Genomic DNA, 143,029 nt, shown 5'->3' with positions numbered 1-143,029 from the left:
GTGTTAATCACCCCTGTGGGCACCAATAATTTCCCCATATGTGGAATTTGATAAGTTAGAGCACCCACTTCATTTCAAGAAGATTCCAGCTGACTATCCAGTTATCGCTATGGACAGCTTCAAGCACTTCCATGCTGCTCCTTGTATTCTGAGCTTTATCGAGTGCTTTGCACTTTTTGTCTTTTATCTCTTAATTGAGACCCGACTGCAAGAAATGCCTATCTCTTAAAGTGTGCTGCATTAAGTATTAACTTGAACTGCTTTGGCTACTTGAGGTGCAGAAAAACCTTAAGAAGCTGGGAAAAAGGCGAAAAATCTCCCCAAATCTCTATTTAAAAAAAAAAAACAACCCAACACAAACACAACAAACCCACACCTGTGTAAATGCTACAGTGCAATAAAAAATAGTAAAGAAAAAATGAAAGACCCCCACCTTTTCCTTCCTCCCTTGCCTCTCCCCATAAGCAGAAATAGAATAAAATAAAATTTAACGTTTGTATTACAAACACAAGTAAACTTCATCTACATGTTTCCTTAACCACAAATATATTAAGGTGCAAAGGAAAGTATTAAGAAACGAATGATGTGTGAATAGGAAATAAATTAGCAATTAAGGGCGATGAATATGTTTTCTGTTACTGTAATGATGCTGTGAACAGCAGCCGCTGAATCCTCCTCACGGACAAACTGGGGCGCACAGACACCTTGGAAGGGAAGATCTCTGGTTTTGAGGCATCCTCCCCCAGAACAGTGAGGACAAAGATCGAGGGGTCTCCCGGGGGGGACACAGGTGGGACATGCGGGTCCCGTCACACACTCAGTGTTCCACACGGGCATTCATGTGCGTTGGGCAAACCCATATCCCTGCACCCTGGACACAAACCATCTGAAGTTATACATTTAAATTCAGCATATTTTAGAAAAAAATGCCACCAGTCTCCTTCTGACTCAATTTTATCCACTGTAAAACGGGGTGAAGTTATTCTAACGCCAACTTTAAATCTTCGGACTAACACCGGTACCAAACTGCACTGCCCAGGCAAGACACTGCGTTCCACCACCTTGTTCTTTATGAGTGACCACTTTCTTTTTTAAAACGAATGAAAACAAAACATTAACTACTTTTTCTCGTTCAAACCCCATTTCTAAGGAGCACTAAGCAACATTTCTCGTGCCAATTAATGTGCAGCACATAGGAGCAGTAGAAAAGCAGCACTTGTCCTTCCCGGGAGTCCATTAACTCAGAAGGAGCTCAGCATTTGCGACTATGGGTGTTGCCTGCAGGACAGCAGTGTGGCAACGTGCGATGTCCTTTTGCATTGCTATACATACCAATTTTGCTTCTCTGAATATTGAAAACTAAAATAATAATAATCTACATTTTAAAGGCTATTTTATCTTCCTATTGGAAGAGTACAGGCAAATTCAGACCTTGTTCTAACCCAAGTTTATTACCGCTTCTGCAGCAGCAGGCGTGTTCCTTTACTAATACATGAGAATACCAGTTTGCTGCCCCCAAAAAAGGCACAAGCAAGGCAGACAAGATCAGGTCTATGTAAATGACAGATTAGGAAAAGGAAATAGTGATAAGCCAAAAGAAATCTTTGGTTTCAAAGGTAAAGGCAGCAGTAGCCAAGGTCACATCATGGTGAGTGAGCAGTATTCTCACCTTCCCAGAACCATACTGAAATAAGAAAACCAAAGTAAAAGCCATAAAAATGAAGAGAAACTCATTATACACAGCAGCTCTTCCAAAGGGTGAGGGGATGGTACCCGCGGCACTGGAGAGGCAGAAGGTCGCTCACAGAGCGCACGGCTCCGGTGGGAAATAAAGACACTTAGGGGATATTTGTGCTGCTTAGGGGCAAAAGCCGAACAAAAGAACCAAAGGGGACAGGGTAGAAAAGGGATGAGAGAAGAATTTTTTTTACATGACTGATGCTGGATAAGTGAAATAAAATACTTCATGCCACAGAAATAAAAGCCAACAGAAGTGTTATTAAAGAAGATTGGGTTCAGCTGCAAGAAGGCTGACACTCAGAAGGTTTGCTATGGTGGGACACATTTAACAGCACTCCCAGAAAGCGTCAGAAGGGTCCCAGCCTGGCACAGACCCCTCCTGTACAAGTATTTCTTGCTAATATTCTCTGAGCATATTCCTAATTAAATCAGACGGCAAAAACAAAGAAAAACTAAAATTTAAAAAAAAAAAAAAATTGAAAATCCTGTAATCTCTTACTGTTTTCTTACAAGTTCAAAACATTTTGGCTTTGTGTTGGTATTTGGAAGACAGGATTTGATACATGAGGCAGGTTGGTTGCCACAAACTCAGCAGAATCCCTTCAGCAAATCTCCGCGTTGCAGTGGGGGCCAAAGGGCCGTGCTTTAAGAGCCAAGCTGATCGCCGGGCTATGGAAAACGCCAACCCTGGTCACAGCCAAATCCCCCCCAGCACACGGCTGCAAAGAACAGAAGTGAGCATATGTTAAATTTCAGGAAGACGATCTTAACATCGCGCATCTGCCTAAGCTCGGCTTTGCTAGGCAGGGCCCTGCAGGCTGGGATCAGCTCACGACATCTGCCGAGAAACATCTCTGCATTTTGCACAGAAGCACACGCGGCACCGTGTTCCCCCAAACCCGCCAAGCATTTGAGTGCGGAGACGCCTGTGTTATTGTCAGCTTCAAGAGTTAAATATTCCAGGAGGAATTTGTTACTGCACAGCGATACATAATGCCTGAAAACCCCCTGCACCAATATTGCTCTCAAATTGGCAGCAAGTGAACAAGGGACATGAAGGATGCTTCAGCACAGTAACCTATCCTTCCTTCTCTCCTGGGAGCCACTTGGCCAGCTTTCATCCTCATAATTATAATAAATTTGACATTTCATAGATAATATTGATTTCTGTATTTTAGCATTTCACCATAGGTGACAGTCTAGCGTCAAGAATGAAATTTCTATTGATCTCCAGCGCATTAATCTCTCATGTGTATGTGATCATTTTTATAAGACCTTTTACTGCACATAAATCAATATTTCATATTTCCAGCTATGCCAGAGGAGATGTCATATTTGTAAACTGTGAGTTGACACCTGCAATTCCTTCCTGTTCAGCTTCAACTGTTCAGTAACAGTCGATTCAGGGTTGGGAAAGGATCAAGCTCCAGAAACAAGCTGGATGAAAAAGAGGAATGTACAATACAGTAATTAGCTTAATGAACAAAGCAGCAGAGTAAGTGAAATAAAGCTATGTTTCTTCTGCTTACACTTGCCTCATGAATACAAACATCTTCGGGGAGGTTTGTGAGCCGACTGATAACGCATTTTAATATGTTTAGACGACATTATGGCATAAATGTATTAAGAAAATAGAAGCAGTTAGAAAATTAAGCAAACGCTTAAATTAACTGCCTTGCATGATACACTCCTATAGCCGTTTCAGATTATACCTCTAACACACAGTATTAGGGACTATTAGAACTTTGACGTGGTAGAAGAACTATTTAGTTACCATTCAAACAACTACGAGCAACTCTGTAATTTAGCAAACAATAATTAGAGTAATAAAATTCTCCTTTTTAAATTGAAATATTAACTTCCCACAGAAAATGAATGGAACCAGGAGGAAAAAAAAATAAAGAGGGTAAATGACAATGAGAACTGTAGCTTCTCTTTCTAGAGGTTTAAAGTAAACAGCTTATAAATCACACAAATAAAACAACTTTAAATAATATAGAATCCACATTTAAATAAACAAAACTCTTTAGCTGCTCTGGGATTTGTTAATTTAGTTAATGAGCAATTACAGAGTGACTTCCAGTGATCGCACTCAGGCAGCAAAGCCCTTTAAAACATTCTGCACTTTTAATTCCTCACTATTTTAAGAGTGACCTCGTACAGTTTGGACAGTTTAATAGTTTGGGACAGAAGTGGATAATCTGCGATTTAACAAATGGAGTTACTTAAAATTACATCTATAATACACGTTCAGACATACACCCTGATAAAAGCACCGCGTAAGTTAAGTACTGGATACGTATGTGTAATCACAACTGTAAGCTTTTACACCTAATCTGAAATAACCATTCACTCAATCACTGTGAAATTACGCGATATTACCAGTCAAAAGCTGTGCAATTAGGGTTCAGGCTGGTGCTCTGCTCTGCGGCGCTGCCGCCCGCTCCCGGCCCCGCGCTGGCTAATGGCCCCGCGCTGGCCATGGCCACCGCTCCAGCGCCCTGTTCAGAGAGCCCCCAGTCCCCCTGCCCAGCTAAAGGCTGGCTTTGAAATCCCCATTTTACAACAATTTCCTATAAGCACTATTGACACACTATTATTTCAAATTATATGTCTTTTCGCTGCAAGGAAATGCTACCCTTGCTTCTTTTTAAAGGCCAATCCTTTTTGTTCGTCTCTAAAACGTGTCTGTGCCCATAAAGTATGTCACCATATGACTGCTTTATCACGATGATGGACAAGTTATCAAAGTATGACTGACCACCGTATGAGTGGCTCCATCTCCAAAGTTGTGTCAGGTGTTGACTGAAGGGGCAGGATTAACAAAGCATCTCGGCAGAGCAGGCAGGTGTCACGGGAAGCAGTCAGGGGGTGATGGGTGTCTTTACAAACAGTTTAGTCTTCCCCCATGTCAGAGGAGCAAGTCAGGAGAGAGCCTTCTCTGCTGTCAAATCTATGTTGTCTGGCAGAGAATTAATATGGTGTGTTTGAAGCCCTGCGCGAGGCAGAACAGCAACGGAGCTGGGCAGGCACCGTGTCCGTGCTGCCCACGGCCATCCCCGCGTGCCTGGGACCAGGATTTTCTTTAGCAACCACACTCAGATAGTGAACACAGCTCACCAGGAACCGTTTCACAGGTGGTGTTCGCAATCTCGAGCCAGCCTCGTGGTCCAGCAGCTGATGGCTCCTGTTGATCTGGAGATCCTGAAGCAGCCGCGGTGCATCCACCGGCTTCCCACGCAACCGCACGTCCCGAATCAGCAGGGAATCTGCAGATGTGGACAATCCATTGGCATGACCTGGGTCATCACAGCAACCATCACCAGAAGCACCACTCACAGAGAGGGGTGGCTGGAGATCTGTAGAAGCATCTCCATGAAGATGCACAAGAGATCACTTTCTTCAAGCATGGACAGAAAGCTTACGCAAGAATTGAAGAAAGGAGGCAAGAATTTCTAAGCATAGTTGAGTAGTTTGAACCAGAAGATTGCAAACTATTATAACCCCACACTTCAGGGAATCAGAAGCCCCTCTATATCCCAATGAATGGATCCTGGGGTCAACAATTGTTTGCACAGCTGGTCTTGGCAACAGGGTTTTGATTGTGACCATGGGACCCTCTTTGAGGACTGAGGGCTGCTGGGAAGAGATGGGATCCACCTGAGCAAGAGGGAAAAAACATCTTTGCCAACTGGCTGGACAACCCGGTAAGGAGAAATTTAATCAGGGAATGACAAGGGGTGGTGACAACATCTAGTGAGGAAGTGGTGGGCCAGGTTGGGACACAAAGTGTGCGTGGTGACATGGACCAGAGAGATCCCATAGCCACCAGCAAAGGGCTGAAAGGTCCCACCTCAGATTTGTGCAGATGAATGAGGACTCTCTAAGAGGACAGTGCGACAGGGAAGTTTCCTGTGCTGTACCTGGGAAACCACCAGCACTGGCTGACCCTGGTGAGCTACCAGAGTACGCACTCCATGCTCTGCACAAATGGGTTTGAGCAACTTCCCTTCATGTCTCAGCATCAACTGTCTGACAACACAGATCCTTTCAGGAACATTTAATTTGCTGAAAAACAAAATAATCTGATGTTGCTTACTCCATAGTCAGTGGATTTAGACACAGCTTCAACATTGTCTCCTATGCTCAAGGCCAACAAACTTATGGAATATATGGACATACTTGACCATCATCGAACCATAACTATACTGAATTTAATAAAACAGTCATGTGCATTTCTAATGCCAAAAAAAGTCCAGAAAGCTACAAATCTGGAAAGCTTCTATACCCACTCATATCATAGAACATTAATTTCATGTATTGCAACATCAGGTTCAAACTTAAGGAAGCTTAAGCACTACCATCTAGATATAAAATAGATCCAATACAAAGAAACATCTTACAATTCTCCACACTGCTGCTCCAGTTCAGAAATACAATGAAATAAAGAAAACTCTAGAGGAAGGAAAGCAAATCCTTGAATGCCATTTATTGGGTCTGCTCTTTAATACTCTAAGAATAATTCAAAATATATTCAAACTTTCACTACTAGGATAATAATATTTACTTATTCTGTTATTCTTATTAGTGCTGACACAGACCAAGTAAAACATTCTGAGAAAAACAGTATTTTTTAACCAAAAAATACAGATTTCCTGAACTGAACTTGGGTCATCTGGGATGCAACAAAGTGAGATGACAATGTCTGCTCTTGGAGAACAGCAAGACAGTTTCACATGAGCTCCTCACAGGACACACACACCAAATGGAATTATCCATGTGGGGTCAACACAGGCTATTATTAACACATTAGGGGAGAAAAAACAAACAAACAAACACGTTTTGCATTATTAAATTAGAGATACTACAATTCACATTGTGGTTGGACTTTGCCTCATAATTTATGAATAGTAAATACTCAAGTATTCCCATGGTTGAATTAACCTTATTCATCAGCACAAGAGAAAAGCCACAGTTCCAGCCTCTCATCATCGATACAACCAAAGCGGCCAGATTTTGGACAAGGAACAGACTTCAAAGCAAAGCTCCAGACTCACCACAAGCTCAAGGGTGTGCTATGATATTCCAAGGCTCCCACACCAGGCATTGGCTCCATCAAAATGGTCCAGCCAGAAGAATTCTGAGAGAGCTAGGGTTCTGTTCCCGGCCCAGAACATCGAGGTGTGCACAGAAGCAGCAGGGAATGGATCAGGGCTTCACATCCCTTGCACAAGTGAACTAAGAAAATTCTATAAAAGAACATTTATTTTGTGCTTTCCGCAGTTTGCAGTTTTTGTACAACACTCATATTCACAAACCAAATCACACAATTCCAGAGATTATCCGCCAATGAAACTTGGAATAATTAAGGAAAACAAGAAGAAAACATGTTCTATTTACAAACTATTTAGAAGTGGGGATTTGTTCAGCAAGTTCTCATTCAATGTATTTGTTCAACTCTAATGTCAACAGCAGTCTTAGAAATTAAACTGCAGATGAACATCTGAAAAAGATAAAACAATCACAAAATACAATAAGAGGAAAGTTCATTCACCTGACGAAGGAACAGGAAAATTCCCTTTCAGACTGAACAATTTCCAGTGTATTTACTGGAACAATTTATCACAATAACTCCTGAAAGCTGACACTCCAGTCAGAGCAGAATTAGAGGGGCAAGGGTCCAGTCCACAGTTTTATTTGGATATGATCTTCCATTAATGTGAAAACTGGGACATTTTGCATAGTTTCAACATGCAACCAGTTTTGAGAAGAGTTTTAAGAAGGGAAATGTGGAGACCACCAGGCACCACATCTGATGATAAAATACCCATGAAGTGAATCCAATGGATTAAAATCAACCCAGATCCAGACTCTGCGACTCTTGTGGACTGTCAGATTCACCCTCCATGCAGAAAGCATTCCAGACCCTCTTAATCACAATTATCAGAGAACCATTTTGGTGGGAAGAGACCCTCAAGATGAATGAGTCCAACCACAACCCAGCTCTGGCACTAACCCTTGCCCCTGAGAACCTCGTCTACAAGATTAAGACTTTTTTCCTGTCCTCTTGTTTAGTTTTATATAAACACAACCTTGTTGGTCTTAAAGTGACTCTGTACACATTCACACCAAGATAAAATAACCCAAACACAAGACACCCAAAGTGACAGAATGCATCAAGTGACACAAGCTCTCCTGCAGAATCCCCTTGCAGTCACAGAGAGAGATATTTGCTCTACTGTATTTCAGAAGTTAGTTTGCAGGTTATCAAACGTCTTTCATGTCATAGCAAAGCTAAAATCCATTGAAGAGTTCAGTTTCCATTTCAAGATAGTGATAGCTTTGGTAGAATAAAAAAATATTTTGCTTCAAAGTTACAAAAAGAATTATTTCGCTGTTCATTTTCACTATTAACTGAACTACATTCAAAGACTTCGAGAGACAGGTCTGATGCTAATTGTCTTGTTATTGTAGAGCCAGCGCTCACAACTGGACCTTGGCTGAAGTGGGAAGGACGGTTTGCGGGACAGCAGAATTCGCCCTGCGGTGATTTAACAGGCTATTTTTCTAATCAAACAGATCAGCAGAGACCATCCACAGAGTATATTGGCTTAGTACACGCCTGAGCTGAAACCAAAACAGAGGAACCTTTGCCACGTGGCAGAAACGAGATTCTCTGCTCACAGACCCGTCCATGCGCATCCTGAGTGCGCTCGTCCTGCATCCCACCGCACGCCCGAGGGGAAACCGAGCGGGTACCGGAGCCGGGAGCTCCGCATCCATCAACAGCACCTCCTCTGAACCCCTGAGCTTCCAGCTGGTGCTCCTGCAACCCAGAGAAATTCACCTTGCACCTGCTCTCAGACCTCAGCAAATCTGGATTTTAGAGCCAGACCAATCTAAAGAGGGAGGAGGAGGAGCAACTAAAATATAACCTTTTTTTTTTCCAGAAAATAGAAATAAGTCCTTTCCTTTTAGATCAAACTGCAGTGTTTTCACTAATATAAAATGTATCATATTATATTCATATACTTTAGTTTCTTTGTTAACTTTTTCTAAATTCAGTTTGGCCAGTGTCAAATGAGGAAAAGGTGGTTTTGAAATGAAAAGCCAAAAGTTCCATTTGGAAATCTCCGAAAGAAAACGTCAAATTTTAGAACTTTCTCTTGTCTTCTTTTTTCGAGATGTCTATTCTTCCAGTCAAACCAACGGTACAGACCCTGTCTTACCGCAGAAATTATTTCAGATATGTCACAGCTGTATTTTCAGCCATGTAACTATTTGGGCAGAAAGAAAAAATCTCAGGTCACATTTACTCTCACAGTACCATTGTTTAAATGACAATAAATTAATAAGTAACAACTGTTTTAATTTACATAACTGTGAACAACTCAAGACCACTAAAATAAATGAGGAAGCATGGTTAGATGAAGTCCAGCTATGCTGAAGTGACTGTGCACATCAGAGATCTTTAAAGAACTGATTCTGTGCGCTAGCAATAACATTTCACAGAAATCTAGTGATGACAACACAGCACCCTACGCCAGATGCAGAAACCGACATGGGAAGGAAAAGGAGCCTGAGTCTTGCACGCATTCCTCTGTTGTGTTCGTTTTCTAGGGAGACAAAGTGTTCATCGCACAAGATAAAAGGCAAAACAGGATTAATTTCAAAAGTCTTATTTTTTCTACTATTTTTGAACAAACCAAACATTCAACGAAGTAGTTGATTTTCCAAAATAAGATTATGTCCCTCTTTTGGAGGGTGGCGAATCAAAGGAATATTCGACAAGGTGAGGAGCTCTGCTGACCCGGTAGGATATTGGCAGTTAAAGTCCTGTTAACTGGTGCTCATGCTCGCTGCGAGGGTCCAGCCGCATGGCGTGATGCTCACCCGGTGCTTCCTGCTCGTCCCACCACGGGACGGGTCACCTGTACACGCTGCTCCGAGGAGCTCGGGCTGGCATCAGTCCCGGGTCAGCCTCACGAAACGCCCCTTTGAGAGTTACAGAGCTACTAATGTTGCCCTGGAGGGAGGGAGTGTAGGGATACACTAGGATGTTGAGACAAACTTTGGCAGAGAAGCATCCGTTTTCTGTACCAGCCTGCAGGAGTCATGCCCAGCCTGCAAACAAAGGATTTGTATAGCACACAAGGCATTCTAACTCAAAATGGGGCTATCACACATTTACTGATCTGTTCAGGTAGACACAGTGAAAGTCTTGTGGTACTTGGTGTATCAGTTCATCCTTTTGGGATATTAAATCTATTTTAAACACTCTCAGAGATGAAACCTCCTACCTGGTCTTGCTTTGAGGTCCCTTCCAACCTGAGATACCCTACGACCTTATGAACCCTCTTTGCTCATAGAGAAAAGCAACCTGATGTTGTTGGAGAAATATTCCACGAAAGGGCTTGAACGGGAAGGGAAAGGCACAGGCTGCTGAGAACAGGCCCCTAGAGCCACCGAGGGTGCCACTGCAACCTGTCCCAGGGAGGAAAACTTTGCAGGATTAGACCTTAAAAATCAGTTCTGACATGACCTAATGGCTTTTGTTGTTTTGAAAAGAGTGTGAAAGAATGACAGCAATATTGAATTTTAAAAATCATGCCCTGTCCACCTGCAGAGCTTTTCTCGCATACTTTAATAAGGACTTTCACCATGTCATTATACATTTTAATTACACTGTTAAATGTCACAATCACACATGCTAATGACATCATTATACCTATTTACACCAATTATGTCATTTGATGCAATTACAGTAATTCTGCCAATACACACAAATCAATAAAAAGGTTTTGTTTGCATTTTTAAATGAGCAATCACAAAAGAATAACCCCACTTTCTAAGAAAAGCAGGGCAAGTGCTTAAATACTGAAACTAAAAAGTGACATTTGAGGCCTGATTCTTTCTCCCACCACCGTGAGCGGGCAATAACTTCCACACCCAGAGGATGACACATCCCCACATTCAGAATCAGAGGTTCCCGGGGAACGTCCTGGACAAGGTGGCAATGTGCTGGGAGGACTTCTCCATCCTCCCGGAGGGTCCAGGGGACCCACAGCTCCCACCCACGACGGATGCTCTGCATCCACTCGCCCGTGTCACATAGAACAGGACCATGTGCTGGCACAGCAGTGTTAGTGACACACGTCCACCGGCAAAACAACCCCCGTTAACAGGGTCTGCAGCCTGGGAAAGTTTGACCCGCATGAGGACCTCTGAGTTTCGATGAAATAACTCCGTAAGCGTGTTTTCGCTCAGATAGCCAGGTGAACTGCCGTAGTCTTTCTGTTTAAATCAGAGGAACTAAAAACCGCGGGTGCTTTTTCACTCCTTTAATGTTTCAGAGCACTCTGAAATTGGTTAACATCCATCTCACCATGGCACAACGGGACATGGCCCTGAGGTACCTCCTATGCTGATTGAGCCTTTTTCAGAGAGCAATTCTGAGGATGCCCACAGCCCTCAAATATTTTATTCTTAGCTGTGTTGCCTAAATACACCCCAGTAAATAAAAACTACCAAGTTTCTCTATTTCAGAGATCATCCTTATTCAATATTTACTAACCCTTTTGTCTTGGTATCCCCGCAGGCTTCACCAGTAATGATTTTACCATTTCTTCCAGCTCACCAAGAGAAGTATTACATTTCAGGATTCCACAGCACCCACATTTGATTTTTAAACCCATGGGGTTTTTTTCTCCGAACTCCAACAACAACTCGTATTTCACACGTGTTTCATGGCTTTTCCAGATCACAGCACTGCTGACCCGATGGCTAACATCAGATCTTACACAGAACTGAGCATCGTGGAATGCATTGTTTTGATTGCTTCCAAAATTCACTTTCTGGACCCAAGCTCACCCAGAAACCAGTGACACCAGTCCCATCCCCCACCTTCACCGCAGGGGTGGAAAACAGTGACAGAGACTGAACAGAGGGGGACACAGCATCAGAAGTATTAAAACCACCCATGACTCACAGGCTGCTGGAGATAACGGGTGCAGATGATACAGTTCCTATGGAATCATTGGATCACCACCATGCTTGCATGCAACCCCGATGATACCCTGTCATATCAACAATTCTAACAGCTGAAATTACACACTTTGCCTTCAGTGGCACTACTCAGAATGTCTAAAAACAATCCCAAGTAAACAACAGAAGCCTGACACCATGAACACATTGCAATATTCAACCTCTCTTACTTCATCTCCCATGCTGTGCCTTCGTTGGGCCATCGCAGAAAGACTCGTTGTCTCTTTTGAATCTGCTTAAAAATAACCACGCTCAAGCAAACCAGGCTCACAAATTTCACACCCAATGTCCCATTCCCAAGTGTTTGATTTACCTGGAGCCCTGGAAGAGCTTGGACACTCACACCTGGGCAGCAGGTGCAGGACTTTGTCTGCAGTTCAGCCATGGACGCGTGTTCAGATGCCTTATCTTCCCTGTTGGCTCCATCACCAAGGAAAAGTACATCCAGAACGTACCAGGCATGCACGAGCTGTTGTTTTCATGACTGCCGAGTCTAATCGGTTTGCTCTGAGATATTGAAAGAAATTCTGTGATGGCTTTTTCACAGTAAATGATCAACTTTGCAGCTCATTAATTTTGCGATAACGTTCTTCCAAAAAGATCATCTCATCAGGGAAGGGGGTGGCAAGGAAGGAGGAAGATAAAGAAAAGTAAATCACTTCTAACTGGAAGTAACTTGGAACTTAGATTTAGCCCTAAAATGAACAAATCAAGAATACCATACCTGGATGATACCATAATTCCTTTCTCAGTGTGAGTTTGACTTGGTTGCCACATAAACTATATATTATATGCAAAGTGCACATAGAATAATTCTATGTATCAAGTTGCTTTGGTTTACTTACACAGGAAAATGAAGTTCTCCCAATTTGAAGCCATATATGCCAGCCAGGACTATGACTCATGACACGAAAATACCCAGAAATTTGGTGGAAGCCGTTTTTCAGCTGGTAATTACACATCACAGACACAGAACAGATACTTTCAGAGTCCTGCTACCTTCTACAGGTGAATGATCTCTCTTTGATTAGTAGCAGGTGACTGTACAAACCATGAGCTTGCAGCAAACAGATGCAATAACGTTTACTAGGTTTTAAAACCTCCATTCAGTACAAAGACCTGTATAATAAAAAAGGACTGGAAAGTCAGTAAAATTTGGATGCACCTGAGGAGGGATTGAAATGTGAAGCTACTGTTGAGTTGTCATCACTAACAGGGTTCAAAAATCATGGGTGGTGTTAGTCATGCACCACTTTATCTGCCCAAGCACAGAAGCTACTTCATCAATTAAGATACTGACAGCTCTAGGGAAATAAATGGAAGCCTCCAGTGAAAATGAGCAAAACAAGACCAAACAGAAGAAAATTACCTGCCCCTGTACATCAGATAAACTTCTGATGGGGTGGAATAAAGGCACATGTAAGGGTTGTTCGTAAAAAGAAGGGCAGTCGGTCAGAGCTCTTCAGGGGCGGGTGCCTCTGCTGGTGTTGTACGAACAGCTTGACCACCGAGACCAGCGGCACAACAACGACACGCGGATCATCAGCTCTGCCCCCACCAGTCGCTTCAGCACTGTTGGTTGGCTCCATATTCCCATTTTCAAGGCACAAGAGTGCGATACCAGCCAAGTAAGGCACAAAAAACCTCACACATACAAAGTTCCTAGAGCTATGCAGCTATAATGAGATAAATAACTAGCTACTTAATTGTGAAGACACTCTTATAGCCCGTTCAGCAAGGCTACACGCCACTGTGCAGAAGACCTCGTTCTAAAGCTCATCCTAATCTTGAATACCCTAAGTGAGGTGCTACCAAGAGTTTTTCCTCGCAGCTTTGTGTTTCTGCAAAGCTGCTAAGGGTGCAAGTGCTCCATCATCCCGGTCACCGATGAAGATGCTGAAGAGCAGTGGCCCCAGCACCAGCCCTGGTGTACTCTATGAGTCGCTGGCCTCCAGCTGCACTTTGTGGCGTTGCTCAAGATCAAGGTGAGAAACAAACAAGTTTTCAATTTTGACGAGACAGAAAATTCAGTACTCCCAAATAAACTGTTGCGAGGCTTGGACCCTCAGAGCGCACGACCCCATGCATGACCTCTTAGGTCACACGTCCAAAGCAAACGAGCTCTACCCCACCAGCTCAAGCCACCTCGCACAGACTTTGGTGGCTTTTCATGCTGTTTGCACAGCTGTTGGTACAGCTAACGCGGTATCTCCGTGCGTAAAAACCACACACAACTGCTCCAAAGCTGAAGAGAAAGGCCATATTCACCCAAGTCAGCACAAGCACTGCTGCTCACCTGCCGTACGCAAAAGCTGTTGATGCCATTGGCAGTGGCACTGGCGGGTCTTTGGTGACTCTTCAGCTCAGTGAGGATACTTTAACCATAGATGAGCTTCACAAATAACATTGCAAAATACAAATGGCGTAGCGTGCCCATCCTAACGCTCACCTGGCTGCTGGGGGGGGGCTGGAACTCGGCTCAACCCAGAGCAACAGCGATCAAATTCTTTCTACATCTGCTTCTAGACTCCGAAATACACCTTAACCTACATGTACATGAAGACTGTGAATCACAGTTCTTTCTCACAAGAAGAGGGTTCTCTTTTCCTGAAATGCTGCTGGCAGCCTACAGAAGTACTTTCATTAAGCTTTTTGTCCAAGGCTGCTCTTTCCTTTCTCCCTACTACTGAAAAAAAATATATGTATTAAGAGATTTCATTTTTTCTTAGTATTTAACATGATCAGTTTCTGTGTCTGGATGGTTTGAAATATGTTCTCCATTGGACAGATAAGTCTTGGGCAAATGACTGACCTTTTGAAATAATATTTATAATTTTAGAAATGTAAAACTTAACATTCTTTAGTAATCCAATATTAAAATACATTTAAGTTGATCTATTAAATGCTATGATTCAAACTTTTAAAAAAATGTGCAATAGAAAAACATTAACAACATGTGTGGTTTAGAAAAATTCATTTATATAGCAGTTTGCAATGTCATGATGTATTTTAAATAAAAGAGCTACAGACAAAGGTATTGATTTTAGAGACTTAACTAAATAAACAGTATGTAAATTCTGTCTTTTTCTATAAAATTAGATCAGGACACACATATTACACTGTCTTTTTTCTAAGGGAATGACAGCTATTGAATTTGGCAGACATTGGAATTTGGTTAAAGAGTTAAAGACCTTTGATCTTTGGTTTACAATTAAATGATAGCACTGTAAAAGGACAGTAGCAGAGTGGGCCAGACAGTATTTATGAGGCGCAGCTGCAGGCGGGAGGTGTCGCTGCTTGGGGCTCCCCGTAACGCAACGCCAGGTCTTGTTGTGCGTAACCAACGTAATGTCACCTCGCGGATGCTGTGAAGGTGGGAGTGACCCCGGCCACGCACCGGCCAACACTTTGGGTGTGTTTCTTGGCTTTCTGAGAGTCCCCTGGTGCCGCCTCCTCCAGCCCAGCCCAGGCACCACCAGCACCCCGGCACCTCTGGAAAGGCCTTGCCTGGGGATCACCTTGGGGATGGGTTTGTAAACCGGACAGTAAACTTTGGGGGGAATTAATCTCCAAGCCAAAGCGCCCGGTGGGTTATCCCGCAGCCCCTGCGCGTTGCAGCCGCCGACACCCGGGCAGACCCCCCTCCTCCTCCTCTTCCTCCTCCTCCTCCTCCTCCAGCTGCGCTCTGCCTCCCAGCTCACCCTTGGAGGAACAGCAACACTGACCATCGGTATAGAAAAAGAGGAAGATTTATCGATAACCTTTCTAACAAAGGGAACATCACTCCCCACGTTCCATATTAATTTATGCTCCTCTATAATTATCACTCAGAGTAACCACTGGAGCTCTAATAAATGCATAATGAAAGTGAAAACATAGCCCGCCGCAGAGCTTAATCTGTGATTACGTATTTATAATAACAAAATATGCAATTCAAGCCTAATTCAGGTCTTTCTCCCCCAGCCCACTCTCTTTTTCCCCCCTTCTTTGTTATGTCATTCTGCAGACAGGTCCCAGGCTGTTCCCTGTCACCCACCGGCGCAAACGGCTCAACAGCGAGTGCGGTTGGACAGCCCTTAATTAGCGCTACTTGGGATAGCCGGGATGAGAGCCTGTGTCAGCGGCTCGCTCGGAGCCGCATTCGGTGGGTGCTGAGCAGCCCCCGGCGCCGCTGGACCCGCGCTCAGCACCATCCGCACCCAGCACAACCAGCCGACAATTTGAAATGCACAGCACCGGGTCCCTTCCGCTCCCACCAACAGTAACACAACGCACGCTGCACGGCCCGTGATGATAGAAATGTAGAAAATAATGTTTTTTACATTAAATGGTCTCAAATTATCCTATTAGGCTTTACAAAGTATTTATTTCTTTAAGCTAGAACCATGTGGGTTAGCTGCTCTACCAAAATAATACCAGACATGTAAGAATGAACAGATAAACGTCAAAATCACTTTTCAGGTCGTTAAAAACTCGGAATGGAAATCAAAATACTATTATTCCGCTATTTGAATACAAAATCCTTATTTCTTATTCAAAAAGAAAGAGAAACCGTGTTAAAGCATTGAATTGCTGATATGTATTAAGAACATACTGTAGTATTCCACAGTAAATAACCAATTATTTGAAAAAGCAGCAAAACTGTATCCCCATTACATTGACTTGTGACTGGAAGTTTGCCAGGAGATGTTTCCAAGGAATTATGTGAAGGCATCCTGAATTTCACATTGTAATTTTTATTGTTTTAACAATTTCACTTTCAGTTTAAATTACGTGGAAATGTCAGCTTGTTGCCTGGATCAAGTTGTATCATGCACTGTCATCCAAAATACTCTATCATTCACATATTCCTACCCAAACAAATTGTGCTTTCATTTTATTATGATCAACATCACACCCAAACTGGAGCTGATGGCATTTCCTGTTGCAAATTTATCATTGTTTATGAAAGATTCATAAAGTGAGTTGGGCATCTGCTAATGTCTTCATAATCTGGGTAAATTTGAACAGTTCAGATAATTTTCAGCTGAGAATTTCTCCCAAATTGTATGTTTTGGAGGGTTTTCATGGTGTGTTCAGGCACTAGCCATCATCTGCATTATTTCTGCTCCCAAATTGGAGGAAACCAATTTAGAAAAACAGCAAAACCCCGCAGCTAACGATGCCTGGAGCAGCGCAGAACACACGCACCCTTCTGCTTATACGAAATCACGTTAAACGCTGTGGTGCAGGAGCATTTACAAACACGTGCAGATCTCCACATTCAAACAATTAAAGCCATGACGGGAGAGAGCAAACCCCAAACGAGCAGGGGCTCGGTGCGTACGTGTGTGATCCTCTCCCCAGCGCCACGCCAGCTCGCGCAACGCTCAGCACTAAACAGGATGATTGATGGTCTGCTATGTACAAGTAGCAAAAACTGGAGATTCAGCTCGTTCTCTCGCTCCATTTTTCTTTCACTGCTACACCATTAGAGCTGGATACCATCAATTTAAGCAGGTACAGGATCGTACCCTAAAAATAACTCGCCTGATCTCTCCATTTCTTGCTAGAGGAGGAGGCAGAGTGGGGGGCTTGGGGGGCTCTAATGTGCTTGTTACCTTTTTCTGTGGCACCGTCAATTGGTGAAACACTCTGTTGTTCGCCAACCGCCGAGGTTACGGGGCACCACATACATTTAGGTGGCACCACATATATTTAGGTGGCACCACATACATTTAGGTGGCACCACATACATTTAGGAGGCACAAGCGTCCGCCCGTCACATAGGAATGGCCGTTGTCCCCAGCAAGGCACGTTTCCAGCAGCCGCTCCTCTCGACGCGGCACAGAGCCATGGTGGCTTTCAAGGCTGGTGGCAGCACCGGTTGCTTTATAAGGATGAATGAAGATGAAAAGGAAGACAAATAGAAGTGAATGAGGCACTGCTTTACGTGATTCATGATAGCTTGCAGTAAGCCTGTTAGCCTCCGCCTGGCTCCCTTCTCCGAGAATAATGGATAGTTACAGTGTGTATAGTGACATTGTCAAGCCATCAGGAATTGCTGATTATAGTGCTAAATATTGATCTCTGCTTCACATGTGTCAAAATTCTTTCTTCCCTTAATTAGAACTTCCCTAAGCACCATACAAGAACAAACCGAATATATCAGCTCTCCGTGAAAGGGAGTGTGATACCAGAATATAATTGTGACCTCTTGTCTTCTTCTTCTCTCTGGAGTTTTGAGATGACTTCAGCTGTCTATCCTGCCCTTCCCAGCACATGTGATAATCATACTCATTTTTCCCAATCTAACCATAGGAAGATTTTTCCAAGGCTGTGCTTTTCATCATTTCAACCCACCGGGGCTGCAGTCGGATGGCAGGGAAACTTAAAGTGCCAGAAGGTGCCTTTTTCTATTTGTTTGCTTCATGGTACAGTGCACCAGGCAATGACCTGTGGCAGGAGTGTCACGCAAAACGGAGACAGGTTCACCCAATCAAAGGGAGCTTGAAAATTAACACAGATCCCTTCATTTCTTCATGCGGGATCGGGAAGGGCAATTTAATGGATGTCATAGTCTTCTGATTATCACCCTGCAATCACCAGCTATAAAAAATTAACTTTTGTTATAATGATTACTCCGCATTATTTATATTAAAAGCGCATTTCCTCATCAACGGACTCATGACAATTAGTACTAATTTTGTATTACTGTTCAATCATCTTTCCTACTCTTTACAGTATTTATAATATAAAATAATGAAAGCCTGTGATGTATGGTTTCAATTTACTCCACAAACTGAGCACTTAAGTCATTTATCTTAGTTTATTTGTAATATACTGGGGCTTGGGGTTTTTGTATTTTTTTTTGAAACGTGACACAACGGTACATTTACCTTTAGTTTGATGTGCTTGATAAAAATCAATACTTCATTAAAAGATTCCCCAAAAATTGTTCAGACCAATTCGAGCACAGGAGAGGGAGTGCGGGAGGATGGTGCTTATATTTAAACAACTAACATTGCGTAATCACGTATACATTGTGCTGTCTGCGGTCAGCCCATAAAATATCAGGGATGAAGACGTGCAATTTGTGGGAATCATGGGGAAGGCAAAGGGAGCAGAGCGGCCCCTTCACCAGCCAAAGAAATCAGAGAGAAGGAGTTATTCCCAGTGTGGAACTCCCGGGGAAGTGCCGCAATAAGCAGTCCACTGTAAGCCCTCACCCTCACCTCCAGCCCAGGGCGCAACAGCCAAAAAATCACCAATAAACAGAGTTTCCAGCTCCCTCTATTTTGACCCTGTTACTGAAGCCACCCTTGGCTACGAAGGCATTACCCTGTGTTTAACTCAGGATGATCTTCCTCAGCAGAGTGGCAAGAAGCGGCTTACACCACCGCGGAGCTGGAGGTCCTGGATGATGAACCACCAGGGCAGACACCCAGGAGGAGAGGGACGTTTGGGGCACACAGGGAACACTGACGGAGCATCTCACCTCCACGGGCAACGCTGGACTTTCTGAAAGAGCGGAGACGCTTTGGGGTTTGCCATCACTGTTTGGTTACTGGGTTTCACTCTGATTTTGGGGTCTTTAAAGCAAAAGAAAAGGCACTTACCAAGCTACCAACCCCTCGTACCTACCGCCTGCGCACCTACAGGCACCACAACAGTCGTTCTGATACAACAGGTCATGCAGGAAATCAGTGTCAGGCAACATCAAATCAGTGTCAGGTAAAATCAAATAATCAGAGCCAGATAACATCAAATACTCAGTGCCAGGTAACCTCAAACCTCCAGTGCCCCAGCTCCTCCAACGCTGGGACCAGCAGCTGCAGGACCAACCAGACCAGCCCCAGCAGCGCTGGGCACAGCAATATCTGCCACCACATCCAGCAGAGACACCGGCCCCGCGACGGGATCCACCCCACCCGCTCACACACCTGCTCCCAGAAATACCACCGATGCTCCTGGGCGGCTGCCGTGTCCTTAGGAAAGGAATCTGGAACGTATCCATCACTAACCAGCTGCAAAGTGTCGAAGAACACTATATTTCAATTCGAATTCACGCTTATGAATTTTTCTTTTTCCACGTTGCCTTTTTTCAACAAGGAGTGATGAGAATTTGGATCTGTTCTGTACGCATCCTTGTCTCAGCAAACAACACCACCGAACCCAGCCAGGTCTCTGCCCTTCCCAGGTAAACCAGCCCGTCTGACCCTCTTTCATACAAAGTGTATTTTACACTTTGATGGTCTCAAAATAGGAATAAAAAAAACTTTATAAGGGCATGCTTATCATATAATTTACACTCATTTTGAGGACCCATTGTGCTTCTAAATGGACACAGACACATTTTGCCAGGTGGTCAGGAGTTAGTGTTTTGCTCACACAAAGACCATGGCCCTGGTTCTGTGCGCTGAGCTCCCCCGAGCATGGACCGCGTATCGCTGCTGATGAGGCAGAACAACGCACCCTGCTTAAGCTTTTAAAAATATTGCACCCGCAGATCACCAGAAACCTGGAAGAAAACATATCATTCCTTTATCCATAGCGCATACTTAGAGTAATTCAGGGGAGGCAAATAAGATCTGATCAATAAAGGAGCTTCGTGTCTTCCACACTTACATCCTTCTCATGAATCTTAAGCAAGAGAAATAATAATAAGTGACAGAGAAGGCTTATAGTACTTTAAATAAGCATGTGAGCCTCCTAAAGCTACGAGCAACATTCTCTGGATATCAAAAATAATAACTGGTTTTGCAGCAGTGCAGCATGGAAACACAAGGGTATAAGATATACTGTACTTTAAGCTCTGTTTGATGAATCTGAGCACAGTTCCTGGGGGATAGATTACTTTAAACCATGCTCTTTTACTTTCTAATCCTGACTTGATTTGATTTGTACTTTAATACAGCTGCCTGGCAATTCAACAGCAAATAGAGACTATTTATGTAATCATATTGTAAGTAGTGGGACAAGAAGAAACTCTCTAGAACCTTTTTGGAAAATAGTTTGTTGTACTTTTTATTTATTGAACAGCAGGGCTTCAGGCTTTTCAGTGCTCATTATAATTGGTTTTCTGCTTGAACTTTCAAAAACTGTCATGTCAATACTCAAACAGAATTTTTTTGCTTACTATATGGCTGTGGGCTCTATTTTCTCATGTGCTACTTGACAAAGTTCTTGTAATATCTTAGGGGCAAGTTCTAGAGTTTTAGCTGCTATTTAAGAAACTGGAAGGCAGAGTTATTTTATCTTCCCCATTGTTCTCGTTCGCTTTCCCATGATTCCCGGCTGTGGTTTATTGGGGTTTAACCACGCGCAGAGGAAGTCTGCAGCCAGATTCGCGCTAAATCCGAGCTCTGCGAGTCACGGCAGCCCCGCCGTGCGGCTTTTGCCACTGAACTTGAGTGTGGGACCCACCACTCAACACGGGACTTCATACCACAGACCCTCCCAGTGCAAACAGGGACGAAATTCACACAAAAATCTATAGGGCCCACAGCACGGTCCCAAAACACTTCCCATAAGCACAAATATTCATATTCCTGAAGAACTTCGCCCTGCCTGTTTGTTTGTAAACAGTCTGTAAAATTACGATAATGATCTTCTATGATCTTACAACAACTAGAGAATCAAAACCAAAAAGGTTCGTGGCTTATACTTCGTAAAGCTCTGGTTTGGAGCGGTGGAGCACGGCAGAGGATGATCAGCTCCATGGTGCACACTCAACAGCTGCTTCAACACCATGAGAACGGTGGCATGAAAAAGAAGATTTTGTCCCTTTTAGTACTTGGAAAAGGAAGGAAGAACCTTTCTATTTGCAGTTGGATGCTGGATTTTATCTACAAAACCAAAACAAATCAAAAACAAGCAAAGCAAAAAAATAAACCCCACGAACAGAAAAGAAAAGCACGCACCGACTTGTATACAAAAGAAAAATGAAAAAGAAATAGAGCCTAAAGCTCCTCTTATTTTCATGCCGATATTGCCAACTAAACAGTAAGCAAAGGAGATGAGTTCTCCTTGCTTAAAGCTAGATAATGGCAAAGCTTCATTCTAGAATAAGTATACTTAGCATTTAAAGGTGGCTGTAAAAATGGCTTTAGCTCACTTACAGACCTGTACAGCAACACAGGCTGCACTACAGAACGAGAGGTTAAAGGAGACGAGCCCAGTGTGGCTACAGAACAGTGAATGGGAAGGTATAGACAAGCAGGACTCTGTATTGAATTGAAAATCTGCTTGAACGGCGCTGTGACTAAATAAATAAATATCGTTATTAAAATACAGCAAGCAGAATTTTGCTATTAACTTGGACCGACACACCAAAGGAAAAAACAGACTTTTGGTCTTTATAAATTCATATTAGATTGCAAATGAATGACAGAACTATATACTTAGAACATCGTACATTTCTTTCATGTATTTAACATTGCTAATAGAAGAAAGCAGGCTGTGAAATATTTGAAGTATATATAGCTAATTCCATGGAAATTCAGTGAATGGGAGAATAAAGCCTCATGTAATAGAAAATGCTGTTTGAAACAATAATACCATATGCAGCACATATTCAAATCTATTATTTCTGTCAAATATTTAGTCAGCATGGATGTGTAAACATATGCAACTGTGTGGTTTGATGTTAACCAAAATCTGACACATACTGTTGGACTCTGGAAATACAAGAGGGAAATTCTATAGCATGATTTAAGTGACCAAAATTCATATAAAATCAATATTTAAACTTCAAACAAACATGCCTGGAAATGCTGTTAATAATAGGGAGAATAGCAGCCTCAAAGCTTCTTTTAAAAAGAATTACTGACCATTTGCTATTAAAAAGATATTCAAAGTAGAGTTCTCACTACTGAATTTATATTTGCTTTTTCATTTTCATATTAACTCATATTTTCTCTATGCTTGACTTATGAAATACTGACACTACAACCTCTTTTTTTGGGGGGGGAGGAACCTATTTAGTTGATTTTAAAAAAATAACTGAAAATACCGTTTGTAGTTTTTTGCAGCATTTCCAGAGACAATAGGGAGTCAATAGTTTGGCAGAATGGAGGGGGATCCTGGTTCATCCATTCCGTGTGACAAGTGCTGGCTGAAAAGGGAAAACATACGTGATATTGCAGTTTTGGTTCCTAAAACTATATCAAGGCTACTCTTTTAGTCAACTTGGAAATTTATATACTATACACTAACCCTCCTTTAATATCCTCTCTCTCCTTCCTCTGGGCATTTATTGCTGTTCTTTCTAGTTCAGTAACCAGTGAGCAGAAGGTTCATTAAAACTAATTGAATTGGAAACTTGTCTGCCCTGGGAAATGTTAACTCTTTGTTGTTATCTCTCGGATATTCCCTTTGTTATTTCCCTTTGAGTTGCGTTATTAGGTTTCACGTAGCGAACGCCACCTTGCAAACCTTTCCTTTGGTGCCCGGCTGGGCAGCGCTTTGTGCGGCTCCTGTCCCCGGGTTTGGCGTGGGGAGTGATGACTGGGGGGCACGGGTGCTGAGCACCCATGGGGTACCCACCACGGCTCTGCCCACTCGCCAAACCCACCGTGCAAGCCCGGCTTTGGGAATCCTGGCTGCTTCACCGGGATGATCGCGGCAGAACAAACCCCGAGTGGACGCGACATTAAACACGGGGGCTGCGGTGGGGTGAGGAGCCAGCATGGTGCGGCGAACCTTATTTTAACTTCTTCTCATCATCTGTGAGCGGCGCTTATCGCACAGATAGGAAACAGTTCCAGGACAGTGTTCCGCCTGGCTCTTTGTAGCTTGAAAATATCGATGAAATAAAACACTTGATAATAGTCACAGTGGTAGATTTTTGACAGCTTTAAAAATCAATTGGAAATAACAGGCAACCCACTGTTGCTAATAAAAGTAAATATTTATGACTGATTTGACTGAGCTTCAATACCAGTCAATCACTTTCTAAAGGATCTTTGCAATTCATTAACCTCTTTTTACTGGTCTTGTCCCTGTTGGTATTAGCCATTAAAAGAGAATAAGGGAGGGGGGCTTGATTTTTCTATTCTCATCATTCATAGCTTATTTGTTCATTCCCTCCATCCTCATACGTTGCTGTTAAATTGATTGTCTGTTTAGTCATATGAATGATAAAGTAGCTCTGCCAGGAAGAATGAAAGCATCCATTAATTTCTGAGAAGGGTGGGTTTCTTTGATTCAGCCTCAGTCTAAACCAAAACTACTCCCATAGTTTCCTACAACATCCGTAACTAAATTTAGACCATAACTTACCCCCGATAATAAGTGCCATAATTCTCCTCGCAAACTTTTTGATGTCAAAACTTCAGAGAAAATTGAATTATTAATATCCATTAAAGACTGTTGTTATTAGTCTGGTATTCTTAATCTGTAATATGGTGTAGTAGTAAAAAAGACAGCTATCTTAATTTTATAATTTAAATGTGATTTCGAAAACACAATGTTTGCGTGCTATGATGAAAGAACATACACAGCTGTTCCTTTAAATATTAGAGATGATGATGTGAGGACTGACTTACCAACCAATATGAATTCTGTGTTTGGTTGGTGTTTTGAAAACTGGCGAACTACAGCATTATTCTGAACACAGCGCTAAAACAGAGAAATGGCACAGTACCTTGTCACTTTAACATGCTCCAAAGAGACACCAGACACTATGCACACAGGCAGAATATTCTCCTTACACTGACACCTTCAGTGTTGTAGCAAAGGGACTTCTAATTGCACAGCCCTTGCTTTGCTATTGAGGAACCAAGCGTAGGGACACGGAATCTGTAGGAGGTAAATTAGAGTCAACATTGGAACAACTTGGTGTTATGCATCCCCTCCTCTCTGAAGAACACTTCCTTCTTCCTCACCCTTGTCCCACCATAGGGCAGAAGGACGAAGCAATCCTGTCCCTCACCACCGTAATTCTTGACAGACAACATTTTTAGCAGTTGAAGACGCATATTATGCAATTGCTTTCACCCAACCCAACAGCTGCCTCTGCTTGCTTTTCTTTTTAGAGCCCCGCAGAGCACTTTTAAAGCAGAATACTGTAAAAGAGAAGAATTGTCCAACCCATGAGGCCACTGAAGGTGAGGTTTGCATTACTGTCCTAGCCCAGCACTCACCCTCTCACAGCTACCACACTTTGCAAGGTGTCTGGTAAATACCTGTATTACCCAACACCTTAATTCCTGTATTCTGGCTTGTTCTGGGTGTGATGGGACCAGCACACCCTGCTGCCCCCGATCCAAATGGCCCAGCTTCATGAACAATGGGGACCACCTGCCATCCTCCCCTGGGAGCATCACAGTGACGAGCTCCGTTTCCATCCACTCCCGAGGCACAGTGGGATTAACAATGCGTCTTGTGCTCTTAACAGCTCTGAGAAAAATCTCTGTTGTCAAGAGTTTGGGTTGCTGCATAATACACCCTGAAAAAGAGGAGATGCCAGCAGAGCTCAGGGCACCGGGAGGGCAGGGAAGTGCGATGGCCATGAGACACAGCAACTCCATCCTTGGAGAGTTCTCCTGCCCTGCAAAGTAGCGTTAGGTGAAAGGGTTCATTGTGTTTTCCTGTTTACTGGCCACGCTCTGGTTTACCCATTGCAACAGCATGGGAGCAACCACAAGCACCATCCTTCAGAATGACGAGAGGAAAACTTAATTCATGTTACAAATAACCTCACAGCTTAAACTGCCCTGGGAGCACCACGGGTAAGTCAGTCATAGAATCACAGAATTATTTTGGTTGGAAGATAACCTAAAGGTCATCAAGTCCAACCATGAACCCAGCCCTGGCACTAACCTGTGCTCCCAAGAACCTCATGTCGGCATCTCTTCAACCCCTTGGGCAACCTGTTCCAATGCCTGACAGCCCTTTCCAGGAAGGAATTGTTCCTGAGATCCAATCTAAACCTTCACTGGTGCAACTTGAAGCCATTTCCAGCTTGAGACTTCCAGCTCTACTTCATGCCTTAGTTACAGGTCCCCTCCCTAACCTCTTCGGGGACAAGAAGGGGACTTTCTGAGGGACCAGCTGACAGTGGGGCGAAGCCATCCCCAACATACCGCGCTCGCCACTCCGCTTGACACAACATGAGGCATGAGGAAGGACGCCGGGCTCTGCACCGCTCTGGGCTCATCTGATCCCCAGCCCCACACACCAGCACAGACTCTCACAATGAGGTCCTTGCAGCATCACCTGTCCCATTGTCACCGTCAGACCGGGGTTCTGCGATGGCTGCGGCACAGGGCTGTGCAGAGGGTCGCCCGCTGTCCATCTGGTGCAGAAGGTGGCGGTGGCATTACTTAATGCTGCCAGCTGAAGACAATATATCTTTATACCACTGTGGTAGAGGCCATGTTAATTCCTCATTCACCACCAGGACCAATTCAAGGTGATGACTGGAGTAACAGATGAATTATTTGTGGTGAACGCTTTTTTGACAAACACACCACCCTTTTCTGCTTATGGATTACACCTGTATAAACTTCTGTTGATACTCATTTATTTCACTCATTTATAAGTTACACTGATTTATCCAAAAACTCATTTACAATGACAAGAAGAACTGGCCATGGACTATTCTCGAGCTTGTTGGCTTAAGAATTTATTTTTCTGTCTGATTAGTCGTTTAAGTCACATGACATTGTTTCTAATCACTGGTAATTGCCCCACCAATTCAAACACACTTGCATGCCCAGCTGAGTGAGCTCAGTCCAGATGTCAATGCCTTCAAACTTTCAGGAGGAATTTTCCATTAAAGACCCTTCAGTCTGGAATTTTTTCCCTGACATACAGCCCAGGTTGAGTTTCAGAAAGTGAGGCACGGCTTCATTTCTACAGGCTTTCGTATAACGCAGGGTTGAGAATGCACTTTCATCTGCTAGTCAAGGTACTAATTTGCTGCAAATTTCATTATTCAATGTCACTCCCTTCTTTGCTCCAATATTCAACCTAAATTTTCCTGAGAAGGACAAGGTTTATGAACAGCAGAACAACCGCTACTGAATCTTGAAAGACAAGTTCTTAAACTTTCCTTCTAGGATTCATCATCACCACTTGTCCAACGCAATGCTGCGTTACTGCGCTAAACGGTGAATACACTGGTTCAAGTTCAGACACACCTGCTGGCCACACATCTGGATTCCAGCGGTTTGTACATCGCAGCTGTGACTTGGGCTGGTGAGAAAGCAGCTGGGAACCCACCGAGCTCAGCTTCTCTGTGGGCTTCACAGGGAACAACAAGGTCTGTGTAAGGTTAGGCAACGTGGATTCTAGTTAGATGGTAATGCAGACAATAAGATAAAGACCATAAAATCTATTCTGTCATCCTCCTTCTCCGAGGAGGAATAAAATCCTCTTTCCTTGTTTGCAGAGGGTAGGAAAGCTCTATGAAACCTACAGCCAGAGGCGCACACCAAAGAGGACGGAAGGACATCACCGTGCATTTCTCTTTCCACAACACCTCTCCTGCTGACTTTGTCCAGGCAATTACTCAGATCCAGCACAACGGTTCCTGTGCTGCTTTCCCCAGGCGACGATGGCAGCAGGGACTGGATGCTCTGGGACGCTATGGCAGGGTGACACCGTGTCCCCACTGCTGCCCGGGCTCCAGCCCACACTGCTCCTAAATCCCACTGATCAAACCATTTTCCTGCAAAAGCTGCTTTTGCAGCTTTTCTCTATGACTGCAACTGCTATCGAGCATTTGAAAAATAATGCTTATAACTTCAGTCTGGTTTCATAATTCGTGGTCCATACATTTAACCTCCTTCAGGACACCTATACAGAGAAATGCATGGGAACCAGGCATGCTGACACTCCTGCCCTCAGCAGAAGTTCTGCTGACTGCAAGGGGCTCTTTACTTGATTTCTTGTAGATAAATACAGAACATATTTACAGCTGCCAATGACAGATGTTCAGTGCAAATATTATTCCAGCAGATTTTTTAATCAGATGGTGTAATGCACGATAGTGTCATTTTTTTTTTAAAAAAAGTATGAATACAGTGAAAAAAATTACGATTTCAAATGGCAAGATTATTTTTGCAGAATTCATAATGGACTAATTTTTCTCATCAGCGAAATGATGCTACAAGACACACAAAACTTATTTCTTAGTTGTAAGACACCAAATAATTAAAAATTACATACATGTTCACCTTTGTGTTCAGGTGCAGAGGAGTTCTACACACTGTGACCTGTATTTGTTCAGCACCATGGAAACCATTTCACTCCATTATCCAAACATTATTTACATAAAACCGAGGGGGAAAAGGTAAGAGAAAATAAAAGTGACACAGGCAGAAATAATAACAGCGATCGGATTCATGGTGGAGAAGTGGGCAAGGAACCAAGAGGGCTTTAATGAAATTTCCATTCACTGAGGGAAGCAGTTTATGAGGAGCTGATTGCATCAAAATGGGATAAAAAGGGAAAGTCAAGGCTACGCGAAGTAAGATTTTCTCCCTCCTGCAATAGCACTTGTACAACTACTTTATCAGAGTGATAAATCTTACTTAAACAGAGCAGGGGAAACTTGGCAGCAGAAACACAATGGCACAACAGGTACAGGAGCAGGAACCTGGCGATCGCACCGGTTTGTAACAAGCAGTCAAACGATGGTCTGAAGCCGAGATACGTGCCTCTCTTTAACAGGGACAGACACTTGCTGCTGGAGGCTGTGAACGACCACTCGACAACCGTGTGCTGGTTAAAACCTGCACAGAGCGCTGCTGTGAGCCTGTCCCCGCGCGTCCCCTGGCCACCGCCGGCTGAGGCTGCCGCGGCAAAGCCTTTCACTAAGATATCTTTCCTTCATAACCGGCTGAAGTTTGCCAGGCGTTGCTCCCTCTCCGAAGGGAAAAAATACCCGGCACAGTCAGAAAACTTAGAGACGTGGACGTATTCGGCTGAATTTAGCGCAGACACTTCCCTGTTTGTCCAGCCAAGAATTCTGCAAACAGAAGAAGGGAAAATTAAGCAAAGCGAGAACCGCCTCAGCCAGTTTTTCTGCCTTGGGCAGAGTAAGATACACTGACATCACATTTCAGCCAAGATGAGCTGAGGGTGATCAACAGTTCACAAGATGAACCCTTTCTAGTTTGTCGAAGGGCACAATTCTCAGCTGACATCTTGAAGAGTTGTTCCAAGTGTCCTTATCGAGATGGGTAGTCAGGAAGAAGAAGAATTGAAGGTTTCCTCTACCAACAGCACCTGCAGAATGTGACAGTGCTGCCACCAGCACCATGGAATTCATGGAAGAAAGCTCCAGTGCCCTGGTTACAGTTGTGGGATCAGCTCACCCCTAATTTCGACGGAACATGCAGTCAGTCCTCTTCCTCTGCCATGTCTTACCCTTCATGCTCCAAAACCTTGGAGGTTTTGAATCACTGTGATCTTTGATGTGCTACTAACCACATGTCCTATTCCCATCTTACTCATGGCTACATAATAAGCCAGTAAAATGCTTTTACATGTACCGTGTATATAGCAGTATGTGGTTTCCAACGATTTGGAAGGAAAGGGACCACAGATACTTATCTTAAGTTAGATATTAAACAATTCTAATCTTTTAATTTTAAGACAACACCTCTCCACACCATGCCTACTCTTTCCTGAGCAGTGCAACCCAAGTACTTGATAGCAAGGAAAAAACTGACCTGCGTTGGAATTGCCCCACTGGAAGATGTTAAAAATAATTACAGCCAAAAAAAAAAAAATACCATTAGCTTTCTGCAGAACAGCAACAAAAGTTGTATCTTTCATGTACTATAGCAAGAAATATAATTAGCCATTAATACACTGTAGCCATACATTAGACTCTGATCAAACATTCTGAAATACTGGTCCCACCTCAGCTCACTCCAAACAGAAAGACCTGGCGATATCAGATCATCCCCATTTCACCTGACTGCGTGGTAAACAGATCCTTACCCGCTTTGGGTTTTTTTATTGCCTTTCAGTGTGAGAATAAAAGAGCATCGCAGGCTGTACAAGGTATGATTTGCTACAGATGCAAACATCAAAGATCTCCTTATTTTCACTGTTCATAAGCCCTTACTGTTCTATTGACGTCACGGGGTTCACTCCCGATTGGCAGAGGTGTGCGAGAACAAAGGACCGTTCACAAAAAAAGGGAAACGGGCATCAGGGAGGGGAGCAGCAGAAGCACTGAAACCAAGACATCTGCCAAAAAAGTGCCACCATGGTGAGAAGCGATGTCCGCTGGTTTATAGGTCACTGGACACTAAAGAAGGCATCAGATGGCTGCAAAACCTGAAGTTATAAACACCAGCAGCTACGTAAGCACTGGAAAGGAGACCAAATCCCAAACGGGTACCACAGCAAGCATAATGGTTCTTTTGAAAAGCCATAAAAATCTGATATTTTATCATGAAGAATTGCTTCTCATTCCAGAAAGATGCACAGAGCTAGAAGGACAAACTTGCACATTGTTGAAACACTCTTAAACCCGGTTTGTCCCCTTCACTCAGGACTACTCAAGCTCTAATGCCATTCCTCTGGCTACGTCTCACGAGGTGCAATTTCACAGCTGATCTCTGATCTAGTTCATGATTTCCTTTGTGACCGATGCAGTATCATCTCCTTCCTTTTGAGTAATTCTAACTTTGATCTCTTTTCTCTGCAGCTTTTCTTTTCATGTGTCAGTTTATACAAGAAACGCGTATCCCAACAGGAAAACGCATACCAGTCTTCTCTGTTATAGAGCTGAATGCATCCCATAATTGCAGACCTCCTAAATCGTGTTAACTAGCCCGAGCTAAAAAATGTGGTCTTTCCAAAACCTCTGTATAGAATACTGTATGTATTAAGCAATAACCATCAATTAACACATAGCATGACAGTTGGTTTTTCCTTGACTTGTGGGGTTTTATTTTTATTCTAAAGGAAATCTTTGTGATTTTTAAAAGATGACCCATCTCACTCTTAAGTTAAGGAGCAGCAAGACCGGTAGTTTTGGTAAGGCAGACTCTGCTCGCTTTCTTGTTTGCCTTCTAGGAAGAAAAAAGGCAGACTAAACGTATGCAAAGATCTCTAAGAAGTAGATTACATAGGAAAGATACCACAATACACACTTCCACTCCACTCAGGAAGCTGTTGAGCAGAGACCAAGCGCAGCCTGTGCACTGGGAAGGGCTTCTTGTTCCACAGGGGCTCAGTGAACACTTCCACATCTCCTCTGAAAGTCCCGATCAATACAAAAAATGAACCACACTTTGTAAACACTGTGATCACATCAATTGCTATTGTATTTGTAATTACATTCATTTATCAAATGTGCTACTAGGATGATCATAATAATCTCAACATATCCATAAAAACTATCTAACATTATCTCAAGGTGTGCGCACATCCCCAAGCCATGAATCATCCATCCTATGTTATGAATTTAGCGCCAGAAGTTACAGACAGGTATTTGTGAGGAAGAAACTTGCCTCTGAAATATTTAGAAAACCTGTCTTCATGAAACGTCATCTTCCCATGCTCAACTAGGCTCTGTTAAACAAAAACCCCAGGCAAAGCCTTTAATACTCACCCACTTGTGATACTGGTGGGTAAACAAGGCAAAGAGGAAAAAACTAAATGGAAAACATTTTAAAAACATTCAAAACTCTTAGTTTCACCTTCATGAGAAGGTATTGTGTTCCTTACACACCGGCGACAGAGGGTGCAACTGACTGAGCAAAAAGCAGAGAACAGTAGCACAAAGAATTCCACTATTCATTAAATGCACCCCACAAATACTGCATTGATATTTGCTTATTGTGAGAGAGTGGGAGGTGGCAGACATCAGATTCTTGACTATGACAGTGGACAAGAGCAATGGAGAGAAACCCTTTCTCCATTTCCCACCATAACCTGATGCAATCCAGGTTCCTCACTAAACTCTCAGACAGCTGCCGAATGCACGTATTGAAAAAGAGGTTCATACAAAATACACACAGGGTGTGCACTAGTTAAGAGGATGGAAAAAAGGAGAAGAGAAAACACAGTCCTTTAAGAAGCTACATTCTATTTTCAACCCAAGGCTTGTTTTCCATTTCTGTGCTGTCCCCACATGCATCCAAACGACACTCCCTGCTGCTCGCACTGAGACAAATCCCTGAGTAGATCCAATGGAAGAATCACCCAGCCAGTCAGTAAAGGGTGTATATTAGAGAAATTCAAGATTAATTAGCATTTTTCAATAATTTTGACAATTCTGCTGCTTGTCAGTTGCTTCCAGAGCACTAATATCACAAAGAACAGCCACACGCAAAGGCTGGTCTGACCTCCGAGCCTAGTACGATGAAAGGTATCTGTGGTCCCAAAGAGTAGGAGACTTCAAATTTTGGTCTGGGCAGAGAATGGAATGGAATGGAATGGAATGGAATGGAATGGAATGGAATGGAATGGAATGGAATGGAATGGAATGGAATGGAATGGAATACAAGACCTGTCCAGTTCTGGATTCCCAATGCTGTCTGCTCACTAGAAATGGGACACACAGCTCCGCGTCAGTAAACCCACCGCGAGCAGCCATGGTCAGGAAGCCTCTCAGGAACCACTATGTTTTAAAAGTATGTTTGAAAGCCTAGCATAACTTTTCCACTGATTTTACAGGACATTTCTAAATAACAACGATACCAACAGCAAGTGAAAGTATGAGAACCCAGCCATGTAAATCTTATCTTTACTTATTTTTCTGAATTCTTATACGCAAGGCTTGCCCAGTTCCTTTAGCATATACCTCTGGGAAAATACTACATGAAACATGGAGTTTCACTCTGGAACATGAACATTTCCTAAACATTCAGAGAGAACTAGAAGATCTTGAAAAGCTCTGATCCCAACTTCTGCCTTTGGGATTGGAAGGGACCTCAAAAGACCATGGACTGTAAGCTGATCATGATGATCCCAAGCTCACTGAGGACAACGGAGACTTTTTCCCCCTCTACGAGTGGATTTTGGGCGATGTCCCACGGGAGCACAAAGTGTTGGGTCAAGATCTAAACCACAAGCTCATTACAGACAGTTTTGTCTGTGGTTACAGAACAGTGTCGTAGTCTTAACTTGCATATTTGTTTTTGAAAGAAAGGGATGTTGGTAAATCAGATTAATAAATAATTCCTAGAATTACAAAGTAACCCCAAAATATCACATTTCCAATGTTTTTTAAAACATGAGTCTCCTACTCAAATTTTACCAAGAAGCAACAAAGGTATAGAAGACATTAATAAATGACATTTTAGGTACTAATTGATAAAAATCCACTAAAAGAGGATTGGCAGTATAATCTCAGCTATTGTGTTGGATTTGTTAGTTAAATCTGTGTTTATAATCCATCGCCCTCCAGATAAATAGGCAGTTTAGCCTGGGTGGTACATCAGAACCCTCATGAAAGAGCCACGGTAACCCCTGAACGACTATGTCATCCTGTGCTTACAAAACAGGTTCATATATTGAATCCATTAACAAAATTCAGGTATTTAAGCACTGTCTTTCGGACATCCTAGAATATTAATTATGCCCGATATACAAAACATATTTAATTACAGCAAAATGTGAATCTGGATGAATTAACTACACACATAAAAAATTGCACACATCTTTTTCTGTGTTATGAACAATTTAGCATAAGCTCTGAAGCATGAGTTTCGTAACGTGGGAAGTGTTCGTGGTGAGAAATCGGCTGCAAAGGGAATTCAGAAGAAAAGGAGAGGACAGAGCATAGAGACCCCTTGGGCAACTGCTCGCCAGCCCTGGGACACCAGCCAGAAGCCACCTCCACCTCTTGCTGAGTCAAGATCTAAACCATAAGCTCATTACAGGCCATTTTAATTGTGGTCACAGAACAGCGCCATAATCTCACCAGTGCGTGACCAAGACCATCGGCTTCTCCCAGGTGGAGCCACAGCAGCATCTGCAGGTGCGTGAAACCATTCCCAACAACATTTCCACGGAATACGTAGCCTTCCCACCCCTAACGCACGTGGAAATCCTCTTGTGTTCAACGTGCTTTTCTTGTGAGCAAACTAGCATGAAAGTTCTTGGAAAAGGATTAAAAATACCAAACACCTTCAAAAGAACAGGAGACTGAGAAGCGTTTATAAACATCTGCTTGATTCAGCTACCTCTAATCATTTCTGGCCATCATGCTCAGAGTTACAGAAGTAAATGCTTATCCAGCCTTCTGACCAATGTCCCAAGCTTTACATCATTCTGCCACCACTGACGGTTTACATTGAAAACCTTTTGAGTGTTCGGTTTAAACAACGCGTATTTCACAAATGGAAAAATAAATTTCAGGGACAGTTCTTTCATTTCTGATTTTGAGAGGGAATTAATTCATTTCCATGCAATTTACTGTGTCAGGAAACTTTTGGACAACACCTGCAAAACAGAGGCCCCGTTTCTGCGTGGTTGGTAAGGCTTGGATTTCCCCACCTTCCCTGCCAAAATCCCAATGTCTTGGGATTGCCTCTGCCTGGTGCGCAGGGAGCCCAACTACGGCAGCGTTCACTGAGAGCATCGTGGGACTATAAACTAAAACACTTGCATTAAACAAGCAATTAATCAGAATGATTCTGAGCCCCAAACCCTTGAAATAACGGCTTCAAAAGAACCGGGGAAGTACTGTTAGTAAATACATGTTTCAGCAGCTGAGTCACGACCGTGCTCTGCCCTGCGTGGCCTGGGCGGACAAGTTACGCACAGTGAATAACCCAAGTTTTCGGGTTCACGTGGTATATATAGGTTAGGCTTGAGCAGTGGAGGGTGTTGCCTGCATACGGGAATAACAAGCATCAGGAAACACCAGAGTCCACCCAGACACAGAAAGGCTGTTTGCTCAGTTTTTTGGGCCAACCAGCTCTAGGAAACTAAAGGTAATTTTTACTTAATTTCTCACCCTTCTTCTGAGTTCATTAGTTTTTTTGTGTTTGTTGTTTTTGTGGGGTTTATTTAACATTACAATTTAAAAATAAGCATAATTTAAATAGCCCAAAGTATAATATATAAAGGAATTATGTGTTCAGGTTAAATGTATTTTTAAAATGTTGTAATAAAAACCTCGCCTCTGCGCGTGGTTCTCTCTGTTGAGTGTGGACAAAGTGCAATGGTTCTGCAGCTCTGCTGCCGTATTCCTGAAACCAGCCAGATCAAAACAAACAACCTCATAGGTCTCGCTTGGCTGCACCACAGTTGTTCATGAAAATGGCCGGTATATTACTGGTACATAAAACCCAGGCAGCTGGGCATCGCTTGTGATCCCCCATCAGAGTACAGAGCCAAGGGAGACACAGCGTATATATTGTAATAGAGCATGACTGCCACATCCAAGAGTATTTCACCGGCCAGAGAAACCCCAAAACCTCAGCTGCCTACAAACCAAACTGCAGCGAGGGGCGCGAGACCCTGGGCACGCTGGGGTTCAGCGGCTCATCATAGAAATCACCTGCAAAAACCGTAATCAGTATGCAAAATCCTTTTCTTAATTTTCATTCAAAAAAGGAAAAGAAGGAAGGGGAGGAAAAAGAAGGAAGGGGAGGAAAAAGAAGGAAGGGGAGGAAAAAGAAGGAAGGGGAGGAAAAAGAAGGAAGGGGAGGAAAAAGAAGGAAGGGGAGGAAAAAGAAGGAAAAGGGAGAAAGAATAAATGGTTCTCATTAGAATTGCCCACAAGAAAAGGGCAGTGGATGGCAGTTCTGACCCAATGTGGCTACAGTTCCAACGCTACAGACGCCCAAACAAGAAAATGCACAACTGAAAGTAAGGCAGAGAGCTCATGGTAAGAAAAAGTGGTGTTCAAGGGTCAGTTATCCTAAACTTGCTTGAGAGAAAAAACACTCCAGTTTTAACTTCATATTCTAGATACTTCTTCATATTCATTTTCCAAAATGTGAAGTCCCCAACCAGCCTGACTACTTTTCCTCTATAAGCAAAAGAATTGCAGAATTCTCCAAGAGCCTAAAACTCCACCATACAGAATCTGATTTAATGCAGCGGCCAAGGTGAAATCCCCATTAAATCTTCATCATAAAATATCAGATCTGCATCACTTTTTCTCCCTTTTCAGCACTTACACCATTATTTAATCTTAAAACGTTAAAGCCCTTGGCAGGTCCTGCTGTCCTGTGTATTCACCCAAAGCAGCCTGGCTGCATCACTTCATTGCATTCTAACACCATTTCTTGTCATTCCCGCGTTCCATGCCTTTCAAATTAATAAATCAGGCCCAAGTTCGTGTGAACCCATGAAATTCAGAGCATTTCTGTGAACGGACGCAGGGAGCCGGGCTCCAGGGACTGTAACGGTCTTGTAAGAGTAAGCGCCTTGTTTGCCACTTCAGGAACACTCGATTGATAACATCACAAGAATTTTAAAGTAAAGCTTGAAATAGATGCAGACTGCGAGAAAAAGAGAAGATCATCATTAAAAGATCTGTGGCATACATACACCCTAAATCTAACATAAATTCCCCAACCCTTGAGCCACTTCTCGTTCAGATATGGCCAGGCCTCATGAACACCACTTTTAAAGTCTTAGTTCTTTAATATCATTTTCACAGTGAAACCTTTTATGGAAGAACCATGGGAGATGAGTCAAAATTCAAAACTGCACATTTTCCTTTCCCTGCTGCCCTGCTCCCAAATCTCAGCGAGACAGGTAAGAGTATCTTACCATATCAGAACTCCCATTAAAGTATTTAATCTTAGAAAAAGAAATGTTCAGAAAGTGAGAAGCTATAAAATCCAAAATATTTCTGTAAAGCGTAGGATTTTTAAAAATGTCAAAGAGAAATGCAATAAATATATGCTAAGATAAAATTGTAAGTGGCAAATTATTAAAACGCGAGGCTAATATTAGAAAATACTCCTTATAAGTAAGTAGAGAAAATGCAATCCCCCTGCCAATGAAAAGCAATAAATAGTGTAGAGAGGCATCTCATACGCTTTCAATGCAATAGACATACCAAAGAACTGGCCAATTGTTTGAATTTGCGTGGGAGAATTACAAATGAGACATGAAATATTCTTTTGAAATGCAAGCAATTTTTATTTTGGAATTCCCATGATCAGCAGTGATCCCAAAGGCATCGATAAATCCCACAGACGGGTGCTGGGGCCAGCACAGAGAACACGGGGTCACTCTTCTGCAGATATATGATCAGGTACACTTTCTACCCTAAGTATTGACAGGACAATTGTTTCTTTCAGGTATTCAAGTTGACCCCAGCATCTGGGGGTAAAAACATCCCATGACAGATGCTAGGTACTCATTCCACCCTATTGCTGGTTCCTGCTTTGTCACCCATACCTTTGCACTCCTAATTTATTATGGTCGGTTTTCACGGCTGGAGTGACCTCAGGTGCCTTTGTTAATGTAAGGAGAGAAAAACAAACACAGGATTGCTTAAAACTAAATATTTAAGCAAATGGGCTCTTCATTTACTGAAATTAGCGTGCCTCATGTCCTTCTAATTGTTCTTCCAGTACCTCCCTATTTCAGTGGCACATTCTTTTTGTTAATTGATTACAATCAAATTTCTTCAATTTATCCCCCATTCCTCAAAGTCTGCTAGTCTAAAGACTAATCCTTCTGAGCTACTGCCTCTCATATAAACCCTCAGGTGGATTTCAAATACGAAATGATTACTAGACCCTAGATATTCACCAGTTTCCATCATATTTATCATACTTGCTTCATTTCCTAGGAGAAAGGGTCTGATTCATTAAAAATTATATGCCCCATTTAAGCAGGTTTTCTGCATACTTTACTCAGGAAAAAATGCTCAATGCATTTTTTGCACATAAAAGTATGTCTTTTTTGTGATTTATCAACCTTTTATACCCTGCCTATAAGCGGATGCCTCTCAGTCATGTACCCCAGCGGTGCATAACTCCTCGAACCGGCCATAACAAGAGCTTCCAACCTCCAGCTCAGGAACCGAAGCTATTTCAGACAGAACAAATGCCACATGTTTTTACTGTTTATGATGGTTTGTGTGGTTTTATTCGAGCAGCATGATTCACCACTTGAATTCCCTGAAATGGTTAAGTTCACACTGAGTTTCAGTTCAGTTTTGAAAGATGAGTCTCCAAGCACTTGTGGCTCAAACACAACGCAAGCAATACCAGGGTGGGTTTTCATGGAAGCACAGATTTTCACATTACTGTAATTGTCTATCTTTATTACTTGGGAGATGTGAGCGATCATGTACCATTAGCCACGCCACAGTTAAGCACAGGAGGTTTCAGTAGCACCTAGGATGCACCTGGCTCTTGGGCACAGAGCACCAACAGGGCTCTCCATCCACCCGCAGCCTTCGGCGTGGGGGTCACAGAGCCCGGCTCCTTCCCACAACCTCTTTGTGTTATGGCAAATTGCACAGCTGGGGAAAAACGTCTTTCCAACGCTTACATCATGGAAATATTTCTTCTTTTTGTTCTCTTTCTGGTTGTGGGGGAGGTTATGGGGTGGGGAGGGAGTGCTACAAAGAGCTTGAGCAAGCACCAAGGGGCGGGTGTCTCCCAAGAAGGCAACCACCGAAGAGGGGAGGAGAGGGCTCCTCTCGCTCAGCACACCGTCATTTCGGAAATCCTGAAGCTACCATTGAAACTAATGCTGCCATATCTTTGATATCAGAGATTATCTGAGGCAGAATGTCGGTTTTATAATGAACCCTCCCATAAATGACTACCAGAAAGCTTGAAAGAGTCATTATTAACATCTGTAGAGTACAAGTGAGTTCCGAATCTTCAATATACATGAAAGTATGTTTGCTATGAAACAAGACTTTGCAGCAGTCAGCATTAGCCAAAACACCCTGGTATTTATCAAGTCTTGCTGATATTCACCCTACAGGAAAATAAAGGTGGTGTCTGATATACAAGAGCACTGGCAGAATCACCAAGGACTTGCTTTTCAGCAGTGACCAAGCACCAAACACTTTCATAACAGAAACTGGTACTAAATTCGAAGAACCACCACAGATCTCACATGCAAGACTTACCACATCCCTTTAGACCTAGTGTGTTCAGGCATACGGATACTTGGAACTACAGAGAGGGATTCACCTCTGGTTAAACCAAAAAAGTCCAAAACATCCCCAAGCACGCACTGTCACATGTTTAGCACATAAAAGAAAATGTCTCTAGTGAAATATGAGGATAAAAATGACAGACAAAGGGTCATTTTCAACACGCTGTTCACACAAACCCCAACAGATATTCCACAGCAAGAAGCTCCCACTGACCATGTTTTGAGTTTCCTGCCCGAAATACAGGAGACTTGCAGCCACAGAATTCACAGAGAAAAGGGTTTGCTGTACCCTCTGTGGCTGTCACCAGTTTATTCACATTAGCCTTCTACTATACGAATGATGCATTAAGCTGCTGCAAAGTCCCTTTGCCTGCCGTAGCAGAGTCTGGAAAGGCAACTGCCCAGGTAAAGGAGAGAGATTGTCTTTTTTTCTGTAATCTAATTTTATCCTGAAACATGGATAGTTCATATTTCACAGAACAAACATATTTAATACATGCAAACATATAATTCTGATATTATATTAAACAATGAAAGGATTATCAAACTAAGCAAAGCCCTGCATCCCTCAGCCTTGCCAATGTTCAAAATGCTGCATGTTGTGCAATTGTTGCAATGCTCTAGAGCCCAACCTAAGAAACAGTTGGAGATATTGTTAATACACTAGAACACCACTGTTTTACACTAGAACAACTCTATCTTACAACACACCTTTGCCAGGAGGAGAGGAAAAAAGATGCAATATATTCTCTTACAACGCAAAGGACATTTATTGTGTAATACACTTTTATAATACCTTGGTCTGGTGTCCATACAACCAGGGATTGAATCATACAGTGTCACAGATGCTCTTGCAGAAGACGGTCACTTGCTACTCGTTACCAATACGTTGCAGTAGTAATAACGAAGAACCCGTGGTCTCAGTTCCCGTGAATATTGTTGAGTTGTACATGCAGAATTAGACAATGCCCAGCAGACGGGAAATGTGCATATCAACGGGGAAATCATCTCTGCGTAGCTGTATTAAAACTTGTCAGAAAAACGTGGCTGGGATGTGCCTGAGCTGAAATCCTGGTTGTCTGTGCGCGAACAGGCTATCGAGCTGTTCTGTAACTTCCAGCTATGGAGGTCCACTTTGAACTCGGCAATTACACAACAGGAACAGCAGGCAGTCAGCATGGACAACAGATTTAGCCACTGACAAAATGCGATTATTCACAATACTTCAGCCAGTTGGAGCTTTGGTTATTCCAAAGTGCTCTATTTGCAGTATTACGGGTGTGTTTTTCAATAGCATCTATTCCTCAGGCTAGTAAAACCAAAACATGGCCATGACAAACTATGCAGAACTTTCCCATTGTATCTAACAATACTGTAAAAAAGGCCAATTTAAATTCTATATGGAGTAAACAAAGAAAAATCACTACGAGCAAAGTTCAACTTACCTGTTCTTAGTCTCCTATTAAATCAGAACTAGAGCAAAGGTATGAAAGACTATTTTTTCTCTCCGTTTCAAAAACCGCAGTTTCATCTCAATATGACTGTTGATACCGGTAATTATCAATTACTCATTGATAATTATTTCAAAGACAACTGACTCAGCTCACATCCCGACTCGTGTGGTGGGACATCCCACCTACTCACGCCTAGAGCCTGTAGAGCAGTTAAGCCAATGGCAGCACAGAAAAACATGCTAAGCACCAACATCTCCAACACACGAGTATCCCCATGAGCTCTCCTTTCTGCATGCAAATAGCATATGGTTTGTGTTTTTTTAATAAAACAGGATCTAGTCGATTTTTTTTTAAACTACAAATGAAATTATTTTGCAGAATTTGCCCACTCTTGACTTAAAATGTTCTTTTTTGTGCATGTTTTCTGCATTTTACTATCCAGACCACTGATGTACCCATAAAAATAACTTACAATTTTGTCATCATTCCACTCGATCTGTTTTGCCGAGGAACTAAATGCTGGATCAAGGATGCTGGAACACATCTTTGTGCAGACACCATTTCAGTCAGCACCTGACTTACTCATTTTTGCTCTTTGTTTGTATTATTCTGCGTGCACAACTTTGCATTTTTGTGCTTTGTATTATATTCTCAAAACATCCGACTACGTTTAAAAGGAAGAAAGACGACACTTTAATATTGACTGTAAGTTTCTCTCCCTTATGCAGAACACACCATTCACCCCAACCGGATCGTGGAAGCGAGATTAAATTGTCCAGAGCGTTTATTGAAAGAAGTGCCTGTGACATGGACTAAGACTCTGGAAGGCGCGGGTGGGAGGAACAAGAAGAGCTTTAATGATTAGAAGACCTAATGGAGTTCGGAGGGGACGCATTCTAAATCTATCAAACTTTGACATTTGAGGTAGCTTTATATTTTGTTTTAAGCCTAGCACAGACCCCAGTGAATTATATAATGGAATATGTCTCCCCAATGTAATCAAAGTTGACCTAACAGATTTGCCTTTCTGGCGATACAATCTACTGAAAATCTTTACTGTAAGGAAATCAGAACCGGATTCCAGTGACACGGAGAAAAATCACTTTTAAAATATATAAAAGGCCTAGAGAACGCGATTCCTGACAGTTACAAACACCATTGGGACACGGGCAGCTCTCCTCTTCGTGACTTGCAAGGAACCCTTGTCTGCAAGGCCTTGCCGTGGTTGGAGCCACCAGAGCCCAGACGAGGCTGGGGACAGGGGGACATTGCCTGCAGGGGGTTCCACACTCACCTGCAGCCATGGACCCAACGCCGAGGTCACTGGAGTTGAGGAAACATCGCACTACAGCACTTGGGTGATTCTCATGACTAAACCTTCAGGTTCTACCTCCTGGTCTCCAAAACCACCCGCAGGAGAAGGCAGCTCCACACCAGGAGCACCTGTGGCAGGGAGGGAAGCCACCCGTTCTTTTTGTGTGCCCACATCACTCCTGGGCTTCAGGTAAAGCCTGGTGACAGCAGAGCCAACGGCAAGGACAGCCTTGGAAAAACAGCCTTGGAAAACCCCGCAGTGCTTACCTGAACGTTACAGGGGATGCTCAACAAGTACATCCATTTTATTTTTAATTGTACTTATTAAGCTTGGGAAAAGGACTCCTTTCTCATCTAGAGGAACGTGAGGAATGGGCTTCAAGGTTGTACTACAAATGTATTTCAAGAGGCACTTTTCCAGGATTATGCAAAAATACATAGCTCTGCATTTGTATAATAAACTGATTTTATTAGACCCCTCTATATATAAACACGTAAGTGATTCTTCCCCCAAAATTTTTTGATCATAACCTAAGTCAACTTTACCTGTTGCTAACTACTCTCAATTTAGAATTGCTGTTAGCTAGAGAATGTAATGGTGATATCTACAAAATCAAGACAAAAGAGTAAAATTCCAGAAGTGGATGCAGAAGTTCAAATTTCTATTGCCAAGCAACTGAGCAGACAAACCTAAACCAAACCACTGCCGGGCTCATGGACATGCACAACAAAGCCCGTCAGGTTCCATTTATTAAAACATACTATTCAATTAATTTTGCCATCTTTGCTGAATAATTTACTTGATGAATCAACTCTTCTGGTAACTCACCACTTCTACATCCCATTGACTTCTGCGTGGGCAAAACTGACTCTTCGTTTGCACTAAGTCTGTTTTTCAGAGCCAGTACTATAGACTAGGCTAGGTCAGCAGGTAAACCCAGGGAGGCGATGAAGAGCATCTGGCCTTGAGGAATCAGGCAGTGCCCAAGGCAGCGCCTTCCTCTGCAGGACGGGGTTTAAGCCAAGCTCAGCAAGTCAACAGGGCCACAGAAAAACCCTGTTAGCTCTGCGCTGCGGGTAACCCATGTTCATTCAAGCCAGCAATACGGATGATGACGCACTTGGATATTTTTTTCCCTAGTTTGATTAGCTACCAAGATCCTCCTTAGATATTAAACATGATATGGGAACTTTTAAGGGCAATTCCTTACTTAGGTAGTTAAACAACTACTGAAAATTATTAGAACATTTTTAAAAACTGGGCTTTCCTGTAAGCACCATAGATTTCCTTAAAATGTTTGCTGTGAAACATTTATCTCAGAGAAAAGCTAAACATAAGGATACAGAGAAGAGCTATTTCCGCATCTATTTGAAGAAATCTCATCCATAAAGAAACAAATTGCCATGGTAATTATCACCATCTTACTTGTAATTGTAAGAATAACCATACATGGTTTATACATATGGACCGTTCTCATTCCGTTTGCTTTAACTCTCCCTAGAAAGTAATGATCTTTTATGGAGCAGGAGCATTAAACGTGTTCTGGGGACGGGGAAGGGCCGGTTCAGGCCCTGGCTCGGGTCCTGAGACGTTCCTGGTTGCGCTTCAGAGCAGTTTTGCTAAAACCCCCAGGCTTCTGGGAGCACTAATTCAATATTCACCAGCAAACCTGAGAATCACCTGCGTGTAGCACAATTAGTTTACATGAGACTTTGTCTCAAAACTGATTACTAGAAGACGAGAAGGGATCTGTGTTATCAACATCATGAATTATTTAAGTATCAAGGGAGTGAGCAGATTTACTGTGTTTTGGGGTGGTTTTTTGATTTGTTTGGTTTTTTAAACTGTGGAAAAGCACCATGTAAAACTAAAAATCAAATTTGCATTACAAAGCTACACGTAGATTAACATCTAGTTCTTCCAGTCACTGCAGATTATCTGATCTGAAAGGCAAGGAGTGAGACCACTCATATTCCTAGTCCAATTAGTCAGGGGAAATAAACCCTCGACTTCTGCACAATAACCAGTTACCTCTCAGGAGTAACAACTGTCTGCCCAGTCCACAAAGACCCACAAGCCAAACTATAACTTCAGTGTCATTAAATAGCGCTTGTGTGTTTATTCCCGAAATGCTTGTTAAACATTTGTAGGCAGGGGCAGTTTGATTTCCAGGAAGGTCTTTCACACAACCAAGCGACCTGGAGAAGCCACAACACCACAAATACCTTTTAAGAGCTTGTATCAAGACATCAAAGTCTTGACAAGAAGATGCAGGACCATGGGCAAGACAATCTTTTTGGTTTTTTTAATATATGGCTGTGTATTTTAAAGACTACTCTTCCATATTACATACATCTTTCTTCGGGGATGCTATTTCTAAATATGTGAAATTCCAATCAGCGCATTTCTATTTCCAAAGAGGATTGGCCAGCAGAGAGACGACCACAGGAGCGAGGAGTTACAAATAAATCCATCCGCTGTGGATGGAGAAAGTAAAAGGGAAATCCAGGCCACAGCGGGGACCGTGTCCCCACCTTGCGATCGGGGCTCCTTCCCAAGTCTGTCACCCACTGGGGGACCGGGCTGTGGGCTGGGAGCAGCAGCCCAGCAGAGCTGAGCTGCGAGGGCTCGGGTACCACCGGAGCTGAGCTGCGAGGGCTCGGGTACCACCACACTGACGGTAACTCCCCCGGAAACTTTCACATCTGAATCTCTGCAAGAGAGAACTGGCATTTACAGCTTAATCTTAGTGTTTGTATGTTTAAACTGCATTCATCATTTGTGTACTTAACCTGTATTTATTGATCTAGGGGATTAATATATTAATTAAAATTATTCAATGAATTATTAATCCCTTTGAAAAGGGAAAAATCAGACTCCAAAACTTCTATTTCTATTTATTCACTACCGGTGCAGGTTCCTGCTGAAGCTAAAGACTGCCTGCACAACGGTTAAACACATATCTCCAAATATAACCTCCTACCTCCAAAAATAACCAAGTACAGTAAAATAATCTCGTAGAGAACATTAGCCATAACTTTCCCATTACTAGTTGCACCCCAGCTTTGCTCTCATTGACTGTGGGAAATCTTTTGTCCCCAATTTCAGGCTGGCCCATGGCTTTGAGCCTTATACAAGCACCTACCTTGCCTAAGGAAAACATTTGCAGGTGAGCTAAAGGCAAGGTCAGACTCAATACCGGCAGGAATATTACAGCCAGCACATCATTTCCATGCTCTAACTTCTGCTGCAGTGTTTTAAATAGATCTGGCATGGATCTTAAATTAAAACAAACAAACAAACACTAAAATAACAAATAGCTGCACTTCGTAATTTATGTTTTCCTACTGAGATAAAGGAGGTGGCCAGGCCATAAATTTGCCAGCCCTAGTAGTGCCAGAGAACTTCAACTCACTGCTTCAGTAGTTCTACCACGGAAAATACTGTCCGAGATCCTTTATAAAAACCCTATGTCGTTGCCGTGTCTGCGCAGCGTGTTTCCTGCCTTCTCAGCCCCAAAATCAGTGGTCAGAGGTATTTTTGTAACGTGTGTTTAGTTATTTTTGACTCATAGATGTTTATAGCAGCTGCCCTTTAGAAAAAAGTATTAGAAATCTCTCATTAGGGACATTTTTCTCCTTCTGCATGGAACTGCAATTGTTACTGTAAAAGTATTCACAAGTAGTGAAAAAAAGACACAGATTTCACTTATGGCACCAAAAGAAAAAGATGTTCTTGCCTTCCCCAGGAGTATTAATTCTAGTTAGGAGTGTTAATTCTAGTTCTCGGTCCTCCAGGATCTGTTGTTTTTCTCCAAAGACAGCGACAGGACTGAGCTGTTCATGGGAACCTGTGCACAACAATTCTGCAGCGGGCGCCTGAGATCTCACAAGCTTTATCATCCCTGTCCTTTGTACCTTTGTATCCCATAATCATTTTGAAAGCTTCAACACATGTCTGCTAACGGTGTCACTTTCTATAATGAGATAGGCAAATCTGGTTGTTACAAAAGGGTCTTAATTGCATTACATTCTCTGAGTTGAAAATGTTTGCCTAGTTACTGTCCAGGTAAGGTAATCAGTAAAAATTTTAAAAAAAAAAGAGAAAAATCCATTCTTTCTGACCCCAAACCAGAGCAGCCTTCCATCACACACAGGCACACTGTGCTATACTATTAATATACCACACCACAGGCTCCTCAGCCACGCTGCAACAGTGGTAAACACAAACGGCTTCGGGAGATGCATCATTTTTCCCCTTATTAATGCTTCAGGAACCCTGGCTTCCAATGTTTTGGGGTCCTCAAGGCATGTTTCAAATGTTGTTTTTAAAGCTTATTGTAGACCCCGAGGAGGGAAACTTAGATCAAATACAGTGTGACAGGTAAAGGGCACCGTGAAGACTCGGTGCGCGTACCTGCTACGGGGGCAATGCGCTCGCGGTGCAGAAAACCCTTTCGGTGCCGCACACAGAGTTGTCTCCCCTGCACGTTTCTCCAACTCCTCACTACCGACCCGAAAAATCACCGTTTGCTTGGGTGAAGTATAAACACCACCTTGGTCTTTTCACGTGTTCTTCCTCATCATCACCTTGGTGCTGCACGGATCAGCTGCGGAAACTGCAAACCAGGGATGAGGGAGAGAACAGCACCACAGACACCCTGTCCATACCTGAAATAATGCACTTAAAACTGATTGTATAAAAACCAACGCACTTCACAGCAACTGCAGGAAAGCCTAGAATCATCTGGGCATCTTAAAAAGTCCTTCTGCTTGTCCATCAACCCAGCCGAGATGAAAAGCTGATGATTGCATGAGCATTTCAGAATATCTCAGTGGCAGAGCTCCTTGTACAGCTCCTGAATCCAGGCACCTCTCTAACACATCCAGGTGCAGGTACCCAAAGTCTCTACTCGCTTGTGAAAAAAGCAGTCTCTGTCAACTTGTTTTAGAAGTTGCATTTTGATAGGTATAATATTTTTTATCCATATAATATTTTTGTACTTTTGTAGTCAAGAAGCAATACTCTGTTATTCTCTCAAGACAATACCTGTTAGTCTCGGAAGGGTTCCTGCAGTAATAGTCACAGTAAGAAAAATGCTGTAAAATAGGATGTTTTATGGGCTTCTTTTTTTAGATGCATGAGATTATAGAGTACATAAACCTATTTCTGTAATATTTCCTACTTCTCAATTCCATCTAAAACTCTCAAAACTTTCTGCTCAATCTCTGCGATGCTCATGTTTGTGTTCCAATTTTTCCCCACGTATTTGATGACAGCTGCTTTCTAACAGCAGAAGGGCCAGAGTCTCGTACCGAGGCATTACCCGAGAAATGTATTATAGGACAAGTGGACCAAAACGGTACTGAAAATAACCGGGAGGCCAATTTTTTTGTCCTATATTAACTTTACATAATTAAGCTCAGTTTGGTTGAAGATGCCCAAAATCTAACAAGAATACGACAGCCACAGCTATTCCATCCGCGTCCATGGGCTGGGCACGCGACCTCAGGCTCCAGAGGCACACGTTTCAGCCGCGGTCACCGCAGTGGGGACACTGCCACCGTCCCACACGGTGTCACAGCCATCGAGGTCCCTCCGCGCCCTGCAGCTCCATCATCAGGGAGGTCTCTCGCTAGGAAGATCTGAGAACAACTGATGGCGGATTTACCGTAAATGCCACAGATTCAGTACCAGAGGCCTTCAGAAGACTGGGCATAATCTAACACACAGGCAGAGGAGCAATGCGGGTGGCTGTCCTTCAACATAAAATGGGTTTTGATCAAGAGCCCACTGATGATGAACTTCCCAGTTTTCAAACCTGATCAACTGCACCTTATCTTTGCCCTAGGAAAACATCTACCAAGCTTTGAGTGATGGCTTTCCCAGCCAACAAAGCCTGTGCATCTTTTAATTACAGCCTAAAGCCAACGAGCCCTTCCCATTCCAGCTTTTATTTCTCCAAATGCCTCCCAAGCTGTGGGGTGGGTCCCTCGTGCTCCTTTAATCCAAACCAGGGAGACATCATTTAAAACAGCACCGGTCCTATTTCCGAGCTGTCCTGCGGGAGCAGATCAGCCTCGTGCGCTGTGTGTCACACAGTTCATAGAAGTGACAGAAGGAAAGACACTTAATTTACCCCGCTCAAACAAGGAGCGCTTCTTCAGCCCTCCTCAAACAGCGAGGAGCAGCCCAGCCTGGCCGGCCCTCGCACGGAGCTGACAGACGAGACACATTGGGGCCGGACGTTCATCACACATGTGGTATTATCCAAACATCTCACCGCGTACCAAGAGAAACAGGGAAAAACGCTGCGAGCTGCAGGAGGAGCTGCAGGCAGACCAGCTGCATCCTGCACGTGAATTATGGCGGGTCTTCTAACAGGCACACCAACATTTAAAAAGTAAAGATAAGCTAGGAAACAGAACTAGGGAACACACAGTCACACAGCAACAGCCAAGGAGACAACAAATGCAGTGTTCCCGCTGGGTAAACGAGGTTTCAGCTCAAGCCCGAGCCTCAGCGGTTCTTACAGCGGCTTCTGGCTCAGCAGAAACAGGACAAGCGGCAGGAGATCGTCCCGAGATGTCCGAGGGCAGCAGCGCCCTGCAAAGGCACCCGGAGCTAAAACATCCTGATTTCCCATGTCCCAGACACTGGGAACACAACGAAACCAAACAAGGAGTTCTCCCGGTAGCTCGTTAGTGTGAGCATTGGATCTTAAGGAGGCTAGAGCAAACCGCGGTACATTCGATTCCCAGAACCCGGAGTCCAGACGCTGCTCTGTGTCTGCCCCAGCACCCCGCGGAACTTTGGGGTCTTTAAGGTAGGTGTCCCGTAAGGTTTTGAGTTCCCTTGTGCCCAAATCCAGAGGCATTCAGAGCCCCGCTGGAAAACAAAGCAAAACCAGCTGGGCTCCATAAACATCAACTGCTGATGCTCATGTTGATGAGGATTTTTCCCTTCCTCAGCTTCCTTTTCCCTACAAAGCTGATATTTTGCACTGTTTTAACCCAGGAAAAATTCACGGTGTTTTTAGAGATATTTGATAGATTTTCTTTCCCCCTCCGCTCTGCTGCACGGTAGGAATACATAATCTTTCCTTCCGAGAGCATACACATCTACAGGCAATACAGAGAAATGCCAAATGGTAAACTTAAATACAGATATACTCTCCCAAAACCCAAAATTAAGCTATTGTTATTACACCGTTCAAGGAATCGAATGACTACTAACCATAATTTAGCTAAGATCAAGTGTAAAATCTGTTTAATAATATCTGATACATCCTCTATCTAGGAGATTATATCCTGCATTTGCAGGGCATTGACTCAATAATCTAATAGGTCTTTTCCATCTCTGACTTCTATTAGCCTATGAATTATAACAAAAGGACCATTAGGCAAACCATAATTGTGGAAACAGCCTTTGACACATGAGACTAACTACTGCCATGGTACAGAGAAAACCCTAAAATTAAAACATGGACAGACAATTGGAAGTAAAGCTTTCCCTTTATCCAAGTGTTAACTCACTTGATTAAAAAAAGAAAACCCCTCAGTAAGTCACAGAGAAGGGACTTTTCCTCCTCTTCTTGTTAGGCAAAACCGCCTTGTTTTGACAGCACGGCAAGTGCCGGTTTGTCACTGGAGGAGGGACTGGAACCGGAGGGGTACATGGAATATTTTCCTTCCCTGCTGCATCTCCCCAACCAAACTCGCCCGATAGGACCAGCGCTGGCAAACTGCTGCGGTTCTGCCGAGGAACTCACAGGCTTGGCTGTCAATGAGCTTCACCTGCGGGGGAAGAAAAATAAACCAAAAAACCCAAAAAAGACACAAAGCACAGAGCCAAGGTTCCCTGACTGTGACAGAGCTGGAAACGCAGCCGCCCTCCGACAGCTCCATCTGTCACACCTTCCCGCAAGGAGGTCATCGGCTTTGCAAACACCTCGGAGAAAGCGACCAGTTAACAAATGAAGTCACACATTCTAATGCATTTACAGGGAACGTAAACGTCACAAGAGCGCAGCAGTGGAGCCGCCTGCGAAGAGCATCGGAAAGAAATTCCCATCTCAGTTCCCCTGTGCAAGGGTTCATTTATATGTTCACATTCACCCCGCTCGCTGCGTCAGCAGTGGCCAGAACTGCTCCCCTTCACACCCAAAGCATGAGGGCCGGGCTGCGGGCACAGAGGTGACATTGTCCCCAAGCATCTGCCCTCATGTCACCACATGCGGTCCTGGCGCTGCCCTCCTGCCTGGCGACTGCGGGAGCTTCATGTCCCGTTCAAACTGACCCAGGACCCACGCTGGGTGTTAGAATAGGTGGGTTAATTCCCAAGCCGTTCCCCGAGCACAGAGGTGACCACGCGTCTGTGCTTCCATACCGAGGCCTCGACGCTCTGGGTGCATGGTGCTGGGCTCCTGGTGCACAGCGCTGCAGCTGTGCAGGGGCTCAGTGTCACGGAGCAGGGGACGAACACATCACGGAGCCGCGTCTCCTCGGTCCCACGCTCTCCCAGGCCATCCCTGCAGGGGTGCCACCCCGCCACTCAGACACAGGCATCCAGCATTAGCAAAGCACCGCCGACCCTGGAGCTGAACCATTATTAATGTCCCTCTGACAAAAATCACAGCTTCCAGTTTTCTAAAAAATTTCTCAACCAATACATACACTTCACATGAACAACTGTTGCTTTTTTCCCCGTTAATTTCTGACACAACTGTTTATGCAAATCCCATTCGTTAAAGACACTTCTGCAGTTCTCATCTGTTTACGCCACTATTTATGAACAGCGCAAGGAAAAAGCCCTGGCTGGTATCTTACCTTAACAGATCCTACGGCTTCCGAGAGCCCGCGCTGGAGGAGCCATGAGCTGGAGCCCAGCCCGGGCGCCCATGTGCCGGAGCAGCCCTGGCCAGCTGTGCCGCGGCACCGCGCAGCAGCCGCACGCCACATCTGCTCGCCCGCGCCGCCCCGGAGCTGCCAGCCCTGCCCGGCTGTGCCAGAGCATGTGGCAGAGAGCGTTTGTCATTACTGCTGGAACTCGGGGACATCCAGGAGGGATTAGGGGGATGCACAAGATCATTTCTGTTGGTGACTCGGGCAGGATTTGGAAACGGATCTTCTCAAATGGCAGCGAGTACAATTATACATTTCTGCAACAACATGCTTAGAGCTATATTAACACTTTCCTTTAAAAATCAGTTTTCCAAGGGGTTTATGAGTTAGCAGTAAATATTCTCCACGAGCTGATGGCAGCCACACCTGAATTGTTTTTCCAATTAAAATTGGATCCTGAGAAATATCCACACAAAGAGCCTGTGACTGAAGAGAATCCATGAAAAAGCACATGGACAAAATCCACTGGGGCCAAACTGGGAAGTTTTACCCGTCTGTGGCTGTGACACTCGATCACCCGCTGCCTCGGCAAACAGCCACGAGTGGCACGGGAAACAATCCTGCACTGCCAGGAACCACAGTATGGGCTTAATAGAAACGTTAATATTGACTCCATCGCGCACACAACAACCGCATTAAACAGGCTACTCGACAGTGCGTTCTGCTGGACTCCAACGTCCAGAAAGCCTGGGCTGCTCCATCCCGCCTTTCCAACTTTAATTCTGCCCACACGTCCCATGACGAGCTCATTAAACTCTGCTGCATTTCCTCCCACATCCAACTTCACATCTTTTCTTCAAAGCTGCTTCCTTCTCCTAATGTCTGTGGCCCGCAGTATTTCTACAGTAGACAGCAAAGTAAGGGTTAATCTGGAAAATAAAACCATCCTGAGCCTGGCCTAAACTCCTAGGCCGGGCTTGTCTCAGGGAGTAAGAGTGGGTTGCATTCACTTATCAGTTTCTGTAGGGCCCTGTGTATATCTGTAACCTCTAACTATCCTGATTATTTGGGAGAAAATAAATACTAATTTCACCTAAAAATACAACACCTCGCTGTCTGTTTTGCACATCGTCAGTGCAGATGCTCGAGCATCCCGAGCTCCCCCCTCACCCAAACCCATCACCCTTCGGTGTCTGCTCCTGCTCGTCGTCTGGCCCCTTTAATTCATCTTTCCAGTGAGATTTTGAGAGGCACGGCATTAAAATTTCAAACATGTTGCTGTCTTCTGCACTCCCATGCACTGACTCGAAACTCAGCCTGAAACAGTGGATTTGACAGCACAGCCTCTTCTGCGCTGGAAGAACTCACCACTCCTATTTTATTTTCACGTTTGAATGAAGAACACCGCAGTGTTAATCTCAATTAAATATTTGCTTAGCCTGTAAAGGAATTGCGGATGTGCGAATAAAAACAACACAGGATTTCTTCCTGAAATTGCACTCGGGTGCAGAAACAGCTGTAAAGGTTCTCAGGGCTTGTACGCCCTCTGATCACTACAGAAAACAAACCCGGCCGAGGTGGCCGTGGCAAAGGTATTGCCAGGGTTACAAAATAGTGGTTTCTCTCTAGCCCCTTGTTTACAGGACCTCCAAGTTTCCTCTTTCCTTTACCAAAGGCAGAGATAGAAGATGGTGGTAGTCAATGCCAGCTAACACTCGCGCTCTGGTTTCACTAATATCACTAGCTTTTTCCAAACAACTTCATGCCATTATTTCATATTTGTTTTGTAAACCTCCTAAAATACAACTATTAAAAAAAATGTAGGAACTATGTATTTCTCAGTCATGGTCGGTCATATTGCTCACTTACAAACTATCATAGAGGAACGTGAACACATGAAATTCGGTTTTGTTAGGAAATGAAATGAAGTAAAAAATTTTACACTTCTCTATAAACTCCACCTTCAGGAATTAGCACAAAGATTCATTTTTATAGAGGTTTTTGAGGAGAAAACACACCAGTATATGACTTGAAATTAATTCGAAATAGATACAGCTGTGTTTTATTGTCCTTGCTTATGCTCTCAGTTACACAGTAGATTATACTTGCTATAAATGTCATAAATACAGGATTTGGGGTTTCTATCTGTGGCCTCCACCATTGGCAGTGTATACAGATCCAATGGCACGATGCTCTGCTAACAGGTCCTTAGTTTCAGCACTTTATTAATGCCAATTTACTCACGTGCCTATGGTTTGTAAAATCAGATTCCTGTCGTAAAGCAAAATTCAGAGCCAGATACTGGGAGTCACGTCGCCACACAAGAACTAGATCGGTGTTATTTGAACACATCATCCACAGAAATACTCAGTGGTACAGTAAAACAGGGGAAAAACCAAAAAGCAGCATACTACAGCATCCAGTCCCTCAGCTTCTCAAAAGGCTTCATTGCAGCTGCAGGGAAATTTGTCTTGAAAATATGACAGTCCCGAACCCTCACTAAATAACCTGAGTCACAAAGCCACACAACAAGCCCCGTTTGCAGGAGCAGCGAGCTCTGTCTCGGTGGCCTCGGCAGATTTCTGCTTTCACACTTACACCTTGGCGATTGCTTCTAACAGGAGAGGAAAACCCTCAAAACGGAGGATCCTGAACTGCTTAATGCCTCTAAAACAAAATTGCCCAACAACTTAACCACGGTATGGCTGCTTCCATACAGGACTTTTAGAAATGGAAAGATACACATTTAAAAAAATAAATTAATTAATTAAAATTTAAAATTTAAAAAAAAGGAGTTTGTGAGGATAGTGGCTCAGCTGTGCTTTCCAAAGCCATCCCCTGATGCCAGGGAAGAGCATTTTGCTGGTTGGGAGCTCAGAGGCAGCGCCTGCACCGCGAGATGCCCGGGGATGCTGCACCCGGGGGATGCTGCACCCGGGGGATGCTGCACCCGGGGGATGCTGCACCCGGGGGATGCTGCACCCGGGGGATGCTGCATGGCTGCCCCATCCCACTGCTGCCCCATCGCACCAGTGCCCCGTCCCACCGCAGGGCACAGGAGCAGCCACCCCGGGGACACAGAGCAACCTCTCCGTGTGTGCCGGGAGAGCTGCTCCCTGCCCCCAGCCGCAGGAACAGAGCTGTCGCCGCAGCTGACAGGGAGCGAGCGGAAAGAAAAAAAACAGGAGAAATATCTGGGACAAAAAAATGTCAACCTGTACAAACCTGGGGACAGTCTTAAAGGGAATAACATTTAGAAGTAAACCTATGGAATTAGCCACGTCAGTGTTAAAGGAAAAAGCGCGATCCCTGTGTGCTGGAGGTACTGAATCACCCGCAGGACCTCCTGCCAGAGCTGGATGGCTCGTGCCCTGTGTGGAGCATCGCACCCTGCCCTGTGCAGATGGGATGTGCGCCTTGCCCCTTTCCTTTCAAAATTACTGTTTCCAGGAGCGCACGTAGGCAGCCGAACAGGCCCAGGCACAGCTGCTGCTCCCCCACACCCTGAGGGGGACCCAGGTGGACACAGCATCCCCCCGGGGCTCCCACCCCTCATCCACCCAACCTCCTGTCTGGTCTCTGCCCTCCGAGCCCAGACTAAGAGCCGAGCGGGAAGCGAGGCACTGCTGCTGAGCTGCGGCAGACCCAGCCTATTCCAGCGCTGGTCCTGCTCCCCACGCCGAGCTGAGCCCAGCCCTGGCTCACGATCATGTTCCCTGCCCGGAGCCAGAACGTTTCCAGGGAAGCTGCTTGCACCGCTCGCTCCTCCCGCAGCAGAGCCCCTCGTCAGTGCCCTTTCAAGTTTTGCTCCAGAGCTTGTCGCTTCGCTTTATTTCTCTGTGAAGACGCTGGAGGGTTTCTTGTTCCAAGGTCCATACCTGAACTACTGACGAGGGTTGTGCCACCAATACAGGCGCATCGGTGACAGCGCACCCGTGATCCAACACACTCAACTACCACATCACCCACCGAGCAGCTGTTCCCACAGCCAAACACAGGCACGCACCTGGGGTTTAATGGGTACGGGTCCGCGCCATTTTTAGAGGTTTAGTTGGAGAATGGGAACACAGGAGGAAAAGACTTCTTGCCATTTATTTTACAGCCGGATTACAGCTAGGTTTTACTGTCTGCGATTCTGACGCTGTTGTAGTACACTGTGTTATTTGCATGGAACAGTAAAATGATAGAATAATTAAAACTTTGGATTTATGTCTCCTTGTAGAAAACCAAGTTAGTCAAGAAAAGTTAGCTAAGCAATGTTATTCAGTATTTATTAATGTGTGCGAGCCCCTAGGCCTTTAATAAGATAGGCAACCAGCATTACAATTATTTCTGCCCGTGCTGTAGAGGTTTGTCCGATTAAAGCCATTGCTTAACCCCCAAACCTGAAGTGCCCAAAGCCCTGTGCCAACCCTGAGCCGTAAGCCCAAGGGACCGGCATCCAGTCCCACCAGGCAGGGACGGGAAACACTGAACGGTTCATTTCTCCTAAATAGAAACATTTACCTGCATAACACTGTCCTACGTACTGAAAGCTGCTCAATCGTAAAAGAGGGAGCCGAGCAGAAAAACGTCCAGCGATCAAAACACGCAACTGCCATTATAGAATTTCTCTCATCTTAATGAAGGTCCCAAATTTACTAATGAGATTTGGTTTCATACAGAATACTGTGTGTCGATATGGATAAAAATGGGAAGTGTTCAGCTAAATGTATTGTTTATATTTACCCCAAATCGGTCCTTCAGTAGCCTGGCTCGTTCTGCACCTCGCAGAAAGCATCGCGTTGGAAACACACGCAAACACAAAGCACCTTGCTGAAGGAAACAGGGCTGCCTTGCCAGTGCTGCAATGAACCTGAGACACCTGTGCTGCACCCACAGCAAGTTCCAGCTACGCAGAAACCCCTCGCCTTCAAATTGTACAAATCTGTATGCCAGACGTGCTGCTTTTGAAAGCGAACACAAACCACCTGTTTTGTGAAAATGAACTCTTCTGCTCATGGTTGTCCCACATCAAAATGCAACAATTCTATTATTTACCCAGACACATGCTTGGAAATGAAATAGATATTTTTTTTAAAATAATAGAATTTTAAAAAACCCTACCCACAAAAAGCCGCGCACACCACACACACCCCACTGAACACGAAGCTGGGGCTCCTTCGCAGACCCGTCCTTCTGCCTCCAAACACCCAGACCGCAGCAGCCCGGTGAATTCTACCATTGCTACTAAAATCGGGGAGCAATGAGAGGAGGAAATCGGAAAAACAGAGAAAGAGCACACCGTATAGAAAATGTCAAATATGTCAAAACATTCATGAATAGCAACGTCTCCCTCTGCACCGCAACCAGCTGTAAAGGTTACTTAGGGCTAACGTTTCAGCAAGTGCAGATTATGCAGCACTGGGTTTACTTATACATAAAAAATCAGCTACAGGTGCATCCAAAGTGCTTTTATGTATGCAACCAGTACAGGGATTTCTGCCGCTAAAGAAAGTCAGAAGGGTAAAATCACATAAAACATGAATTTTCTAGCTTTGACTTCCCTAGACATAAATTCCTCCTGGCTGCTCTCTGTGTATGTGACATATGCAATGAGGATAATTAGGTAAAGAACTAAGAAAGCAAGTGTTGCTGATTGCATTCCAAAACTAATAAAGCTCCTACACAGGTCTCGTGCCTGCAGTAATTCATCTTCCCAGCGCTGCGATCGGGAGAGGTGGTTTCAGAATACGCCAAACGCTTCCCTGTCCCTAAGTCTCGCATTGTGAATCCCGTCAGAACTACCACAGACAAGCACAGTTTGCTGCAAGTCGAAGCATAACACATGCAAGGCATACGTTACATTATCCAGGCCCTCAGATAAAAAAAGCTTAAATTAAATGTCAGAAGTTTAATACGACGGACTGTATATGCAAACACCTGACCTGACTTCACCTGCAGTTTGTTTGTCAAGCTGGGAAGCCCTAGCGTGGTATGGAAAATTATGCCTTGGTGCATAAGCTTAGTGCACAAGCTTCTCAGCCTTTCACATCGGGAGGAGAAAGGTGTCTGGCCCCAGAGAGGAACAACGGGACTGTCCCCAGTGCAACTGTGCGGGCTTCACTAGAAACAGAAATGGGACTTTCAGACAAATAAAGCAAAGAGACTCCATTCTTATGCATCGATGCACTGAAGGAGTAAAGGAGTAACTGTAGAGAACAGTGCAAGTGTATGAGAAAAGAAACCCAAAAAAGTTCGGTTCAAATCAGCCCAGCGGCCTGATAATGAACTACAAAAAAGGAAAACCTGCGGAACAAACCATAATGAGTTCTGCCTGCCTTCTCACACCAGCCAAGCAGAAACAGCAGTAACAAATTTCATAATCCACATGGAGCTAGAATAACTCAGACAGTTACTAATCTGAAATATTTTATGCCTACAGAAGTAAAATATTTTAATAAATCCTCTCATTGATATTACCTTTTAAAAACCATTCCTTCAGATCCATATTCTGCATTGAGCTTCTACTCCAAACATTTTTCTAAACGCCGGTGCTTCTTTCTTTCTTTCGTTCCTTGCTGGGGGTGTTCAGAGCAGGAACCAGCGGTGTCCCCCCGGGCACACAGACCCGTCCCTCCCCGCCTCAGGGTGAACGGGTGAACATCCCCCGACGGGCGAGCCCCGGGAACGCTCCCGTGAACCCCAACCAAGCCCCGGCTGCTCCCGTCCCAGCGGGCAGTGTCGCCCCAGCCCCGCGCACTTGCGGGACAGCCGCTGCCACCCGAGCCCAGCCGGGGATGCGGGCCGAAGAGCCTGGGGACCTGCGGGGAGATGGGGGCGCTGGGAGGGAGGGAAAAGCCGCGGCAGGTGTACGAGCGGCGGGCTCGGGGGACAATCTCTGCGCTCCTCCAGGTGCAGGGGATTAAGCACTTAGGAAACTTACTACAAAAGACACTGAGGAAAGTGTTCGGCGAAAGCAGCTTGTTGCTCGGGAGAAAATGAGAGCAGGTGGAGATTTCATGTAAGGGTTAAAGTCGCAACGACTTGAGCCCCGTTCCTGTGGCTACACCAAGCTCTGGACCTCGCTCAGCTTCAGTCAGGCGCTGCCTAACTCCCTGCTCCCGGACCCGCTAATTGCCCCGGCACGCGCCTGCCGCAGGACCCATTCTTTTATTTCTTCTTACAACTCTTCTAATGAATTCCTCGTCTAAACAAGCCACAAAGTCCCTACCCTACAAGCCCAGAGTGTCCGTGTCACCCGCCACCGCATAACCGAGCCCCCGCCGGGGCTTTCCTGCAGCGAGCCGGGGCTGTCTGCGCGGTGGCGACGGGCTGTGACCGGCCCACCTCAGCCCGCCGCCGCCGGGCAAGCACCCCCGCGGCTCTCCGGGCCGGGCACCGCGGGACGCGCGGCAGAGAGCACCTTAAACCCGATTTCAGGGCTGGCATCCTGCCCCAACCCCCGGGCACTTCTGGTTTGGTTTGGTTTGTTTTTTCCCTGACGCAAAAGGCTGAAGTTTTCTAAACTCCCGGACGTGCCACCCGAGCTTCGTTTCCTCCTCCAGTTCCACGCGGGGTGCGAAGCCGGGACGCCCGCGGAGCGCGTCCCCGCGGGTCCGGCCGCCGGGGCTGGAAGCCGGGAGGGTGCGGGGGCCGCAGCGGCTTCTCCGCGCATCGCGCACCGCCCGGCAAGTTGCCAAGCGCGGTTCTGAGCGCAGCCGGTTCCGGCAAAGCCGAGCTCAGAGAAAACCGCCAGCCCCGCTGCAAAGTTTTCCAGGAACCCGGAGTGTTCGGAGGGCAGCGAACAGCCCAGGTGCAGGCACCCTCGGCACAGAGCACCCCCGGTATCAGGCACCCCCGGTACCAGTCCCCGCAACGCTGCCCGTGAGGAGCCACCACCCGCCCGGCCCATCCTGCCCCCCCAAACCCGCCGCCGGAGCCGCGGGACGAGGTTTCGCCGTTAGATCCCGCTAATCCAACGCAAACGCTTGCGCGGGGGGAGAGCGATGCCGCGACAGAGCGGGCTGGGGGGCTGCCGGGGGAAAGACCCGGGAAAGGACCAACCTGGGGGCTCAGGTTCTCCTCCTCTTCCTCCCGCAGAGCCGGCGGGTCCTGCGCTCGCCCTCCCGCAAGGAAAGTGCCCCGTCCTTCCTCCTGCGCCCCCGCGCCGCACGGAGAGGCCATTGTCCTCCGTGTGCAAGGGCTGCTGCGCTGCTGCGGCTCGCTTGGACAGAGAGAAGACGAAATGCTATTCGTTTACATGTTTTATTGTTGTAAACATTAAAATTGTCTTTCTCAAAGAAAGAGTTATCGGGAGAAAAAAAAAAAAATCCGCGTTTCTAACTGTCGTACACCATAGAAAAAAAGGCAGTGACTTGTATACAAAGAAAAATACTACAGAATATGGCAATATTAAAAATATTACTCGAACATAAAATAATATATTAACCGACAATTTTAGACATAAAAAACCGGAACAAAACAAACCAAAAATTCAAAGTGCTCAGTAATTTCCAGGGAGTTATGTATATTATAAGCACTCTGGAAACAGTCAAAAGCTGCTGCATGCAAGTTTTGTTTAGCTTTAGACAACAAAATAATCAAGATATAAACTTCTTTTTTAATCAACATCAACAGTACATACAACACTTACAAACAAGGAATGTCGGACGGTGTTTACAAACACTATGTGTCCCTTTGGGGAGGATTTCAGGTTCTGTAATACTTGTGCCCACCTATTTTACAATTGAGAAAATGTTCGAAGCTTAGATAACTACCAGTCTTTATAAAAGCTAACAGACTACATAGTGTCTGAAATACTATTTATAGAATATAGACATTACTGCAATAGCAAGTGCCTATAACATTGTCGCCCTAGAATCATCATGCTGTCCTGGTACGGAGAGATGGATTTTCCTTTCTCTTTATTCTCCTTTATTTTTTTATTTCTTTTTTCTTTTTTTTTTTTTTTGAAAACATGTTTAGCTTTTATTTTTAATATTTTTTTATAATTGTTTTCCGTATTTCTTCATAAATAGGCACAGAATAATTTTTAAAAAGCCAAACTGCATCTGATAAATTTACAAGCCTTTGCCTTCTTCAATGACATGCCACCCACGCAACATTTAGGTTTTGTATATATTACAGCTTTCTTTTACAGCAGAAAACTTTAGTCTTTAGGAGAGCGAGACTTGTGGGTCACCTTAACGCTTTGCTTGCCACCATAAGAGTCTTAGCTGCGCACCCGGCGTTGCCAGATCTTTTTAATCAGAAGTCCTTAATAATAAATTCATTTATAAGCTGATAATAAAAAGTTTATACCATGGTATCTGTGTAGTCCATGATGTGCATCCATGATGCCCCAGAGCCAAAATGCCCCTTGCCGTTCTGCCCGCAGGAGTTACCAACACAGTTTGGGTGGGAACTGGCACCCAGGGGTGCTGCTCTGGGCCCAGCCGAGTCCCCCTTCCGAGAGGTGAAGTTTCTCTTCAGTCCAGTGGGAGTGCACGGGGAAGAGTCTTAAAAAGGTAAAGTGTCCAGGAAAAGTTTGTCGATTATTGCTGGCGGTGGCACCAAATCTTCCAGTTTCAGGTAGAAAATGCGTTGCAGCCCCTGCGTGCAAAGCGTGCGCAGTTCCGGGAGCTTCCCCAAGAGTTTGGACAAATAGTTGGGGCGATTGAGCCCCCCATTATTGAAAGTCACATGGTCTTTGAGACAATTTACAATCTTGTTTTGAAGTTCTTCCACCCTCTTGGGTTCTTTCAGCCCGTGCCTCTCTGCAAAAGAGAACGATGCGGGACGTTACGGGTGGGAGCGGGAGGGAAAAGGAGTCCCCGGTGGGGCCGAGGAGGGGACACTGACCTGTCACCATGGCCAGGGCAGCGATGCAAGAGAAGGCCGAGATGTCGATGTTCATGTTTTGCAAGTTGGAGGAAAATTCAACAATGGAATCGATCCACTCCCCAAAGCCGCGGACGCACTGCAGCCGGTGCAGGACCACCCCGTTGCAGAAGATAAGCTTGCCCTCCACTGGATTTGACCTGGAAGGAATATGACAACCCAAAAATGAACAGATAAAGGAATGAGTAGAAAGAGAAAATTAGACAGGAAAAGAAACAGAAGAAGACAAAATATATTTAAAAGGAAAAAAAAAGTAAGTAGAAAAAGTAGAAAGAAAGTAGAGAAAGAACAGAAAGAGAAAAAGAGTAAAGATAGAGAGAGAAAGAAACGAAAAAATAAAATAGAGTGAAAGGAAAAAGAAAAAAGAAAGGAAGGGTAAGATTTAAAAAAATAAAAAGAAAGAAAAGATGGGGGTAGAAAAGCTAAACAACTAATTACTTGAGGAGCAATAATTGAAGGATTTAAGAGGCACCTAATTACCGAGGAGTTAATAAAACGCAGATCAGTGGACCTTGAAAGGATCTGATTTCATAACCGCGCCGAAGCCGCCCCTCGGGTCCCGCCGCTCACCTGTACGCCAGCCGCAGCACGAACAGCTCCAGGAAGGCGGATTCGAAGAGCAGGTCCTGGTCCGTTTTCGGCAGATCAGTGAAGCCGGGGATTTTTTCTGCCCATCCTCGGATGATCTCCATGGAGCCGGTCAGGAGATCATAGAACTGCTGGATGTGCTGAGTGTCGTCTCCGCTCATCTGGTAGTCGGGGTTAGCCTGGAACTGGAAATTCATTTTAAAAAGCACTTAATGAGGTTCTCTAAAGTATATAACCCGTGAAATTGCTAACCCCGTTTCTAGTCGGGGAGCCAGGTTTTTATAACAATTAAACCTCTCTCTGACCAGTAAGGAAATTGGATGTTCCGGGGCAATTAATTCAATTAGAAACGGCGCTACGAGGTCGCCGCTCTCCATCTGCGGGGGCGGTTTGTGCGCGGCCCGATCCCGGGGCAGCCAGCGCGGCGGGGCACGGCACGGCACGGCACGGCACGGCACGGCAGCCCCGGCCCCGGCCCGGCCGCTGCGGCCCCGGGGGGCGGGCGGGGCGGCGGGCAGCGCTCGGCTCCCCCCGTGGCCGCGGAGCCGGCGGCTCGGTCCGGCGGGGCCGGCTGCCCCCCCTCCCCGGGCGGGCGGGCGCAGCGAGTCCCTACGCGCGCTCGGTCCAGCTTACCCTGGAATAGTCCAGGCTGGTCATAGCCGGGTTGGAGTCGACATGGGCTCTCACCAGCGCACTGATCAGACTCACCGGGGGAGAGGGGGGAGAGGGCTCCTGGGGGCTCTTCGGTTTGGATGGCAAGCGACCCCTCCGGCCTTTGAGGCTGTCTGTGCGCACCACTGCAAGAGAGACGGGGCTCAGCCGCTCCGCCGAGCCCGACCCAGGCTAGGCGCGGCTCGGCTAGGCGCGGCTCGGCTAGGCGCAGCCGGGGTCGGGGCGGGCTGCGCCGGCCCCGCGGACTCACCCTCCTTGACCATGCCGACGGCCAGGCACTTCTGGAAGCGGCAGTACTGGCAGCGGTTGCGGCGGCGCTTGTCCACCGGGCAGTTCTTGTTGGCCAGACACACGTACTTCGCGTTTTTCTGCACCGTGCGCTGCGGGACGGGACGGGCGGGCGGGAGCTGTCAGTGCCGGGACCCGCGGTGCGGGCCCCGCTCCCCCGGCCCCGCTGCCCCGGCCCCCGCCAGCTCCCCGGCTCTTTTCCTTATTTTCTTTTCCCTTTTCTTTATTACCCTTTTTTTTTTTTTCTTTTTTGCTTCCCCTCTTCCCCCCCCCCCCCTTTCTTTTATCTCTATTTTTTTTTTCCCCTTTTCTTTTTTTCAGGGCATTTAACAGGAGAAAATTGCTAGCGTTAACACTCGGGCTAACCTCGCAGCTCCTAGCTGCGTTTTATATGCCAAGAGGAGGGAAGGAGACGCTCGGTAAATACAAATCCGTGGGCATTCATATTATTTACATTCCTTGGAGACCTTCTCTATTTAAAATGATAAGATTATTCAATCAGGATGGTGAAATAAAGAGATCACTTAATTTTACCACAGGGAATTCTGTTCCACTTGGTTAGCTCAGACACGGTTCTCTGTCCTAACCAATTTCCATCTGAAGGGGAAAGCAAGCGGCTCCTCGCCCCGGCGGGTCCCCCCCGCCGCCCTGCCCGCCGCCCGCTCACCTTGAAGAAGCCCTTGCAGCCCTCGCAGGTGCGGACGCCGTAGTGCTGGCAAGCGGCGTTGTCCCCGCAGACGGCGCAGAGCCCCTCGTTGGACGGGGACCCCCGCGACGGGGGCGAGGGCACCTGGCTGTCCAGCAGCTGCGGAGCGTGGCCCAGCTGCAGCCCGGGGAAGGCCATGGACGGCTGCTTGCGGATGGGGTTGGGGACGGCGAAGGCCTGCCCGTCCACGGCGTGGTGCGGCCCGGCCGGCTCGGGGTTCATGGGGACGTGGAGGGGCCCGTCGAAGCGCATCTGGCAGCTGGAGACGGGGGTGCCGGGGGGCGACTGCTTGAAGGAGAAGAGGGAGAGGCGGGAGACGGGCGTTTTGCGCTGCTCGATCATGTGCGTGGTGGCCACGTAGTTGGGGTGGAAGTTGTGCAGGGAGCCGGGGTCGTCCCACATGGGGCCGTGCTGCACCTGGAAGCCGGGCGTGGAGGGGGTCGGGGGCGACGAGGGTTTGTAGTACACGGAGCCTGAGTGGGACATCATCTCCTCGGACTGGGGGGGGAGGTGGCTGTGCTGCTGGTAGCCGTGCATCTGAATGTCTTCCACCTTAATGGAGGACTGCTGTCCGGACAGGGGCATTTGGTACAAGCAAGGTGGCTTCACGTCGTAGCTTGTGTTGTAGTTGTCCATAAAGGTACTGAAGCTGGGGAGAGAAGTGGTGGCAGTGATTTCAGTGTTGGTGAGGTCCATGCTAAACTTGACAAACTCCGGAGTTAAGAAATCGGAGCTGTATTCTCCCGAAGAGTGGTAACTGTAGCTCTGGGAGGCCGGGCTGGCTCCTTGAGGCGAGGACCCATACTGAGCCTGAACACAGGGCATGGCTGGAAACGAAACACGGTCATATAGACTCGGCCCGCACAACCGCGCTCCCTCCGCCCGCCCCGCTCCGCGCTGCTCCGCCGGACACCGCGCTGCCCCGACCGGCGCGGGGGGGACGCGTGGGGAGCCCGGCGGCGGAGCCCTCCCTGCCCCGGCCCCGCTGGGGCTGCCGCGGAGCCGCAGGAACGAAGCGCACAAACCTTCAGCCGAGGGAGAGGCGTTTTCGGGGGAGCTGAAGGCGGACAGTGTCGGAGGTCAGCGGAGAGCAAACTTTCCGCGGTTTTAGCACCCGGAGGCGGACTCCAGCCTGCCCAGCGCGCTGGCTGAAACACAGACACACGGAGCTGCCCTGAGGCTCTGCCGGGACGGGCGGCAGCGGCGGAGCGACGGCAGCACCGACCCCCGCGGCCCGTCCCTCCGCCGAGGTGCGGGAGCGGTCCCGGGGCAGGGCCGGGTCACCCGGCGTCCGCGGGACTCTTCGGTACCGCGACACCCCCGAGCTCCTGGCTTTGGTTTGGTTTCTTTTTTTTAAATCACGAAGAAAACTTTCCACGGGCGGGTTGTCGCACAACCAGCCGTGTTTGCCCCGCGGTTTGTGGCCGAGAGGAGCCGGTTCGTTTCTCCGTCTCCACCGCTGAAAGGCGAGAGACGCGTCTCCAAGGGGAGCCGGGTGAGGCGCGGGTTTGCCGCCTCCCGTGGGTCTCGACCCCCGCGGGACCGCGAGCCGCCGCCCGAGTGGGTGGCAGCCAGCCCGGGCAGGACTCGCAGCCCGGCAGCACCACGCGTGACACACACCCACGGGCGGACAGCCGGACTCCCGCTGCTGGAGAAGCGCCGAGCGCCACAGCCGCGCCGCGGGTGGGACAGGACCGTGGAGCTGCCGCTGTCACTCCCCCACCCCCCAAAACCCAGTGTCCCCCGCCTCGCGCGTGGATGCCGGGTGCGCTGCGCGCCACCTCCGCGCGTGGGGACTCACCGGAGAGCCGAGTCCTGTGCGGGCATCCAAGTGCCGTGCGGCGGCGGGGCGGGACGCGGCACGTCGGGACACGTCGGGACACGCCGGGGCTGTGCGGGAGCGCGGCGGCAGCGTGTCGCCCGGCGCTGCGAGGCGGCCGGAGTGTCCCCGTCCCCGCAATGTGCCTTTGTTTATGTGGCTCCCTCCGCCACAGCCAACGTGCGCCTCGAGCCCGCGCGCGTCACCGCGCGTCACCGCCCGCAGCCCAATCAGCGCCCAGAGTGGGCCGGGCTGGCCCCGCCCCCCTCGGGGGAGCGCTCCCTTTTGGTTAATTTCCGACGGTGACGTCACGCCGACGGGACACGCCCTAAGGGTGGGGGCGTGGCCTCATTTGCATAGAGGGCGGTGGCGTCACCCGGCGAAAGGGAAAAAGTGAGAGTGGGGCGTGGCGGCGCGCGTGTTCCCCCCTCTCCGCCGCTTGCGTCATCATTGACGCAACCACCCGGCGCGCCAAAAATAGCGGGAGCTCCCGGGGCGGTGGGGACCTCCCGGGGCCCTCGGGGGCGCGGACCCGCGCCCCCGAGGGCTCCGGGAGGTCCCCACCGCCCCCCCCTCCCCGGTTTCCATTCCCCACGGAACATTTCAGCCGATTTTATTTTCTTCTTTTATTTATTCCCTCTGATTTGCATCACTGGGGCAGTGTGGGCTGGGGAAAGTGTAGGGGCGAGGATGCAAAGCAGAACTGTACATATATATATATATATATACACACATATATATATGTACACACTGCACTTGTTATAAAACTATTATTAATCTTAATTTTGTGGGTGCATCCAGCACCAGTTGCGATGGATTTGGAGGGGTCGCTGGTCCAATGAGGCCATATATATATATATATATATACACACACATAAATATATATATATATATATACACACACACACATATATATATATATATATCTGCACACTGCACTTGTTAAAAAACAATTAGGAATCTTAATTTTGCAGGTGCATCCAGCACCAGTTGCGATGGATTTGGAGGGGTCGCTGGTCCGATGAGGCCATATATATATATGTATATACACATATATATATGTACACACTGCACTTGTTATAAAAGTATTATTAATCTTAATTTTGTGGGTGCATCCAGCATCAGCCGCGATGGCTTTGGAGGGGTCGCTGGTCCGATGAGGCCTCTCCGTGCTCCCCAAAGCAGCTCTGGACACCGACCCCAGATTTTGCAGTTCAGCCTGGACAAAAATAAAGGGAGAACAGGGCAGAAATCAAAGAACCGTGAGTCCTTCCCCACTCCAAGCCGAGGTGGCAGGTGCTCCGCACACGGGGACGGTGCTGCTGCTCACGGCTGATCTTTCACAATAGTTCCCCAGGCTGGAACAGCTACTGCGCATCAGACTGTGCAGAGCAACTCAATAAAAGCCAAGGCACCCAACACGGTGTAACCCAAACCTAAAAAACCCAACACTTCCAGTGCAAAACCCTTGCCTTACATAAAACCCCTACGAAGCACTTATATATGAATCGTTTATGCAAAACTGTGATCACTCCTTCCCAATGCGTTTCTCTTGCTGTAAGTCAGTCATCATTCTCACTTTGAAAATCCTTCTCCCTTCAAGCTGACGCTGTAAAAACCCAAACAGCCAAGGCAAACCACCTCCCACCGTCTGGCTCGCTCGCACCCAGAAAGATCAGTGCCACTTTGCGCTTCTGTTCTCCTGCTCCTACAGAGTCACTGAGATTTATCCAACGGGAGAAGAGGTGCTAAAGGTCAGTAGAGAAATCATACAACGCCTAAGACGCCTCTGATCTGCAAGGACTATTTAAACCAGCGTTTGGGTGTCTCGTGTCCTCGTGGTGCTCAGCCCAAGGCCGCCCCACGTGTCCCCTGGGCTCCCGGGGCTGTCACTGTCACACAGCCCTCAGCATCACTCGTACCACAATGTCCACACAGGCTATAGCTTCAACATCACAGAAGAAACTTACTGCAAAGGCCCTTATAGGGATAAGTAATACATCTAATTACCATATCCTTAGAATAGATGTAATATAAATTTCATTACTCACTTAAAAGTTCTAAAGTTAACAGCATAAACTTGAAGTTGAGTAATTAAGTAATCCTTATATAGACACTTATTAAAGTATTTATACATATTATCTTAAATCTACATCTATCATTTTGCCAATTAAAATTAGGACTTTAATTGCAATTAAGTAATTTAATTGCCAATTGAACAGCAAAATTGCTAAGTGACTAATTTTAATGCCTATTTTAATTACCAATCATGACTGGGGAGGGAGCTAATCAAGCAGTATCAGAGTAACGATGTGAAAAAAAACGGAGAACAAACATTCAAGACTACATGCTTTTAAAAAAGATCTCTAAATTAAATAAATGCAAACACAATTTTATACATGCGGGGAAATGCTGTATTTTGGTATCCAAATACACGAGCACAAGAACACATTTAATTAAAAAGCAGCGTCGCTGTTCCCCCGGAGCACTGACGCCCAGGTGTCCCTTGTCCCTTGTTTCCGCAGTGGTGTCCCCGCAGGGTGACCCCGCAGCCGGGCAGGGTGGGAGCCGTGGCAGCCACTGGCTGGGGCAGAAATGCCTAAAACCAAAAAGCTGGGCAATGTCACAAAACAGAAGGCCCCAAAACACCAGCCGCAAGGGAACAGGGCGGGCATCTATGGGCCAGAGGAGCGAGGGACCCCGGCAAACGTTCAGTGGTCACTGCAGCCCCCTCCCCGCGTGACAGCATCACCTCCTGTGCAACGGGGTGACAGGGAAACTCACGGCCCTTGTCACCCACAGGGCCCATTGCTGCGTGCTCCCCAAGGAGAAGCGCAGGTGCACACACATGTGCACACACACACGTGCATGCACACACATGTGCACACACACACGTGCACACCCACACATGCACACACACACATGTGCACACACACACATGTGCACACACGCACACGCACGCATGTGCACACTGAGGTGTGTCATCACTGTTCCCGCTCCCTCCCATCGGTGGTTAAAGGAAGCAGGGGTGAATTACAAGCACTTTGGACCCTGGACAGCCCGCACAGGAGGACACCAAGCACACTCCAAAAGGTAAAATTCCATCTTCCTGCAAGGCTCCAGCCACCACTGACGAGGTTTTCCAGCTCATTAGAACAGCTTCCACGGGAGGATGCGCTGCAGCTGACCCCAGAGGCTGTATTTGGGAGACCATCTGTGTGCAGGCCTGTGTCGGGGACTGCTATTTTCAATAAAAGTGCAAAAATCCATACCTGTGAGTGCAGCAAACTCCCAAGGAAAGTCACAGCGCTTGTTTAAGATGAAGAGGAGCAGGAACTGATCTGTGGGCGCTGCAGTTGTACATCCAGCAGCAGAAGGACCGTATCTGGATCCCAGTCCCCTGGTTGAGTTTTGGCTGTTGCAGCCACAAGAGCCGAAGCCACCGCTGCTGCACCGGGGTACTGGCAGTGCTGCTGCACCGGGGTACCGGGCAGTGCCACGACCAGCACCAGGGCAGCAGCCAGCACGGCCAGACACAGCCACGCTGCAGCTGCCACCTGTGGGGACGGCCACGCATCAGGAACTCCATGAAACACACACCTCTGATGTTTTGTTAACATACCAAGTCTGCACTGCGGTATGTGTGTGGCAGGCGGGCATCACGGAGCTGAAGGATCTCCCTGACTGTTTGTACACGGGCGAGCCCGGCTTTGGTACCTCGCTCAGACGGGTGTCCCACGGCAGCATCACAGGTTTGCTCCTTCTCCAGGCCAACGAGGCTTGGCTGGTGCCCTGTATGACAGGGACCCTGTTTGTGCGGCTCGTATGAAGAGGATGCTGCACCGCCAATGCAGCCTCTGCAGCAGGCATTCCCTCTGTGAACACGCATCGGTACTCGAGCCCTTCACACATACCTTGTCCAGCCTGGGCAAGTGTTTCAGGGTGAGGTTTGGGACAGGGAAGCTTTGTTTCCTCTTCTACAGAGCAGAAGTTGAAGACGTACAAACAGATACTTGATGTGTTCAAGTGGCTGCTACTACTTGTCCCAGGAATCCCCGCCACAGGCCAAGACCCCATTCCCTGCCCGGGGACAAGGCTGGGAAGAGGCAGCACCAGGTCCCTTCCCGCTGTGTCAACACACGCGCTGCAGGATGTTTATACTGACAGATCCTGGTGTTATCACCCAGAGACCCAAAATGAGTAGTATTAACATCACTTCAGTGAATACCTCCCAGCAGGAAAGAGGACCAAAGCATCTTTCTGTCCACTTGCACTGTAGCACTTCTTTGCGCGAGGTGCCAGGTCCCCAAGCACAGGCCCCAGCAGAGGAAGAGGCAAGCTGCACATCAGGCACGAGCCCTGTGCCTGCGCCCGACCGCGCCAGCACCACCTGAGCCCTGCACCACCAGAAATCAGCTACAGATCAGCACCTTCACCGCAGCGCCCACAGCGCCCGCACTGACCCCCCTGCGGGATGCACCGGAAGCACCAGCCCGGGCGGTAAAGGAGAGTGTACACGTGCGTGTTCCTGCGGGAACCGTCAGGGCTCCACACAGCAGCTGCGACAGCAGCAGAGCCCCGATGTGAAGTTAACAGTGGATTCAGAGCCATCAGAGTGCAGAGGGGCTCATGGCCAGGCTTAGATGCGAATGGAGCAGCTCATGAACACTCCATCACTCACTTATATTTTCCTAACATTTCTAAAGAAGCATCATTCTCCCTCCTTTCCTGCTCTTAGTCCACCCCTTAAACTCAGTCACACCGCCAGTGTCAGATGATATAAGGTATTTATGACAGTAATGTTTATTTCACCTTATTCTTATTAACGTGTTTATTCTGCAGAAGACTATAAAGCTGTATTTTCCCTCTATTATTCCCGGCAAGCAAGCACAACAGGTCGCACACCAACGCCTGCCTGCTTTGACAGCTGTCAAGGCCCCAGAATGCAAATAGACGTTTATAGCGATTGAAGTCTGGCTCGCTTCGGCCACGTCCCTCACACAACAGCCACGAGATCCGTTCACCACCCGATTGTCACACAGGTCAAGGCACACGACCCGCACCGCTCCATTCATCTCCCTGCGCCGAGCCACCGCGTTTTTCCCAGGATATATTTGATTGATATCCCGCGAGGTGAAAGGCTAAACAGACCATATGGCACGTGTTGCGTCCCATATGCTCTCTGCCCATCCGTGCTTAAGCTGCCATTACCAACATCTGCCCTCCCCGGCGATCCAGCTGTGCGGAGCTGCTGCCGGGACCGCGCTCCGCCGACAACCCCGCCCGGGCCCCGGGCACCCCCCGCCGCCCCGGGCCGCTCCGCCCGCCGCCCGCCCGCCGCTACCTGCCTGCGCCGCTGCGGAGCGGAGCGCAGCGCGGCCCGGGGCCGAGAGCCCGGAGCCGAGAGCCCGGAGCCGAGAGGCCTGCGCCGGGGCAGGGAGCCCGGAACCGGGGCAGGGAGCCCGGAGCCGGGGCAGGGAGCCCGCAGCCGGGGGCCGCCGCGCCCCCTCGCAGCTGCTGCCGCCGCCGCCAAGCGCGTCAGCGCCGGTCGCGCCGCGGCCCCGTGACGGCAGCGCCGGCGGAGCGGCCCCGGGCGGCGGGAGGACGGGGGCGCTGACGGCGGCGCGGGGGCGGCCCCGGGGCTCCTCCGCCTCCCCCCCGGCTCCCTCCGGGTCCCCGCGGGTCCCCGCGGCCGCGGGGCCGCGCTCCCCGCCCGGCTTCGGGGCTTGGCATGGGCTTGGTTTGGGGGTTTGTTTGGTTTTGGTTTGCTTTGGTTTTGGGGGGTTGCTTGGTTTTAGGGGGTTTGTTTTGCTTTGGTTTGCTTTATTTTGTTTTTTTTGTTTGTTTTTTTTTTGTTTGTTTTGGTTTGTTTTGAGGATGTTGTTTTGGTTTGGGGGATTGTTCGGTTTTGGTTTGTTTTGGTTTGGAGGGCTTGTTCGGTTTAGTTTCGTTTTGTTGGGGTTTGTTTGTTCCATGCACACCCCGACGTTTCACTGCAACTGACCTCCCTAGGGCTGTTCGGCACTGGAAAGGGTGCTGTCTTCTCAGCTCCCGCACACCTCAGCTCCTGCCCACCTGGCCGCTCCCACCCCAGGGCCCAACAGGTGCCGGCCTGCCCGGGTGCAGCTCCCGAGCTCCACGACGAGGGGCTGTGTCGTGGTTTGATGTCAGTCGAGCATCCTCTGGATGGAAGCTATTCCAGAAACTGGACTAATTTTAGTACCTTGTAAAGTTTTCTTACATAAAACACACATCTATATACTCACACACACCCCCACACATACACACTAGAACACATACGTAGATTGGGTTTTTAACTTGGCAGTGTTTTCCTAAAAGCTTTGAAACTGCCAGAAGTAGTAACTACGCTGCAGATACTATTATAGCTTCTCATTTGCTATTCATTTCTGAATTTCCGTTACCCGGCAAGAATGCCAGCAGGTTGGAATAACGGCAAGAGAACCCCAAGACTGCCCCGGGAATGGAGAGGCCCCTTGGTGGATGCTGGGACGGCACTGGAAGGCGATTGGGAAGAGGCAGCAGCCACCACCTCATCGGTGGGTCAGGGAAGGGATGGCAGCAAAGCGGAGCTGCACCTTTCCAGCTCTTCCAGGCATTTTGCTTCCTCTAGAATATATGGAAAATGAGGATGGCGAAGGTGCCATGCGTGTCCTGGCGGCCAGCGTTGGGCTGCGGTGACGGTGGAGGTGGCCGGGTGCCGGCGTTGCTTGGGAATCGTCTCAGGGATTGGCTCCAGGCTGCTCTGCCAGCTCTGGAAACCCCCCAAAAATGATACTTGAGTGATGTATTTATGCCACAAGCACTCTAAAATAGCATAATTGCATATTGTTTTCCCTGCATTTTGGGAATTAGCTGACAAAACACACAGAAATCTGGTTTAATTAACTACTTCCTTTAAGTGAAGTTCCTTTTGCTGTTCTAAGTGAAATCCCTTCTTGTTTTGGGAGGGATTTTCTCAACATATCCGGGATCCTTCCCCCTCATACTGTGCTCAGAACTTCATTCCCTGGGAGACGCTGCCACGTTTGCCTGCGGGAAAACACAACTGGGAGCTGGCGAGAGGGTCCGGTTTCCAGCGCGGCCCCTCCAGCCGCCGCCTGTGCCGGGGGTGTCGCTGGCCCCATGTCCGGATGGACACCCCCATCCAGGGGCCCTTGTGCACGGGGGTCGGTGACGAGCTCCCAAAGTTCCTCTGGGTCTGGGCACCGCTCGGAGCTGGAGCCAGGAAAGGCGATTGACACACAATGAGTGCTTTGCCTCCAAGATGGTTTTGATTCCTGGAGTCTCAGAACAACAGCGTGAGGTTGCTTGGGACGCGGTATCAGGAGCCATGTCTGTGGGTGCCAAACCCGCCTGCACAAGAGAGGGGGTTTCTGGGGACACGTCGGCATTGTTGTCTCCCATCCCGCGCCTCACAGCTGCGAAACAATGCCGGAGGAATGTCTGGTGTGACCCAGCTACCAGGACTCTATTTCTGTAATCCCCGAGCAGACGCAGTTTGCTGAAGTTCTCCCAAACACTTCACTGTGGGATGGACGCACGAGTGAAGCATTTGTCCCTGTGGATTCATCGCTGCAGGGCACGGCTGTGAGCCCTGGCTCACCAGAACGGCTGTGTATGGAGATGGGGTGGGTTAGACCTGGCTCACCAGAACGGCTGTGTATAGAGATGGGGTGGGTTAGACCTGGCTCACCAGAATGGCTGTGTATAGAGATGGGGTGGGTTAGACCTGGCTCACCAGAACGGCTGCGTATGGAGATGGGGTGGGTTAGACCTGGCTCACCAGAACGGCTGCGTATGGAGATGGGGTGGGTTAGACCTGGCTCACCAGAACGGCTGCGTATGGAGATGGGGTGGGTTAGACCTGGCTCACCAGAACAGCTGCGTATGGAGATGGGGTGGGTTAGACCTGGCTCACCAGAACGGCTGCGTATGGAGATGGGGTGGGTTAGACCTGGCTCACCAGAACGGCTGCGTATGGAGATGGGGTGGGTTAGACCTGGCTCACCAGAACGGCTGCGTATGGAGACGGGGTGGGTTAGACCTGGCTCACCAGAACAGCTGCATATGGAGATGGGGTGGGTTAGACCTGGCTCACCAGAACGGCTGCGTATAGAGATGGGGTGGGTTAGACCTGGCTCACCAGAACGGCTGCGTATGGAGACGGGGTGGGTTAGACCTGGCTCACCAGAACAGCTGCGTATGGAGATGGGGTGGGTTAGACCTGGCTCACCAGAACGGCTGCGTATGGAGATGGGGTGGGTTAGACCTGGCTCACCAGAACGGCTACGTATGGAGATGGGGTGGGTTAGACCTGGCTCACCAGAACGGCTGCGTATGGAGACGGGGTGGGTTAGACCTGGCTCACCAGAACGGCTGCGTATGGAGATGGGGTGGGTTAGACCTGGCTCACCAGAACGGCTGCGTATGGAGATGGGGTGGGTTTGAGGCGGTGGGTGTGTGGTCTGCGTTTGCAGGGCAGGGGACACGGCACCAATGGCCCCACCAGCACTGCCACAGTGCAGTGGCCTTGTCAGCGCAGCCATGCTGCTTGGGGACCGCCGTGCACTGCTTTGGGGCTCCGTCCCTCACTCAAGTTTTAATAAACTATTTTTCCATTGAGGCTGTGAGCTTCAAGGCCTCCTGAAACAGGGATATTTTGAGTGTTTTACACACTATCTTTGAAAGCCGTGATGCTGATGAGTAGCGAGTGGGAGCTGTGTGCGTGTGGCTCTCGCGGAGCTGTGCGGCAGTGCCAGCCGCCCCCAGCACAGCGGTCTGCGCTGAGATTGCGGCACAAGAACCCCCGTCATAGGTGGTCAGGGTGTCCCTGGGCTCTGCCACGTCCTCCTCAGCCGGGACGTGTCCCCAGCAAAGGCACTTTCCCCAGGGATGTCCAGTTTTCACCTCCCGTTCCCCCAGCCAGCGCGGGTGACGTCCTGGTTTCATTTCGAGAGGTGACCAAGGTGCGTGTTGCAATCCTTGCTCTGAGCTACGTCTGGGTTATAAAACACAGTCCCTTTTGGGCAAGAGGGCTGTTACAGCTGGTGTTCATTGCCGGAGGTCCTGATGATGGTGCCAATCGGCGCTGTCGGCAGCCTTTGTCCAGCCGCTCGGGTGACAATGACCTTCCCCCAGAGCTGGCTCTGCGATGGGTGTCCCAGCCAGCAACTGCCAGGACACAGCTTCAGAAACCAAATCTCACGGGAATTCTGGTGATCTCCTGGGTAAAAGGCTCGTGGCGTACTGCAGGCTTCAGGAAATAGTGGTGAAATTGAGAAAACACAGCTCGCGATAGCCACGAATTTCCAAAACTCTTCACGTATGTGACAGTCTCCGTCGTTGGAGGTAAATGGCAGGGAGAATAAACCCATTAATGCAGCACGTTAATTGAATACAGGACTTGTGTAGAGAATGGAGTTTGTAGTTATGAAAATAGTTATTAAAATATCATTTTGCTTTTTAAAATGCCTGACTTTAGTACAGAGTATGAAGGAGTTATGCTTAAAGAAGTTCATTACTTCCAGTGCTTCAAAAAGGGAAGTCTAAGCTGAAAATAATTTACCGGGAAAAACAGTTGAAATGAAATGGGATCTGATTCTTCAATGTGAAAAAAAAATAGATTGAAACTGAGGTAAAAAACTGAATCCCAGTAATTTTCCTAGTAAATAAAAATATTTTATTTTTTGGATGATAGAGTTTTTTAATAACAAGAGGTATCATAAAGAGAGGCATCAAAACTGGATCACATATTTATCAGATTGTTCAATACGAAAGCCAACAAAATTAGGCCATATTGATGTGATAAGCAAGAAGAAACATATTAGTTTCCAGATCACGAGATTCCAGTAGGAGATACCATCGGAAACCCAAGTCAATGCAATGAGTCTGGATGAACAACGGAGCAAGGACAGGACACGTTTTGCGCCGAGGTCCTCGGGCTGGGAGGCTGGGCTGTGTTTCTGTGGAGCCAGTGGCGGCTTCTGCGTGAAGGGCAAGAATCGGTTTGGCTGAATTCCCAGTTCCATGGGGATTTCACATTGGTTTATTAATGTTTTTTTTTAAGAAATAAAAAGTTTAGTGTATTTTTTTAAGAAATGGAAAGTTTTAGTCTTCCTCATTCACCTAAAATGATGGCAACGAAATGGCTCTGTAAGAATGTATTGCCTCTGCTGTATGAAGATCCTATTTAACACACACCTACGGGCCTTGTTCAGCCTCATAGCAAGGTCCTTCCACCCTGCAAGCTCCCAACAAACCCATCCTGTTGTAAAACTGTCGTAAACTGCAACAGTGAAAAATCACTGTTAAGTACAAAAGAGCACTTGTTAATATGAGGGCACATCTGCAGGATCTCCAGGTCCATTTGGTTGGACACGTTTGTGCTGGTTTTGGTGGGGACAGAGTTAATTTTCTTGGCAGTAGCTGCTATGGGGCTGTGTTTGGGATTTGTGCTATAAACCACGCTGATGATAGGGGGTGTTTTCATCGCTGCTGAGCAGCCCTTGCACAGCATCGTGGCCTTTCCTGCTCCTCACCCTTCCCTGCCAGTGAGCAGGTTTGGGGACACAAGGAGCTGGGAGGGGACAGGGCCGGGACAGCTGACCCCACCGTCCGAAGGGACATCCCACACCACGTGGCGTCGTGCTCCGTGATAAAACCTGGGGGCAGAAGGAGGAAGGGGGGACGTTCGGAGCGATGGTGTTTGTCTGTTTGCTTTTCCAAGTCACCGTTACGTGATGGAGCCCGGTTTCCTGGGGTGGTGACACCCGCCTGCCATGGGAACCAGGGAATTAGTTCCTCGTTTTGCTTTTCTTGCATGTGCAGCGTTTGCTTTGCCCCCTGAACTGTCTGTGTCTCAACACACGAGTTTTCTTGCTGTTACTCTTCCGATTCTCTCCCCGTCCCACTGCAGGGAGTGAGCGAGTGGCTGCGTGGGGCTGAGCTGCCGGCCGGGGTTAAACCACGACAACAGTTTTATCCTAAGCTTAAAGGGCTGCACACCTCATCCTGTAATATCTAAGCATTGTTTCTTTCCAAAAGATTTGCATCTTCCTTTTGTCTGAAAAATACATTTATGTTTTGGATTCCAGATGTAACCTGAAGAACATGAAGAACAGAGAAGCAAGAGATTCCCCTGGAGGAAATGGAGCACTGGAAACTGAAATGCTCTGTACTAATTTGAAGTAAGAGTTATGCTTGAATTAAGACGATGAGTATGAGCTTTGCCTTCTTGTTGTGTAATTTCAGTCAATCAGAAAAGGCCTTACTTAATATTTGTAATGATGTTGTGGTTCAGACTGGGTTAATGAGCATGTCCTATGATTCTTATCACTAGAAGGTGAAGTGTTTCAACTGGGATATATATATATCTCTATCCAAAGCTTTTCCAGGAACAGCAAAGAACATTTGTTCCAAGAGAGAGCTCATAATATCTCTACCTTAAAAATACGATACTTAGCAAGCAAACCGAAAAGAAAAGTATTTCTTGTGCATGGTGTTTCTGCAAGCTGGGGACAGAGTGGGAACTGCAGCCTGGAATAAGGCTCAGAGAATAAGTCAGTGCTTTAGGAATAATAATAATAATAATAATAATAATAATAATAATAATAATAGCGTATGTTTGCAGAGACAGGTAAAATGTTGTGTAGAATATTTTGATCAGGCATTCCCTGAACAAACAGGGAGTGTTCTGTGGATGCTCTGTCCTCACGAGGCTCCATGGGTGCTTGCAAACCAGCTCCTGCACAGGCCCGTCCGTGAATCCAAGGGCAGGAGCATTGCACAGGCTGGACGGCTTCATAATGCGTGGAAATCTGTGTAACTGTGCCAGACTCTGTCTTCCCGAGCTTTACAAAAAACCTCCTATTCGCCCCAAATCCTGAGATGTTAATTTTCGTCTCTGATTAAGCTGAAGACCAGTGGAGGCTCCTTTTATTAAGTCATGCAGACTCCCACCTGCTTCCCGGGGGCTGAATGTGGCTGAGAAAACCATTGTAATGTTGGGTGATTAATTTGCCGGTCAAATAATTTCTGCAGGGCTATAATTTACTTATCTGTCTGCAACTCTAATGAATCTCCCAGTTCAGTACTTCAGTCCTGTTTTCTGCCTTTTTCTCTCCTTTTTAACTCCAACTTTCATAATTCTTTACTGTGGGCTGATTTGCAACCTCTATTTTGGGGATGTTCTTATGATGTTCTCACTGGGAACAACAAACAGCAGCTGAACACTCAGACTCTGCAGTGTTCCTTGCATGACTGGGAACTATCGAAAGACTTGCTTTATTCCTCCGTTTCACCACAACAAACAAGGCAGTGAATTCAGTAAAATCACAGATGTAAAAATACGGAGAAAAGGAGCTGTATTGGGAGGACTTTAGATGGTAATTTTATTCCAACCCAGTCTAACATGTGCAGAACTTCCCAATGGTTATGCTGGGCACTATATTCCCTCATTAGTGGCAGTAAGTAAAAGCTATTTGTTTGCCAAATAATGCTGGTGATTTTTTAGTCGTCTAACTTTGAAAATCAAAACTTTGTCCTCTTTTTTTCTTCCTAATACATTAATTATTTAAAATTGTTTGTAAGTGGCATAAACAAGTAGCCAGTGTGGTGTTCATAATCTCTGAAGTTGGTCACTTTTCCCCATCTCCAGTGGGAATGTTTGTCGAAGGAGGACAGCAACACTAAATAAATTATAACCAATGTCAGATATCCGTGAATATTCCGCACTGACTCATTCGGGTGCCTCAAACCGATGGACAACACGGGATTGCACAAGGACACGGGTGTGCGCTGGGCCGGAGCGGAGACATGAGCACGCTCCCTACGTTTGTTTTGCGCTGCTGTGCCTCTGTATTTCATTGAACGAGGGCGTTCATTCCAAGAAGGAATTTGGAGTGCAAACGTTTAATCCTGGGAACCAGTGCAGTGATAGGGAACTGGCTCAGAAAGCGAGGCCTGTCCGTCTGGTCAGAATTCATTGTGCTCGGTCCTGTGCAGGCTGTGATGGGGAAACTTTGAAATGGAACTGTCTTTGGGCTGGACTACAGAAATCCATCAGCGTGGAGAAAACGGCTGTGGAAAATACAGGGTAAATTTAAGCACGTGTCTAACAAGAATGGATGGAAAATGCAAAAAAAATGAGCAGAGGCAATGCAAACCCTGTCTCCAGGGCCAAGGAAGGGCTCCCCGAAAGGCTTGTGGGTACCAGCAAGGAGTTAATCCCCCCAAGGAATGCGGAGGAGCTGCCAGATAACAGAGTGACATTGTTTTCCCCTGCTGTCAGCACAGAAACCCAAACACAAAGAGGTGAATGTTGTCCCGTGAGAGCGGCTGAATGCGGGGCTTGTGCCCTGGCACCCGCAGCGCTGCAAACTGCTGGGCGCCCGATGGGCCAGTGAGCCCTGCAGCCAGGGGCTCCCAGACATCTGGACAGGACCAGCTGTGCGCGACGGGACGGGCAGAAGCGATGGGCAGATGCGCTCGTGGCAGCGCCGGGAGCTGCATCGTTCCATTCCTGCCTCCTGGAGTTCTGAGAACATGCAGCACTGGTAGGCTTGGACTTACCACCGAGTAGATTTATAGCCATCTATGGGTCATTTTGTTTTACTTTACAGCTCAGTGTAAGGCATCTTATTTCCTCCCGTAGCATCCACATGTTGAGCCTCGCCTGAATAATTCAATTTATTCTGTGTTTGGTAGGTGGTGGTCTGGAGGATATTTAGATCTAGCTGCAATAGAAGCGTTGTTTCACTTTAATATAGGCAGCACATAAGCTCTTGTGTTGGTTCCACAGGGATAGTAATTAAATACTCGCTGATATGCTCCGGTTGTGTAGCTGCTCTCCTCAGCAGCTTCAATGTGCTCTGCTCTGATCCACCTCCCGAACGGGAAGTTTCACAATTGGACTGACTGTCCATCAAAGCTGAGAAACCCATAAAGGCATAGTAATATCTGTATTATTCATTTTCTGCTATTCTGAAGTCTACAGAAAGGTAAACAAAAGGAGAAAAACCTGAAGAGAAGGTCTGAAATTGCTTTCTGTTTTTATTGCAGTGGTTGGCATTAACCTGCTCTGCACCTTTGGCTCAGCCTTGTTAGCAGCCACTGCTCCTCTGCTTTGTGCTAACAGACACATCAGTAGTTTGTATGTTGTATTAATTATGAAAATCTAATTCAGTAACTCCGTTTTGAAGGTCGTTCTGTTAAATGCTACTTTCTGACAGGATGGAAAAATGCGAGTCGTGGAGGTTACTAATGTCAAAATAGGGTGAGCTGGAGGAACCGCATTCGGTGGTAAAGGGTCTTCCACATCTCGGGCCCTTTGAAATGTGCACAGCTGCTTGCAGCAGCTTCCTGCAAAAGTAAAAATTAAACACGCTACAGCATAATGTGCTATAGTGTAGATGCGTATTGTGGGGAGAATAGCACATACCATGGAGAACCTGAATGAAGAGTGGGACCAGGTAGTTCCTACTGAAGCTGATGGAAATTGCTGGTTTTGCAGGGAATATGCCACCTGGCTGGGTTATTTTTCTTTTAGTATCAGGGCTCTAAACCTGCCCAATCCATATTTAGATAGGAGAAATAGCCTAGAAGAGGTGCATTTTATGTCATTGTAAGTCATTTCTTACTTGACAACTTAGAAATTCAGATTGTTGGGCTAACCTGAGATGAAGGCAGACGCACGGGAGCAGACGGGGCTGCAGGCAGGTCCCGGGCTCTTCTCCGCTCCCGGTGTGCGCTGAGGGCTCCCACGGAGCGGGCTGCGGGTTCCGCGGCGGTTTGGGGTCCGGGCACCGGGGAGCTCGGAGCTGCTGCAGGCACCGGGGTGCAGAGAGAGGCGGAGATCTGGGGGGGACGGGGTTTTCCCTGCGGACACCCCGCCCCACCGCACACGGGGCTTGTGCTGCTGCCGGGCCCGGCCGCGCTCGCCCGGGGCGGTGATCCCCCGCTCCTGGCCCAGTCGCAGTGCGGGGCGGCGGGGGCTCCGGCACCCCCACCGGCGCGGCGGGACCTCCGGCACCCTCACCGGCGCGGCGGGACCTCCGGCACCCTCACCGGCACGGCGGGGCCGCGGGCCCGGCCCGCCCTCTCATAGCGCCCGGCGCGAAATTTGAGCAGCCGGGGATGTAGCTCAGTGGTAGAGCGCGCGCTTCGCATGTGTGAGGTCCCGGGTTCAATCCCCGGCATCTCCATCGGCGCATTACTTTTCCTGGTTTTTGTGTTTTTTTTTTTTTTTTTAAATTTCTCCCCCCGGTCCCGTTTAACGGGAGGACAGACCGCCGCCGCAGCGCGCCGTCCGCCGGCACGACATGGCTTCGCCCCCCGGGCGCCGGTTCTTATCGCTCGGAAACCCCGCGGAAAAAATAAAAGAACGCTGCAAGCGCCCGGGCCTCAAAACGCGGCCTTTCCTCCAGCCCGAAAAACGAACTGCATTGGCCGGGAATCGAACCCGGGCCTCCCGCGTGGCAGGCGAGAATTCTACCACTGAACCACCAATGCGTATTCCACATGTCTGTCCCGACAACTCCTCCCTCAAATACATTAGAGTTCTTCAAACCATTCTTCTTTTCTCCTTTCTTCAATTCTATGTCCATAATCAATACTTTCAAGCCTTTATTTCCAGGAAAATACAAAAAAAAAAAATTTTAGAAAGTCAGCAATGTCTGTATACATTTACCCTCTAATGGATTAAAAAACCTACAAAATTCTATAATACACCCATCATCCTTTCAATTTAAAAACATTCAGACCAAGATACACAAAAGGTATATCTATATACAAAAGGTGTATCTTTGTTTCTTTTCCATACCGTTAGGACTTTGACAGAAGAGGCCACAAGTTAAGGGCTTAGGGGCTCACAGGATCTGCTAATGGATCCTGACATTTCAATACAACGTCACATTGTGCGGTGATGAGATCTCAATAGAACACCTTCGCTTGGAATGTGATGTAATGATGCCGTGTTCTAATATAAATTGTGTACAGGCTTGACATTTCATTTGTCTTGGACACGCTCCCAAGAATGGCCACACGTGAGCCAGAGTTCAAGGAAAAGCAACACCAAGACTTTGGCGTCCGTTCAGTTCATTGAGGGGGGAATATTTTCCGCACACGAAAAGCAGAAGCTGAGCAAAACTTGCGTTCTTGGTGAATTTGGAAAGAAAGTCTAGACTGCGGTTTGCTCACCAGCCAGGGGGACACCAGGTGACAGAATTTCCCAGGCCAGTTACAATGCCATCCGGTACCAATGCCATCAGAGTTCCCTTTCCCCTGCGCTTCATTGCTACTTCAGAACTTCCACTGACAGAAAGTAACACAGTAGATACTTGAAGCAAGAACTCCTATTCAGACAGTTACTTACAGCTGGATCTGTCAGCCTTGAAAGACTGTTTGCCCAGACAAGCACTGGACCAGAAATCCCAAAGCACTTAGGCAAAAAATATTTGTATTGAGAAGACTCTAATCCATTATTTAATAAATCTGAGAGTTACCCAGGCTGAGGTAAAGGGTTGACCAACAAGTTTCCCCTGCTCCTCTTACTCTCCCAGCCGCTGTCGTTCCCTCCTGCGCAGCCGGTGTGACCACAGGTTCCCGCGTCGTGCCGCGTGATTGCACCCGCTCTAAAACCGCTGCCGCATCAGTCCCTGCATTGGGACATAAAAAAGGAAAGTGTCGTGCTACAAATGTACCTGTACCATTTGTGCCAATTCACCTCTTCACGTGGAGCTGTATTAAGTGGTGTTTTTGTTAAAAATAATGCGTGAGGAGTAATTCAGATCCGCCTGAAATATAATAAACCTCTCAGTAAAACCAGCTGCCTGGTCATCATGTTTCACCAACACACACCTAATACTGAATATTACCAGGAAAGTCCAGTCAAGGCTTCTTGCTGTGCCCCAAAATAATGAGGGTAACTGCAGGCCTTGAAAAATGGCTTCTAAAAGCCTCTTCAGCAAAGGCTTCCAAGTCACGCTCCTGTCTCTGTTTTTGGGGTGCAGGAAATCTGTACCGTTCCTGGTGAGCTCTGCGCTGAGTGGAGCGCACACACATCAACTCGATTTTAACAGGTCACGGAATAAGCCGGGCTTTTAAAAATATCCACCTACCCAAAAGGACAAATGAATACATATTGTGGAGCCTTCAGCAAAGACTGTCGAAACAAAACAAACAAAACAATCGTGGTAATCTTTTAGGTAAGACTTATAATGTAGAACAACTTGTCAGTGCGGGTTAAAGTTTTAAGGCCTAGCAATTTTGACAGCGTCCCTCTGAGCACAGGGAGAGCGCAGGGACGAGCAGGACAGCAAAAGGTCACTTGGTCACATATCTGCTGCCTCTCTTAAGTTTATCTCAAGACCCACTAGGCACGTCCCAATTAATTATTTAAATCTGCAGGGAAAAATATTTCTGTAGATGAAAAGGGATGATCTTACATTCTGGGGAAGCCACAGGGTGGCTGGCGTGGTCAGAAGTCCTGGTAAGAGGAAGCTGAAGCGTTCTGTCCGACCCACGGGCTCCAGACACTGAGGGGACTCCTTCGCATCCCAGAACGCCCATTTGTCCCAGGTACCAGCAGAGGGGACACTTACGGACTGTCCCATATCCCGTTGTTTTCCGCTGAACAGCTCTGGATTACAAAAGGTCACCCAACTCAAGCTGACAGTGATAGATGTGGTTATTCAAAACAACTCTTCCCAACACAGTCATTGATTAGGTCGCCAGCAATCTGTATAAGTTATAAACCTGTGGACACCCCAGAAAGGCTGGTCCCAGATACCATTCAGATGGTCACAAACAAAAGCCATCGGGCAAGCGGTGCCACTGAAACGGACACTGGAAGAGAACGAGTGACTCAGGTCCCCTATTTCCTCATTATGCACTGGAATATTAGCCTGAGGCTTTCCAAGTGCTCGTCTATGCCTTTGAGCAGGTTTTCTAAGATTTTTCCCTAATCAATCAAATGGAAAATACATTTGGATACAAAGCAGATGTGTAAATCCACTGGGGCAGATTTTGGTCTGTCATCGTCTAAGAGAAAAAAAAAATATAGCACTAATTCCAAAAAGCCTTTTCCATTTCATTTTCTCAACACAATCTCTCTCCAGCACACATAAAGAGAAAATAAATTTAGAAGATTCTTTTTAACACAACAAAAAATCTTTAAACAGTACAAAATAAATACACTTAGACAGTCCAAGCAGTCTTGCTCTCAAAAAGATCCTGTCTTTCTTTTCTGCCTCTCTGCCAATGGAATTCCTGTTCTCTATAGCTCAGCTCTCTGCCCCAGAAAAACACAGATACTGCTGCACATCCCTTCCTTCCACGGCCTGGCTCTCTCCTGGTTCAGCTGCCTGCGCTGCCATTGCAGGGAGAGGCCAATTAATTATCGTGTTTGTTCTGCAACAAATTACGTGACCTGTGACCTTATTCTTTTAAAACTGCAATTTTTGCATTTGTTTCTGTGACTCAGCCCTGATGTGTTGTCTTTACATAACTGCAAACAATAAGACATAATTATGACGATAATATATTACTTCAGTTTTAATAGAAAAACGGGCCACCTTCTCTTCTGAGACGCACAAACACAGTGGCTGCTTTTATCTGGTGCAGTGCAGCGGGGACATGTTCAAGCATCCAGCCCTGCTTTGATTGGTAAACTGAGTATCTGATACGAAGCAATACAGTTGTATTTCCGAATGATACCTGATAGCAGCAGCCAGAGACGGGAACACTTTTAAATGTTTAATCACAGCCCTGACTAAGTACTTTTAATTTCCAATGGGAGGACTTACTGTGGATCTGCTTGAAAAAATCTCGGTAGAGAAATTCTGCTTCTGTTTCTGTCACTTCATTTCAACTCTTGGGTGGTTATTATTAACCCTTGCTCCTCACAAAGGCGTTTTCCTGAAGACAGATTAGGAGAAAACGTATTTGTGAATGTCTGAACAGATTTTCTTCTGATGATACATAACTTTGGCATGCAGTCAGGAAACGATGATAATCCTTTTCTTGATCTTCCCTTGCTAATGAAGAGAAGCTGCTCTGAGGTTAAGGAGAAAAGGTGAACTCTCCCTGAACACAATTTACACCTGCTGAGCACATGATTTCGGGCATCTAGAATTCTTGTCTTGGCAGGTGTCCCAGGGCCCGAGCACACGCACAGAGACTTGGGAGGTAATATTGTCATCTAGACTTTAAATAAAGAACAGACTCAAGAGGGACGAATTCTGTGATACTTCAAGGCATCTCACTTCTTTGCTTAACCTTGTAAAAATCTTTCACTATTCAAGCATATGAAGACCAATCTGTACCAACTGGTAACCAAGACAGAACCACGGTTGAAAATTAACTGAGATAGAAAGACAGCTGTGGTTGAAAAGCAGCCTGATGGAGGGAGGGGAGAACAGCCCGTCCCTCGTTTGTCGGTACCTGCACCGGGAACACGTGGAGAACCCCTCCTGGAAAGGGAGCTCGCTGGGTAAATGTGACCCTTGCCAAAGCTGTCACCCATTCGTGGGTTTCCCCTTCATGAGAAGAGCAGTACGGGTGCTCGCTTGCTACTCCCATTAAGAATTTGCTGGTTTGGAATAGTTTATGAAACACAGAGGTGCTGGAGTGCAGAATATGTTCGCTTGGAAACTGGGTGTAGACATTTTACACTCACACACTGCTGTGTTTTGAATCAATCAAAATTATCAAAAATTGACACTGACAACGCAGCCATATCTACAGAGACAACAACCTTGAGGGGTGGAAGAACAGGATATTTTCCCAGTTCTAACAAATGTGGGATGATGTTTTGGACACTTGTTAGGAGACAGACGAGACAGCAACATTCAGTGCCGTGTTAGTGCACAGATATGGGGCGGGTATTCACCTCTGGAACTTGTCTGTGTTGGATCATGCTGAAATTATTCACAACAAATTGCATTTCCAGCCTTTTGTCATAGCCCAATTATCATTCTTCCTTTCTCACTAAAAAAAGAATAAACCCAAACCAAACCAAAAAACCAAAATTGTAACCCCCTCCCAAAAAAAAAAAATGAATCCACTTCTGGGTTTTTTTCCTTTCATTTTCAGTTCTATCTGTTCAGTTGAGTTATTCCCATGGACTCTAAACCTGAATACCTCTGGGGGATACTAATTCCAGCTGCCCCTCGAGATCTGGTTCCTTCCAGGAGCACTGCCACGCGTCTGGGACATCAACTGCTTCCAGAATCGGTGCCCTGAATATCACTTACTTTGCAAAACTTCTGAAATCCAACCCTAGCAGTTGTTTACTGACTTTAAAGGCCACCTCGAGAGCTGATAGCCATCCGGTGCTATTGCGGCTTCCAATTTAGCTCGTCTGGTTATATCTGACCCAAGAGGGAGGGATTATGTTGCTACGGGCTGCTCAGATGGGACCTGCAGTGACATTTAGCAGCTAGAGGTGCCTGCAGGACGCGGTGGGAGGGAGATGTGCCCCATCCTTCACGGAAGTCGCAGGTTGTTTTTCTGTGCCTGACAGCAAACACGTCTCATGCCGCCTGTAAAGCATGTTGGCTAAGCAGCGAGCGTGGAGGAACAGCAATAAAAGCAGTTTCTGGGAGCCGGCCAGGAAGCTCGGCTAGACACAGCCCATCCCCATGTGCCTGGAAAGCAGGGACGGGGACAGGGCACGGGGCACAGGGCCCTGCGTGTGTGACACCTGCTGACACAGCACAGGGGCAAAGACAGGCTCACGAGCGGTTTATGGGTATAAATACTCACCATATCAGCTCGTGTTTCGGTCCAGGATGGAAAAGGACACCCCAAACACTTGTAGAACCACGGCTGCAGTGCACTGGAAATGTATATTTGCAGGGAAAAGTACAGCCAAAAGTTCAGCGACAAGTTTTGGAGGAAGATCCTGGCTTATTACTGATGTGTGTTTGTCTTACTGCAAAGCAGCAACAGCCAGGAATCTTCTGATGATTCCCCCCAAAACAGCCACATTTGTCAGCTGTGTCCCCAGGAGCCTGGGAACCAGGAGGAGACACAAAGGACCATCAGAGATCACAGCTCTCGGCAGCAGCTCTTCCCGGTCTTGTCACTGGTGTCACAGAACAGAAAGTAGTAAGAAGAATGAGGATATACAAATGTCTCAGGGTATCACGCAGTCAGCAGCTCACTTATAATCTGTATATGACAAATGCTTAGGGAAGTTCAAGATTGGAAACCTGCTGGTTTGCAGAGGTGAAGAACTGGAAAGCTTTCAGTTCAGGAAGCCTTCAATAGACAACCCTGTGCAGCATGTGCTGCAGAACTGAAGTGAGATCCACCCAGTCCCAGCATGTGTGCTGCGAGTTTCCTCTCCGTGACAGTGTCACCCTGTGTTGGGCTCCTTTAGCTGTGTCCCAGAGGGGCTGAATCACGGAATCACGGAGTATCTTAAGTTGGAAGGGACCCATAAGGATCACAGAGTCCAACTTCCCGCTCCTCACAGGTCTACATAAAATTAACAACATGACAAAGCCCATCGGCCAGCGGGTGGTTGTGCAGCCCGCCTGTAGCTGGAAAGCCTGGCTCCTACTCTATGAAACCTGGATTAACTGCTGGATTGTGCTGCTGCCAAATCTGGTAGAAGCCAGGAGCTCAGTGGGGCTTCATGAGAAGTTTCAGTTGAATTGAGAAAGCTGGCAGATGTATCAAGTCACGGAGATGTTTCTCAATCAGCTTCACGCCATGCTGGAGCCGACAATTGAAAAAGATGCAAATTTCTATACATCCATTACGCGTTGCGGATTTTTTTCAAAGGTGGCTCCTCAGATTTAGCATTTTTCTGGTACGGGATTTCCTCTGTGTCTCATCCAGGTTATTAATATTGCGGCTCTACTACAGATCAAGAGATGTGCTGGAAACCTCTTCTATCCACCAGACTGCACTTTAACCCACCAGGCAAGGATCTGCGGCAGATAAATGGCCATTAATATAATGCAATCACACGGAATCCCAGGATGCTGGGGGTTGAAGGGCCCTGGAAAGCTCACCCAGTGCAATCCCCCCATGGAGCAGGAACACCCAGCTGAGGTTCCACAGGAAGGTGTCCAGGTGGGTTTGAATGTCTGCAGAGAAGGAGACTCCACAACCTCCCTGGGCAGCCTGGGCCAGGCTCTGACACCCTCACCATTAAGTTTCTTCTCAAATTTAAGTGGAACCTCTTGTGCTCCAGTTTGTACCCCTTGTCCTGTCACTGGTTGTCACTGAGAAGAGCCTGGCTCCATCCTCCTGACACTCACCCTTTATATATTTGTAAACATTAGTAAAGTCCCCCCTCAGTCTCCCCTTCTCCAGCTCCAGAGCCCCAGCTCCCTCAGCCTTTCCTCACACGGGAGATGCTCCACTCCCTTCAGCATCTTGGTGGCTGCGCTGGACTCTCTCCAGCAGCTCCCTATGTTACCCACGTATTTGTGACCCAGCAGGAGCCGGCCCGGGCTGAGCGGCCCGGAGGAGGGGCCGGGAAGAGCCGCGACGCCCCTGAGCGCGGCGCGGGCCGCGGAGGCCGCTGCGCTGAGCGGCGGGCGGAGCGGGCGGAGCAGGCCCGGCGGGGCCTAGCGCGGCGTTCCGGCCTGAGAACCGCCCGCCCTTGGGCCCGGCCGCGGCCTGGGGCGGAGGGCAGGGCGGGGAGGCGCCGCCGGCGGTTGAGGCGGAGCGCGGAGGCGGCTGGCAAGCTGCCGGAGGCGAAGCGAGGCGTGCCGTGCCGTGCCGCGCCGCGGGCGGAGAGAGCCGGCCGCCCCGCTCCGCTCCGCTCCGCCCGCCGCCTTCTCCGCCCGCCGGCCGGCTGCAGCGCGGAGGGACGGGACGGGACGCGGCTCGGCCGGGCTCCGCGGTGAGTGGCGGTGGGGGACGGGAGGCTGCGGCCGCCGGGGCTTCGCACCTCGGCCCGGCTGGGGGGTGGCCGAGACCCCGGGCTGCGGGCTCTGCCGGGCAGGCGTGTAGGAACCGCGGGTGGAGTTCCCAACTGCCCTCAGCAGAAACCTGTAGCACACGCATCGCTGGCGCCCCTCTTCTCCTCCAGATCTCGCTTTGGCGAGGTACAGCGGGAGCTGACACTGCCAGCCACCTCCCCTCCGTTTTGGTGAAGCTTTCAGGTGGAAAGGCTGCCCGCCGGCAGCGGTGTGCGGTGTTTCACGGCAGCGGAGCCCCGTTTGTGCGGTTGGGGTGGCCCCGTCGGGCTGAGCTCTGGTCAGTTTCCCGATAACCCGGGACCCACCGCCGGTCTCTGTTCAGGAACGGCTGTTTGCGCATGTGGAGGGATGTTTATATGAAATGTACATATGTTTATATAACGTGCAGGTATGTTTTATAATGTGTACGTATGTTTATATAACACGCGTAGGTGTATTTTATAACAAACAGGGTTTTGCAGGACTCTTTTGCTAGATTTCTTCCTCGTATAGAGCTGGCAGAATACAGTGTCTCCTGTTATTAAAAAATGTGGACACTGGGCAAGGAATAGTGTGGCTGTAGTTACACTGAAGTTTGGAAAACAGAAACTTACTTTCCACTTGCGTTGAACATACTCATGGGACCGGTTCTGAGTGAGAGTGTAGCTGTGTTAAAAAGTCACTCCTAAACTTTTTTTGTGGTTTTTATTTCTTCTACTCAATAACTTCAGGCAAATGTTTGTAAACCCTTTACCAAGAAAAGATATAAATGCATGTGTGCGGTGACCTAGAGTTGGAAGCAGCCAGATTTACTACCTGCGGGACTCGCTCCTGCGTTGGCAGCAGAGGTGCGTGGACAGCGAGCTGCCGTCGGTGCGCTGCCAGCAGCTCTCCCTGCCCGCTCCGCACTCGCTGCTCGCTCTGCCCCGCTCCTCGCGCCTTCGCGGTGTCTCTGCTGCCCTGAGCAGCCCGTGGGCTGTGCCCGCCGCAGCTGTGCAGAGCTCTCCGGAGGGGCCAGGGCGCTGAGCGCTCGCAGGGCCAGGGCGCTGAGCGCTCGCAGGGCCAGGGCGCTGAGCGCTCGCAGGGCCAGGGCGCTGAGTGCTCACAGGGCCAGGGCGCTGAGCGCTCGCAGGGCCAGGGTGCCGGGCTCAGAGCATTGCCAGCTCCGTGCAGGGCAGCTCCGGGCAAGGACGGCCTTCCTTTGGAGCGCTGAGGACATGTGAATCTGTTACCACTACGGGCTCTTGCGTTGGTGTTCAGTGGTTCTGGGGCAGTGGCTTGACTTCCCTCTGCGTCCTAGTTTCCTTCTCTGTGTTTGCAGCCTGCTGTCCTGAGCTCTCTTTGAACAGTGGCAGCTCTGCTGCAGCGGGGTTTCCACCCGGAAAGTTTCCCTGTATGGGAGCTTTGCTCGGTGCCATTACACTGATGTTGGCCTGAATGCTCTGCAGTCCCTTTGTAAGATCATCTTCTGACCAGGGAGCAGAAGCAACCTTGCAGATGCAGCTGTTAGGAATGTGGTGTATTTTTAATTGAAGTTAATCAGACCTTTCCTTTTCCTTACTTATTCGTAGGTGCGGTTCCTCAGAAGTGTTTAGTGATGAGCAGTGACTGACAATTAGCTAGTAAAGACTCCATCTGATATTTCAAGATCTTTAAGGGTTGATAGCTAAGGCAAAATCCAGTGCTGGCTCTTCTATAACAGCGCTAAGCAGAATAATGTTAATGTTAGCCATTTATCAGTTTTATTTAGTCTAACTTTGGATGAAAGTTTTGAATAGACATGCACACGCATGAAAAAATATACACACACCTTGTATCTAATTTGTAGTGTTATTTGGTTGTCTATATACAGATATACACTTTGTTTTGCTTAATTACGTGTGTGCGCAAATATGCATGTACAGAAGCACAGTAATAATAACTTGGTGAGCCAGGCCCTTATTACGTAGTGTAATATTTTCTCTAGAGATCCACTTCTACCTGGTAATCTGTCACTAATAGAAGTTTGGAAAGCTGGATGGATGTGGTAGGTTCAAAGGCCGTTAATGCAAACCAGCTTTCCAAATGAAAGCTCACACAGGTTCCTTTCCACCACCTGCTTTGTTTTCGCACAAGTCTCTGCAAGCTTTAGGAAATATTTGAAAGAAATGTGCTTTTTCCACAGTCAGTTTGCAATCGTTACTTTCTACTTTCCCATGTAAGTGAGCTGGGGTGTGTGGGCCGGTGAGCTCTGCCTGCAGAAGGGCACACATTGGGGCACCAGGACCGACCCCTGAGAAGCTGAGTGCTGGGTAAAAAGGGAAATTAATGTGAAACAGAAAAATTAGAGGCTGGGGGAAAAAAAAATCCAAAGCAGATGAGGCAAAAGTGTGACGCTGGCGGTTTAAAGAGGGAAGTCCCCATGTGCTGCTGCTTCCTGGTGCTGTGGGCGCTGAACTATGTGGAGCAGAGACCAGGGGCTGCGTCCCCAGCGCCGGCTGCGGCTCCGGGGCTCCACTGCAGCCTCACACGGCTCCTGCTGCTGTGGATGGAGCCCGTTTCTTCCGAAAGGCGTCATTTGAGAGAGCAATTTTTATTGTTACATTAAAACCCCATCGGTTTTGCTTTTAGAAACACTCCATATCCCTGAATAGCTTTCCTTGAGCCAGGTTCCTGAGCAGACGTGTAGCTCTGTCTCAAAGGGTTTGTTACACCCAATAATGCTGCTGGCGCCCAGGTTGTCATTTCGCTGCTGGCTGGGTACAAAATCTTGGACTCGGCCTTTGTTTTGCATAGCAAAGTGTTTCTCAAATCAAATGCTGATTGTGCTTTCAAAATGATATTGAATGCGTGCCCCTCCTTGGGAATGAGATTGCGTGTACAATCAGGTCTCGATCTTTATGCCGGTGTATAAAGCTACGCTGCTTCCTTGACACGCCTAAGTAATCACCTGGTTTGTAGGTATTTTTAAGCAGGTGCCTGTGTGCCTGTGCAGGCCTGTGTCCAGTCTTGTAATAAGCAAAGTGCCTTGGTTTTTAATCCTCCTTCCTCTAGTGCTTGGCCAAGGGGCGGAAGAAAACCATGGATATAGCGCAGTATTAGGATCGAGCGGAATTGGTGGACTGTCTAATCAAATACCTGCATTACCTACGGGGGGAGTGAAGAATATCAGGAAAAAAGGGTGAACAGCTATAAATCAGCCATATCTAAGCAAAACATCTCTCTCTAATTACAATAATTGGTTTACAGTATTTGCAAGTCTGTATTGTGTGTGTGGTGGGTTTTATGGCGGATATTAACCCCCACTAATACAGAAGGTGAGAATGACTGTTTGAGCTACTTAAGCTAAAGACAATGTTGGCACAGGAACAAAGAAGTGTGGCAATCACCCTGCATTAGTCAATGGTCAGGCTGGAGACTTGGTTTCCCACTCCTGGCCTGGCAGATTTTGAAGTAACCTTTCAATAGGACAGGAGGGAATTAAAATAAATTTATGATAAAACTTGATAAATATATTATGGTGTTTTTATGGTGGGAAAGCTCGAAACGCTCGTGACCTCAGTGTTCATTGTGTTCCTTTTAGTTCCTGGGGTTACAGCTGTCGCTGTCTGTAAGTATTGCCTCATCCTCAGGAACATATTGCTTTCTGCAGCGAAATTCCTGCTAGCTGAAATCCCAGGGAAGATTTAAAAATCAGACTTTTCCCCTCATTAGCTGTATTTTTATTTTTTTTTTGAGGGTGATGGAACAGAAGAAAAAGTGGTTAGGTTAAAAATACAAACAGTGGAAAGAGAAACCAGATCGGTTTGTTAGTGTGTTCCCTGCAGGATACAGCTTAAAGCAGTTGGGATATCATGTAATACTGGCTGGGAAGACCTCGGTCACCTGAGTACAGAAAACTAAGTAGTGCGAAGCAGCGGGGACCAAGAGCAGGAATGAGGATAGTACGCCTATTTTTTGCTTTTCTTTTCCTTTATTTTTGTGCACGACAAGTGCTGCAGCTACTTTTGGGTGCGATAGCCGAGCGAGTTGCCAGACCTGGAGCGTGGGAAGGATGTTCCCCATATAGCAACTGCTGCTCTGGTTCCGCTGGTGAGTGCAGGGGCGCCCCGCGGGGTTCGGGGTTTGAACTTCTGCGTACAGGAACTTACACATTTGTGATGTGGTCTGTGGCTCAAAGGGACTTGTAACCCTCTGAGCTGTCTGGATATTGTGGATTATGTTTCTGTGCTTGGTCGGTGAGGTAGTTCTCGGCTAATTACTTTAATTAAAAAGTGCCGGAACTTGTGTTTAAGAACCCAAAGTATCCATCGGAGGTTTTAGGAGAGGGTTTTGTACCCACTGGAACTCTCTCTCGGTGTGTGGCTCCATTAGATACGACTCACAGTCCTTACTGGTGGAAGTCACAAGGCGTGAGTCAGTGGCCAGCCTCGGCTGGCGAGGCAGCTTGGGTTGCCCCTCCAAGTGTCCTGCTTGGTTCTTGTTCGCTGTCACTGCTGGTCAGGTAACAATGAGCACAGGGCGGCCCAGGAGGTGAGACCCCCAGCTGGGGATGGGGTGCTCGGTGACTGCTGGGGGTGCTGCTGGGGGCACCCCGGGTTGGGTTGGTTTCAGCTTTAGTCACTTGCTTCCAAGATGCTTCCTTTGCTTAGTGTGGTCTGACATCCTACGGAACTTAGTGTTAACCACTTCAGTCTTTTTTAAGAGCAAAGGAGAGATGTAGATGATCTAGTTAAGGGGGTGGGGGGGTGCTAATAGGATTATTTTCCAATTACTTCACCTTTTTCTTGTTCTTTGGCCACTTCCTGCACTGACGCACCCTGACCGGCCAGTAACGCTCTCGGGGTGGCACAGCTTCGACCGCTCGAGTTACCTGCAGGGAGAACCCTAACTGTGGCCTGTCCTGCTGCTGTTCCCTGCACCACGCCGATCGCCTTCCAAGTAGTCCTGCAGGGAGGATCGAGAGCCAAATTCAGAACGAGAGGGAGCTGAGGACAGTGACTTCAGCTCTTCAGAGGCGGCACAAGACGCGACTCAGCCCGGAGGGAGATCGGTCTGGGGCTTTCATCACCCAGACCTTACCTGAGAAGCTTTTGGAAGGAATAAGACAGATTGAATTAGACAACGCTGCTGTGCCAGTGGCAAGTTATGCAAACCGTAGTGGTGATGATTATAAGTTTTCTATTTTTAAGCCTTCTATTGAGTGACTCACTTTATTAGATGTGTTTGTTTAAAACGGAATGTGAAGCACCCAGATTCCATGGTAATGGCCTCATAAAGCACTCAGATATACAACACAACAGATTGGATTTCTTCTCTTAATTTAACAGGTTTTGCGTCTCATACGCCATGTCTGATGGCAGCACACAGGGCGTCACACGCTCCTATTGCGAAGCTCCACAGTTTGTATCCATCTGTCTCTTCACTTTTGCTAAAGTAGTCATCTTCCTTTGATCTCTAACTCATGATTCTGCGGCTCAATTTCCCACCCTTCCCCTTCCCTCATTCCTCCCATTCCTTCCCCCAGCTTTGGCCATGGGCTGCTTAGATGCAACCCGGTGGTTTGATGATTAGAAATCCCTGAGAGCAGCGCTGTGGGCGGTTCAGTGCTCCTTTGGCAGCCTCCTGGGCCTGGGCAGGTGCCCGTGTGCCCTGGGCTCTGCAGAGTTGCACAGCTCCAAATAAGACCCAGCCAACAGTCTTGCTGGGCTGGGCCTTACGGGTGATGAGGAGGGCGAGTCGCTCCTCGGATCTGCGTCAGGCTGATCAGAGCTGGGGGGTGGCAGATGTTTGTCACATCTACTGAAGGCCGGTGTTGAAACCCCTTCTTTATGAAACAGGACACGAGTTGTGCGTTGTATGCTTTTTGGTTTTTAAACGTGGGGCTGAAAGTGGTGCGGGAGAGTCCAGGCTTTGAGGAGTGTGTTCCTGGTGAAGCGGAGCCTGTGCCCGTGCGGCGGGAGGCCCAGGGTTTGTCACCGGTGGGCTCAGCCGGGTGTCCCCAGCCGGGCTCTGGGCTGAGCTCCCCGGGGCAGTGGCCGCTGCTTTATCACAGTCAGCGTGGCCCCGAATTGTGGTTACAAAATGTGCTGTTGGAGGGAGCACTTCCTCCTGTGACCACAGTTCTTAGTAGCTTCTTTAACTTTTGAAAACCGAAAGCATGAACGTTGGTGTAGTTTCCATTTCATGTAACTCATGCCTTTTTCCCCCCACCCCCCTCTTTGTGCTTCCTTTCAATTTTAAAGCCTCTTTCTCGTTATCAGAAGCCCTCTGATAGCGGGAGGTCTGCGGTGCCGTCCCCGTGGCTGTTCGGCGGCGCTGGGCGGGTTGGCCGGGCAGTGACGCGGTGTTTGCGGAGCCGGGCGGCGATCACGCCGTGCACAGCATCCCCTGCTCGTGCTGCTGCTCCTGCCCCGCGTGGTCACAGCCTGCGGGGACACCAGCCCACCCTCCAGCCCGCGGGGTGGGTCCAAAGGCTGCCATTTATCACCTCTATTGAAGCTAAGGGTAAGATTTAACACGTGGACTTACAGTGTCAGGCGGCACTTACAGCATTAAAGCACTGTACGCTGTCCGAGCCGTTTTTAAAGGTGACTCAGAATATTTGTAGTATGGAAAGATGACTTATTTCTGACTGCATCCCTTCTCATGCTGTTTGCTATTATAGTTTTTATTAAAATAAAATTTAGTTTCCATCACAAGCTATTGATCTTGGCTTGGAAGAGAGTCGAGGTTTATCACCTGCTTGCAGAAGATGAGAGGTTTTTAAGTATGGGCTCCTTCCCTGTATATAGCACTCTGTGTACAGCCTTGGTCGTGGCTGTGTGAGCTGCATTCTTTCCCCTTTCACCTCTGTGCCCTGCTTTATCCTGCTTGGTGCTCACAACAGTCTTTAGCACCCGTTCTGGGGCAGAACTTGAGGAAAATCCCACAAGCCTACGTTTGGAGCTGCAGTTTCTCTTTGGCCGTGTGTGTGCTGGGGCGGTCCTGAAGCCGTCCCGCCGGGGGACACCTCGTTGTGTCCATTTCCCACGTGCGATGTGGTTCCTTCTGGAGAGACGCCGGAGCGTTTTGGGCAGGGAGGAGTTGCCATATGCTCTGGTGGGGGTCACGCAGAGCCTCGCAGGGCACGCAGCAGCCTGACACCTATGTATTACATATTGTGACCCTGCCAGCTGGCTGGGGCTCTGCTGCGGTGCCTGTAATGGCCCGAGCTCAGCTCAGCCTCATCCAAACCCATCTGCTCATACCTCACCAACACGGGTTCCTAGGGTGAAATTGAGATGTTCCGAGTGTGAAAGTGCTGTCTGTAGATTTGAATGCCTGTCGAGCTTTGCACCGGAGTGGCTTACGTTAAGCCGTACTTTCCTTTCTGTCCCTGAATGAGCTTCTCTTACCGATGGCTAGCAAGATTTATGTGGCAATTTGCGCAGCTGGTCTCCTGGGAGCGTTCCTTTCTCCGGAGAATCGCATACATGTGGCTCCGAGCGCCGAGCAGAGCTAATGCTGCCCATACCCGCTGGCGCTGGCTGGGGATAGAACCCCCGGTACAGAGGGCACCGAGCCTGCCGCTTTCCGCGTGTTCTGTGTTACCTTGCGTAGTGAAAGCGGCAGAATTGTTCTCTGAGGCATCTCTGATTTCCCTTAGTGCAGTTAGCACAGCTGCGTCCTCAGCGCGCCCGGCGTGCGCTCCGGCTGCTGGCGATGTCCCTGCTCATGGCCGCGGTTGGACCACATCACTTCTGAAGGGCTGTTGGTGGTCTGATGTGTGCCAGCACCGGCCCGTGGTGCCGGCTGCGTTCTGTAGGGTAAAACGTGTCGCCGGTAGAAATCTGGAGGTGGAAAGGCTTGGTATGCCAGAAGGCTGCAGTATTATAGACACTATCCTAAAGATTTTGTATCTCCTCCCAAATTTTCAGGAAAACAATACTGAGTTGAACTTTCATTTGATTTTGATAATCACTTAACTTCTGAAGGCTGACTGTTCTTCATTTATACATATGAGGGAATATTGATTGCATGCAATTGCTTGTGGAGTTGGTTGCATTCCTAATAAAGATTTGGTATAGGAAATGTTAAATAAAGCTGTTTGCTTGTCTCATTGTGTTAGAGCTGGTGACAGGGGCCTCGAAGCTTTCTGGGTCAAAGTAAGCACGGTGGGGACACAGGGTGCTTGTTGCTGTTGTTGTTTGTTTAAACCAGTTCTCATATCTGGGAGGACTAGAATTTGTCCTAGCTAATGAATGAGAACCTGTGGCATCTGTACCCAAGTGTTGCCTGTCAGCCCATGTGTTAAAAATGAAAAGAAATTCTTCCAAAGCTGTCTGGAAAACCGTGTGTTTAAAGCACTGGAGCGCAGTACTAACTTCAAAGTTCATGAACTCCTGAAGAGTTTAGTTGGACTGGGGTAGGAGGGGGTTTGTGCTTCAGCCATCACCGTTTTGTACCGAACTTGGCAAAACATCGAGCGGATACGCTTCCATTTGTTTTCCTGAAATCTCTGCAGGTGCGTAATGCGGCTCGTTGGAAGATGCTAATGTGTTCTTTTTAAACTCCCTTGGATTCTACAGCATATTGTGTTCCCGGAACAGGCACTGCGAGGGTTTTACGCTCCTTTGCTGATGCGTCAGGTGTGTCAAAGTGATATTATAGAAGGTTGTTTTAACAGATTTAAGGTGGCAGGGTTTAGCTGCTGATTAGTTTTTAATTTTGGGGGGCTGATAAACCCGCAGAACGGTGTGTGGTTCTGAGGCACTCTGCTCTGGTGGTAGGATGCTTCTCCCTGTCGTGGCCTAAAGGAAGGATGAAGTTGGTCTTTTTTGAGACTGAAGTATGAAGCAAGTGGAAAATGTGATACTCTACATGCATATCGAGAAAGGTTGTTATGGTGGGAGTCTTCGAGAGCATATGTGCTGCTCTGCAGAAAAGCTTGTGGGAAGCTGCAAGTCTTGGCCTTCTGTACAGTAATCACTTACATATAATACGTACAGCATCTGTGCATCAAATGTGTGTGTGCAGTAATGGTGTGTGGAATTGCCCCCTGTACTGAATGTGCTGCGAGGGAATGAAGTCAAGATCTATACTGTCTTAAAAATGAAGTTTTCTTGTTTGGCTTATGTCTTAAAGAAAAAATAACCATTATGCAAACTGGAAGAACTAATGGATGAATCCCCCTGGCCAGCCCCTGGATGGGGAGCTCTGGTGGGCTGGGCTCTGGTGGGCTTGGCTCTGGTGGGCACAGCTCCCACTGCCTTCCAAGCCCGCTGTTGTTCCAGCGTTGGCACAGGGCTGCGCACAGCATCTGCTGCTGCTTTAACCTGAACGGTGCTAAATCTCTTGTATGGAGCCTGCTGGGGGTCTGGGGCTGGGACAAAGCTGTGTCCATCCCCGGGGGCTCGAGCACTGCGGGACCCCTCAGCCATGGTGGGTGTTGTTTCTAACGCGACACGAGCTCTGTGGTCCCGCCAGGGTGGATGAGGTTGTGCCTGCTTAAGATTCAGGTCAGCCCCATGCAAATCTTTCATTCAGTGGCCGAACACTGTGTCTTTGAAGAATTTGCCTGACCCACATAGGGCTGGTTGTAAACCCCCTGTAGGCAGATGACGAGTTCTGCGCTAACCGCGGGACACTTGCTCTCGTCTGCTGTCTGTGCTGCTGCTCCTGGCCGCAGGGCCCGGCCGGCGCGTCGTTCCCCACCGATCCCGGGTAGGACGAGCTGCGTACAGGGACTGCTGGCCCCACAGCTCCTGCCTGGGAAGCGGGATGAAGCGTTCCAGGCAGCCGTGGCTGTACAAGTGGTTTGGTGGGGCAGGAGGGCGGCTGGAGGTGATCCTGTCAAGCAGATGGGCTGTTCTCTTGTGCCGGGGGTTTGTGCCCAGCTGGCTGTGACAGGGCGTTCTGATTCTGCTTTTGCCACAGCATTGTAAGCACTTATCACATGTACAAGTACTTAGAGCTTAAACGGGGGCCGTGCACACATCTTGTATGTCTAAACACTCTTTTGTCGTTCAGCTTTCGCAGCAAATACCAGAGCACTCTGGCCTGCCTCTGTCTAGACTTTGTTTAGAAAGTAGTAATACTGCAATCAAAGTCGCTAATTAATATATTGCTACCCTAAGTTTCAACTTGTCACAACATTGTCATTAGTTTCTGCAAATGGTCTGTTCTGTGTAGCCTGGATTCTAACATGGAAAAACCGCCTATTAATTTTTGTCTTCTTTTCTTACAGTAAAAAATGGCATTTCAGAAGGCAGTGAAAGGAACCGCTCTCATTGGAGGAGGTGCCATAGCAACAGTTTTTGGCCTCTCTCAATTTTCTCAGTATAGAAACAAACACGTAAGTATTAATTATGATTTCTGATAAAATATGAAACTTAAAATCTGTTTGAGCGTATGTTAGGCTTATACGAATAGCGCTGTTTGGAAAGGAGTGCCAAGAGCCTCTCAGCTTGATTCGGTAGGTGCTAATCTGGAGGATGGCATTAAACCATGTTTCGCTATTGTAGGTCTTTAAACAGTGGGGAAGTGAGATTCTTATAAATCACTTTTAAGGTTTAAAAAATGACCTTTGTGTAGGACTAGGGATTTACTCAGTTGCAGGAGGAGTGGAAAGTACTGATTGAAGTATAAGCATTAAATAAAAAGCATTTTCAAACTTAGGAGCTGGAAGTGAAACCAGTAGCAGTGCCTGTGAGAATCCCAGCTTCAGAACACAGGGACAGAACAAATCCCCGCAGCGAAGGGTGACGCTGGGGACTTGCGGTTGAAGCGCGGCAGTGGTGCAGGAGGTGCGGCGGGTTCTGCTGTCGCTTTGTGCGTTGGTTCTCGCTGCTGTGTAAAATGGGTTTCGCTGGCAGGTCTGCCCCTCACTGTGCTCTTTAACTCGCTTCTCGGTGCAGGAGCCAAGGAGGAATCGGTGAAAGGAGCAGGTGTTGCGGGCTGGTTTTCCGCAGAGCTGCTGTGGCTCAACAGCTGCTGTTTGTCTTACGGCAAATAGCTGCCCGCTGTTGCAATGCAGTAATGCTGCGCTCTCGAGCTTTATCAAATCACCCTCTCTGGGCTCTGTGTGTAAGGGCACACGTCTCCTGATCGTGTGTTCAATGTGGCACCTCGCGTTTGGCCAAGAACGTTTGCAATCAGTGTTTCTACACTGGCTGAAGCAGGAGCAGAGCTGTGGTCTGGTCTGCTCCAGTCTGGGTCTGGAACAGGCTCAAGCCCAAGGAGCCGCCTGCCCCTTCCCCTGAGATGGTATTGGGGCAAGTGGGTGCTCATTCTGCTTTTCACCGTGCAAATGTAACCAGCCGGCTCTTTAGCCAGGCAAGCTGTAACTCGGAGTGGCTTCCGTTACCACAAGTTTACTATAAGATGCCATTCAAATTGGGCGAACCGAAGGTAGGAACGGAGGTGGATCTTAGTGGTCTGGTTGAAGGTAAAGCCATGGGTGGCGGGGGAAAGTCTTCACCGAGCTCCACGGAGGTGTGTGTTACGTCTGAATAGATGATAACCTGAATGTTCTGGTGGTTTGTACGGGCAGGAGGAGCAGCAAACGGGATGAGTCATTTCTGGGGAACCTGGCTGGAGAGTGGAGAAACCGCGATCCTTATGGCTTTGGGTACTGTTGCAGAAAATAAAGCATTTAAAGCCAGCTTCCCATTGGGCTGCCTGTCTTGCACCTCGCTGGTAATACTGCTTCTAAATCTCTCTGGAGTCTTTATTGTAGGATTTTTACAGTCTGGCTTCATTACTGTCAGGAATGGCAGCTTCAGACTTTAGGGCTGTTAAATATGGGAAGGAGTTGGAGGGGAAAAGTGACCTGTCTAGCTCACTTGTATGTGCAGTGTCCCGGAATTCAGGGATCTCCCGTTTTCCTGGCGATGGGCGGCTGTTGGATGGCCACCATGAATTTCCAGAGACAGATTAAAACCTGAAGTTTTACAGATGATCGTGGTGTCAAAATGAAATAACCGCTTGTCCCCTGATTTCTAAACCTGTTGTGTGGGATTGGTCTACAAAGGATCTGAAATTTCCAGCATATGTCTCAGCAAATGGATCTGTCAAGTGAACAGCAGGTTGTTTTCATGTTGTACTCACTTGCGCGTTTGCTGCGTGATGTCCCTTAAAGCTGCTGCCTTAAACACCTAATATAGGGCAGCAGGTGGAACATAACGGGCGGGATTGACACAAAGGAGGACAGTCCCTTGGTCGTGTTGACATGTCGAAGCTGTGGGCATGTCCCCCAGCCCAAGTGTCCTCTTTTTAATAATGCCTGCCAATCAAACGTACGCCAGGGCAAAGAGCTTGTCTTCCTTTGCCAGGGAGGAATATTGCCCCAAGATGTGCACTAATTGGCTACACACTGCAGGAAATCTGTTATTTCAAGAGTAGAAACCCTCACATAATAAGACAGAAATAAAATGCTCGGTTTTTCCGCGTGTTTGTATTGCTTCGCACAGGACTGTCTGTGCCCACCTGCAGCGGGGGCACCAGCTACAGAATGAGAGCTCAGCAGCCGATAGCCCTGGGCACGCAGTCCGGTGAGCTGTCTGTCTGTCTGTCTGTGTGTTTGCCGTGTTCACTCAGCGGCTGTTGGGTGTTTCTGTGGAACGGGGCTGTCCCAGGCAGTTCCAAGGGAGAGGATGGAGGGTGCTGAGGTTCTGGCCCTTGGGAACGGGTAGGGTTGGGTTTTTGACGGTCCCGGTTCCAGCTGAGCGCAGCAGGGTGGGAGCACGGGCTGACAGGACAGAACTCTTGTCGGGTTTAACTCGTAAGCTGACAGATTAATATTACATTTCTGTTCGTTTTTATAGCAACCTGATGGCTGGGGTATTTACTGAATAAATAAGATGGGACAGCTTAATGCTCTGTGTAAGGGAATGAGTAGGAATAACACTAATTCAGGCAAAACCTCCTTCAGTAAACACACAGGAGTGGTGCCTTCATCCAGCTGTTTCCCTTAAGGGAGCTGGTCCAGCCCCATTCTGTGCAGCCTTCCTGGCTTAGGCTGTGGAGGGCAAATGCGGAATTTGGACAAGGAGGCTGTTGGTTGGACTAAAAAGAAAACCTCTTTTCTGTAGGAAAGGGGAACTCTTCATAGCATAGGGGTCTGAAGAAACTAGTCCATCCCAGCCGTTTTGGGTTGAAGCAAAAGGCTGCGTAGACTCCCAGGTTATTTTCAGTGCTTCCACTGTAAATGAATTGCATCTCAAACAATACAGGAACTCTCAATCCATGTGTGCTATGTTGACTACCGCTCACGAGCTCCTGGAAAGAAGAATTGCATCTGAGATGAAGCTGAACCCCTCTAAGACATAAAATGCACAGGCTATGTACACCATCAATTGGTTTGGCCTCAGATATTCAAGATACCGGAATGGCAAAGGTGATACAGCCAGCTGCGTCACCAGCGCTTCCAACGCGGATGGGGACAGAGAAATGGAAATACCTGTTTCTCTTGCTTCCCGTAGATGCTGACTGAGCTGCTGCATTTTTGTGCCTCATGTTAATGCATGGAGCCAGGTGCACTGGTGCTGGACATGGAGTGGGTGTTCCCAGATGTGCCAGGTTTGAACTGGGGAGCACTGGTGCTCCCCTGCCTCCCCCCGCAGGCATTGAGGGAGAAAGCACCACTTGGTTGTGCAGGTGTAGGGGACGCTGGCTGTTCCTAACTAAGCCCCCCAGGCAACCCTTCTCTCTTCTTGGTGTGTAAGTACATTGCTGGTCAGTAGGAGTTGATCATCAGGTAAATCCAATACAGTGTGATGATATGATAATGCACCAGGGCCTGCTTTTGGGTGGTTTTTTTAATGAATAAGGATGATGAATTTGACGCTGCAAACCGACCTGGAGATTTACATTAGCAAATGAACAAGAATGCTTGCTTATGGATTACTAGATCACTGTATAACTTCATGATTGAATTCGAACTGCCGAACTAAATTTCTTCTTGCTAAGAGTGTAATCAAAACCATTCAAGGAACTCTTGCCTGAGAAATTGTAGATATAAACAGCAATTGCTTATTTCAGTAAACATACTTGTTCACTGCCAAACTAATCACCTTATTGCAGATGGAATCCCTGTATGCAGCTTTTCTTCACTCCTGCATTTAATTGACAGCAAGATGAATCATATCTATATCAGTTCCTAGTACGCTAATCACTTTGCTTATGTTCCAGTGCTAATCTCGGGGCTCTCGCTGTCCCTGCTTGGACTCTGCTCTGGTTCTGCTATGGGCCATTTGCAGTGACTAATGTGTTTAAAAACACAAAAAGCAGTCAAAACCCAAGTGATACTGGTACTGCTCGAACTCTGGATTGTGTTTTTCTTGTATTCTCTTGTATTGCTGAAGTTGCACACTTTGAAAACAGTCCCTTCTTCTGCTGAAGAAGGCAACACAGTGCAAAATTCATCTTGAGACGGGGATTTTCACGTTTCTAAATTTTAAGAAGGTTGACCAACCAAAACACATGCAAGACTAAGCCAGGGGCTCTCGGTCCTCACAGTTTCCTTCTTGTCACTCATCTCCAAGTCCCGGGTGATATTTAGGGGAGCAAGAAAACGGGCGCCAGCTCTGTCTGTGCTGGCGCTGGCACGGCACCAGAACGCGTGTTTGGTGCAGCAGCTGACCCGGGGAAGCCACAGCTGGGCAGGACACCAGGCTGTCACTTGTCCCTTGCTGACTGGATTGGAACACAACGTGCGGTTAAAGTGGGTGCTGCTATCCTAAGGAGTTTGCATGAGCTACTTGCATTATAGTCAATGTAATCCGCGATTGCAGGATGAACTTGATGATTAATTATCTTTTGAATATGTACCTCCTTTAGACATAGCTGCTGGTTATGAGATTTTCAGTTTTATAGTAGTGATAGGAACATTGAGAAATAATGCATTTCAATCATAATACTGCTGAAGAACGAGCAAATAATTTAGAACAGAAATATTTAGGTTGTATGCAGCATATAACCTGAGCTCAGGCTTCTTGCACTGTTAATGTACAGCGGACGTGTTGCAAGAATCACATTCACCTTGAGCCCCCGCGTCTGCTCGGAGCTCTGTGACAACAGCAGAGCCACCGGTCCCTGCGCACGTGGACAGACGGTGACAGGCGGCGGGGTTCCCGGGGTCACTCCGCTGCTGGGATGCGTCAGGCGGATGCTCCCCTGGTGCTGCAGCTCCTGGAGGCTGGCGGTGGTTTGTACCAGCGGAGGGTTTGGGGAGGGCAGCGGTGGAGGAGCCTGTCTGGGGAACCCGGCGAGCGGGCTGGGTGACGGTCAGACACCGGCGCGGGGGGAACGGCGCGTGTGACGGAGCCTTTGCAACACCGACCGCCACTGGGAGCTGTCTGTGGCACCTGGAATTCACGGCTCACGGTGTAATAAGCAGTGAAGCCGTAGGAATAACTGAACAACTTGCCTAATTTGGTTAATTCAAGGAATGCTTGGGAGTAAAAACTTAAACGGGAGGGTTTCCTTGCCCAGTGTGAGCAGTGGATGCAAAGAGACGAGACAAACAGCTTGTTTTAGATATACTAAGAAAGCAGTATTTTGTTTTGTGGCTTGAATTTGTATTAGTTTGCTCTTTCCCGTCTAGGAGACCTGGCCACAAGCTGGTTTACATCAGTTGAGTCTGTCACCTGGACTAAGGCTGGATCTATAGGGTTTAAAGAGGGTTTTCTTGTGTTGAAAGTGTTTATAATTTTCAGGAAACTCTGAAAACGTTAATTCTTGCTTGTTTTTTACCCTGATCCCCTCTGAACTGGCCAGTTATTAGCCAATTAATAGCTCTTTGTCCTGCTCCGGGCAGTGTGGGCACTTATCTTTTGATGTGTCTCAGAGCAGCAGTGGTTAAACCCATTCCTGGGTGCGAGTGGCCGCTCTGTGGTGGGAAAGATCCGCCCTGCAGGTATTAAAAAATAACATTGGGAGGAATTCCCGCTGGTTTTGTGCAGAATGAGGGACGGCGGTGAAGGAGGAAAAGAGCTGGAACAGCAAGCAAAGCTGGAGCTGAAGGCGAAGAGAAAGCAAGCGTGGCTTTTGTGGTCCTGCAGCCTGTGTAGCCAGGTTTAACTGTCTGCTTAGCTACACCTGCCTACAGCCTGTTGGACAGAAAGTGAGTGTGACGGTGTGAGCGTGCGGTGATGGTGCTCGTAACGTAACGAGAGGTCCTCAGAGCCCCCGGTGACACCCGAACTTGTCGGGAAACTGCCACGTCCTTACGTTTTGTCACTTTAAAGAAAAATTGCATTTTCACGTGCCGTGGGATATAAATGGCTTTGCTTAGATTTTCAAAAAGAACATGGAAATAGCGTTTCTTTGGTGTTTTGCTGTACTATATTTGACAGTAAACCACGTAGTTTCGTGAACCTGATCAAATTTGAGCTTAGATTAACGCCACTGTACAAGTAATCAATTTTCAGATACAAAATGTACATTCGTCTTTAAGTCCTGTGCTGTGATGGATTTTTTGGTAGCAAGTTGAGAGCCTGACCATGTGTCTGTTCATTAAAGTACATCGTGGGCACCCTGGAACGTCTGACATAGCAGAATGCTGTTCCTAGAAATAATTAATAGAGGTAGAAGCACTTGAGTACAGCATGATATTGAATTAGGCAAGGTAAAGTAAATGCGTGCTAACCCTTTATGGTTTTAGTGCTGTTTGTTGCTCCATAATGTGTCAATGCAATGTTTTTGTTAAACACAGGTGAAGTGACCGGGAATATTTGCGCTCACCTTTCTGGCTATAGCAGATGCTGTGATTTAGCACTGTGTATGTGTACACAGTAAGCACAGATCCTGATGTTTTGTTTGTGCCCTTGGTAGGGCGCCTTTGCGCATGTTCAAGCTGCAGAAGCCGTGACCGTTCCAGTAAAGAACCATCTCCCCACCAGAGAAGAGCAGATCCTGGCGCTGCGGAGCACGGATGAGTTTGATGTCCTGGTGATCGGCGGGGGAGCCACCGGCTGCGGCTGCGCCTTGGATGCCGTCACCAGAGGTGAGCCTGGCAGGCTCCGTTGCGCTGCTCGGGGATCACACCCTTCGTAATGGATTTATCAGACCGGCTTTTCCAAAGTGCTTGGAGATAGAGAAGGTGTACTCTGAATGCCTGGTTAGAAAACTACTTCTGTTCTCAGAAGCCAAAATGAGCTTGGGGAAGAACTGTCCCTGCGCTGGGTGGTGTCAGCAGTTTCTGTGCAGCTGCCTAACGAACCTTTGTGCCGAATTGTCGAGGGTTAAGATAGCGGGGTGACAATGAAACCCTGGCAGATGTATTGTCAACCTCCTCTCCCCACCACTTCCCCCTTTAGCCCCTCCCTCTCCGCCCTTCCCACTCAGGACAGGCGATCGGGAGGGAAAGAAGGACAGAGAGAAGAGAGTTGGAAAAATTAAAGATGTTTTACTAATGCTACTAATAAGAATAGAGAAAATAATACAAAATATACAAAACCAATCTTGAAAGTCTCAGCAACCGCAGAGCCAGCACCCGAAGTCCTGGACTGGACTCTGCAGCCACCCGGAGCTGGATTCAGTCTCTCACTGGCCTCAGTTCGCAGGGGCAACCAGCAAGGTCCTCTCCTAATGTCGGCCATAAGCAGAAGGGAAAAGGAAAAGGGACGAGATCCTCGTGATCTCCCACTTTTATGTGAAGTATTCACGTGAATGGGATGTTATTCACAGTTGGTCAGTCTCTTGGTCACCGGTTTCTCATTGCCCCTCTCGCGAGATGTCCATCCGTGCTTATCAATAACTTCGCATTCCATTGCTAGGTTTACCAAAACATTTGTCTGGTTCTCCAGGAAAATGCAGCTGATATGAAGGCTTTAGCTGACAGGCAAAATTCACTAAATGAGAAACTTGTATTTTAACAAAACCAGGACACAGATGCTCTTGGGTGGATTCTCGTTCTCTGTTGCTCCTTATTTAGTGGCTGTACCTGCAGCATTAATAACATTCGCTTGTGTATGCAGGAGAATATCTGCTGCAAAGACACGGACTTTTAGCTGTTTTGCAAGGGCCGTGGAAGTCTCTGCTCAGGGGTGAGAAGGCAGGGCCCGCTGTGCTCTGTGTCCTCACTCAGGGGCTTTGGAGCGGGGCAGCAGGTTCCCATCAAAGCTGACGGTTCTCAAAGAGAACAGGTCATTTCATCAGTTTAGTGCAAACGGATCTTCAGATACAGCGATGAGAATGCAGGGGTGCTGTGTCTGTGGACAGGGTGTCAACTCCTGCTCTATTAAAACACTCTGTCACCCCAGAATACAACAGTTTTATCCCGAAAGATTAGTGAGAAAAGCTTGTCTTGGAATACATTCGCTCAGTTGGTTTTGGTACAATCAGCCAATGAGAGGGAGAACCAGCTTCTCATAGTTCCTGTGGTTGTAGACCTTGATTCTGCTTTTGGAACTAAAATGGAAAAAAGGAAGTGTAAAACATAAGAGAGAGCAATAAAATTGTTGGGGTTCCTTACCCTGCGGGTTTACCTCAGAAATGAGAGGTGGAACCTGACTCCAGCAGTGGTTTTTGCTCGGTTTGGAAAACATTTGTCCGGAAGATGCGATAATTTTGACATGGATAAGCAGCGGGGTCTGCACCGTTGGTACACACAGGCTTAAATCTGGCTGTTAGCTTTTGTTTCATATATTGTTGAAGATAACTTGGGATCTTTTGCCTTCTGCCTCTGCTGTATCATGGTAGCAAAAGCAGTTGCTGTAAAGCCTACAGAAATTACTATAGGTGATCTCTGCTTATCCTTTTACTAGATATTCTGGTTATATCAGTAGATTTCTGAAGTGTGAAATATTCCTAGGCATTTGGTTAATGAATTGTGTATTGTTGCTGTTCATTCATGGAACTTGCTCTTTTATTATGTTTGCTTCACTTAACAACAAATCTTGCTTTTCATGTGTTTGATATATCTTCACCAAATTATTTCTGATTGTATCCATTAATCTTCAGTCACATTTGACAAAAATAAATTACTCTGATCTTTGGAAGTTACCAGTCATAATTAGATTTTTTTTAAGGACATAGAAGTTTTGGAGACAGAGATGTTAAAATGCATGTCCAATGCGTCCAGCCCGCCCCAGAGGCCAATGGACAGACAGACGCCGCTGTCTGCCCGTCCAGCGCGCGGTTCAGTCCATGGCACGGCAGCTTTCGAGCTCTGCTGCAAAGGGTTAAAAGCACTCATGAAAATACTCTGTTCCTGCCATGCATACGAACTGCGATTTGCTTGAGGGAGCGTGGCCCCTATAATGTACTGTAATGCCTTTCTATTGTGAAATTTCCAGGTTTTAATGTGCTTCTGTTTAAGTTCTGTTTTGACTTTTCCCTTAGGAAGGAGGCTAAAATTTTTCATTACAATATAGACAGTGCACTACACTTTGAATACAAATTCATCCATGTACAAAGTAATTTTTCTTGTGATTGTCTCTACCCTAGAGAAGTGTCTTTAATGAATTACATACAAATTGTGCAATTTAAGAAGTTAATTTGGTTTTCTGGTAACACAGGACTGAAAACAGCCCTCGTGGAAAGAGATGATTTCTCATCGGGGACCAGCAGCAGGAGCACGAAGCTGATCCACGGCGGGGTGCGGTATCTGCAGAAGGCCATCATGAAGCTGGATTTGGAGCAGGTAGCTGTTCGTGCTGGTTGTTAAGCAAACATCACCGGTAGACACCTCCCTGCCCCACTTACATCCGAGTCTCCTTCTCATCATCTCGGTACTTGACTGTTGTATTCCACAGCCACTGCACAGCGTTGGGCTTTCCAGAGCAGGGAGGCGGGTGCTGCTGCCTCTGGATGGGTTATTTCTAGTTGCCTTGCCTCGTGGGCTGTGTAGGGTTTGGGGAAGGAAAGCAGAGGCAAGGCTGAGTGCAGAATGAAAGAGCTTCCTACCCATCGTGGTCAGATATTGAGGGAGTGAGTGGTCGTCCTGTTTGTTTTGGAATAGGGAAAGAAAACATGGTAGATGAGTGATTGCATGTAAATGCTTTGATGTATGCTTGTGTTGGTGGAAGTGTGGTGGTTTTGTTTTGAGAAATTGATTCGTCTTCTCATTGAAACCTCACAAACTTTTAATGGTTATAATACTGCTACAGAAATGGTGACTTCTCAGGGAAAAACGTATAAAACATGCAGTTATCCAGCTATAGAAATCAACCTCTTATTTTTTTGCCAAAGAACAACTTAGTTTGGATTCATAGTGACTGATTTGGAGAAGAACGCCCCTGCGTGTGCAGCTCAGTCAGCCTGGGGTTGGTTATGGGGGTGGGCACCGGACTGGACTGGGGGCTCTGAGCCCCTCCAGTGCCCCCGCCCCTGGCTGGGCTAACACAGCCTGCTGTGCTTCACGTTCACATGGAAAACAGTTCACTTGTCCTGCCAGGGCACCCAGATGAAACCAGTGGAACTTGTCATTTTCTTGGGAAACATTTTTTTTAAAGTCTTGAATTTTTCAGCAAATCTCGGGGTGTTTTTGGAAGAACAGTAAAAATATTGCAAGGTGTCTGCTTTACTAAACAGTTTCTTATTAAATGTTGACCTGGGGGTACTAATTGACAGGAAGCTCAACGTGAGCCAACAGTGTACCCAGGTGGCCAAGAAGGCCAATGGTGTCCTGTCCTGTACCCAAACCAGCGTGGTCAGCAGGACAAGGGCAGTGATCCTGCCCCTGTGCTCTGCACTGCGGAGGCCACACCTGGAGTGTTGTGTTCAGTTCTGGGCCCCTCAGCTCAGGAAAGAGATTGAAGTGCTGGAGCGGGTCCAGAGAAGAGCAACAAGACTGGGGAAGGGACTTGAACACAAGCCCTATGGGGAGAGGCTGAGGGAGCTGGGCTTGTTCAGTCTGGAGCAGAGGAGGCTTAGAGCTGAGCTCAGCACTCTCTAGAACGACCTGAAGGGCAGTTCTAGCCAGGGGGGATTGGGCTCTTCTCCCAGGCACTCAGCAATAGGACAAGGGGGCAGGGGCTTCAACTCTGCCAGGGGAAATTGAGGCTGGAGATTAGAAAGCAATTCTGTGCAGAGAGAGTGGTCAGCATTGGAATGGCTGCCCAGGGAGGTGCTGGACTCAGCGGCCCTGGAGGTTTGTAAACTGAGATTGGCCATGGCACTGAGTGCTGTGATCTGGTGAACGGACTGGAGTTGGACCAAGGCTTGGACTGGATGAGCTCCGAGGTCTTTTCCAACCCAGTCCACTCTGTGATTCTGTGATTCTGTTGCAGATGGAGACAGAGTTAGGTAACTTGGGATTCACGTGTGCACTTCTCTTTTTCAGTACAGGATGGTGAAAGAAGCACTTGAGGAGCGTGCAAACCTGCTTGAAATTGCTCCCCACCTGTCATCTCCTCTGCCGATAATGCTGCCCGTGTACAAGTAAGCTCTGCTCTGCTCTGCTCTGCTCTGCTCCTGCTGCTGCTGCTGCTGCTGAGCTGTTTGCAGGTCCTGGTCCCCAGCGGGTCTGTGGGCCGGTCACCGGCTCTGTCCCGTCTGCGATTCAGCTGCTCAGGACATCTCTGCCCCCCCGATGGGCCGGGACGGAGTTTGCAGCTGAGCGGACCCTCATTCCCAGGTGTTCCTTGCTGTTCTTTCCAGCACACCCTTGGCTCACACACGTGCTGTCGTAGTGTTCTAGCGATGAGCACGTTCACTAGTGCGGTGCAATCGCCTTCCGCAGCGTGCGCCTGTTCGGTGTTGAGAGAACAGTTTGCTGCTTGGATGAGGCGGAAACTTGACATAATTTGGATTAGGTTCTCACAGCAGTTACTCACTGCAGCAACTTAGAGCAGTGAGCTCTTGCTGAATGATCTCAACCTGTGGCTTTATTCCTGGCTTAGTGGAAGGGGCTGGAATGATACATAAATAACAGGCATAAATCAAGTGGATTTATCATAATGTACTGAGAAAACTTGTCCTGGTTTTATTCTGCAAATTGTTTTAACAGTACACATTTGATGATCTCCATGAAAATGTCTTCCTCTGAATTGTGTTTATGAACTATTTGCCACTAGTATTTGACATCTGTCTGGGTTTGTTAGGCTGTGAATGGGTGGTTTGGTGTTTACTTCTGGTTTATGACTGGGTGGATAAAAGTCTGTAACACAAGCAGGAACCTTCTAAATGTTTCAGTCCTTTAATACAAGGCCTGTGCCTGTTATTTATGTATCATTCCACTTGATTTATGTAGTTATATAAATATAAATATAAATAAATCATAATATAATCACTGGTAGGTCAGCGGTGGACGGCGCTGGTCTGGTCCTGTCCGTGCAGGAGCCGTTAGCCCAGCTGTGCCCTGGGGACCCTTCCAGCTGGGGCGAGTGGCCTGGACCTGCCCTCAGCACACAGCTCTGCGATCTCACCCTGGAGTACAAAGAGCCAGTTTGTGAACCCAGTTCTAGAATAAATGAAGCCGTGAATCTGTTTGACTACAGCGAGTGCAGCAGTTGGAAGTGGTAGTGAACAAGACACAAGTTCTTGTGTATTTACATTATATTGTGATACCGTGAATGTGTATGATGGTACAAAGTGAAACTGGTGTAATACAACACACTGTGTTACTCAGCATTTTCTGTACTACAACAGTGGGTACACGCACTTTTCTTTATAGTTTCAGCTCACGGGGAATTGTGTTTTCCTGCAGATGGTGGCAGCTGCCGTACTACTGGCTTGGAATAAAACTGTACGACATGGTGGCTGGAAGTCAGTGTCTGAAAAGCAGTTACGTCCTTAGCAAGTCGAGAGCCTTGGAGCTCTTCCCGATGCTACGCAAAGACGAGCTTGTTGCAGCCATTGTCTACTATGACGGTACGTTGCCTTTCTGAGCTTTCAGGGTTACAGCGCGCTGTGCTTTGGTGCAGGGGAACACAACTGTAGATTGCATACATTGACTTTCTAACAGGAAGAACAACAACTTGAAGGATTCAACTTGTATCTTAAGCATTCATTTAGTAGGTAAATCATGTTTTTCACGACAGTGACGTACTGGAGGTAGGAGAGAATGTATTTGTTTTCTTGGCTATATATAGTGATATGTGAAAACATTCTGGGGATTCCCTACAACTTTCCAGCTGTGCGTTGCTTTTCTAAACGCTCCTCAGCCTCAACACTTGTGAGCTATCAGAAGTCAGGAGGGAAAGTGTGACCATTGCAGTGATGTTAAACGGTTTGCTGCAGCACTTCCACTGTGCAAATAACGTCAGGCCCGCCTGGGTGACCCGGCTGCTGGTTGTGGTTCTTGCGCTGGGCTGGATGGGGCCCAGATCAATTACTTTGTGTATCACCAATAAAATTGGTTGCTGTGCAAAGACAGCGTTCGTTGTGATTATAATGAAATACTAGAGATTGCTGTAAGACATGAATGTTAAAACCCCTTTAAATACAGGGTTATAAATTCATGAGAGGAAAAATGCATCCAGCTCAAGTTATTTAGTCTATTGTATTAGCTCGTGTTAGGTGTTTATATATAACACTTGCACAAAATCTGTCTGAGTGGGAGACAGGAAGATGTTTTCTGCCAGTCTTGTGATGTTCATTCGAAATAGAGCAGCGATTTCACAGGACTCCGTGCAGCCGTCTCAGAGCGGCGATTTTCCCGGTGAGAAGCGTCGGTGCGCGCTGGGTTTGGCAGCAGCGTCACTCCTGTGTGCGGTGTCGGAGGGGACGAGCCGTTCGCCCTGTTGGCGGGAGGTCCGGCAGCAGCTCCTGGCACGGCCGGGGCTGCAGGGGCTCTGCCGCTTCCCACCTCCGGCCCTTCGGTCTCTCCATGACTGCAGGGCAATGTCGGCTGAAACTGGGGACCAGTTAGTTGGCTTATGTGACAAGAGACTACCTGGACAGTGATCTGGAGCAGGCACATGCGATGTGCGGCTGTCTTGGGTTTTCTCCAGACTGCCGGATCCCAGTACCTGCTCATCTCAGGTTAAGTTACCTCCCCAAACTGTCAGAACTGAACTACTGCAAGTTCCAAGTGCTGGAAGGTTCGCTGCTTGCGTTGGGGTACCTGGCCATACGGTCATACTCACTTTCTCCATGTACTTGGTTGCGTTGGCATATCTAGAGGATCAGACTTCCACTCTCTTTCGTGATGTGTCTTTAATGAGGTTGTTATTCTCCCTTCTCCACTGCTCTTCCACTTCCCTTCCAAGACAGAAAGTTGTGATAAAACTTCCTCAGTAATGGGACCTGCTCGGTGATATCAAAATGTCAAGCGTGTTCAGGGTAGGGCAAAAGCCGTAGGTTCCTTGCAGGCTTGGAGGAGCCCTCCAAAGAATAAATAGCTGAAATGCTGATTTATTTCAGGAGTGGTACTGCTCTAGTTAGTTTTGACCTGAAGATGTAGTTTGTGACCTTTGGGCAGCCAGGAAGGTCTTTGCACCACATTGATTACGTTGGTAGTTCGTTTCCCTTTTTAGAGCTGCATTTACACGGCTCCTCAGCTTATCAATAGGGGCTCTGGGGTGGGGAGGAGCAAGCACCCTGGACCCACAGAGTATTTCTGAGTCCTCTGGCAAAAGCACTTGTTGATAACTGCAAGTTGTCTCAGAGCACGGCAGGATGAAGCAAGTAAATTGTATATATGTGCAGGAATAGATATGTGTAGGTTCTTAATTGGGAGTAAGGCGGGATTTAATGGATGGGCTTGATTTTTACCTGTCTGATGGAGATTGCATCTTCTCTTATTTTTAAGTTCTAGAAGAATTAGGAGGTTATTTAGAAGCAAAACTTGTTATGGGGTTATGTGGTATTTTTTGTGTACTGTAACAAGAGCTGCTGTAAATAGCATACATAGAAGTAATTCAGATTAACGTAATCTATCCCTTAGACTGTTTTGAGGGATCCCAGGAGCATGCAAGATGGATGAAGTGGTTCTCTTAACTGTAATTACACTTCTCGTAAGAGCACTGTAACTCGAAACCTATTTCTAATCTATAGAAGTTTTTCTCTGATCCAATAGCTGGGTGTATCACAGCTGTGGGGAGATGTACACTGACGACGGAGCCTTAGAATGAGTCTCTGAGTTTCTTGGGCGATGAATTGTGTTAAACAGCGCTGCAGTAAGTGAGGATTCGGCACCAAGGTGCCATGTGGTGAGTCAATGGCAAACTCCTGGGCAGGACTTGGAGGGATGGAGCTGCCTCGTGCGGGTTTGTCCCACAACAGAAGGGAAACGCGGCAAGTCCTGAGGAGTGGTTGGATGGATGAGATGGTTGGGGTCATATCAGTTCCAAAAATTCAGGTGGCTGGGGACTCGTTTGGTGAGACATGGCAAAAATGGACTTGAGGTTTTGCTGCCGGTGAAACTCCTTGTTCATGCTGGTATATCTGGCCTTATTGTCATTTGCTCGTAAGCCAACAGCTTAGTTATCCACATTTTAATGCAAAATTTAAAGACAAGGTGTTTTGCAGTGACAAAATAATAAGAAAAAACCCTCTCAAAGCTCCACCAAACCGTAGTTTACCAGAAGAATAAAGTGGTTCTGAAGGATTAAAGTGTCAAATTTGCCAGTTCCTAATATATATTTGGGTGCTTTGAAGCTACACCTAATCCAGAATAGAAACTTTCCAACTGAATGTTAAATCAGTTCTGAACGTGCTGCGTGCCAGAGTGGAGCTGTGTGCGGGGACTCCTGCGTGGGTCAGCCCATGGCCCACATGGGCTCGGGCTGCGTTGTGACACGTTCAGTATTTTATTGTGATCAATGAACCCGTGTTCTGTCCGCAGTAAATTGGTTTTGAGTCGCAGTGTTTCGGCGAGTACACTTTGGATCTTGTCAATTATTATACTTGAACTTTAATGATATACTTTAGTGCCCTAAATCTGAAGGAAAGGGAATTGAAGTAGAGAAGGGGATGATAAGGTTGAATTAAACTCTTTTTAGTTCTTTCAGAGGGATTGGTCATAGAATAGAGCATTAAATAATGGCAAGTATATACATATATAAGTCTTAAAGTGGGTCCATCGCTTGTCTGTATTCTCTAAATAATGAATAAATAAATTGGCCTTTTGAGAATGGCACATCTTCACTGACTCTGTATGCACAGCAGCTGTGGTTTTATCTTGCTCTCCTGCTTTCCTGGGCTCCTGTCTCTGCCGTACCTTGTGTGTGGCTGTTAACAGCACCGGCAGCAGCGTCTCCCCGGCTGACACCGCCGCCAGAGGAAGAATTAAACACTCATTATGTAGGTGACTTTTAAATTTGATAAAACCAGCTGCCCAGTCGTGACGGGGTGGTGGGCGATGTTCTGCAAAGGAAAGACCAGGAACGCTCTTCGTTTTGTAATTGTTGATCAGGCTCACGGCGTGTCGAACAATCCATTATTCGTTAATATGTGCACTGAAATGTTGCTGTGATCTTCTTAATTACATTTTAAAAATTGTTTGTACAGGAAAAAAAAAACCCAACAACCTCCCCTGGTAGATGATAAATGTTGGAAGTACCAGCAAATCGCAGCCTTTCCCAGGGGCTATTCTTGCTCTGTCTCGGCATCGGGAAACTCAAGCATATGTTGGATGTTAGCCTGGGTGTACACAATGTGTCCTATTTATTCAAGGTTTGCTTTGAAGCCACAACTTACAAGTTTGTTTCTTAGGGGTACATGTCAGACTGCATTTAGCGTTTGTTGGTAACAGGGTACTCCTGAACAGCAAAGAGGCAACATTTTGGGGGAAGGACGCGGCTGCGATCTGAGCAGCGACCTGTCAGCTCTGCTTATGTAGCCGAGGGAAGCGGGGAAGAGGCTCCGAGAGGCTGGGCTGAATTATTGTAAAGCTCTTTACATGGAAGAATTAATCTCCATTTGAATTATACGGAGCTCATTATGCTGAGAACCAGGGGAAAAAACCCATTAAAGCAGAGATCCGGCTGACCAGAATGTTTCGGTTTAAAGTGTTTAGAAATTCCAAGTTGCACAGATCTTTTTAAGATGCATCGTTTTCCCATCTCTAGGTGCTTGCAGGCTTTTGTTAGCATATTTGCCTTGCAAGATGAGCCTTTAGGCGTGTAAGGAAAACTTCTGTTCTGGAATCAGTCATGAATTTAAGATTTTAGGGCTTTGTTGACCCTGCTCTCTGAATTTCCGGCTGTTTTCTGACAGCAGGAATTAACATAGCCCACTTCTGTGACTGTTTTGCCACATCAAGGCATTAGATTGTTTTAATATCTTGCTCTACAAATTTCCAGTATACTTGCTGCGAAGTAATTGTTCTTTATTTTTTGCATTCTCAGTATTTTCGTATATGTTATGTCCTGAAATATTTGAAGTGGGAGTTATTTAAAGGTATAGAATGAAGCTCTGGCAGAGGATTTAGCTTTGCTTGTTTACAGCAAACCCCCTGAGAAATCCTTGCCGGGCGCACATACACACACACAAAAATCAATGCAAAAGAGTAGGGCATTCATTAAGCTGTCAAAAATGGAATAAATGCTTTTTTTTATTTAGGCTCTTGTAGCTATTTTTCCCAGTATTTGAGTGTGTCCTGAATTATGAAATGTTATAGCTTTATAATTCATATTTGACAAATGAATATTTTGAGAATGTTGAGCTGTTATAGGGGTATTACCCTGTTACAGATGCAGACAGCTGTACGACTTTCTCCTTCCCTGGGTATAAAAACCCTGACAGTTTGTCACTAAAAGGACTCTATAGGTGAAACGTAGCTGACCGTATTTCTTGGTGTTTGCAGGTTGAGGCGGGTGGGCGAGAGGAGCCCGGCAGGACAGCAGGGTGACCATGAGCCAGCACTGGGCCCTGGTGGCCAGGAAGCCAATGGTACCTGGGGTGGGTTAGAAGGGGGTGGTCAGTAGGTCAGAGAGGTTCTCCTGCCCCTCTGCTCTGCCCTGGGGAGACCACACCTGGAATATTGTGTCCAGTTGTGGCCCCTCAGTTCCAGAAGGACAGGGAACTGCTGGAGAGAGTCCAGCGCAGCCACCAAGATGCTGAAGGGAGTGGAGCATCTCCCGTGTGAGGAAAGGCTGAGGGAGCTGGGGCTCTGGAGCTGGAGAAGAGGAGACTGAGGGGTGACCTCATTAATGTTTATAAATTTATAAAGGGTGAGTGCCATGAGGATGGAGCCAGGCTCTTCTTGGTGGCAAACAATGGTAGGACAAGGGGTAATGGGATCAAGCTGGAACACAAGAGGTTCCACTTAAATTTGAGAAGAAACTTCTTATGGTGAAGGTGTCAGAGCCTGGCCCAGGCTGCCCAGGGAGGTTGTGGAGTCTCCTTCTCTGCAGACATTCAAACCCGCCTGGACATGTTCCTGTGCGACCTCACCTAGGCGTTCCTGCTCTGGCGGGGGGATTGGACTGGATGATCGTCTGAGGTCCCTTTGAGTCCCAGACATGCTGTGGTGCTGTGACCCGGCGGTGCTGTGTGCGCCGTGTCCCTCGCTGTGCAGTGCGCTTCCTCCGTGGGTCACAGAGCTGCGTGTGAAGTCCTGCGGAGCCGGGGCTGCGCTGGGGAGCGGCGGCGCCCGTCCCGCCTGGGCTCGTGTCAGCGCTGCCGGGGAGACACGGCAAACATTCACAGGAACGGCGCTTCCAAAATGAGAGGAAACCCGTTGGGTCTCTGATTGCGCTCCTAATGTGTGTTATCCGCCGGAGCTCTTTTCCGAAGGGGTAAAATCAATAGCCTGGAACGGCTCGGCGTGTCTTTAACCCGATTCTGCGGCTGTCAGAGGGTGCAGCAGCCCCCGAGCGGCCCTTTGCTCCCCGGGCATCCCTCCCAAAAGCACGGGTGATAACTGCGGCTCCCGCTGTACCTGTAACAATTTAATTGTGTAAGTCAGCCCAGTCAAGCATCCCCAGCTCATGACTGGGAGACATGAAATTCATTGTCATTATTGTCCCTGTCATTTTGGATCATTATATCCTGCTGCAGAATTTTCCTCACTCCAGTGCTTTCCTACCTCCAGGACGCGGGGATTATGGCTGAGGTTGGGGTGGGGGCAGGACTGTGAACTACATTTACCTCAGGGGAGCCACAGATTAAATTGGCTTTGCTCTCTGACTTGCTGGATTCATCTGTTTGTACGCTGTGGGTTTAAGGTTGGAAATGATGAATATTCTAGTGAATTCTGTGCCTCTCTCTTCTCCTTTTTTTCCTTTCTAGTGCTCACGTAAGCAAAGGATGGTTTTTGTGCCCCCTACGAAGTGAACGGGGAATAATTCTTCAGATCATGTTACCGAAAAGATTTAAGATTATTCCTGAGCAAAACGATGTTATTTGCACATTGTGGCACAAACATCTGAGCGTTCCCCAGCGTGTCGTGGCTTTTAGGGGAGAGACTCCGCCGAAGCATGTAATTCTGCCGTAATTTATACGGGTGCGTTTTATGTGAACTTAATAGTCAGTCATTAGTTAATATGTACGCTGTTCCATATTGTAGGTGTGACTGTATGTTGAGGGAAGACGGATTATGGGATGCCTGTGCATGTTGCTGCTCCTGGTTCCCCGGCTGGTCCCCACTGGGTCCCGCGGTCCGCTGGGTGTCCTGCCTGCTGAACACTGGGCACAGGAGCTGGTGACACGGTCGCGACTTCAGTTACACCCGGAAAATCACTGCGGCGTGCAAAGCAGAATTTGCCTCACACTGAAGTTTGCCCCCAATTTAGGCGGTTGGTGGGAGCTCTGACACCACGTGGGTACGTGATGGGCTGTGTTGACATCATCACATCTCTGGTGTGGTGACATGGCCATGTTGACATCACCATGTCTCTCTGGTGTGGTGACATGGCCATGTTGACATCAACATGTCTCTGGCATAGTGGTATGGCCATGTTGGCATCAACATGTCTCTGGTGTGGTGACATGGCCATGTTGACATCAACATGTCTCTGGCATAGTGGCATGGCCGTGTTGACATCACCATGTCTCTCTGGTGTAGTGACATGGCCATGTTGACATCACCATGTCTCCGGCATGGTGATATGACCATGTTGACGTCACCACATCTCTCTGGTGTGGTGGCATGGCCATGTTGACATTGCCACATCTCCAGCATAGTGGCATGGTAAAATGGACATCACCAGGTCTCTCTGGCACGGTGACGCAGCCATGTTGGCATCACCACGTCTCTGGCGCGGTGACACGGCCATGTTGACATCCCCGTGTCCCTGGCGCGGTGACACGGCTGCAGACCTGCTGTGACAGCTGCTCCCCCTGACATTTCCGCACCGTTCCCACAAGCTGGCAGTGACAATGTTTAGTTTCGTTCTCACACTGTGCTGTACTGACACTGACAGTGCAGTGTGATGGTGGTGACAAGCTGAAGGCCGATACGAAAGAGGTGGGAAACAACATCATTATAAAGCAGCAGCACAGAACAGTCATTCCACATTTTGTGTCTTCTTGATGTGCCTGGATGTTGTGGCTCAGTTTGGTGTTCTGGTATCTGGGTTTCGATAGGAGTTCTATCTTCTCGGCGGTAGACGTGATTAGACATTTTCAGGTTATGGTGATTTTCACATTTTTAAAAAAGCTTTTACAAACTTGCTGTCTGCTGCTCGTGCTATTCATTGGTTTGTAACTCTGTACGTAAGTTGGAAGGTATCATACTTTCATTTCCTAATCTTCTCTGTGATCATGGGGTTTTTTTTATCCGTACATAGTTTGCTTGGCCACAGGTTCCTGCATTCCTTTAATCTTGATTTATGAAAATAATCTTGACTTTAAGTTCCCTAAGCCTGGCTGAGGTGGTTTTGCTGCTGCCTGGGTGGTCTCTGCCGCGCTCTGGCTGTGCTGAGCTTTGGTAAACGCAGCTGTTGGTGGGAAATGGGCTTTAATCCTTCCCAGCCCCGAGGAGCAGAACCCCAGAGCCGGGTTAGTTACCTCTGCATCGCTCACAGGGACAGGGACGCCTGTTACTCATGATCTAAGCTGGTGCTAAATGGAGGAAGCAAGAACTCACTCAAAATGATTGCTGCTGGATTGTTTAAACTCGGTTTCAGCGGTGAGAAGGCCAGGCTCAAGCCTTTCCTTTCCATTGCGGCTGCTGCGGAGCGAGGGCTGAAAACATCTGCATCTTCGGGCAGATCCGAAAGAACTAAAACAATGCGGCGCGTGTGGTTTTTCCCAGCGCAAAGTGCGTATTTGGCTGCGTATCGTTCTTCCCACCTGCTCGGGCTGTATTTCAGTAGCGCAGATAACGCAGCGGAAGGCAGGATTCAAATGATACGTGGTTTGTGTGAGTATTAGCAGTCTGGTGTGATGCTGCCGGTGTCCGTGGGTGGGCTGGGGCTGATGTAACTGAGTCAGAACGCTGCCCTCCGAAGCAGTCCAGGAACAAATGCGTGCGTGCTGCGTATCCTAGAAAGTCTGGTAGTTCGCAGCGCATTTTTGACTCCAGTTTCATGTGATTCAGAGAGCAAGAAATAGTTCAGGTCGGAGGGCATTCTAACTGACTTGTGACTCACAAGCCCAGTTCGGTGTTTACCTCTGACCTTATGCTACTTATGTCAGGGGAAGGGAACTTGATGGGTTCTTTGTCGAAGGAGTCTGGAACAATTTTGAGTCACTGCAGCTGATTCATAATGCCTGAACTCGGGTGGATGTCACCGGGTTCCGTATGTACAACAGATGTTGAGTTCCTGGTTTAACGCTTGCGATAAAACTGTTCATGCAGCTAAGCACTTCTTTAAAAATTAGAGGATGCGGGCAGTCCTGGTAACTCAGTTATGTAGAGTGATGTATAATTATTGCTCATCAGCTCATCAGGTAAGGTTTTGGTAAGGTTTGTATCTACACATACAGCAAGAAAACTTTGATGCACATGGGATAAATGCGCTTCCATGCATTGCTTTCCTTTCCTATGTACGTGCAGTTGTGTAGTGCAAGGCTGTTGTGAGAGTGGACAGGTACAGAAATACACTTTCAGACAAAACTTGTAGGCTGTCAGTGCTTTTTGGGGAGAACGGGCTTCATTGCTGTGGTGATCCAGTGATTTGTCCCTGTCTCCATGCTGGGGGTGGCTTTGGGGTACGATCCAAGTCCAAGGGGCTCCTCCTGTGTTGTGCTTAAATATTCCAGTTTAATAAGTGGAACTCCCTGCTAGCAGTAAATGAGTAACATGCAAGTGAGAGTAATTTACAAGTATTTGTTTGCTTTTATCCCTTCAGCTTTTTAAAAGCAAACAAACGAGCAAAAAACCTACTTATTTGTATGGCTGCATTACACAGGGATATAAAATTGCCACCATACTGTGGGCCTAGTTCTCTCATTCAAATATTTCTTTTAATGTATCTTTCCCTTCAGAAGAAGCCTGGTAGGTGGCTCTATGGAAAGGTTTGCCCCCTCGAGAAAGTTCGTTAAGACTGTCAGATAGCTTCTTGCATGGCTGATTTCCAGCTCTCCATTAAAGCTGGCCTCCGCGGCAATAACCAGAGGTGTCTGATCAGCAGAGGCTGTAAATGCGGGAAGGTGAGGCGGCTCCGTGTGCGCTGCAGGGAGGCAGGGTGTGCAGACCCCGCTGTGGCTGCGCTGTGTGGCACGAGCCGGCGCGGGTGTGCGCGGCCGCTGTGCGCGTTACACGGTACTTGTCGTGCGGCGGGTGTGCTCGGGAACCGCGGGTGTGCGCTCGGCACAGAAAGGTTAACGTGAACAAGAGTTACCCTCTGAGAATTAACAGGGATTCTGGAAGACAATGCAGCTGCTGGCTGCTGTGCGATGCTCATCCTGGAGGAGCAGGAATCTGGAGTTGGTGTAACAGGTGTCAGACAGCGATGAAATTTAACAAGGGCAAGCGTAGAGTCCTGCATCTGGGCAGGAACAACCCCAGGTTCCAGTGTAGGCTGGGAAATTACGTATTAGAGAGAAGTTTAGGGGAAAGGGACCTGGGGGTCCTGGGGACAGCAGGGTGACCATGAGCCAGCACTGGGCCCTTGTGGCCAGGAAGGTCAATGGCATCCTCGGGTGTATTACAAGGGGGGTGGTCAGTAGGTCAGAGAGGTTCTCCTGCCCCTCTACTCCACCCTGGTGAGACCCCATCTGGAATATTGTGTCCAGTTGTGGCCCCTCAGCTCCAGAAGGACAGGGAACTGCTGCAGAGAGTCCAGCGCAGCCACCAAGATGCTGAAGGGAGTGGAGCATCTCCCGTGTGAGGAAAGGCTGAGGGAGCTGGGGCTCTTTAGTTTGGAGAAGAGGAGACTAAAGGGGGACCTTATTAATGTTTATAAATATATAAAGGGTGAGTGCCATGAGGATGGAGCCAGGCTCTTCTTGGTGGTAAACAGTGACAGGACAAGGGGTGATGGGATCAAGCTGGAACACAAGAGGCTCCACTTAAATTTGAGAAGGAACTTCTTATGGTGAGGGTGTCAGAGCCTGGCCCAGGCTGCCCAGGGAGGTTGTGGAGTCTCCTTCTCTGCAGACATTCAAACCCGCCTGGACACCTTCCTGTGGAACCTCAGCTGGGTGTTCCTGCTCCATGGGGGGATTGCACTGGATGAGCTTTACAGGTCCCTTTCAGTCCCAAACATACTGTGATACTGTGATACGGTGATACTGTGATACTGTGATACTGTGACACGGGACAGGACAGACCAGAACTACCGGGGTGCCCGATGGACACGGTTCTCGCACCGCTCGGCTGAGTCAGTCGCCAGCGAAGCTCTGCAGTCTGGGCTCTGTCAGCGCTGCGGGCTGGGGCTCAGCGCCGGCAGAAATCGCATTGAACGTACGCTGTGTGCGCTCTGTGGGAGGACTCTGTTGGTGCCAGCGGAAGCATTGTCTGCTCATCTCTGAGGAAATATAGCATTTGCTAATAAGGAATGAAAATAGAACTTTCCTAAATTACACAAAAAAGAAATTCTAAACCAAATGGCATCACTGCTGCTCTTAACATGATGTAGGATGTGGTGCTTCTTCATGCACTAGATGTCTTCAGCGATATGGCTGCTAAGAATAAGGGGGGCTTTTTTTAAGAGGACTCAGTGGTGTTTTCATAAAGACAGTTAGCCAGTGTTTTGTTAAAAGCAAAGTTGGCTTCCCATAACAAAAATCAAAGTATTGCTCCATTATTACTACATGGAAAACAGTGCCCAATTAATTTGGCCTAACCATTCCGTTGTGAAAAGTAACTTTTTGGCTTATAATATTTGGAAAACACCTGTGGTATCCTAGAGAGGTTACCTGTTGTGATGAGGGGGTTTAGTGGTTTTCTTGGGCGTGCAGTGGCTGCTGTGCAGGACAGGGCTGGTGAAGCAGGAGGTCGGGACCTCCCGTACAAGTTTCGGTGACCTCGCCGTTTGTCACACGGCTGTGCCGTGGGTTTGCTGGGCACCTTCTGCACGTGGGGATCGTGCCAATGAGCTTTACACGTCTCTTTGGGAGGAGGCTCACCCTGGAGGCTTTTAGCTTGGGGTTGGAGGATCTCTGAACCTCACATGGAGGGGATGGTGTTTAACTGGAAAGTCAAAAAGATGCACAATCTTTGCTTTGCTGTCCTTAACTTCTCTCTAGAATGGCAAGGATCGTCTAAGTACCAGGGCACATGCCGATCGCTGTGTGAGAACAATCACCCCTGATTCCAAAATAGCACATGTGTAAGTAGCTAGTTTTACTTTAATCAGTAGAAAATATGCCTTGTCAACTCTGAATGGTGCTGTAGTAACAACTCATCCATCTATGGTAGCTTTAGAATGGGGGTGAGCATGGAGGAGCAGCAACCACTTCTTCAGACATGGAGGAAAAGAAGATAATTGCATATAAAGTGCAGGGTTTTAACGTAATTGTCTGGGGGAAATGTGCACGTGAGAGTCGGAGGGTTTAAAAAAAGAAAAGAGCCGTTCCTGAGTATAAAAACCATTGGACTGTGACCCCATCTCTACCAAACTGTTGCAGTATTATTCTCCACAGATGATAAATTTCTGAGCTGGTAAGTCACTCTTCATTTCTTTCAAATCTGGACCTCTGCAGATCTCTGCTGTTTGCGCTCGCGGACTCCGCGCCGTAGATCACATCAATCTGAAGCCAGCGCGTTTTTCTGGATGTGTAGTTAATCAGGAACTGGTTATTTCCCAGTCCTCTTCCTGCAAATACATTACAGTGGCACTCTCACTTCCTTTTGGACAGCTGAGAATTGAGTAATAGCAAGGGCTTTCTTGCATCAGAATAACGATGAGGGGAAAATGGATGAGAGTTTCAGAGGAAGCGTGAAGATGTTGTCTCGAGCACAGTGGTGCAGATCCCGAAACGCGCTCCGCATACCCTTACATCGCTGACATTGTGAGCATTGGGAGTTGCTGCAAGTGCTGAGAGGCTCTTGGATTTGGGGCTTAGTAAGGAATTGTTGCACCCACAGCAAACCAGCTGTGCCGGTACCGCCGGCTGCGCTGGAGCAAGCAGTGGATCCATGGAGGATCTCAAAGCAGCTGGGGAGACCCCTTGGCCCCGGGTCCTTCTGCTCTAGAAGAATAAATCCCACCGCACGGAAAGGAGAACCTTAGGGTTCCATTTGTACATGGAGAGCACTCGGGGGGTGTTTCTATTTGTGCTGAGTTCCTTGTTCTGTGAGGACAAGGCTGGCGGAGCCCTGTGGCTCAGGCATCCCCAGATCGCACCCCTCCAAAAAGAGGAGTGTGTGCAGAACCCCAGGCTGACAGCAAAGAGGGGGGTGTGCAGAACCCCGTGTGTCTGACGGCAAAGAGGGGGGTGTGCAGAACCCCGTGTGTCTGACAGCAAAGAGGGGGGTGTGCAGAACCCCGTGTGTCTGACAGCAAAGAGGGGGGTGTGCAGAACCCCATGTGTCTGACAGCAAAGAGGGGGGTGTGCAGAACCCCGTGTGTCTGACAGCAAAGAGGGGGGTGTGCAGAACCCCACACTGACAGCAAAGAGGGGGCTGTGCAGAACCCCACACTGACAGCAAAGAGGGGGGTGTGCAGAACCCCATGTGTCTGACAGCAAAGCGGGGGGTGTGCAGAACCCCACACTGTGACAGCCGCTGGCTTTGGGCTGGAGGAGCGTTCCCCAGGTTACTCTGGAACGTGAGCTGTGTTCTGCTTTACACAGAAGCAGCACCTGTCCTGTTGCTGCTCTTTGTCTTTCCTCTTTGCCTGGTGCTCCCTCTAGGTCCGAGCTGCGCGTTCCCTCGGCCCCGCGCAGGATGCCGAGGCTGGGGCTGGACCTTAGGGTCATTGTATCCGTCCCTGGCGCTGCTGCGGCAGAAATGTTGATGCGTTTATGTAACGATTTGCCCGCCGCTTCTGACAGATGGTTGTTTAGCCTTGTGCGTCCTGTGTGATGGAGCATCCCCAACTTTTCCTGACATCTCGCTCAGTTGTTTTGCTGTTCTTTTCTGCAGTTTATTCTGGGCATTGTTTGCTTACTTGGGTTGGAGTTACTGTTTGTTTCTTCATCGGTGCTTTATCATCTCCCAGTTTCTGTAGGCTTCGTGTGACTGTTCTTCCGAAGACTGATTGCGCCGCATCACCTGGGCTGCGTTAGAATGAGGAGTGTGGGGAGGGGAGGCCATTGATCCCATCTTTATAACTTTGCCCTTTTAGCTGGGAACAGATTATTTGCGCAGTGGTTTCAGATTGCACAGGCGGAATCAGAAGGACCGGACTTTACATAAACCATTTATACTAAACGTTGGGAATGCTGGCAACATAAATCAAGTACAGTATCTATTCCAAATTTATCACTTTATCAGTATTACCTGTGATAGAAGGGGTCCAAACACGTGGGAAGTGAACCGAACCTCAGCAAGTTTAGTCCTCTTGTAAATTAATTATTCAGGACACAGCGAGCCTGGCCCCTTCAATGTATAGTAATTCTTTCCAGCCAGCATCCAGGACTCTAACTTCAGTGGCAATAATAAATAGGAAAAGTCTCAGGTGAAGCCGGTATTTCAAAGTAATTAATCATCTTCCCCTCATGATCCCTCTGCCTCTCTCTTGGTTTTCTTTAACGAGGGAATTTCAGTAATAAATCTTTAATGATACATGTTAAGAATCCTTCATTAATTCTTGTCTTCTTATTTTTGTTTTTCTGATGCTCTCGTGTTGTATGTTGGGAAGTTAAAATGCATATACGAGAAAAAGAACAGTTCTAGAAAGCTGATAATTTGGCACAGTCTCCAAAAGGTTGTTTCTGGGATGCTGCGTGCTGTGTGGTGCGCTTGCTAATAGGAACTGCCGATCAACATTGCTTGGACTGTCGAACGAATCCTTAGGTACAGTTACAGAATTACAGCACGACTGCACAGGAGAAGGTAAAGAAAGAAGTGATTTGTCTGCTCCTAAACTGGAGGAGAACGAGTGCTAATTCTGGGTCTCATAAGGAGGGAGGCCGTGGCACCTGGTGCGGGGTGGCGGGGAGGCCTGTGCGGGCGCACAGCACCGCTCTCCCTGTGTCTTTAAATAATGCTCGTTAGACGCGAGCAGCCATCACGCCTATTCAATGTGACAGGGACAGATGTGACAGATCGGTTCTGACACACTTCCATAGCACAAGTCTGTGGCTGGAGGTGACTGGTGTCCTTCCCCCGGTCCCGTCCCCGCTGCAGGACAGCACAACGACGCACGGATGAACCTCGCCATCGCCCTCACTGCTGCCAGGTACGGGGCTGCCACCGCCAATTACGCTGAAGTGCTGCGGCTGCTCAAGAGGACAGACCCGGCCGGCGGGAAGGAGCGCGTCTGCGGGGTGCGCTGCAGGGACGTCCTCACAGGTGGGTCCCTCCCGGCACCCCGGGCGCGCTCCCGCACCGAGAGCGGGATGCACCTCCTGCCCCTCGCTCCAGCACCCTGCTGGGTGGGTGCGGTGATGCTGTGGCTCCAGCATCCTGCTGGGTGGGTGCGGTGATGCTGTGGCTCCAGCATCCTGCTGGGTGGGTGCGGTGATGCTGTGGCTCCAGCATCCTGCTCGGTGGATGTAGTGATGCTGTGGCTCCAGCACCCTGCTGGGTGGGTGCAGTGATGCTGTGGCTCCAGCACCCTGCTGGGTGGGTGCAGTGATGCTGTGGCTCCAGCATCCTGCTCGGTGGGTGCAGTGATGCTGTGGGTCCAGCACCCTGCTTGATGGCTGGGAGTGATGCCCGTGGGTCCAGGTCCCCGCTGGGTGGGTGCAGTGATGCTGTGAGTCCAGCATCCTGCTGGGTGGGTGCACTGGTGCTGTGAGTCCAGCACCCTGCTCGGTGTGTGGGAGTGATGCCCATGGGTCCAGCTCCCTGCTGGGTGGGTGCAGTGATGCCCATGGATCCAGCGCCCTGCTCGATGGGTGCAGTGATGCCCATGGATCCAGCGCCCTGCTCAGTGGGTGCAGTGATGCTGTGGGTCCAGCACCCTGCTCAGTGGGTGCAGTGATGCCCATGGGTCCAGCGCCCTGCGCAGTGGATGCAATGATGCTGTGGGTCCAGCACCCTGCTCAGGGGGTGCAGTGATGCTGTGGGTTCAGCGCCCTGCTGGGTGGATGCAGAGATGCTGTGGGTCCAGCGCCCTGCTCGGTGGGTGCAGTGATACCCTGGGTCCAGGTCCCTGCTCGGTGGGTGCAGTGATGCTGTGGGTCCAGCACCCTGCTCAGTGGGTGCAGTGATGCTGTGGGTTCAGCGCCCTGCTGGGTGGGTGCAGTGACACTGTGGGTCCAGCGCCCTGCTGGGTGGGTGCAGTGATGCTGTGGGTCCAGCGCCCTGCTGGGTGGGTGCAGTGATGCTGTGGCTCCAGCATCCTGCTCGGTGGGTGCAGTGATGCTGTGGGTCCAGGTCCCTCCTCGGTGGGTGCAGTGATGCCCATGGATCCAGCGCCCTGCTGGGTGGACGGGAGCGCTGAGTCTCCGCAGCGGGGCCCCTGTGCCGCGGTTGCCCAGGGAGCAGGGCGCTGGAGGAGAGGGTTCTCTGTCTGCTAAGGAAACACCGGAGCGCTGAACGGAGGGAGGAGCGGGGAGCGCTGCCGCTGGTAAACATCAATGAACCGAGAAAGGAGCCATCTTCCCGGCGCGCGGCGTGCCATTAGCGTCAATCAGCTTTAGCTTCTGTCAGCTTCTTCACTCAAATCCTAGTGTTTTGGCAGCGTAGACTAAGCTTTACATCCAAACCCTTCTGTCAAGCAAAGATGATATTGTAAAATGCTACGTGCAGTCATAACCCCATTTACCAAGTCTATGGGTTGAGACTGAAATCTCTCTCGTTTGAGAGGCAGATTCCAGCTGAACTTCTACCCGCTCCACCTTCCTCTGCCTTTGCAGATAAGATTGAATTTTACTGTAAAACATTTTCTTTCAGGTCTGGTGTTACATGAAAACTTTGTTAATTTTCAAAACCCATTCCAGCCGTTCAGTTCAGACAAGCACGATATACTTTACAGTAGGTTAAGTTCATAGACAGATTAATAATAGAGAGTGTCAGTGAGCAGGAAAACAAATGGTGTATGTGATTGATGCTGTTTTCTTTCACAGGGCAGGAATTTGATGTCAAAGCCAAATGTGTTATCAATGCTACGGGACCTTTCACAGACTCGGTGCGCAAAATGGATGATCAGGAGGTGCCCAACATCTGTCAGCCCAGCGCGGGCGTGCACATTGTCATGCCGGGTTATTACAGGTAACGACACTCGGAGCCTAGGCCGTTTGTAACAATCTACCCATGTGCGGAATAAATAGGCTTGCAGAGATGCGTCTGTGGGTTTTACGGTAGTTTTGAATGCACAATTTAAATTTATTTCCTATATGAGGATTCTGGCACCGTGCCGATTGGAAGAACAATTCCATATCTTCAGAAAAGACTGAAGTCTTGTAGTTCTTAGTTAAAACTCACCGAGGCAGAACTGCTGCTGAACAGAAGGGCGTTCAGGCAGAGCCTTTACAGCAGGCTTGTGAAAGGTGCCTTTCTGTAACAAGCGGTTTGAGTGGAGCGTGCTGCCTGGTTATTCACCTCCCTTACGGAAACACGGCGCACAGAAAACCTTGCAGAGGGGCTGCAGCCTTCATACCGAAGCGCTTCTCCTGTTAGATGCCCAGCCCTGTGCAGTGACTGCCGTGTTATGACTGTGTTCCCAGTAAACACAACGTGTGGGCACCACGAGAAGGGGTTCAGAGCGCCAGGCTGGATGGCGGTGCTGCTGTCCCCCCGCGGGGCCCGTGGCAGCTGCGGCACCGCACTCCTTATTCACTGCTGCAAAACCAAGTCCCCTTCTCCCATGCAAGCCCTGTCAGCTGAAGCTCAAATATTACCTTTGTTCCCGCAGTCATTAGCATCCTAATGGAAATTCCCGTTCCTAGGCTGCTCCCGGTTCTGTCGGTGCAGAGCGCTCATAGGGATACCTTCAGTATCTTCACCGCGCTCCTCTGTGAATAGAAATCCACATTTCCAGTGCAAAACGTGTTGTTTTTGCCAGAGCTGTCCCAGTAGGACATGACCACACACTGTAAAATTAAGGCATTTCTGCCCTCGTATAAAATCCCTCTCGCAATCTGTTCTTCTTTTGGTGTCTTCCCGCATGTAAAATGGGAAAATGACCCGAGAGCTGCTTTAAAGCACCAGCAGCGTGGGGAAACAGGCTGTAATCCTGGTTTCCCGTGTCCTATGAGAAGCACGCGTGTGATTGCACGGCCCTACGGCAAAAACACGGGAGGTTTTAAAACTTTGAGTCACTTGGGAAAATCCAACTAGAAGATGGCTCCGTGCACCAGGGCTCTGATTTATCTACTGTGTGATAACCTAATAATTTTAATTGGAAATGCAGAGAACTCTCGTTCTGCGTGTCCCCTGGCGTACGTCAGCGGGTGGGCCTGGCTTCTCGTGTGGAATCGCGTCAGCCACACGAAGGAACCGCAGTGGGTTCCCTTGGTCGTAGCTCAGCGCGGGAGCTGCCCGCTGTGAGCGCGCTCAAGGTGTTTATTCCAACCTGTACCAACCTGTACCACGGGCTAATCCTCAACAAGCAGAGATTATTTCACCGCACCCACTTGCCCTGGGGAAAATGTTTTGCAGAATTTTGGCCCAGACTGGCCGAAATGAAGATTTTATAACAGGTGAAGGTTTCAGGGTATAAACACAGCTAAGATTTTGTAAAACTGATGTTAACATAATGCATTCATCTCCCATGGGCTCCTTACTCATTTATGTTCTTCATTAATAGTCCCAGTATTCATGCTCTCATTAATTCTGTTTTCAGTGTGCGCAGGGCTATTGTAGGAGCTGCAGTTCGCCCATCACTCCCTATGGTTGAAGTCCATTCTCTGCTAAAACACCGGGGTTTGAGCTCCTTTTGTTGGGCCAGGCTTCCTGCCCCAAACGTGCCCATGAATGCAGGATTGTTTTTCCCACCCCTTCTGACAAATTTCAGATGTTTTCTGTCTTTTTTGTAAATCTATTTTTGATTTTCCTCTGTGCTCTGCATTCCAGATTCAGGTGAACCGGGCTGGTAACCCTCAGTTCTGCCCCGGGGAGTCACACATTTGCTCCTTAGCTGCATGTGTCGGTGCTCTGCTCAGATCCCACGACAGCCAGTATCTGAGCATTAGGATGCTCGGTTTTGATGGGAACGCTTTAATTTGAATTTGTTTTGGTGGCTTTTCAATCATTTCTATAAGATGGCACAAACATAGCAATAGGAGATTGAGAGGGAGCTTCCCAGGATAGCTGGTAGTCATTAATTCAGTAAATTAATTGGCATATGGAAAACTGTTCCATCCTTTCTTATTGTTTGCTGTGTAATCTAATTGAAAACACTTCAGTCCATAGGTGGTGTGGTGAAACTGAGCTTTAAGTCGTTACTTCTTTCTCTTCCTCATTTTGAATAGGTTTTATGAAATCACATTAAAAAAATCATACTTTTGAGAGAACGTCTGAAGTTTTCTGAATATTCTGATACCATATATTAAATCTCCGCTTTCCTCTGCCTCTGAATCAATAGCTTTTTCATTTTCAAAAGTAATCATTTGTCTGACGTGATTTACCTTTCACAAATCTGTGTTGACTTCCCCTATTAAATTGTACTTCTCCGACTGTAGGCTTAAGCTGTCTATAAATATCATCTAAAAAATGTTCTAATATACATGCTATATATGAAATTTTCAGCTTCTCTTCTAGCCTTTGCAGATATTGAAAACTTCCCTTCCATGAGCAGTTTAGGCTTCCTAAAAATGAAATATTCAGTGGTGCAGCTTGCGGCTCTCTTGAATAGGTAAATCACATCCAGCAGGTCTGTGTGAAGCTGATTGTGTCGGTAGCCGAGGCCGCTGAATTAGGCCCCTCTGGTCCTTATTCCCACCTCGGTCTGCAGCTCAGGCCCCGTTCCGCAGCCCCGGGTCCTCCCGCCCCAGTGCTCTCCTCTATAAGGGCTGTTCACTTGGAGTGTTGACAGCAGCTTTTTGTTTTCTAGAATATAAGCAGAGCTATTTAATAAGTGATAACTGGTTCTGCACATAGGGATATATGTTTTGTTTTGTTTTTCCTACGTTATACTAGGAAACATTTATACATAAGTTAAAACTTCCTGTACAAAGAACTAACGCTTTTCTCCATTTGACTGTATCATTCTGCTTCTAGGACTGGCATAAATAAATTTAAAAGAACCATCTCAGGACACTAGCCTGCAGTTAGTTGGTGTAGCCGCTATGGGGGTGATGTATTTTGCCTTTTCTCCCTCCAAACGCAGCTCCCGGTTCGGCAATGCTGCGGTGGGAGCTGGGAGCATTTGGGATGTGAGTCCTGGGGGGTCTGTGGGCGTTTGTGCCGCGGCTGCCGCGCCTGGGACGTCTTCAATGTCCCGCCCATTCCTGCCATTTCAGTCCTGCCCTTCTCTTGCTTTTTCCACTCTTTCCTCCCACTGTTAACCCTCGGCCCCTTCTGTGCACACAGGTTGTAGAAGTAATCGAGATTTCTTATGTCTTTACCTGTTTGGGGCACAGGTAATTGATAACTTGGGTCAATAGTATTTCATGTTTAATTTTTCTTCTTAGATACTTAGATGCATCGAAACAGAACTAAAGTTATGTTCTTATTGCTTCCATTTTAATGTGCATTCTGTTTGAGCCTTTTCCTTTGTGCCGTAATGTAAATTATTGTCTGGTTTTGATTAAAAGCGGTTGAGTTTCAGGCAATCGCTGTTTTAAAATTTCCGAATGTTTGTATTTGAAATTCCAGTGGGCAAGATTTCCAAGAGCGAATGGAGATGCGAGGTGCCAGAGGCCTGGCTGCTCCATTTAAGGTTGTGTTCTGCTAACTCGCTTAGGAATTAAACTCTAACAATATCTGAGCATCACATTCGAGGGCGTTATTCCTCTAAACTTCTGCGCTGTGTTTTGAAGTCGGCCATGCGTGATGTCTCAGATTTATTATTATTATTTTCAAGTCATTTGACCTGAGAACAAAGGTGCGGTGCTGTTACTTTACCTGGAGTCCAAGGCGTGCAGGAGCAGAATCCTGGTGCTGCCCGAGCTCTCTGAACCCCGTCCCCTCTGTATTGCAGCCCTGACCACATGGGCCTGCTGGACCCGGCCACCAGCGACGGGCGCGTCATCTTCTTCCTGCCCTGGGAGAAGATGACGATCGCGGGGACCACGGACAGCCCGACCGACGTCACCTCCCACCCCAGCCCCACCGAGGAGGACATCAACTTCATTCTGAACGAAGTGCGCAACTACCTGAGCGTGGACGTGGAAGGTAAAGCTGCCCGGGAGGGTGCCGCTGGGTCTGTGCACCTGGAGCAAACGCTTCTCGCTCGGGCTTTTTGTGCCTGGTAACGCTGGTTCTGGTGCGTCTGGGTGCTTTTAGCCTGGTGGGACAGAAGTGTCATCGTGATCTATGCATCAGAGAGAAAAAACAGCGTTTTTCCCAGCTATGCCAGCTCCACTTGGACTATTTAGATGGAAACTGGTCGATATCTGCGTGGTGAGATTTCACACGCCTTTCCCCAGCTGGCACCGACTGTCCCGCTCGCAGCCAGGTCACCCTGCTCACCTCGGGGGCAGCGGCAGCATTGACATTGCGCAGAGCTGGGCCGCTTCTTCCTGTTATACTTAAATATCTCACCTGCTGTTCTTAAAGAACGAGTTTTTCTGACTTTTCCCATGTCTTTGTTTTAATTTCCGACTTTCTAGGCACACTATTCGTAGAATGTACTTTCTCCTGATACGGTAAATATGGAATAGTTTCGGTGTTCAGTGGAAGAGGAAAGCGTAACGGGCAAAAAGGAGAATTTATAAAGAGTTCCCTTCGGGAGCTGCGAGCAGATTCATTGTAAGACGCTGCCCTGCTCTGAGTGGGCTGGCTTAAAGGAGAGAGGCTTCTTTCCTTCGGAGCGCTGGGGTTTTGGTTTTGTTTAAATTATTCTGTAAAAGCGTTTGTCCTGCATTCCTGCGTAGCAGCAGCGTTAAAGTCAGTGTGAAAAGCACTCGGTCAGGAGCAGTGCAACACCCTCAGGTTCAGGAAAACTCGCTGTCTGGAGGCTGGAAACGCTGGAGCGCTTGTTTGCCGAAGTGGATGACTGATGGCTCTGTATCACAGGATTCAGAAGTCTCCAGCAAATGTACCTTCAAGCTCCCCAAGCAGAAGCCAGTGTGAATAAGTGTGGTAGGGCAGACAGGTACCTGGTAGAGTTAAGGCTGTGAACAAGACAGATTTTGCGAGGCACATTACGGAGCGTTTAATTCTCCCGAACGAAGCCTACCTGGGCGCATGCTGTTTTTCACATGTGCAATTAGCAGTGTTTATAGATTGCTTGTTATTGAATTAACAACTGTGCTGCCCGTATCAAGGCGCTGCAGACCTGCCTTTTTGCTGCCAGAGACAGTGCCAGGGTTATCAACTTACACAGGCTTGGATGTGTTCCAACTGTTTAATTATAGTGTCACGCATGCTGCTTTTTCTAGTTTCATTAGTTTATAAACGTAATATGGTATCTTATTTCTGTGATTAACACTTCATTTTGGCAGGTTAAACATGCTGGCAGAGCACCATTGATTTCTGAAATCTATTTTGTGTTCTTTGGGGATATTTTTACACCCCGTTGCTGATTTTCAATTATCATTTATTTGTAAGTTGTATTAAAAAAAAAAAGAGCAACAACGTTCCGAAGACTTCAGCAAAAAGCGAATCGGTCAGTTTTCCTATTGCGAATTTAATAAGCAGCAAAATTAATTTCATTAAGTTCTCTACGGGTGTTATACATTGAAAAGAAAAACAAAAAGTGACTTTCAGGGGCCAGGGTGTTTTCCTACCGCTGTTAAGGGCTTTTGTGACTACTCGGTGCCTTCGGGTTTTCTTCCTTGAAGTCCGCTGAGAAATGAGCGCTGACTGCTTGTAACGGGACAGGAGGCAGAGGAGCAGTACAGGCAATAAATAAGTAAGTGGGCATTTAGCAAGGGTTCTGGTGGGCAGGACGGTGCTCTGGAGGAGGAGCCGTTGGTGTGAGATGCCCGGGCCCTTTTGGGTTGTGTGCGGTACCAAATGCTGGCGCGGGTGCGAGTTTGGGGCTGTGCCACAGCTCACGAAGGCCCTGCCGTAACCTGCCTCCTCGTGCACGTGTGCTTCTGGTGAGATACAGACCGCTCCTCAACAGGAAAACCTGGAAAAGTAACCTGCACGTTAGAGAGAAGCTTTGAAGTCCTAGAAGCAAACGTTACGCTCATGTGGAACAGATTTTATTTCGGTTTCTAAAGTAAGAACCGTCCTGTCAGCACAAGCAAAGAGGGAGACCTGGTGCTGGGCTGTGTGTGCTTTGGTTTTGGTAGGGTTTGGGTTTTTTGGGGGTATTGGGGTTTTTTGAGGTGATGGGTGAGGGACAGCTGTTGGTGGCTCAGTTCCCAGGTATCTCTATCCTGTTGGAGTTCTAACAGCTGTGAAAAATGAACCCCTCTGCCTTTGTTTTGGGCTGGAGAACGTCATTGATCCCAGTCACGGCAGCGATGCCCAGCTTATCCCGTCACTTTGGAGAATCTTCTCCCTCTTTTGGGTTGCTCAGCAAGCGTGGTGTGGTGTGGTCCTCATTTCAGAGCCAGTAGCTGCTCGGAGGCAACGCCACCAAGGCCGTGGGCGGGATGGGGGTGAACACCAGCGGTTCTGGCTGACCCTGCTGATCCGTGTTCCGCACAGTGAGAAGAGGAGACGTGTTGGCAGCGTGGAGCGGCATTCGTCCTCTGGTCACAGACCCCAACTCCAAAGACACGCAGTCGATATCCCGGAATCACGTCGTCACCATTAGCGACAGTGGCCTTGTCACCATAGCAGGTACCGCACGTTCTCTTATAGTACAGCTGCTTTGGGCTTCCCCGGTGTCTTTTATTCAAAACATTTCACTTTGCAAAATAATCCTTCATGTTCCTACAACTGGATAATGATCTGTCGGTGGTAGCACGACTGGCTTGTTGGAGCAAGTCTAGCGAGAATAATGCGATATATACAACATCTGCAGTACACACCAACTTGGCGTTGCGCTCGCCCTCCCCAAACCAAGAGGTGCGCGTGTGTTCGCAGGTGGGAAGTGGACGACGTACCGTGCCATGGCGCAGGACGCGCTGGACGCGGCGGTGGAGGCGCACAGCCTGCGGGCCGGCTCCAGCAGGACCATCGGCCTGCAGCTCGAGGGCGCCGAGGACTGGAGCCCCACGCTCTACATCCGCCTGGTCCAGGACTACGGACTTGAAAGCGAGGTGAGTTGTGGTTTCTCTTGGTGCTCAGGTGTTTCTGCATTGGAGGGTTTTGGTTCCCCACTAGATCAAGTGCCAGCATAACTCGTGCAAAGCTCTGAGCCTGATAAGAGCTTATTATCTGGCTGGGGCAAAGGCAGTTTTAATAATAATAAATTCTAGTAATTGTTCTTCTTTTCTTCCCTTTTCCCTTCCAATCTTGACTGTTTCCTGCTGTCAAAGGGTATGGCGTGCTGGGGTCTGTCTTCCTTTGAGCCCAACAAAATCTCTGCCGTAGGTGTGATCCCAGTGTAGCCAAAGGGTTGGAGCATCATTACACAGCCACACTGACCCCTACACAGTGGTGTCAGTGCTGGTCTGACCCAGTCACAGCTCAGGGAGTTTCCACCCACACGATCGAAATCCAATACCCTGTTCAGCCTGTTTGTTGTTGCTGAGAAGAGAACTGACAAGAAGAACATGTGTGTATTTGATGTGCTGTCAAAGCATATTGAATTGTTTTCAACTCCGCAGGTGGCTCAGCATCTGGCTTCGACGTACGGTGGCAAGGCTTACGAGGTGGCCAAAATAGCCCAAGTTACAGGAAAGAGATGGCCTGTTGTCGGAAAACGGCTGGTATCTGAATTTCCTTATATTGAAGCTGAGGTATGTGGAAAAACTACATAGTATTGTTTGATTCTTCTCTTGGGATAAGCAGGTTCTAGCGCAGTCTGTCTCGCTCTGTAAAACAGCTCTGTAAGCCCTTTCGTTTGGTGGGGTCTGGATGTTTCTTCTGTTCTATTTTTTCCCCTTCACCAGAGCATGCTTTATTTTTATGTTAAAGCATACAAGTGTTCATATATTTATATATGATTAAATATTTTTAATTATATAAGGTATAGCTTTTTGTTTCATGTGTACATGTTTGACTCCAGATAGATTTTATAAACCGTTCCAAGGCAAAGGGAGCTTTTCAGAGCCTTCTGCGGGTTGGGTGGGCACTGGTAGCAGAACACTGTACCTGTAGCGTGGTTTGCGGTGCCCGGGGTGACGTGCGGCGCCGGTGTTGCCGCAGGTGGTGTACGGCGTCCGGGAGTACGCCCGCACGGCCGTGGACATGATTTCCCGGCGCACTCGCCTGGCCTTTCTGAACGTGCAGGCGGCGGAGGAGGCCCTGCCGAGGATCGTGGACATCATGGGGAAGGAACTTCACTGGAGCGAGCAGAAGAAGAAGGTACAAAAGGCCTTTTTCATCCCTGGTTTGTTTTCCTGAAGTAGTTTCCAAGTTAACGGCCTAAATGAGTTGAATAGGAGACTTGAAGTGATGCTTTCTTCCTGAGAGAATGATTCACTTGGCGTGTTTCGTTATAAAGACTTCATCAAATAGCTGTGAAATGAGCTGGTGTTGGCTGGGGGTGCGGGGAAGGTGAAGATCTGTGTCTTCCTGTTCCCTGATTTAAAAATTAAAGCAGACTTGGCATTACTACCCCATTCCGGTCCAAATATTTTGATTACTGACACTTTTCAAAGGATCTGCCTCTGAAAAGGAGGGTCTCGTGACCGGTGTCACTCATTTTGCGTGCCGTGACCCTGGAAGGGAGCAGACACCGCGTTTGCACCTGTTCAGGAGCAAAACACACAGCCCGTTCAAACACGGAACCAGAGTCTGCAGGCTCTTCCGTGTTGGTGCCTCCGTGGCAGGGGTGGTGTCGCTCGTAGGCCCGTGTCTGTGTCCCCTGGCTGGAGGAACAGCTCTGCGGTGCTTTATGTACCTCTGGTGGTTATCGCTGATTAAAAAACTGGCAGACCTCGCACTGAGCTTTGAAAAGAAAACTGGTTTAAAGCATAAAGAACCTGCTTGGTGTTCAGCCTCCTGTTTTTTTGTGGATTTTGGACAGCGAGGTGAAACTTGGTGCTAAGACGTGAGCTGTGAGTTAAACGACATTTTGCAGGCCTGACCGGCGAGTGCTGTTCTTTGTGAGATTGGTGGATACATACATGTGTGACTGAAGGTGTGCTGGGGTCCTATAGGCACTTACACTCCCATTAGAAGTCTTTACTAGACTTGGTATCTCTTAAAGACTTCAAAGTGCCTAAGCCCAACTTATTTTGAAATACTTTTCAGCTACCATCTGCTTAATTTTTTGGACCTCAGATAAATTCTAGTGAAGTGGAAGAAGCTAATAAATACTACATTAAAAATAATTGTGTAAGAACTTGCTGTTCCTCAGATATACAGGTTTTTTCTTTCTTTTTTTTTTTTTGTTGTAGGAAGAACTTGAAGCTGCTAAAAAATTTCTCTATTATGAAATGGGCTACAAAGTAAAAACGGATCAGTTAACAGACAGCTCTGAAATCAGCCTCCTGCCCTCCGATATTGAAAGGTGAGTGAAGTAAGAGAGTTCTGCTGCTGGGAATCAATACCCATCGTTCTCCTGAGTGCAGCTTTCCCACTGCTAATCCTTGTCGTGCAGGTACGAGAAGCGATTCCACATGTTTGACAAGGACAAGAAGGGGTTTATTACCATCCTGGATGTGCAGCGTGTCTTGGAGGTAACGTTTCCTTGTGTTTAGTTTCCTTTTTAAGCCTCTTCTCTAAATTTCAGAGAAAGTGCTGAACAGTCCAGCTGACACATTTGTGCTTTTTGTTGTCTAGAGCATCGGTGTGCAAATTGCTGAGAATACTCTTCACGAGATTCTAAATGAAGTGGATCTGAACAAAAACGGGCAGGTTGAGCTCAATGAGTTTTTACAGGTGGGTGTTTCTTTGTCACAAGAGCAGCCGTAACTTCAGTGAAAAAGGCATAGGGGCTCATTTTTGTCGCTCTTTGCTGAAGGGCTGGGTTGGGGACGAGGCGATTGGTACCTGAGTAGATGCTGTAGTGACGGGAGAGGTGACACGCAAAGCCATCCTCAAGCAACTTGGAAATTCAAGGACCTTTTACAGTAAGACCCAAAGAACAGGTCCAATTTACAAAGTATACCACAGACCTGAGCTTGGCTTTTTTTTGGTACAGAAATGCTATTTGGACACGTTCAAAATGACACGATTGTCCATTGGAAGCTGTGTGAACACAGTTACGCACACTGGCATTTATCTGGACCTCTTAGGTGATTGGTAGTTTCCAAACTATTTTGAATATTTTAAAGAATGAGCTTGTGATTAACGCACACCCAGTCCATGTAATCCCATTTTAACTCCTGGATTGGCTGATGTTTTCTCAGTCTGTATGAAAGGCACTGACAAGCTGCTGTGTGCGGGGCTCTGAGGTAGAATTCGGGGTGCTGTGGGGACAGGTTTGCCAGCTCCTGTTGGGTGTGCGGTTTGCCAGCTGTGCTTCCGGGAGCCTTTCCTGGCGCGGTGTTGGGAGCGCCTGCCGCGGCTGTCCCGCCTGCTGGCAATGATGGATGCCGAACATGGGAGAAATTAATGCTGGGGATTTTGGTCAATGTCAGCCCTTTCTTCACTGTGTCAAGTTAAACAAACAAGATCAAGGCAGAGGAAATGGTAATTGTCTCTCTCGAGATGAGCTGGAGATAAGAGCAGCACTGTTGAATCTAAATGCAGGGAATTTTCACAGGTTGTGTCCAGCATTAGAAAAAAGGACTATTTATTTGCCTAAAATGCAGCAATTTAGCTAGCTAGCTGAAATGTGCTTGGGGAACGGGGGGAAAGCCCAAACAGGCCATGGGGCAGAAAGACGGAACAGTTTGTGCTCAAATGTAAGAGAACATCCAGAGGTATTTCTGGCTCTGAACGGGGTCACCCGACAGCCCTTTGCATTAAACTGCAATTAACTGGGGGCGGGGAACCCACCATTTACTGTCAGGGCCGTGTTGAACTATAATTTGGTTCATTTGGATACCCTGTGGTTAAGAAGTTGAAACAACCAGTGATTGTGCCTTCTGTGGATGTTTTTGGTGGCTTTCTGGGGTTTTTTGCTTTACTGTGCGAACAGTCTCATCAGGACTTGCCTGCCCTAAGTCTTAGTGCCTGTGGAATACAAGAGGCAGGTTTTGGTGTAGTTCACTGTTGGTTGTGTAAAACTGGTTCCTGGCTTCTCCCGTACATTTCCTGGGGCAATGTGAACATTGCCCGGTGGCGCTTGGAGCTCGGCTCCCGAGGCTGCTCAGCGAACAGGAGGTTGCCATGGAAGGAACGAAATACATCGAGTGTTTAATTTATTTTTTTAATGGATCTGTTAAGTCAGTTCCCAATACTTTCGTGTTTGCTTTCTGAAAACTTTCAGGTAATTGCGTTTTAGGGCAGAATGCTTGTGGAAAGCTGTCTGCAAATATTTGTGGACGTTTATATTAGAACATAGGGCAGCGCTGTGCCGGGTGGGGAGCAGAGCGGTGCCAAGTGCTCCCGTTTGGCTTTCATTGCCAGGGCAGCTCAGATACCGGGGTGGAGAGCGCGGGGAGGTTTCTCCAGCAGGATTTGTGTGTTTAGGGTCTGTTTAGGGTTTCCCTCTGGCGCTTCCCCTCCTGGGTGCTCCTGCTCATAACGCATTTGCATAGGTCCGGCTGCAGGTGTAATTAATAGACTTGCCTATGGAAGGGAAGAGATCTGAAGGATTCTTAGCACTTGATGGGAGTAAGAAATTGCATTTTCTAAGTGCTGATTGCTTTCCATAGTAGTCTTTGACAAGCTGACTGCATGTAATTTCAAGTCTAATGCTCCCTTTATCCATGGGATAAAGCAGAATTAACTAAAATCTTAGCACCAGTGTGTGTTCGTTAAGATAGAGCTGAGTCCAGTTTCAAGGACTTAAAGGCAAATTAGTTTTAAAAGTCTATAAAGGAATTTGGATTTGAAGGAATTGTGGAAGTCAAGTATGCCATCTCTACAGGAAGGGCACGTGAATGGAAGGGGGTACGGCCCGGTCAGTGGCACGTCGGGAATGCTGTTCTTCCCTCAGTTACGTCTTGTGAATAGCAAACAAAATAAAAAGGAAAGAGGCACCCCATGAAATCGATGGGTTCTCCTACGTCTTTAAGTGTCCCTGAGGAAACCCTGCTGTTGATGGGTGCCTGCACAGTTACTTCCAAAGGGATCGTATTTGGTACTTCTACCAGCCATCCCTTGCCAAAACCTCTGCTGATAATGCCGGAAAATGTCAATGGGCTTTGAGGTGAGTCTTTGAAAAGCCTCGCACCACTTTTGCTTTACATGGAAGCATCAGTTCTGTGTGTTTAGTGATTATTTTGTCCGGGAGCCAGCAGCTCCGGGGGCCGTGTCCCCTGGTGCAGCGGAGCTGGTGGCACCAGCCGCCCCGGGGTGCCCGTGTGCCGCGTCTCTGTGCCGTGTCCCCCGCTAACGGCTGCTCTGTCCTGTGTCGCAGCTGATGAGCGCCATCCAGAAGGGCCACGTGTCGGGCAGCCGGCTGGCGGTGCTGATGAAGACGGCGGAGGAGAACCTGCGGCGGCGGGTGCTGATCTCGGTGGACCGCAGCGGCGGGGGCCTCTGAGCCCGCCGGCCACCACCACGCAGGAACATTCCAGTGCTGCTCGTCCTGCTCGCCCCGGGCGGCCGGGCTCTGCCCGTCGGGGTAGCTCCACAAAACACAGCTCTTCTCGTTAGTAATGGTTTTCTGTGCAGCTCTTAATACTCCAGTATGTGGCCTTTGGGGTTGGGTATTCTTTAGCTCTAGGAGTTGGTGAACAAGAGTTTAGGAATACAGCTTGGGAAGATGTGGGTGCACGCACAAGCACACGTATTGCCTTGTTCATTAACTTGTATATTGCCTTTACCTTCCAAAAAACCCCCACCTGTGCTCAGAAAGTGAATCCTGTCTGTAAGTGCATTGCATTGGGTTTTGCAAATGTGTGTTTGTTGTTTAAACCCTGTCAATCCGTCCTGTTCAACACAGAGCGGGGGGGGAGCGCTGCTGTCCTGGGCTGGGGGTGGTACCACGGGAAGAACACAAGCAGCACTTCCCAAGGTGGTGATGATGGGGCAGAGCCATCGGAACCTTCTGCAGCTGTCTGGCTTTGCTCTTCCGTTTGCTGTCATTTCAGTGGTGCCTGTGCTTGGCCAGACAGAAATACCAGCGGTATGAGGCTGGAAAACTACAAGACATTTTGATTAATCACCCAAGCTGATGATTTAGTTAAGAGCTCGGGGACAGCTTTCCGTTCTCCCATATTAATAGAAATAAGCTTCCCTCAATAAACAGCGTTGTCCAGTAGGTGCTGGTTTGTGCTGTGTTCCCAGTTTGGGACAAACACTGTTCTGCAGAGTATGGCAGGTTTTGGTACTCTAAGTCTTAATTATGTATTTTAAAAATTCTCAGACACAAAGTGGAACAGTGAAATTTGGTTTGCCTTCCACTAAGTTTTCTAGAGAAGAGAAAGGGCTGTTTTTCAGCAGATTAATACAAAAAAACAACCAAACTAGGAGCACTTACTTGGCCTTTCTGTGGCGAGAGCAGCCGGGTCGGCATCGACTGGCAGATCCCGCCTCTGTAGAGCAAGGAAGGGAACACATCAGAATCGGTTTATTGATGAATTCGTCATTCTGTTATATCCTTTGAGCATAAATACCAATTTACAAATCAAAGCCAAGCTTCAGTTCCAGGGTGTCACAATTTCTACTTGTGTAAAATGCATTTTAACTGATGTCACCACTTTCGCTAGTGGAAAATAACAGTACAGCGATGAACAGCAAAGATTAGTTTAGTGTTTTAAAGGGGAAAATGATTACATACACAAGATGGGGATGGTGAGGAGCGTTAGTGCGGAGCATCGCAAGTACAGGTGTGGTGTCCTTTAAACAAAATAAATCAGGTGCTCAAAACCAGCAGACTACAAAATCCTGGCAGGCCTCGCTTGAAATTCAGTAAATGGTTCTATTTCTGTCACTCCAAACAACTGGTAAGATCTGGAAGGAAGGGGACGGTCTGGGGTAAAACGCTTTCCAGCCTGTTTTTGCATGTTAATGTTTGTTGTGGGCTGCTTTGTACCCAAGTGCAGGTGTTGGTGAGGGGCCCTGTGTTAACTGTGCTAACGAGGTGCAGGCTGTGAGCCGGGCTTACCTGCGTTAACGAGGCGCAGGCTGTGAGCCGGGCTTACCTGCGTTAACGAGGCGCAGGCTGTGAGCCGGGCTTACCTGTGTTAACGAGGCACAGGCTGTGAGCCAGGCTTACCTATGTTAATGAGGTGCAGGCTGTGAGCCGGACTTACCTGCATTAACGAGGTGCAGGCTGTGAGCCGAGCTTACCTGCGTTAACAAGGCACAGGCTCTGAGCCGGACTTACCTATATTAATGAGGCACAGTCAGTTCCTGGACAAAGGGCTCTGGTCCTGTGCTCCTGGAAACTTTGCTGTCTGAAACACGTTCTGACGATTCAGGTAAAGTGTAAATGCTCGACACAGCTCCTTGTTTCCAAACCCTGTTCAATTTGGAGCACAGAAGCCGGTTTCACATGTGCTGCAGAACAGGGGGAAATGGATGCACGGTGCACAGGTTGCTCTGGTTCAGTGAGCAAGGGAAGAGGGAAGGGCTTAAGTTTCTATTATTAACAATAATTTAAGAAAAAAAAAAGTAGAGAGACCTTTTCCAGGCCACGGAAATATAAACACTTACTATGTTTAACATCTGTTGTGTGGTTTAAAGAAACGTTCTCCACTCCCCTATAAGCGGCACTGTTAAGAATTAACAATGTGAGTTTACCTGTAAAGCCAGGATGTTCCCCTTTCTCCCCGCGCTGTGCTCCCGTTCCCGTGTCACACGCGGACGGTGACCGGGGGCTTTTCTCGGTTGAGTTTGCTGTGTCCCAGGCTCTTTGCTGCGCGCTCCCCTGCTCTGTGTGCAGCAAGCGAGGTCTTGTCCTTGTGCAACGGGAGGGGCGCGTGTGTTGCTGAAACTACATCTGTACATGGAGAAAATCCACAAGTATTTATTTATCCCCTGGCGTTAGTGTTCGGGAACGCTGGCTTTGTGTTGGCTTGTGATTTCTTTCCTTTTGAATGCACTGTAGAAAGTGTTGCGAACATCCCTGCCTGGCGTTGTGCTGATCCCGGGTGGAAAATAAACAGTGATTTTTTTCTTTTTATTTCTCTTTTTATTTTTTCTTTTTGAGCTGGATTTCTGGTGGGTTTGGTTAGTTTGCGTTTTGGATGACCTGCAGGGGCGGTGTGCGCGTCGGTGCCGCGCGTCCATCCCTAGGCGTGTGCAAGCACGCGTGTCGCTGTGCACGGCCGCGCTCGCTGCGCGTCCTACGTGTGCCACTTGGGTATTTCGTTAGGTTGCTGTTCTGGGCTGAACTCTTAAATACTGTGTTTGAGGCTGGCTTGTCGTTTTTATAACTGTCTTGCTGTTTTACTGCCGTTATTTATTACTTTTGATATACAGAATGAGCCGCATGCATTTATAGAGCAATAAGAGGATGTATTTAATGTGCCTTGTTTTTAACTGAGTAAGGACTGAAAGCATGAATCAATAAAAGTGATTAAAAACGGTCCCTTTGCTGGCAGTTTGTTGCGGCGGCCACAAAAATAACTTTGATTAGCCTCGGAAAAGTTGATTTTTAAAGGACAAACGTTGAGATGGGCGCTCGGTGCACGTGACGTACTTCTGTCCCTGCTTTCCCGTTTGAGCTCCGAATTTCGCACTTGCCGGTTGAAAAGCGAAAGTGAGGAGTTAATTTGGCGCTCGGCATTCCCGGGGTGGGGATCGGCAATGGCAGCCTGGCCACACGGGTCCCTCTGCACACTGATGAGTTCTGTCATCACCAAAATCAATAGGACTGAGCGGAAGAGATTTCATAATCCATTTTGATCATTTTACATGTCAAGTTAGTCCGGGGTTGCCGTGTGTTGATAAATGTTCTGGCAGAAAAAAAAATGCGATATATTTTCATTGTCAGTAAATCAGTAAAGCTGTTATCAGTTTTAACGCAATTTTTATAATCTCCATATTATTTTATAGGTTTTAATTTACACTTGTAATAGGGGTATTCCAGCAGGGCGATGCAGCTGTGCTGAGCACGGGGGTTGTGTACGTGCAGCCAGAGCAGCTCCCCCAGAAAGAACAGGACCGGTATCTCCGGAGTCGTGACAAGCGGTGTGAATTTTAGGGAACGCGTGGTGTGTAAGCAGCGTGTCAGGAAACGTTTGCTGCGCATCTTTGTCCCAAAGATGGGGCGGCACTGGGGTTGCC

The 143,029-nt window shown here is 47.6% G+C and overlaps 2 protein-coding genes, 1 long non-coding RNA gene and 2 other non-coding genes across 9 annotated transcripts; 2 read left to right on the top strand and 3 right to left on the bottom strand.

Moving 5' to 3' along the window:
• Positions 1 to 58,674: 58,674 nt before the first annotated feature.
• On the bottom strand, positions 58,675 to 64,549 carry NR4A2 (nuclear receptor subfamily 4 group A member 2). Of its 4 annotated transcripts, XM_071810648.1 has the most exons (9): positions 64,379 to 64,549; positions 63,603 to 63,725; positions 62,995 to 63,404; positions 62,539 to 62,862; positions 61,834 to 61,963; positions 61,545 to 61,708; positions 60,894 to 61,096; positions 60,285 to 60,463; positions 58,675 to 60,199 (listed from the first exon to the last, which is right to left on the bottom strand). In XM_071810648.1, the coding sequence occupies exons 3-9, from the start codon at positions 63,400 to 63,402 to the stop codon at positions 59,943 to 59,945; spliced, it is 1,665 nt and encodes a 554-aa protein (XP_071666749.1). In that variant the 5' UTR covers positions 63,403 to 63,404; positions 63,603 to 63,725; positions 64,379 to 64,549; the 3' UTR covers positions 58,675 to 59,942. The 4 variants fall into 4 exon arrangements, with proteins under 4 accessions (XP_071666749.1, XP_065697046.1, XP_065697047.1 ...); XM_065840974.2 differs by having other exon boundaries at positions 62,539 to 63,404; positions 64,379 to 64,548; XM_065840975.2 differs by having other exon boundaries at positions 61,620 to 61,708; positions 62,539 to 63,404; positions 64,379 to 64,548.
• Positions 64,550 to 79,545: 14,996 nt separating this feature from the next.
• TRNAA-CGC (transfer RNA alanine (anticodon CGC)) lies at positions 79,546 to 79,617 on the top strand. The gene has a single exon. It is a non-coding gene; the product is annotated as a tRNA-Ala (tRNA).
• A 131-nt stretch (positions 79,618 to 79,748) lies between these two features.
• LOC139828384 (uncharacterized) lies at positions 79,749 to 86,894 on the bottom strand. Of its 2 annotated transcripts, XR_011739905.1 has the most exons (5): positions 86,437 to 86,894; positions 85,178 to 86,352; positions 83,218 to 83,329; positions 81,859 to 82,052; positions 79,749 to 81,069 (listed from the first exon to the last, which is right to left on the bottom strand). It is a non-coding gene; the product is annotated as an uncharacterized lncRNA (long non-coding RNA). The 2 variants fall into 2 exon arrangements; XR_011739906.1 differs by lacking the exon at positions 79,749 to 81,069 and having other exon boundaries at positions 81,572 to 82,052.
• On the bottom strand, positions 79,854 to 79,924 carry TRNAG-GCC (transfer RNA glycine (anticodon GCC)). The gene has a single exon. It is a non-coding gene; the product is annotated as a tRNA-Gly (tRNA).
• Positions 86,895 to 86,984: 90 nt separating the features above from the next.
• On the top strand, positions 86,985 to 142,329 carry GPD2 (glycerol-3-phosphate dehydrogenase 2). The gene is made up of 17 exons (XM_065841010.2): positions 86,985 to 87,275; positions 97,541 to 97,648; positions 104,128 to 104,299; positions 106,815 to 106,939; positions 108,581 to 108,678; positions 109,946 to 110,109; positions 124,808 to 124,972; positions 126,694 to 126,838; positions 130,710 to 130,903; positions 133,334 to 133,468; positions 133,715 to 133,890; positions 134,401 to 134,532; positions 134,942 to 135,100; positions 136,138 to 136,250; positions 136,341 to 136,419; positions 136,523 to 136,621; positions 139,212 to 142,329. The coding sequence occupies exons 2-17, from the start codon at positions 97,547 to 97,549 to the stop codon at positions 139,335 to 139,337; spliced, it is 2,184 nt and encodes a 727-aa protein (XP_065697082.1). The 5' UTR covers positions 86,985 to 87,275; positions 97,541 to 97,546; the 3' UTR covers positions 139,338 to 142,329.
• The last annotated feature ends 700 nt before the right edge of the window (positions 142,330 to 143,029 follow it).

Source organism: Patagioenas fasciata, chromosome 7 (assembly GCF_037038585.1).
Source record: "Patagioenas fasciata isolate bPatFas1 chromosome 7, bPatFas1.hap1, whole genome shotgun sequence".
NCBI classification, from domain to species: Eukaryota; Metazoa; Chordata; class Aves; order Columbiformes; family Columbidae; genus Patagioenas; species Patagioenas fasciata.
Note: the sequence above shows the minus strand (reverse complement) of the source record. Positions and strands in the feature narration are given on the sequence as shown.

Bases quoted from the DNA above. Each gene is read 5' to 3' on its own strand.
- NR4A2 (XM_071810647.1), bottom strand. From the start codon at position 63,402: ATGCCCTGTGTTCAGGCTCAGTATGGGTCCTCGCCTCAAGGAGCCAGC. The intron at 61,964-62,538 runs GTGAGCGGGCGG...CCCGTCCCGCAG, and splicing joins GCTGCAAGGGCTTCTTCAAG to CGCACGGTGCAGAAAAACGC. The intron at 61,709-61,833 runs GTGAGTCCGCGG...TCTCTCTTGCAG, and splicing joins CGTCGGCATGGTCAAGGAGG to TGGTGCGCACAGACAGCCTC.
- GPD2 (XM_065841010.2), top strand. From the start codon at position 97,547: ATGGCATTTCAGAAGGCAGTGAAAGGAACCGCTCTCATTGGAGGAGGT. The intron at 126,839-130,709 runs GTAACGACACTC...TCTGTATTGCAG, and splicing joins GTCATGCCGGGTTATTACAG to CCCTGACCACATGGGCCTGC. The intron at 136,622-139,211 runs GTGGGTGTTTCT...CCTGTGTCGCAG, and splicing joins AGCTCAATGAGTTTTTACAG to CTGATGAGCGCCATCCAGAA.